Source organism: Hyla sarda, chromosome 3 (assembly GCF_029499605.1).
Source record: "Hyla sarda isolate aHylSar1 chromosome 3, aHylSar1.hap1, whole genome shotgun sequence".
Lineage (NCBI taxonomy): Eukaryota > Metazoa > Chordata > Amphibia > Anura > Hylidae > Hyla > Hyla sarda.
The window spans coordinates 215,248,062-215,392,240 of record NC_079191.1 but is presented as its reverse complement, the minus strand read 5'-3'; positions in this window follow the sequence as shown (position 1 = coordinate 215,392,240).

Here is a 144,179-nt window from a genome sequence, read left to right as displayed (position 1 = left end):
AGTCCAGCTCCAGACTGTGTCATTCAGCCACCACATGTTCTCCTCATGCTGATGCCAGCTCCAGACTGTTTCATTCTGCCACCATATGTGCTTACGTGCTCCTAATGCTGATGCCACCTCCAGGCTGTCTCATTCTGTATGGTGCCGCCTCCACCTCCACACTGTCATTCAGCGACTGTATGGTCTCCTACAAAATTTAAAAAATTGCGGTTTTCGTTTCAATTTCCCCACACAAATAGTATTTTTTTTTTTTTTGTTGCGCCATACATTTTATGGTAAAATGAGTGATGTCATTAAAAAGGACAGAATAGGATCCAAGACACAGAACCGGCACTGCTGCTGTGTATGGCAATAGCGCAGTGTATGCACTGGTACTGAGAGCTAAAGCAGCGTTCACAACCATATGTCCAACAATCCTGGCGGTGCTCAATCCTCTCAAGGTAACAACAAGTAAAGCAGTAGAACGATAAGAAATTGAGGAGGCACTCACGTTCGGAAGGTGGATCACGGCTTCTTTATTATAGATGTGGCAGTCTGCTGAAGGCGGCGTGGGACGCCGGAGCGGTAGGAATACACTGAGTGACAATTGTTTCACGCCCCTCCGGGCGTTTCTTCAGACTAACCCGTCTCTGGATCTTCACACAGGTAAATACCTTCACCCTGCGTGACGTCACCAGAGGGGGGGAGGTAACTTGTTATACAAGATAAAACAGTTAAAAACATATACAGTGAATCCATAACAATTAATTACATGGAGTGCTACATAAGATTACAAAAACACACTAAGATCTAAACGGTCATTTAACCCTAGATTTCCCTGGGTGTTCAACTCTAAGATTAGCCTAGCTTCTCGTTGTAACAGGGCTCTATAACGATCCACTCCTTCCTTATAGTTAACTCTTTCTATTCCCAGAAATTTTAAACTAGTGGGATCTCCATTATGCTGTTCTAAAACATGTTCTATTAATCTAGGGCTACCATGACCGGTTTTTAATGAATGTACATGTTCCCTAAAACGGATGTTTAGAGCTCTTTTTGTACAGCCTACATAAAACCTTTTACACGGGCATATTATGATGTATATGACAAAACTGGTTCTGCAACATATAGTGTCCTTGAACTGTATAAATTTGCCACCTATATTTACGCTTTTATCTATGCATAAATAACTGCACCAGTTGCATGTATTACATTTGTAATTACCTGGTGGCAAAGTTTTGCACAGCCAATCACTATTTTGTTTCTTTTCAGTGAACTTACTTTGGACCAATTCATCTTTCAGATTTCTGCATTTTCTAAATGCTATTAAGGGTTTATTTTTAGTAAATTCCCTCAAATTCACATCATTTTGCACCAGAAACCAGTTGTCAGAAATTGCCTTATTGATTTTTTCTGCCATGGGGCTAAAACGGAATGAAAAAGCAAAAGAAGGTGTATCTCCTTGATTCCTTTGTTTTTTATAATGTTTTTTCCCTTTTAGCAGGTCCTTCCTCTGTTGTTTGGAGGCTCTATCTAGAGCCTGATCTAAAACTTTTGCTGGATAACCTCTAGCAATAAGGCGTCGTTTTAAGTCCAGTGCCTGCAAATTAAAAACCTCATCATTGCTGTTCACTCTTCTTAGTCGCAAGAACTGCCCATAAGGCACAGCCCTTTTGACATGTTCAGGATGATAAGATTCAAAATGTAAGAGGGAATTGCAGGCAGTGGGCTTTCGATACCCTTTGGTTTTTAAGGTATCTCCCTCCAGACAGACTAAGACGTCAAGAAATTCAAGTTCTTTTCCACCGATTTTATAGGTAAATTTAAGGTTCATATCGTTGGTATCATTTAGGTCGGACACGAAGGCCTCAAAAGAGGACTCCGTGTCCGTCCAAACGATGAACATGTCATCAACAAATCGCCTGTAACAGGCAATTGACCTCAAATGCTTATTTTTCCCTGAAAAAATAAACCTCTTTTCAAAAGCCGCTACGTATAGGTTAGCCAGTGTACACGCCACTGGCGTCCCCATAGCAACTCCTCCGGTTTGAGTAAACCATTGTTCTCCAAACTTAAAGGAGTTATTCGTGAGGATAAATTCCAGGGAATCACAGATGAAGTCAATATAACCTGTCGTTTTGTCAGAGGCCTGTAACAAGTCAAGTATAGTTTTTATTGCTTCTACTTGAGGGATACTAGTATAGAGGCTCTCTATGTCCACGGATGGTAAAATGCAGTCCGTGGGCCAAGAGAGCCCCTCTAAAGTTATCAAAAACTCATTAGTATCCTTGACTAAAGACGGGATTTCCGTCAATAGAGGATGGAGGAGCCAGTCCACAAACTTAGAGATGGGCTCCGTTAGAGTCCCCACCCCGGACACAATAGGGCGTCCGGGTGGGGACTCCAACGTTTTGTGGATTTTTGGGAGAAAGTACCAATGGGCTGCTTTCATTGTCTTGGGCAGTAATTTTTCGGCCATTTTTTTAGAAATAATATTTTTCTCCTTGTAATGACGCAACAGAGATTGTAATTTGTTTTTAATTTTAGGAAGGGGATTGGATTTAACTTTTTGATAGAACCTGTTGTCATTTAGTTGTCTATTTGCCTCTCCTATATAGTACTCCTTTTTCATGAGAACTATGTTGCCCCCTTTATCAGATTTTTTGATAATTATGTCTTCCCTATTTTTTTATGTTTCTAGGGCTATTTTTTCTTTTTTATTAAGATTTTCATTCCCCCCTGGGTAGTGAAGGGCTTTGATGTTCTCAAGTACCCTCTGTTGAAAGAGGTCTAAGCCACTTCCCACCGCTAGTGGTGGACAAAATACAGATTTATTACCCCCTACAAATTCAGTGATAGACAAAAAATCGTCATGAATGGGGTCGGGATCATTCTCACTTAACAGGTCTATCAGAGATTCCAAGCCTTCCAATTCAGCAGGGGAGGCTTCATCAAAGACACTAAATCCCAATGTACCTATATTAACTGGAATTTCCCCCTCACATCTCTGTTGCTCATAGGTGTATTTATTAAGGGGAAAAAATCTCTTTAAATTCAACTTCCTGACAGTCTTAAACAGGTCAATTTCAAATTGTATGGGATCGAATTTTTCAACCATACAAAAACTTAGTCCTTTTTTCAACAGACTTTCCATATATGGATCTAACTGAAGGTCTGTTAAATTAATGATGACTAGACTGTCCTGGTTTGATTCATTCTTTCCAGTCAATGCCTCCAGGACACTTTCTTCCTCTTGAATTTCCCTTCTTTGCTTTGCCCATCTTCTGTGTCCTCTCCTGGTCCTCCTCCTAAAGGGTGACTCGATGCCGATTGGGAGGTACTGGCTTCTGATGTTTTCCCAGGAACATTGCCTTTTCCTGATAGGCCAGAATTTAAATCTTCAGTACCGCTGGTCTCCGAATCTGTTGTCCAATAGTCCGTTTTTTTATTACTGTTTTTATTCTTATTACGGCGGCCTCTATACTTGTTCTGGCGTTTTGTGACTTTAGCATATGTAAAAACTTTATCGGTGTCATAGTCCGTCTTGTCTCGGATAAATTTATCCTTCTTGACGTCTTCAATAACAGTCTGAATGGAGGTAAGTTTTTTTCTCCATTTTAATGAGGAAAGCAGAGAAATTTTCTTCCAGGATTCTCACTTTTAGCTCCATCTTGGCTTTGAGTAACTCAGCCGTTATCTCTTCGTATTCTTTTTCATGCCGGGCTATTACTAGCTTCATCATGTTTAGGGAGTATACTTCGTGTATTTTCGTCCATTCTTTCAAGAAAGAGGTGTCGTCTGTGTAGAGGGCTGGCTCCTTATAATTTCTTAATCCTCTTGAGGTTCTTGCGACTAAGAAGAGTGAACAGCAATGATGAGGTTTTTAATTTGCAGGCACTGGACTTAAAACGACGCCTTATTGCTAGAGGTTATCCAGCAAAAGTTTTAGATCAGGCTCTAGATAGAGCCTCCAAACAACAGAGGAAGGACCTGCTAAAAGGGAAAAAACATTATAAAAAACAAAGGAATCAAGGAGATACACCTTCTTTTGCTTTTTCATTCCATTTTAGCCCCATGGCAGAAAAAATCAATAAGGCAATTTCTGACAACTGGTTTCTGGTGCAAAATGATGTGAATTTGAGGGAATTTACTAAAAATAAACCCTTAATAGCATTTAGAAAATGCAGAAATCTGAAAGATGAATTGGTCCAAAGTAAGTTCACTGAAAAGAAACAAAATAGTGATTGGCTGTGCAAAACTTTGCCACCAGGTAATTACAAATGTAATACATGCAACTGGTGCAGTTATTTATGCATAGATAAAAGCGTAAATATAGGTGGCAAATTTATACAGTTCAAGGACACTATATGTTGCAGAACCAGTTTTGTCATATACATCATAATATGCCCGTGTAAAAGGTTTTATGTAGGCTGTACAAAAAGAGCTCTAAACATCCGTTTTAGGGAACATGTACATTCATTAAAAACCGGTCATGGTAGCCCTAGATTAATAGAACATGTTTTAGAACAGCATAATGGAGATCCCACTAGTTTAAAATTTCTGGGAATAGAAAGAGTTAACTATAAGGAAGGAGTGGATCGTTATAGAGCCCTGTTACAACGAGAAGCTAGGCTAATCTTAGAGTTGAACGCCCAGGGAAATCTAGGGTTAAATGACCGTTTAGATCTTAGTGTGTTTTTGTAATCTTATGTAGCACTCCATGTAATTAATTGTTGTGGATTCACTGTATATGTTTTTAACTGTTTTATCTTGTATAACAAGTTACCTCCCCCCCTCTGGTGACGTCACGCAGGGTGAAGGTATTTACCTGTGTGAAGATCCAGAGACGGGTTAGTCTGAAGAAATGCCCGGAGGGGCGTGAAACAATTGTCACTCAGTGTATTCCTACCGCTCCGGCGTCCCACGCCGCCGTCAGCAGACTGCCGCATCTATAATAAAGAAGCCGTGATCCACCTTCCGAACGTGAGTGCCTCCTGAATTTCTTATCGTTCTACTGCTTTACTCATTAAAAAGGACAACTGCAACTGATCACACAACAAAACAAGCCATTATACTTGTCTGTGAATGAAAATTTAACAGAGTTAGGATTTTTAGAAGGCGAGGAGGGAAAAGATAAAGTAAAAGGCCAAAATCGGCTGAGTCCATAAGGGGTTAAAGACGTTTAAGTTGTATAATTGATGAAGAGTGACTTGTAAAATTTTAACCCCTTAAGGACCAGCACAAATAAACCTGTATGCCCCTGAAAGACCAGGCCTGTTTTTTCAAATGGGGGATGTCTGTCTTTATTAGAGAATAACTCTGGTAAAGTTTCCCAATCACGATAATTCTGACATTGTTTTTTTGTCACAAGTTGTCCTTCATGTACATAGTAAAAGTAAGCCGATATCATTTGTAGTTTTTTTTTACAATGCAAAAAATCATGAAATTTTTTTAAAAATTAAGATTTTTTGCTATTTTAACTCTAATAGGTTGCATATATTTATACTTACTGACCAAATAGTTTACGAAACTTATACTTTCAGATGTCAACTTTATTTTGACAGCATTTTTTTTTGTTTTTAATTAACATTTTAAATTAATTAGAAGCCTAACAATTTAACTTTAAATTTTGTAAATGTTGAAAATTTGAAAAGTACATCTTTTTTTATGTGCTATGCAAGGTTTGCAGAAGTTTGAAGGTGGTAGAACATAGGAACACCCCCCAAATTACCCCATTTTAAAAACTAGACCCCGCTAGGTATTCGTTAGGGGGTACAGTGAGCATTTTAACACCATCGTTTTTTGGCAGGAATTATTACAAAGTCAGTGTTAAAAATTTGAAATTTGCATTTTTTCACAAATGCATCATTTGTGGGACATATTTTTTGTACATCACTTCTGATATTGCAAGAAATGCACCCTATATTTTATTAAGCTACCACAAGCCCCACAAGTGACCCCATTTTGGAAACTACACCCCCTAAAGTATTCATCTAGACCAAAAGTGAGTACTTTGAGTCCTTTTTGTGTGGCTGGAATGGATACAAAGTCAGTGGAAAAATTTTAAATTTCTTTTTTTTCCACAAATGCATTATTTGTGGGACATATTTTTTGTACATTGCATCTGAAAAGTAGATGTTCGTCCCGTGTTCGGTAATACCCCCGCTTAGCCCATATTTGGTTGCATGGCCACACAGTGGGACCCAAAAGGAGAGGAGCACCATTTGGCTTTCAGGATATCATTATACAAATTATAGTCCGCACTTCATCTTGCAAAGCATTCCAGCTGTCAGAACAATACCGCACCCCCAGATGTTACCCCATTTTCAAAACTACACCCCCTAAAGTATTCACCTAGGGCAAAAGTGAGCACGTTGAGCCCTTATTGTGTGGCTACAATTATTTCAAAGTCAATGGAAAAAATAAAAATTAGCTTTTTTTTCCACAAATTCTTTATTTGTGGAACATCATTTTGGTACGTCGCTTTTGAAATGGAGGAAATGCGTGCATATTTTATCACCATGTACGTCCCGGGTTGGGCAGTACCCCTACTTAGGCCATATCTGGTTGCCTGACCGCCTGGTAGGACCAAGAAGGAGAGGAGCCCCCTTTGGCTTTCAGGGCATCATTATATGAATAGTCCCAATTCATACTGCGTTTCTGCAGTATCGGTGTCCGTTGTCATGTCATAAAAGGGTGCCAATGTATACTGTACCCGTCTCATTCAGAAATGGATGGAGCTGCTACAGTATACGTCAGCATCACTCTTTTTGACATGATGCTGATGGATACCTCTAACACTGCGGAAACGCAGTATGAACGGGACGCAGTGTAGGGGCACATAGAGCACATCCGCGGCTTATTTCACACCGCGGATGCCCCCCAGCAGTCACAAGGGCCAGATCACTGCTGTGGCTGGGTAGCTCAATGTGTCCGCTCATGACTGCCGGCGGGAAATCCGCCGCTATGAGTGGACACATAAAGCTACCTAGCCGCAGCAGGGAGCTCATTATTGTGACTGTTGGCGGGCATCCGCAGCACGTAATATGCTGCGGATGTGCGCCGTGTGATCCCACACATTATGCATTTTTATTTTTGATTATATTTATTTAATAAATATATTTTTATTTTATTTTTTTACACTTTTTTTTTACACTTATTGTCTTTACACTTTCTTTTTTACACTTTTATTTATTTTATATTTTTTTACACTTTTTTTAATGCTTTGGAATACTAAGTATTCCAAAGCATTGCAACTTTATGCTGCCTGCTAGTTTTACACTAGCAGGCAGCATATGAGGACGTGCCTCTGGCACGTCCTCACAGGCAATAACCAGGGCAGACCTGGGGGTCCTAGTAAAGACCCCCGGCTGCCCAGATAAGCAGCAGCACCCTGCGGTTGTTGCAGGGTGCTATAGGAGAGACAGAGGGAGCCCCCTCCCTCTGTCAAAACTCCTTACAGCTCACGGTTGCTTCCGACCGCGGCTATAAGGGTTAATTTGCCTGGACCGAAGTTTTCTTCGGTCCCGGCAGTGTGGCAGGTCCCAGCCCGCCCGGGATCACGCACAGCACCCCGCGATCGCGCTTTGGGGTGCTGCACAGGTGACAGAGGGAGCTCCCTCCCTCTGTCATTACACTTACAGCCCGCGGTCACTTCCGACCGCGGCTGTAAGGGTTAAACTGCCGGGACCAAAGTTTAGTTCGGTCCCGGCAGTGCGGCAGGGTCCCGGCTGTGTGTTACAGCAGAGTCCCTGCCGCGATCTCGTGGGTGCACTGGGCAGCACCCACGAGAGCCATGGACGAGTATACACGTCCTAATGGCTGAACGTGCATTCAGCCTGGATGTGTATACACGTCCATGGTCCTTAAGGTGTTAAATAAAATGTTATAGAGTTTAAATAAATCATTTTAATACATAAAAGTCAGATAAGAAGTACTGAATGGAAGGTACAGTAACTCTTGTCACTACATTCTCATGGCATGAAGGACATTTACAAAACCATCTGCATGTCATACTGAATAACAGTATTATTTCACTAACACAGCACACTCCCTATGCGTGTTACGACAAAGCAAAGTGTTCTACACCCCAATTGAGGCTTTCTGTAGCCCAGAAATAGCTGTTTTTAATAGCAATTCACCGCGAATAAGTTCTGTGAATCGTCCGAATCTTATTTTCCAAAAATTCGCTCATCTCTAAACACAATGCCTAAATAGGGGACCACAGACTTCTTGAATATGAATTTGCTAATAGCTTAACAAAATAAACTGTAATTTTTATCTAAAATAAAAATGTGTTTTCAATGTAAAACTGCCAAAACAAATTCAAATGTTTATATCAAATGCTTCTGGCTGAAACAAGTTCCATCAAATTACAGCATGACTTTTGTACTTTAATGAATGACAGATAATGTGTTCTGAGGCTTAACTATAGATTTAGAGAATATGTCACCCAGACAGATGCAGCCTGCACATCACACAGAATTATTTAATATCTTTCATGCATTATGTTTTTAAGAAATGTAAAAAGGAGGTAATGTATTATGCCTCCAAATGACAATTCACTTCACCAATTTCTAATAAAGATAATGATGTCAAAAACAATGCCCTAATGTTGGGCAAAATACTTTATTAGCTTTAATTTTAGACTTAGTGACACAATTACATTTACATAACTAGAAATCACATACCATATATGCATTGGCATACCTCAATATTAAATGCATTCATATTATCTGCATTTTAATGATTTTCAGGCAGAGCTCCAGGCAATTATGTTTTGTTCCTGAACTGTGAGGTACATTTTAAGAACCCAATTAAACATCAAATAGTCTCATCCTTTTTTTGATGTCACTAAGTGTTGTATTCCAGTGGTAATTCCATACTATTGATATGCAATTCATTTCAATTCCAAATCCACAAATTTAGCAGACTGGAAAAAGAAGTGTCATGAGAATAATGGGGGAAAGACTGTTTGGCCTTGGATCTATATATAATTATATTAGATTGATATATGTCGTATGTGTCTAATACATATATCCATGTGTGCAGTGATGAATACATATGTCTATTTACATTGTGTATTATTATCTAGTTATTGGCTAATTGCATCTGAGTACCCAGAGACTATACTGATTTGTAAAAAAAAATTAAATATGATTTCCAGTCATATATAATAATGTTTAACACCAGAAAAAAAATCAAATTTGATTGTGATTCTGCTCTCTTAAATTGGCACTGTCATGAAATAAAAAAATTGATATGTTGTAGTGCTTAAGTACTACAACATATCTCTAATATACTTTAATTAAAAAAAGTGATTTTAAACAAGTTTAAAATCACTTTTAAATTCGGCCACTAGGGGTCGCCCTCCTAGTGGCCGAATGCATTCTGCAGTGACGTCACTACTGGATTGCGACTCATTTCAGCCTGGCAATGAGTCAAAATCCAGTCACTGCGGTGCTCGCTCCCGCCTGTCAATCAGACAGGCGAGAGCGAGCACGCTGATAGCTGGGGCTGCGCGCATTGGCCAGCTCCACTGGCCTCGCGCGCAGCCCCGCCCGCCCACCCCCGTTACCCTGTCCGGAGGCCGTTACCCTGTCCGGAGGCAGCTCATTGATCCTCCGGTAAGTCTTCACCACTGGAGGAATGGGGTGGGGGAAGCGGGGTTCGGGGGAGCGCCGCCGCTCAGCACTAGAGGTATGGGGGTGGGGAGCGGGGTTCGGGAGAGCGCCGCCGCTGCTGCTCCCGAAGTAGCACTGCTGCGCTAATAAAGTTATTGTTTTCACCACAGGGTGCCTCCAGCTGTTTCACCACTACAACTCCCAGAATGCCCTGACAGCCAGTAGATGTCAGGGCAAGCTGGGAGTTGTAGTGGTGAAACAGCTGGAGGCACCCTGTATAGTGAGCTAAGGGCGGAAGTGCCGGCCCCAGCAGGCATCAGTGACATGGTGCCTGCTGGGGAAGTCTGCCTGGTGGTGAGCATACTACCAGGCAGACAAAAAGGGATTTTAATATAGTAAAAAAAAAATGTAAAGGGAGGGAGGGGGTTAGGGAGAGATGGGCAATAGGCAGGGACAGAAAGAAAGAAAAAATGGATGGTGAGAGCTACCCTTTAAGTACAATAATTATATGCCATTTTTTTCTTTGATAAAGTTAGTCATTTGTGAACAAAATAGGCCAGAAAAATGTGAAATACTCCAAAACAATGGCAAAATTTGTACCATAAAGTTGGCACCATTTTTAATATGTGTTCAAACAGCTTTTTTCCCACAGTGTTTGATAAAGGGGAAATAGTTTGAGTTTAAAAAGGGGTGTGGTTTCCATGAAAGGGGCATGGCTTAGATTGTGACACCTTGCGCCAAAATTGGCCTAGATTTATCAATCTGTCTTAGGACAAAAATTGCCGGCTTTGCCCAGCTCAACTTTCATATTTTTTTCAAGCTCTGGTAAAATGCCATTGGTTGCTTTGGGCAACTAAGGAAATTTTTGTTCCCAGACTAATTGAAAAATCTGGGCCATTGTGTCAGAATTCTGGGGCAAGATTGTGGTTAAGCCAATTAAAATGATACTCAACTTATATAGGTTTGATTTTGTTGTACTTCTGTAAACAAAATTATACGTAACATTATACGTAATTAATTGTGTTTGTTTTTACTATTGATTAGAAATATTTGGTTGGGTATGCTTTAAAAAAAGTTCCCATGAGGAATGGAGAAATGTTGGTCAAAATCTGCCCATCACATGAGCCCACTTGTAGGCTCATGTGGTGTTTCAGTATAAATGCATTGTGTGAAGCTATACCTTATGATCACATGTTAATTTACTGTACATACATATAATATGAAGCAAAGAAGTGAATAGAAAACCTCACTTCAATATTCAAGCAAAGTTTTTAGGACATAAAGGAATGGGCCACCTTTGTAAATTCCTAATCCATTTTTGTAATGTAAATTCAAGTACAAACTGTGCAGCAAGCATTTGACTCCAGAGAAACAAACATTCATCAAGTAAAACATTGGCTTTTTCAGAACTTTTATGGAATAAATAGCTTTGAAATGTACAGAATGCATTTTTTGTTTCATGATAAATGAATATTTTTTTTTTTTAATCTTCTGCATTATTTTATTCTTGGTTGCTCCATAAAAAAAGGTTCTAGCTCTATTGTGAAAATACAAAGATTAAGGCTCTGGTTATATCCTATTTCTATGTTTATCTTTAATGTGTGCATAGACTTCAAAGGAGTCAATGTATCCCAAAAGACTGTCCTTTTGACACATTAGGCCTGTATACAATTTTTTCAACTGCATTAAAAAGTTTAGGTCACACTGCATACCCTCAATAACCCCCCCCCCCCCACCCCCCCCCCACCCCCCCAACAGGTCATGTTTTCAGGATTTCCTTAATCTATCACAGGTGATATAATGATGGTAAGTGTATCAGGCATCACTCAATTCACAGAAACTTGTGGGTAGCCTCCAGCTCTTTCTTTGGGTTGTGGGTTTTTTAAGGAAGGGAATTTTTTAACATTAGGGGGGGAGGGTCACTCATGTTTTGGTATATAGATGAATTCATAAAGTTATATTTTGTATTTTGCATGGTATATTGCTAAAAAAAGTTTTGCTCATGGCGAACAGGTTGTCTGCGGCATGGAAATTACCCTCAAAAACATGTATAACTGTCACGTATGGGCAGGGAAGGAGTGCTCGCTAAGCTCACCCGCACCCCTACCCCTGCCTACTTGTCCGCCTATCCTAAATGATAGGCCGGCAACTGGTCGACAATCCCTTCCTAAATAAGTGAGGGGAGTCAAATGTCAACACAATAAAATACAATCCTGTCAGTTGTCAGGAGCAACAGGGAAACAAGCAACTAACAAAGACAAACTAAACATACACACATAAAGTCGATGTCAGTCAAACCGAGTCTAGCCAGGAGTGGGAAGAGGTGCCGAATCGCTATAACCAAAGAGAAGTCAGATATGAAGCCAGAAGTCAAGTTACCGGGTATACAAGGAAATAAGGGAATGCTAGCTACTCAGGTAATGACCGCTTTCACAGGCATCTTTCCAGTGACTGATGCCTGGTAATATAGGGAGATGCACATGTGGTCAATCACTAGCTAGCCACTCAGACAGCAGGGCGTAACCCGGCAACCTTGCACATAACACTACTTAATCACTCTAAAGCTCTGTATAGCACTGAGATACCAGCAAATGCCCATGTCCATTCTTGCCCAGGGTCCTGGGGTGGTATAGCAGTGGTGGCTCCCACGATGTAGGAGGAGAAGATGACACTTGGCCGGCGACTTGCTGGATGCTGGAGGGAGGTGTTAGCAGGTTATTATTTTTCTGTCCACCACTCGGTTATTGCTATTGCTAACATCTCCCTCCAGCATCCAAGTGTTATCTTCTCCTCCTACATCATGTGAGCCACCATTCCTCCATTCCTTGCTTACTTATCACCACAAGCGTTCACTCCAGAAGGGATATCAACAGCATAACATTATTATTTCCACTGTTGTTCTTGCTGACAAATCGTGTTGCCTCTTCGAAAAGGCCTGAGCACATGACAGGTGTCTCTGATGAGCTGCATTAGGAAGTCTGTCAACGCTTTGAGCTGCTGGTACAGATGGTCCAACATGTGTAATGTTAAGCTCCACCATGTTGGAATGTTGTCGGGGCTTTGGCTGCTCACCCACATGGGTAAGGTTTTGTTATCACACTGAAGTTACTACTTATCATCCTTGCATTTGTTATGGAGTTTGTCTGCTTTCACTCAGTATCCATCGTAAATATGTAATGCACTGGCAATTTATGGTCCATATATACAATATTTTTTTTCCCTGGTAAGGATTAACTAATTGCTACCTACATACTATGGCTCTGATATAAGACATACTCCATGTATAGCATCGTTGGCAATAATACATTTTGTCTATTGTGAGGAATCATGTATACATTATAAAGTGATGTTGCACATGTCTCTCAATATTATTCTATTTACATTTGGATGATTAGTTGTAAAGAATGTAATAGGTTATAGAGTGATCTCATTGCCCCTTTTGCTGTACTGGATACTCATTGCTGCATGTTATATATGTTTTTTATTAAATATGTGCTTAATAAAGTTCTATTCATTATTTTTATAAATGGGTGGTGTTTGAACTCTTTTTTTCAGTTTAATACATCCCATTAGTTGCCTACAGGCCACATGGTTGACAAGATGGTACGGTAGCGCCTGCAACAACTCAGCCAGGTGAAAATTCAGGAGCACTCCATAGGATGAAAGTTGTAAGAATTTTTTTTAAAGAAATAAACATATGTGGTGTCACTGCATGCATAAATGTCCGAACTACTAAAATATAACAAGAATGAAACTGCATGCTGTATGATGTAAACGTAAAAAAATACTAAAGTCCAGAATTGCACATTTTTGGTCACTTCATATAGCAGAAAAATTCATAAAAAGTGATCAAAAAATCCCATCAAAAATGCAAAAAATTTGCCCTCATATGGCCCCGTAAACAGAACAATTAAAAAGTTATAGCAGTCAAAAAAGTACACTTTTAAGCATACTCATTTTCTTACAAAAAGTTATAATTTTTTTTAATTAGTAAAATAAAACAAAATGTATATAAATTGGTTATTGTTGTAATTGATTCACCTACAGAATAAAGATCACTTGTAATTTTTACTGAAAAGTGCACTGTGTAGAAACTAAAGATGTATAATGGTGTTGTTTTTATTTTTTTTATTTCAATTTTGCCCCAAGAATATATATATATATATATATATATATATATTTTTTTTTTTTTTTTTTTCTTTGCAAAACCATGCATTGTGTGGTAAAATGAGTGATGCCATTGTAAAGTACAATAAGTCCAGCAAACAACAATCCCTATCGATGGAAAATCGAGGGAAAAAAATTGAAAATTTATGGATTTTAACCCCTTAACCCCGCGTCATATCGGGTCGGCCCCAGCATGTATCTGAAGCTGGGACCCGGGGCTAATAGTGCGCGGCAGCGATCGCGGTGGTGCCGCGCGCTATTAACCCTTTAGACGCGGCATTCAAAGTTGAACGCCGCGTCTAAAACGAAAGTGAAAACTGCCCGGCTGCCACAATGAAAATGTGGTGTCCCAATCAGCTGGAACATGGGCGGAGGTCCTCTTACCTGCTTCTGGCGTGTCCCTTCGGCGATTGATTGCTCCAAGCCTGAGATGCAGGCTTGAGCAATCGACCGCCGATAACACTGATCACTGCAAAGCTATGACCCTGCATGGTGAGTGTTGCCTTTCTTCATTTCTTCTTGTTGTTGCAGTGAACAGTGAATCAGTGTATGCAATGTTATAGCCCCCTATGGGAGCTATAACACTGCAAAAAAAAAGTGTAAAAAAAAAAGTTAATAAATGTGATTTAACCCTTTCCTTAATAAAAGATCAAATCACCCCCTTTTCCCATAAAAAAAGACACCATGTAAATAAAAATAAATATAAACATATGTGGTATCGCCGAGTGCGTAAATGTCCAAACTATAAAAATATATCATTAATTAAACCGCACGGTCAATGGCATACGCGCAAAAAAATTCCAAAGTCCAAAATAACGTATGTTTGGTCGCTTTTTATGTCATGAAAAAATGAATAAAAAGTGATCAAAAAGTCAGATCAATACAAAGATGGTACCGCTAAAAACTTCAGATCATGGCACAAAAAATGAGCCCTCATACTGCCCCATATGCCGAAAAATAAAAAAGTTATAGGGGTCAGAAGATGACAATTTTAAACGTATTGTCACGATGCCGACTGGCAGGAGGTGGATCCTCTGTGCCAGAGAGGGATTGGCGTGGACCGTGCTAGTGGACCGGTTCTAAGTCACTACTGGTATTCACCAGAGCCCGCCGCAAAGCGGGATGGTCTTGCTGCGGCGGTAGTGACCAGGTCGTATCCACTAGCAACGGCTCAACCTCTCTGACTGCTGAAGATAGGCGCGGTACAAGGGAGTAGACAAAAGCAAGGTCGGACGTAGCAGAAGGTCGGGGCAGGCAGCAAGGATCGTAGTCAGGGGCAACGGCAGGAGGTCTGGAACACAGGCTAGGAACACACAAGGAAACGCTTTCACTGGCACAATGGCAACAAGATCCGGCGAGGGAGTGCAGGGGAAGTGAGGTATAAATAGGGAGTGCACAGGTGAACACACTAATTAGAACCACTGCGCCAATCAGCGGCGCAGAGGCCCTTTAAATCGCAGAGACCCGGCGCGCGCGCGCCCTAGGGAGCGGGGCCGCGCGCGCCGGGACAGGACCGACGGAGAGCGAGTCAGGTACGGGAGCCGGGGTGCGCATCACGAGCGGGCGCCACCCGCATCGCGAATCGCATCCCGGCTGGAGGCGGTATCGCAGCGCACCGGGTCAGTGGATCTGACCGGAGCGCTGCAGTAGCGAGAGTGTAGCGAGCGCTCCGGGGAGGAGCGGGGACCCGGAGCGCTCGGCGTAACAGTACCCCCCCCCCCTTGGGTCTCCCCCTCTTCTTAGAGCCTGAGAACCTGAGGAGCAGACTTTTGTCTAGGATATTGTCCTCAGGTTCCCAGGATCTCTCTTCAGGAACACAACACTCCCAATCGACCAAAAAAAAAGTTTTCCCTCTGACCTTCTTGGAGGCCAGTATCTCTTTTACAGAGAAGATGTCCGAGGAGCCGGAAACAGGAGTGGGAGAAACAAGTTTGGGAGAGAAACGGTTGATGATGAGTGGTTTAAGAAGAGAAACGTGAAAGGCATTAGGAATACGAAGAGAAGGAGGAAGAAGAAGTTTGTAAGAGACAGGATTAATCTGACACAAAATTTTGAAAGGACCAAGATAGCGTGGTCCCAATTTGTAGCTAGGGACACGGAAGCGGACATATTTAGCGGAGAGCCATACCTTGTCTCCAGGAGAAAAAATGGGGGGAGCTCTTCTTTTCCTATCAGCAAACTTCTTCATGCGTGATGAAGCCTGTAAGAGAGAATTTTGGGTCTCTTTCCATATGGTGGAAAGATCACGAGATATTTCATCCACAGCGGGCAAACCAGAGGGCAAGGGAGTAGGGAGGGGGGAAGAGGGTGACGGCCGTACACCACGAAAAATGGGGATTTGGAGGAAGATTCAGAGACTCTGAAGTTATACGAGAATTCGGCCCATGGTAGAAGATCTGCCCAGTCATCCTGGCGGGAGGAAACAAAATGCCGTAAATAATCACCCAGGACCTGGTTAATTCTTTCTACTTGCCCATTGGATTGAGGATGATATGCAGAAGAAAAGTTTAATTTAATCTTGAGTTGTTTACAGAGAGCCCTCCAGAATTTAGACACGAATTGGACGCCTCTATCCGAGACGATCTGCGTGGGCAACCCGTGAAGACGAAAAATGTGTACAAAAAATTGTTTAGCCAACTGAGGCGCTGAAGGAAGACCAGGAAGAGGGATGAAATGTGCCATCTTGGAGAATCGATCAACGACCACCCAAACAACAGTGTTGCCACGGGATGGGGGTAAGTCTGTAATAAAGTCCATACCAATCAGAGACCAAGGTTGTTCGGGGACAGGCAGAGGATGAAGAAGACCAGCGGGCTTCTGGCGAGGAGTCTTATCCCGGGCACAGACAGTGCAGGCTCGCACAAAATCCACAACATCCGTCTCCAGAGTCGGCCACCAATAGAAACGAGAGATGAGTTGCACGGATTTCTTGATGCCCGCATGACCTGCGAGATGGGAGGAGTGACCCCATTTGAGGATTCCGAGGCGTTGGCGTGGAGAAACGAAGGTCTTCCCTGGAGGAGTTTGCCTGATGGAGGCTGGAGAAGTGGAGATCAGGCAGTCAGGGGGAATGATGTGTTGCGGAGAGAGCTCTACTTCCGAGGCATCCGAGGAACGAGAGAGAGCATCGGCCCTAATGTTCTTATCGGCAGGCCGAAAGTGAATTTCAAAATTAAATCGGGCAAAGAACAGAGACCACCTGGCCTGGCGAGGATTCAGCCGTTGGGCAGACTGGAGATAGGAGAGGTTCTTGTGATCGGTGTAAATAATAACTGGAAATCTTGATCCCTCCAACAGATGCCTCCATTCCTCAAGTGCTAATTTAATGGCTAGAAGCTCTCGATCCCCGATGGAGTAGTTCCTCTCAGCCGGAGAGAAGGTCCTAGAAAAAAAACCACAAGTAACAGCATGCCCGGAATAATTTTTTTGTAGAAGGACCGCTCCAGCTCCTACTGAGGAGGCATCAACCTCCAATAGGAAGGGTTTAGATGGGTCAGGTCTGGAGAGCACGGGAGCCGAAGAAAAGGCAGACTTGAGCTGTTTAAAGGCGTCTTCCGCTTGAGGAGGCCATGACTTAGGATTGGCATTCTTTTTGGTTAAAGCCACTATAGGAGCCACAATGGTGGAAAAATGTGGAATAAATTGTCTGTAATAATTGGCGAACCCCAAAAAACGTTGGATAGCACGGAGTCCGGAGGGGCGTGGCCAATCTAAGACGGCAGAGAGTTTGTCTGGATCCATTTGTAGTCCCTGGCCAGAGACCAAGCATCCTAGGAAAGGAAGAGATTGACATTCAAACAGACATTTCTCCATTTTGGCATAAAGTTGATTGTCACGAAGTCTCTGAAGAACCATGCGGACATGCTGGCGGTGTTCTTCTAGGTTGGCAGAAAAAATCAGGATATCGTCCAGATATACAACAACACAGGAATATAAGAGATCACGAAAAATTTCATTAACAAAGTCTTGGAAGACGGCAGGGGCGTTGCACAGGCCAAAGGGCATGACCAGATACTCAAAGTGTCCATCTCTAGTGTTAAATGCCGTTTTCCATTCATCCCCCTCTCTGATGCGGATGAGATTATAAGCACCTCTTAAGTCCAGTTTGGTAAAGATGTGGGCACCTTGGAGGCGATCAAAGAGTTCAGAGATGAGAGGTAGGGGGTAGCGGTTCTTTACCGTGATTTTATTAAGACCGTGGTAGTCAATGCAAGGACATAGGGAGACATCTTTTTTGGACACAAAGAAAAATCCGGCTCCGGCAGGAGAGGAGGATTTGCGGATAAAGCCCTTATTTAAATTTTCCTGGATGTACTCAGACATAGCAAGAGTCTCTGGGACAGAGAGAGGATAAATTCTGCCCCGGGGTGGAGTAGTGCCCGGGAGGAGGTCAATAGGACAGTCATAAGGCCTGTGAGGAGGTAAAGTTTCAGCTTGTTTTTTGCAAAAAACATCCGCAAAGTCCATATAGGCCTTAGGGAGACCGGTTACAGGGGGAACCACAGGGTCACGGCAGGGAGTACTGGGAACCGGTTTAAGGCAGTCCTTGGAACAAGAGGGACCCCAACTCTTGATCTCCCCAGTGGACCAATCCAGGGTTGGGGAATGGTGTTGAAGCCAGGGTAGTCCAAGGAGAATTTCGGAAGTGCAATTGGGGAGGACCAAAAACTCAATTTTCTCATGATGAGGTCCGATGCACATTAGGAGGGGCTCCGTGCGGAAACGTATGGTACAGTCCAATCTTTCATTGTTAACACAATTGATGTAGAGGGGTCTGGCGAGACTGGTCACCGGGATGTTGAACCTGTTGATGAGAGAGGCCAAAATAAAATTTCCTGCAGATCCGGAATCCAAGAAGGCCATAGTAGAGAAGGAGAAGGTAGAGGCAGATATCCGCACAGGCACAGTAAGACGTGGAGAAGCAGAGTTGACATCAAGGACTGTCTCACCTTTGTGCGGAGTCAGCGTACGTCTTTCCAGGCGGGGAGGACGGATAGGACAATCCTTCAGGAAGTGTTCGGTACCGGCACAGTACAGGCAGAGATTCTCCATGCGGCGTCGTGTCCTCTCTTGAGGTGTCAGGCGAGACCGGTCGACCTGCATAGCCTCCACGGCGGGAGGCACAGGAACGGATTGCAGGGGACCAGAGGAGAGAGGAGCCGGGGAGAAAAAACGCCTCGTGCGAACAAAGTCCATATCCTGGCGGAGCTCCTGACGCCTTTCGGAAAAACGCAACGCAAACGTCAATGCGAGTGGCTAGATGAATGAGTTCATGTAGGTTAGCAGGGATTTCTCGTGCGGCCAGAACATCTTTAATGTTGCTGGATAGGCCTTTTTTAAAGGTCGCGCAGAGGGCCTCATTATTCCAGGATAGTTCTGAAGCAAGAGTACGGAATTGTACGGCGTACTCGCCAACGGAAGAATTACCCTGGACCAGGTTCAACAGGGCAGTCTCAGCAGAAGAGGCTCGGGCAGGTTCCTCAAAGACACTTCGAATTTCCGAGAAGAAGGAGTGTACAGAGGCAGTGACGGGGTCATTGCGGTCCCAGAGCGGTGTAGCCCATGACAGAGCTTTTCCAGACAGAAGGCTGACTACGAAAGCCACCTTAGACCTTTCAGTAGGAAACTGGTCCGACATCATCTCCAAGTGCAGGGAACATTGAGAAAGAAAGCCACGGCAAAATTTAGAGTCCCCATCAAATTTATCCGGCAAGGATAGTCGTAGGCCTGAAGCGGCCACTCGCTGCGGAGGAGGTGCAGGAGCTGGCGGAGGAGATGATTGCTGAAGCTGAGGTAGTAGCTGCTGTAGCATCACGGTCAGTTGAGACAGCTGGTGGCCTTGTTGCGCTATCTGTTGTGACTGCTGGGCGACCACCGTGGTGAGGTCGGCGACAACTGGCAGAGGAACTTCAGCGGGATCCATGGCCGGATCTACTGTCACGATGCCGGCTGGCAGGAGGTGGATCCTCTGTGCCAGAGAGGGATTGGCGTGGACCGTGCTAGTGGACCGGTTCTAAGTCACTACTGGTATTCACCAGAGCCCGCCGCAAAGCGGGATGGTCTTGCTGCGGCGGTAGTGACCAGGTCGTATCCACTAGCAACGGCTCAACCTCTCTGACTGCTGAAGATAGGCGCGGTACAAGGGAGTAGACAAAAGCAAGGTCGGACGTAGCAGAAGGTCGGGGCAGGCAGCAAGGATCGTAGTCAGGGGCAACGGCAGGAGGTCTGGAACACAGGCTAGGAACACACAAGGAAACGCTTTCACTGGCACAATGGCAACAAGATCCGGCGAGGGAGTGCAGGGGAAGTGAGGTATAAATAGGGAGTGCACAGGTGAACACACTAATTAGAACCACTGCGCCAATCAGCGGCGCAGTGGCCCTTTAAATCGCAGAGACCCGGCGCGCGCGCGCCCTAGGGAGCGGGGCCGCGCGCGCCGGGACAGGACCGACGGAGAGCGAGTCAGGTACGGGAGCCGGGGTGCGCATCGCGAGCGGGCGCCACCCGCATCGCGAATCGCATCCCGGCTGGAGGCGGTATCGCAGCGCACCGGGTCAGTGGATGTGACCGGAGCGCTGCATTAGCGAGAGTGTAGCGAGCGCTCCGGGGAGGAGCGGGGACCCGGAGCGCTCGGCGATTTTTTCCAGAAATACGACAAAATCAAACCAATATAAGTAGGGGATCATTTTAATCGTATGGACCTACAGAATAAAGATCAGGTGTCATTTTTACAGAAAAATGTACTGCATAGAAACGGAAGCCCCCAAAAGTTACAAAATGGCGTTTTTTTCTTCAATTTCCTCGCCCAATGATTTTGTTTTCCATTTCGCTGTAGATTTTTGGGTAAAATGACTGAGGTCACTGCAAAGTAGAATTGGTTGTGCAAAAAATAAGCCATCATATGGATTTTTAGGTGCAAAATTGAAAGGGTTATGATTTTTAAAAGGTGAAGAGGAAAAAATGAAAGTGCAAAAACCGAAAAACCCTCAGTCCTTAAGTGGTTAAAAGGCGAGGAGGAAAAAATTGAAAACGCAAAAATGAAAAATCACTGCGTCATTAAGGGGGTTAAACATATATGTTTCAGTTTACAGTAGAAGAGTAAGATAGAGTAAAGTATTGATTCACCATGAGCATCTAGGCCCTAGGACTATAACCCTTTATTTAGCCCATAAAGCCTTTATCTTATATTATCATTGGTCTGTAACATCGTTGCAGAGTCAAAATAATTGTGTGCTTGTATTATTAATTCCACAGTCACACATTGTTTCTTCCAGTTTAGAGAAAATGTAATTTATTTCACAAATATGTAGCTTATTTAGAAACTAATTTACATCCCAAGGAACAACTTTAAATTTTTCTCAGTAATTCAATAGTTGGCTTAGCAGGTTAGGCATCAGTGAATCCTTGTGAATTGGTTTCCTAGGGATCATAGTGATCAAGATGTTCCGCACACAGTGTAACATCCACTTGAAGCCTGCTGTTAATGTTAGGACATTTTTTAGAGATTTTTTTTTTTTTAGCAAATGATTCAATTTATAGAAAGAAAAATGATCATTTCTTGATGGCTTTACATATATGTTCTGCAATTTCTGTAAGACATCAGACATCATTGCTAATCGAGAGCACAGTCTTATTATTCCAAATGTTCTTTTGTTTCATTTTTTTTTAATATAAAACAGATTGGAGGATTCAGGATAAGTGCAATGTGTTGTGTAGTAACATTGTCACTCCTCAGAGACATACTTCTTCATTCTGTTAGTGCTTATTAGTGTTGACAATATACTTGACATTTGGAAGGTATGACATTTTTATTCGGCTTTTTCAGAAAAAAGTATTTTAGTTGTATAATGAAAAGTTACGCAATTTTCTTGCATAGTTTGTGTCTCAATCCTTGACAGGTCATAAGATCTACTCATATATTTGCTGTCAGTGCCTTGCAACATTCTTGTTTACATCCAGAGGCTGAAAACCTTTCGTGACAATGTGGTTCTCACAAAGGTGCATTGCTTGCTACATTGTATCAGAGCTCTATCATCATAAAGGTCCTACTCTCTTACATAAACAGGACATGTCCTTAGCCACAGAATATACCGCATGTATCGGCATACAACATGCATTTACTTAGGCTAAATTTTTAGTCTAAAGGCTATCTGCGTGTTATACGCCGATAAACTGTTTCTGGCCCGCAGAAGCCGCTGCAGTTTAATTATTTAAAGCGGGTGCTTTAAATCATTGAACTGCAGAGGCTTCTGCGGGGCCAGAGTCCCACCGCCGCCACTGCCCGATTCCCTCCCCTTCCCCGATTTTATAGTTACATGTCCTGGGGACTGCGCTCCTTCATGCTCCGGCGGCGTCCTGAGCTATCACTGTGCATTGTGCAATGACAAGTGACGTCCTCAACGTGACGTCCCTCATCAGTGCGCAGCACACAGTGACAGCTCAGGATGCAGCTGGTGCCTGAAGGAGTGTGCCCCCCAGGACATGTAACTATAAAATCAGGGATGGGGAGGGAATCGGGCAGCGGCGGGACTCTGGCTCCACAGAAGCCGCTGCAGTTCAATAATTTAAAGTGCCCGCTTTAAATCATTGAACCGCAGCGGCTTCTGCGGGGCCAGAAACAGTTTATTGAGGTATACCCTCACACACACACACGCACCCTCTTTTTAACAAGGATATTTGGGTAAAAAAAAAAATACGATAAATACGGTAAACAATGATTTTTCTTTCAATTTCTCATAGCAAGCAGACAACTTGGCAAATTGGAACATTGCATCATTTTTTCCAAAGACAATTAATAATATTTCTTTATATTAAAGCAACTTCTTTAAAACATAACTATTATTTCAGGAAACTTTTCAGGATAGGCTGTATTTGTCTATATGAGGAGTATTTAAAGGGGAACTCCGGTGGAAACATGTGGAAAACAAATGTTTTCAAATCAACTGGTGACAGAAAGTTAAACAGATTTGTAAATTACTTCTGTTAAAAAATCTTAATCCTTCCAGTATTTATCAGCTGCTTTAAACTACAGAGGAAGTTGTGCAGGTTTTTATAGTCTGACCTCAGTGCTCTCTGCTGACACCTCTGTCCATGTCAGGAACTGTCCAGATTAGAATCGCCATAGAAAACATCTCCTGCTCTGGACAGTTCCTGACACGGACAGAGGTGCCAGCAGAGAGCACTGTTGTCAGACTGGAAATAACTTCACAAATTTCTCTGTAGTATATACTATATGTAATATACCGCAGCTGATAAGTACTGGAAGAGTTAAGATTTTTAAATAGAAGTAATTTACAAATCTGTTTAAGTTTCTGGCACCAGTTGATTTAAAAAATTTTTTTTACTGGAGTTCCCCTTTAAGGCCAGTATATAACTTGTATATAGCATTTTTTACCAGCTCCATCTGTAATCTTTAAATTGTCCCCCCTTCCCTTGCGGGTTGACTTGTATGGACGGCATCTAACTTTAATGAACATGTTAACTTTATTTTAAGGGTAAGCAGAATTACAGAATATTAAATTAATATAGCTTTTGTAACGTTCAACAATTTTTTCATCACCATAACTTTTTTGTTTTCCTTTTTATTTCATTATTTTGGAAACATTGGCCTTTATTTACAATTGTAAACCGAACATGTTTTGTTGGGTTGTGCCCCAGTTTTGAAAAAAACCCGACCAACTCTCCACTAAACTACTAAATCAGGTCCATTAAGTATATATTTTTTCTTTTTTTTACCATCTATATTGGGTGGCTGAGTATTGCTTAATTTGATGCAGATTGGTTGACAGATCTAACAGCCCAATGTTGTGGTCACAATTAACCACCGTATCTAGGGGGAGCAAGGATCGGGATCCTAGTTATCTTTGATCCCACCCACTGCTAGTATGTGTTAGACAATAGCCAGCACCAGCCACATATAGAGCGGACTCATGTCGGTGAATGTTGTTAAGGGGTTAAAGAGGTCTCCCAAAAGTATAACTAATTAAACTAACAGCAGTAAATGTTATAAAATAGCGCCAACGCTCTGGTGGTCCCTACCTGTCTTTGTTTACTTTTTCAGCAGCAGTCTTGTTCCATACATGCTAGCATCACCACTTATCAGCATCAGTGGCTATTTGACACTGTAAAAAACTAAGACAGAGAACCAATAAATCACTGGAGCAGTGGAGGATTTGAATTTTAAATCATATTCTGGGGTTAAAGGGGTACTCCACTGGAAAACATTATTATTATTTTTTTTTTTTAAATCAACTGGTGCCAGGAAGTTCAACAGATTTGTAAACTACTTCTATTAAAAAATCTCAATCCTTCCAGTTCTTATCAGCTGCTGTATGATCCACAGGAAGTTATTTTCTTTCTGTCTGACCACAGTACTCTCTGCTGACACCTCTGTCCATATCAGGAACTGTCCAGAGCAGGAGAGGCTTGCTATGGGGATTTGCTTCTACTCTGGATAGTTCCTGTCAGACAGAGGTGTCAACAGAGAGCACTGTGGTCAGACAGAAAAGAAATTCAAAAAGAAAAGAACTTCCTGTGGAGCACATAACAGCTGATAAGTACTGGAAGGATCAAGATTTTGAAATAGAAGTAATTTACAAATCTGTTTAACTTTCTGGCACCAGTTGATTTGGAAAAAAAAATGTTTTCCAGTGGGGTGCCCCTTTAACTTGATTTTTAAGCAATTAAAAAATTAGGAAACCCCAAAAGCCACCTATCCCTGTCTTCTCATAGCCCCAGTGATAAATTAAATGATCTGCTGTGTATCTGCATAGACAGTAACCACCCATTAACCACTGGTGAGTGAGACAGGGGGAGGCAGGAAGAGGTGTCCCCTCATAAAACACAGGACTATGTTAAAATACTGTGGTGCTACTGAATTCTTCGAACCTTCCTATGAGTCATATTACATGTCCCAGTAATATGCTGCCGTATATAGTGAAGCCTATTCATATGATAACATTTCTCTTAAGGATGGTTTGAATATTAGTACTCAGTACTACAGGAGTATACTCCACTACCATACAGACTGAAGGAAATGAAGACAGGAGGTTAGAAGCTATTGCCCTAACAGCACTTTGACACATAATTCAACAGTATCTGTATAATGGAAGCCATTTAATATAGTAACACCAGTATCCCTTCCAAATATGTTGATAAAGCGATATTAGGCATTTGAAACATCTAATTTTAAAATAAATATAAAGGATATCCAAAGGATAGGGGATAAGATGTCTGATCACGGGGGTCCTGCCGCTGGGGACCCCTGCAATCTCTCCTGCAGCCCCCACTTGTCATCAGCCTCACGGAGTGAAGATCATTCCGTGTCTGATGAGTCACGATACAGGGGCCGGAGTAATGTGACGCCATGGCTCCGTCCCTTCATGATGACACACATCGCCCCCTCAATGCAAGTCTATAGGAGAGGGCGTGGCGGCTGTCACACCCCCTCCCATAGGCTTGTATTGAGGGGGCCGTGCATGACGTCACGAGGGGTGGAGCCGTGATGTCACGCTACTCCGGCCCCTGTATCGTGACTCATCAGACATGGAGTGATCTTCGCTCCTTGAGGCTGATGACAAGGGGGTGCTGCAGGAGAGATCGCAGGAGTCCCCAGAAGTGAGACCCCCATGATCAGAGATTAGATAAGATGTCTTGAGTACCCTCAAGGACATGTTTCTTTTTATTTATTTATTTTTTTGCACTTTCGTTATTTTTCTCATCGTTTTCTAAAAGCCATAACGCTATAAATTCTCCACTTACAGGCCCATAAGGGCATGTTTTTTTGCGCCACTAACTGTACTTTGTGATGAAATCACTCATTTTACCACCAAATCCAAAGCAAAATGAAAACAAAATATTTATGTGCAGAAATAAAAAAATTAAAATAAAAAAAAGCAATTTAGCAACTTTTGGGGGTTTCCGTTTCTACGCAGTGCTCTTTTTGGTACAAATGACATGTTATATCTATTTTGAAGGTCCATATAATTAGAACAATACCAAACTTATATAGGTTTTGTTTCAATTTACTACTTTTGAAAAATTATAACTTTTTTTATGAGAATTTGTATGTTTAAAATTGCTTAGACGGGGCGTATGAGAGCTCATTTTTTGTGCCATCGTCTTAAGTTTTTATTGATACTTTTTTTTATTATTTTTTGTTCTGGTATAAGAAGCAACCAAAATAAGCAATTCTTGACTTTGGTATTTTTTTTACATTTACGCCATTAACCGAGCGGTGAAATGAACATTATATTTTAACAATTCAGACATTTATGCACGCGGCGATACTACATATGTTTATATTTATTTTTGTTTACATTATTTTATTTTAAAAATAAGAAAAGGGGGGGATTTAAACTTTTATTGGGGAAGGGGTTAATTCATATTTATTAATTTTTTTTTTAACACTTTACTCACTATTACACTGAGCAGCCAGGAACAGATATTGGCACTTTTAGACACCGTGATCAACTTTGATTGGCAATGTCTGGCATTAGCCATGGGTCCTGGCTTATAGCAGCGGGGACCATGCAGGTATGATGCTAGATTAGCTCCTGAGCTCGCTTCATGCCCCTGCCATGTCACTTCACCGTTTATAAACAACGTTATGTGGCAAGGGGTTAGAGACCTCTTATAATGCAAGTGAAAGAGAGGCCTTTGGACCCCCTTAAATATCAGGGCTCGGTTGCAACTGTTACCTCAGCATCCTCTACACCTAAAAAATATATGCAGAAAAGACAAGTTTGGGCTCTAGTGTTGTGTCCCTTCACATCAGAATAAGGGGGAGGAAGGTTTTCAAACTATAGGGTGGCATAAGCCAAATGATGAGTTATACAGCATAACTCATTGAACTAACACTGAACTATTTACCTTTTTTTATTTCCTACTGCAGTCTAAGAAATACAAAGTACAGGGACAGAGCATTTTAGAGAGATTTCAAAGCGAATGATGTCTCTTTTATTTCATAGTATAGGCCAATATAGGCTTTTATCAGCTCTCATCCTGTTACTTTCTCTATCATGTATAGTTATATGCAGCGCCCTATTACACAATTGTGTTATTTTTTTATATTTACTTTTCTTGGCTGCTGCAGTCTGTATTGCCATTAAATGTTATTTTGTATCTAAAGTAACATAATTTTAGTGCACCTTACAGCACTTCCCTTCATGTCTTGCACTTGGAAGAAAAACTAAACCCTCCACAAATGTTATAATAAAACATTATACTACCAAAGAATGGAGTCATAATATACACTGATCAGCCATTACATTAAACCCTAGTGCCGCAGCCAGTTTAGGCAGGAACTTTTTCGTTTTATGATCCCCGCTTCCTAGAGCCTTATTTTTTATTTTATTTTGCATTATCATTAGGAGTAACATCTTTACATCTTTGCAGACGTTTTACTTTTAAAAGCACAATTTCATGTTCCATATATACATATACACAAAAAGGATATGTTACTGTTGATAACTGGCAAGAGAAATGTATATAATTTTTGTTCTGTTTTACTACTTCATAAGGCTGACAGACTCAGGCTGCATTCACACAGTGTAACAAAGGAGAAAGCCTCACTTCACTCTCTGCTGCTAGAGATGGAATTTTCCTAACAACAGGCAGTGGACAACTGTTTACAGAAAAGTGAGACATCGCGTGCAATGCTCTAGGGTTTTTGTTTCTGGGGTAAAGAGTAATTTTTAATAAAGTGATTTAGAAGTATGTCAGAAATTACATAGGCTGTCCGTAAGGGGGAAGTTGTTTAAAATGATAGTGACCAGTTACAGTGTAAGTTGCAAATTTTTATCTCTATAGATCAGCACACAGATGTTTGATTGGAGTAAGAGATGTGTAATTCGAGTTATCCTGTTGAAAGTGTCCACTGGCATTAGGAAATACTGTTACAATAAAGTGTGTAATTGAACTGCAACAATATGAGGGTAGGCAGTATATGTCAAAGTAAGATCCTCCCTCATTTATGCCAAGGTTTTCCCAGCAGGATATTGACCAGAGCATCCCACCGCCAGCTTGCTTTATTCACATTGCATCCAAATGCCATTTGTTCCCCTCGGAAGCAATACACATGCACCCAGATTTAAAAAAAAATAATTATCAGACCTTATTCCCTTGCTCCCTTATCCAGTTCTAATGCTTACATGCCCATTGTAGATGCTTTTAGTGGTGCACAGGGGTCATAAATTGAAGCAATCTTCAGCTACATAGACCCACCACTATATCTCATAGCATGTGTTAACTTTTCAGCAGTTCATGCTACATAACCTCTTCTGTGTTCCTAATTTACAGGCTGTTATAGGTTAACCCCTTTGGTAGGTACTAACGTCTGCACATAGGCAAACACCCCGCAAAACCTGTGGTTTTGGAGATGCTAGCCAAATTATCTAATCTTGATAATGTGAATATTGTCAATGTTGCTCAGATTCTTTATGCTTGCCCACATTTCCTGCTCTCAGCACATCAACTCCAAGAACTGACCGTTTATATGCCACCTAATATATCTATATATCCTACCCCCTGACTGGTGCCAACGTCGTGAAATAATGAATCATCTTACCTGTAAGTGGTTTTAATGTTAGTGCTAATAATTGTATTTTTTCCTAGATATCTCTAGAAATATAGACTAGCATTAATTTAACATCCCTATTATTAGCAGTCCATTTTTCCAAACAGTAACCCTTGTTAGTGTACACCAGCTTCTTAGTATGTCTCACCAAATGTAGACGGTCTCCTTAGGTATGTGGTTTGAGATAAATTATTTATATTTGGATCAATAATTCACAACAAATGGTTTAATAATCCAGAAATATGACGCAGGCTGGTGCCTAGTAAAAACAAATTCACAGTGGAAGTAGTATTAGCTCTTTAAAACATAACTTTTACTAATGTCGATTAAAATAAAGCGTCCTTAAATCAAATAACATCAACATAGAGAGAATATGTAGAAGCAGGGTTGGGACAGGAGGCTGCTGGTCCTACCTCAGAAATTCTAAAATCATTTCCTACACAGTAAAGAAAAAAATTGTTGCATTAATGGTCACAACCAAATTACAATAGTCCCGATGCATTACCCCCCCCCCCCCCCCAAAAAAAAAAAATAGATAGTAGGAGCTAATGCAGGGTTCATCAGGGAAACATAGGTAGGAAAAACAATCATAAGTAAATCACATTTGATATGGCTGCCATCAATGTTTGCCAAAAGAATGAAATAATACCAGGTCCAGTATGGACCACTCACTCAGACCCATGGATGTAGTGGATGTAATAGGTGGGGGACACAGGATGAAAGTGTCTCCCCTGCATGGCGGCAGCAGAAAGAAAACAGATTCTCCTCGGTCCTTAGGTAAGATAAAGTGGATTTTGCACCTAAACTGGTCAGTTAGGCTCTGCCCCTGAAAGGGAGGAGTCCAGGGAGTATTATCCCTGTACCATACACCTATCGTGCAGTGTTGGTGGAAAAAATAGTGGCGCTAGTGGCGCGTTTGCGCACACTGCAATCTGTCAGAAAAGTTCAGAGGGCATGTAAATAAAGCAAGCCACTGTGCAATACAAATGGGAGAACTGTGAGACGGCCACACACTTTATGAGATGAGATAAGGATATGTAAAAGATAATAAAGGATAGGGTTGGCATAAGGAAGAGTAAAGGAAAGGGGGACCAAATAGGGTAAAGATGGGTAGAAAATGATCATGGTTTCTAATGGTAATACAAGGTAGGGGGTAGAAAATGTAGATAATTATACCATTTGATAGGGGGAGGGAAAGTGAAGGATAAATGAGATATGTGAGATATGGATGATCTCAAATAGGGGATACGAAATTATGGTATTGATGTTAGTAGGGTTGGGTAAGGGATAATATATGCCGTTATAAGGGAACTCAGGGAACAACGATATCTATCCCTAAATCTATCCCTAAATATGCTGTAGTCCTCAATCCCTACCTATCTAAAATACAGGGCACCCGCCCTAAAAAGGGCAACCCCACCAGGAACCTGTCCCTCCGAGTAACCCTACCTATCAAAGGCGGAACACATGCCTGGAACCTGGCCCTTACCAAATTCCCTAACTACACCCTACCGGAGAAAAGAGTGCCCTGTACCTTGTTTTACCATTAGAAACCATCATCATTTTCTACCCATCTTTACCCTATTTGGTCCCCCTTTCCTTTACTCTTCCTTATGCCAACCCTATCCTGTATTATCTTTTACATATCCATCTCATCTTATAATGTGTGTGGCCGTCTCACAGTTCTCCCATTTGTATTGCACAGTGGCTTGCTTTATTTACATTCCCTCCCACTAAGGGTCATTTATATTGACATTACATTTAGTATCCCACACCGCTTCACAATGACAATCCTCTGTCGCTATTGTGCCAGTTACTTAAACATTTTCACATGCGCACACGCCAATTGGGTTCTGCTGCATACATCGTGCACACGCATCCTGCATGTGCCAGATGATGTATCCTGCCAGCGATTTATCCACTGCGCACATGCTTTGCGCTTGCGCTGAATGGAGGATCTGGCCGGCGGCAAACTTTTCTGACAGATTGCAGTGTGCGCACATGCCACTAGCTGGCGCTTGCGCATTTTTATTTAATTTTTTCCCACCAACACCGCACGATAGGTGTATGGTACAGGGATAACGCTCCCTGGACTCCTCCCTTTCAGGGGCACAGCCTAACTGACCAGTTTAGGCACAAAATCCACCTTATCTTACTTAAGGACCAAGGAGAACCTGTTTTCTTGCTGCTGCCACTTTGCAGGGGAGACACTTTCATCCTGGGGCCCCTACCTGTTACATCCACTACATCCATGGGTCTGAGTGAGTGGTCCATACTGGACCTGGCATTATTTCATTATTTTGGCAAACATTGATGGTAGCCATATCAAATGTGATTTACTTAGGTTTGTTTTTCCTACCTATGTTCCCATGATGAACCCCGTATTAGCTCCTATTATCTATTTTGGGGAAACGTGTCAGGACTGTTGTAATTTGGTTGTGGCCATTGACACAACAATTTTCTCTTTACTGTGTAGGAAATTATTTTTGAATTTCTGAGGTGGGACCAGCAGTGAGGTGGTCCATGGCTAGCCTTCTATCCCACACTGCTTGTACATATTCTCTCTATGTTGATGTTATTTAATTTGAGGATGCTTTATTTAATTGACATTAGTGAAAGTTATGTTTTAGAGAGCTAATACTACTTCCACTGCAAATTTGTTTCATATTGGCTCCTGACTTATCAGCACATTAGTTACCTATTTTCAGTGATACTGGTGCTTAGTAGAGCATGAACAAAAGGCCAAGAAATAGCTATTTGAATATAATGAGGAATAATGAGAAAACAAACAAGTCCTTAACAAAGAACAGGGGGAATAAATCACTCAATCTTATTATTATATATTAAGCTAAATGTAATGGAGAGGATAGCTATCCTAACAAGAATAAAGTAAATAATCACAGAAATGATTACTTTGCTATTGATATGTCCTAAACAGGCAGAACGAATATTCTAAAAGCCTACATTCACTTTGTTGCCAAAAGAAAAAAAAATACTGGCTAGAATAAATAAGCCATCTTTTGGATGGGGTTATAGTTTATTTATCATTTTACCAGAATTATAGCATTAATGTCATTTAAATCAACTTATGATATGTTGCACAGACATGACAAAAGTTACGATTGGTCAGGGTCTTGGTGCTGAGACCCCTCTGATTGCTAGTTAAAGCTTAGTGAAGTGGGGGGGGAGGGGTCACAGTTATTGAAAGATTAGGATCTTCTGCCATGTAAAGTGGCTGCTGGATTTAATATCCATTCAAAGCTTTAGGGTGCGTTCCCACAGGGCGTATACGCAGCGTATTTGACGCTGCGCAAAATTTATGGCAGCAGCGGTAAATATGCTGCATGTTCCTTGCTCACTATACACACAGGGCTTTCCGGCGGCAGCCCTATGTGTGCAGTGAATTTGGAGGCGGAGCCGCGTGTCACAGACACGCCAACACGCCGCTCCGCCTCTAAAACTCACTACACACATAGGGCTGCTGCCGGAAAGCCCTGTGTGTATAGTGAGCAAGGAATACGCAGCGTATTTCCCGCTGCTGCCATAAATTTTGCGCAGCCTTAGTGTAGAGGTGGCTTTGCATATCCTTACTCACATCACTGCTATAGACAATCTTTGCCCATTGGCCCAATGCGGCTTCAGCATGTCACTGACGGTGAACTATGTGAATCCTCCCTGACATTGCTGTACTACCCCGTGCTGCTGGGTGATGGGGTTGTGGTGTTAATGAAAGTGCCCAGTGTGTATTGCGCCAGTTCTGTATAATTTCATTGGCCATCAGGTAATTTTGGGATATATTTAACAGCCCACCTCTTCCCTTGACATAATTGCTCCCTGAATGAGGGTGACAAAAAGCACTGAAGGATGAGGTGGAGGGGGGCTTGGGACATTACTTTTCATTGTGATATTGATTTTGGACTGTGTGCATTAATGTTATTGGGATTTAATGTACTATATGTATTAGGGTTTTTTGTAGGTTTTTTTTTCTCAGCAATGGTGCCTGCATGAATGACTTGAGACCGTTGAGGTCGATGACTGGCTACAGTGATCAAGTAAGTGTATGTGACCATAGTCACTGCAGCAAAGTAAACAAACTAAGTAAACCTTTTTTTTTCTCTAAAACTAAGTTACGTAGCACGTTTCCTTGCCCTTCACTTTTATTTATCCTTCATTCCACATTGATTGGGAGCAATCCCAACTTGTTTCTCTGCCTACAACTTATGCCACAATACCGCATTGTTAAACGTGTTTATCTGAATAGTTATGTCTTTGTCACCTTGTACTCTGTTCAAGAAAGCATTTTTCCTCAATCATCTATTTCTCACATACTAGGCAACCTCAATGTATAGTAACTAATGCTGCACAGATGTTGTACAACCATGGCCATTGTTAAAGGGGTTCTCCACCATAAGGTGATTTTAATACATACCTGGCAGTCAATAATGGACATGCTTAGGAAGGATCTGTGCTTGTCTTGGGGCTAATTGGCTATGTTGTGAGATTACCATAACACTGTGGCTAGCTGTTTGTGAACTAGTATTTCCTGTTTGACTTTTCTTTTTTTGACTACAAATCCCACAATGCCATCTTCCTCCCTCCCACACATCAGCCACCCCACCCATTGAAACATAAATGAGCTGCAGACCTGTGGTTTTCAATCAGGGTGCCTCCAGCTGTTGCATTAGTTGCAGATTGATCCCTCCACCCATTGAAGCAGACAGGCTCCCTGTCATCAGCTGACTAGTGAGTCAGGTCTCGGCTGCATTGCAAGCTGGGAAAAATCTGAGACAACAGTCATTTTGTATGCTGTTAAAAATAAATATTGGGGTGAAAATCACATAAGAATTGTGAGAAAACAGTCACACACAGGTAAAGACACTATATTATGAACTACACTAACTTTACAGCCCCTGTAGCATAGTCAAATAAAAACAATTCCTGGAATACCCCTTTAAGATACACCTTTTATTCGTACTTTATAATGCTGAGTTAAAAAATTATCTAAATAATATATATATATATATATATATATATATATATATATTTGAGAGAACTCTACTTCATAACTGAATACATAATCATACTGCCGCTGTTTTGATCACATTTGTATGCAAACGTACAAAGGTCAAGATCAAATAATTATACTAACTGCTATTCTACAAGCATGCATTGATGATACTTCACAATATAAAATGTGCTCTATGTTCTGCAACTCAGGACTTATGTTTTATATTATCAACATAAAAATAAGTGAATGTTTGAGGTTTGTATCAAGTACTTTATTTCACTACAATCTAAAACTAACTACTGTATTCTCTAATATTAACTCATTTCCCTTCAATTGTTTTCTACCATTTGCTCTATTTTAGAGATAAAAATTTGCAGTTGATTAGCAGTTCCTGTGCCAAATTCAACAGAAGTTGCACACCACTTGATTGGCGCACAGGAACAATACCTCCAAGTCCTTCTTTTTTTCCCGCCACTACTGTCGGCTGTATCCGAGTCAGGGGAAGGTACTTTTCAATTATGGTAAGGTGCCATATGTCCTTATTTTTCTGATTTAGTAAATCTCTTATAGGCACAGTGATGCCCTGCACCCCCTCCCCAACTATCGGCTATCAGCCGATGTTCAGCATTAACCCTTAAGTCTAAAAGTGCCAAAATCTTCATGCCAATAGCTCAAGGAAGCTATACACCTGCTCCTACTGACTGTCATGCTGTGTGAGTCCTGTCTGTCTCTCCCTCTGTGACCCAACACCTACTGGGCCTCAGAAGGACCTCAGGAAGAAGACTGGAGGAAGCATAGCACACACTGTACTGTAAGTAATGTTGCCACATCCTCCAGTCTCCTGCTTTTCTAGTGTAGAGGTGGAGGGCAAGGGACAGCCTGCAGAGCGGGGACAATTGATGATGACAATGCTCAAATGACGCTGCGTCCCTGCACATGTCACCCACCATGAAACATACAATTAGAGGGAGGAAAAAAAGTAAGCAGCCAAGCGTCTGACACTGGAGACACGCTGCCTCTATTGCCTAAAGCCTTGCTGCCCTACCTCCTCCCCCTGCAGCCTGCTATCTAAACTTAGCCTGTGGGCAAAATTTTGGGGGTTCTGCCATTAGAGGTCCCTCACTGCATGCATTCCTCGGGGGGTTGTGTTACCCGTGTCCCCCTGTTTCCTATGCCCGTTTAAAGTGATTTCCAGGGCTGGTGGCAAATAGTGTGAATTGGCATCTAAAAGAAGGCCGCTGCAACTTGTTTGCAACTTTTAGAGAAAATTTGCACATAATGAATCAGTGACCACTGCATAAAAGCAGTCTAAAGCACTGCAGATGGTGGTTCACTTTCAAACATGTTCAAAAGCAAAAGTCGTACAAAAGACAAAAGTCACACGGGTAGCGACTGAGACTTTTTGTGTGACAAATTATCTCAATGGCTTGATGAATTCCCCCCCTTATCTTTATGTAAACATGACCACTGACACTTCAGACACAGCTGTTCTGCTTGTGTGCAAGCTATACTGTGCAATACAATTTTTACTGCATGGAGACTAGCAGCACCTGAGCGTCATTTTTTCTTTTCTTTATTCCAATAATTCTACTGGTGGGCTCTAGGCACCCCAGTCTGATACTGCAGTGTAAGGTAGGGGAGCCAGGAGTGATTACATAGAGACACAGACTTAAAGGGGTACTCTGGCCCTAAGACATCTTATCCCCGCCGCTGGGGACCCCCCCAATCTTGCATTCGGCACCCACCTCTTTGTGCTGCAGCTTGCAAACTGCCAGGTGCCAACCACGGGGCTGGAGTTTTGTGACGTACAACTCCGCCCCCATATGACATCACGTCCCGCCCCCGCTATGCAAGTCTATGGGAGGTGGCATGACGCAGTCACACCCCCTCCCAAAGACTTGTCAACCTGTCAACAAAAAAACTTTTTATATGTTGTTAAATAATGTATAAAAAAAATAAGTTTCTAAATATATCTCTTGAAAAAAATGTCTATTTATATGTTTTTTTTTTGTTCACTTGGGAAATCCCACCACTAGGGGTCCCCCTACATGTCTTGGCCTCTAGCCTGTTAGTGATTTCGGACTCCTGCCGGCCTGGCATGAGCCCGAAATTTCAGACTGCGGCTGGGACATGTGATGAGCACAGTGCTGCTCCCGCCTGTCAATCAGACAGGCGGGAGTCAGCGCTATGCCGACAGCAGCTGCGGACATGGCCGGCCGGCTGGAGACAGGTTAGAGCTGTGTGTAAGAAGTTCTCACCTTCTCCTGGCCGGCCTGCAGCTGTGAGCTCCGCTGCTCTCCTGCTGGGGCACGCCCCCTTCCTCCCCTCACATACAGCAGGAGACTGAGCTGCCAAACAGCTCAGGAAAAAGGTATTTTTAGGGGGTTTTGAGAAAAAATTATTACAGGGATAGAGTTAGTGAGAGTCAGGGACAGATGGGAGGGGGATTAGGGAGCGTTTAGATGATGATAGGTACTCTTTAACAAGGCCTCTGCAAAATGAAAGAAGAAATGTGATTGGTTGCTATGGGCAACTGGGAAACTTTTCCTTTGACAGGTTTTGATAAATCTCCCCCATAGGATATGACTTTGTGTAGAGTCATCATGTCACATTTTATGCCATAGAGATGCTGGTAGGTAAATATGTAAATGTCCATTAGCACATGTAAAAAAAAAATTTGTTTTAGTATGTCTGGCTTAAATGTTGCACTGTCTAGACAAGAACTGATTGTTAGCTAAGACAGATATAGATAGATAGATAGATAGATAGATAGATAGATTTGAGTGGCTTGGCACAGTTTGACTTATTTTATATAGGTTCCTATAAATGTCTTGGCTTTTATTTCGGGTCACATTAGACTTGATGGCCTTGTATTTAACATCTACCTAGCACAGAATGTCCATATTGCCGTCACAATAGTTTAATAGCTCTGTCCCCAGAAGAAGACACCTGACTTTATCAATAATCATTTTTACTTGTCAGTGTCAGCACAATGTTTTATATCTGATGTCATAAGAGGAATTATAATAATCTGCTCTGGTGTTATAATGTTCATAACATTACACAATGCTGTCTACTCCATTTGCCCTTAAAAATATTTAGATAATATAAAATATAAATATATAAAATATATAAATATATAAAATAGCTGAAAACAGAAATTAAAATCCAGTAGAAATCAAAAGTAGTTACCATAGAAACACACATTAATACATTAATTAATGTAATTCAGCAGATAAATCATAAGTGTAAAAAGTAATCACTGGGACCTCATGCAATCATGTATCACCTATTTATTATCACAATTAACAGCTAAAGGTAGACATGTTAATGGTAATGTGTCATAGGAAAATGACCTATTGTTTAAAGGAGTTTTTGTATAACTCTTCAGAGCTAACTTTAATATTTTGTTATGTTGAATGAACTTCATTTCCCAGCAGTCGTTAGGGCAGCTGCTTATTCCTGTCCTGCATTAAGGATCAAATCTTTACTATGGTAAAGTTATTTCTTCTCTCCAACTCATCAAAGCATAGAGTATTATAATGAATTATATCCCCCCTTCACTCCTACCAAGCGAATTTAGTGTTACAGATATAGCGGTACATAATATTTTATATGGTATATTTACCTCATCCTGGCCAGTGAATATTCAGCTAGGTAATCAGACTCCCTCATATATCAGTAAGTGAACTCTTTGCAGTGTAGCAGCTGTATGCGGCAGTCTATTTGGCTGTATATTCTACGTGTGAGGAGAACTGAGCAACTGAGCATATCTGATCAGAAGAGAAACCTGCCTACCGGACATATTCCATGGCAAACTGCCTACAGGATGCATTTCATGGCATCAAGCAAAAAACAAGAGAGCACCCATCTTATATTGGAAGGGCTGCCTTTAAAAAGCAATTGGTTTCTGATCATTATATACTTTAAAAAAAAATATGTTTAATTTTACATAATGCATCAGTTTAGACCTATTTAACTTCACAGAAAACACCCTTTAAATAAAGCTTTATGTTCTGTTACATCCATGTCATTTGATAAACCTGAAATCTTGCGATCTACAGTCTGGCCACTAGGCCTAATATTATTCTGAGACTTCCTGTTCTGTACAGATTACTTTCCAGCAGTCTCCTCCTCATCATTACAAACAGGATTACAGTATAAGGGGACACCAGTATTTAGCACAGACAAATCCAGGAGTGAAAAAGGTGTCTGGCACTGCTTTGTGTGTTAATCAGTGGTCCGCTGACAATTACCAGAGAGGTGACTGCTTTGTTGTTACACACATTATATTAATACCTTCATGGGACAGTAAAGGCAGCTGCTCCGTACAATGCAATAGCGGTGCTGCTGGCTCGGTACGGAAAAGACAACAGGTGGAGGAGTTATTCTTGGGCTACGGAACCGTTTCGAGCTACATGTGCTTCATGAGGCCCCTACCAAGTTAAGGAGGTATTCTTGGGCTACGGAACCGTTTTGCGCTACATGCGCTTCATTAGGACCCATACCTGGTAGGGGCCTAATGAAACACATGTAGCTTGAAACGGTTCCGTAGCCCAAGAATAACTCCTCCACCTGTTGTCCCCCTGCACACATGGCTCCGTTCCTGATGCTGGAATCTCACAATAAAGCATACAGATGAAGCAATTTTTTGTGGTTAGTGCGCTTGTCTTTCTTTATGCCTACCTATGAGTATATATAGCACAGGATCGAACAACATTCTGAATAGCTGATGGTCAGAGCCCAGCCTCCCTACACAGAGGCGTAGCTTGTAGCTTCTGGGCCCCTATGCTAAATCTGCAACTGAGCCCCATATGCCAATATTACCGGTCGCTTATGGGGCAGATGTGTTTTAGGCACCAGGGCCCCGATGCGACTGCTACCTGTGCTACCTCTATAGCTACGCCCCTGTCCCCATGGACTGACCTCTGCAAACATCACAGAGCATTGCTAGAAAACTTACCCATAGAATTAGCAGTGTCAGCACAATGTTTCATATCTGATGTCATAAGAGGAATATATGTCACAGAGCGTTCCTATAAAATTCACCCATAGAAATCAATAGGGTCCAGTCCAGTCTATTGTGCCTATGTGCATGGGGCTTGCTGTAAAGCAAATCTCTAAATGCTGTTAAAAATAGCCCAGGCAAAATGGCTGCCCCATAATACTTATGCCCCTATATACATAAAGAAAACAAATCAAATAAAAAGATACAATCAGAAAATAGCAACAGATTAGAAAAAAGGGACATGTTTTAGTATCTGCCTCTTATTAATGAAGCTGTTACGGAACTGGATGTGGATCCTCTAACCTGTGTGGCTGATGACACAGACTCTATCGGGGAGCGGAGTCTAAAGGTGCCGCTGGTCTTCACCAGAGCCCGCCGCAAGGCAGGATGGGCTTGCTGCGGCAGGCGACACCCAGGTCGCTACCCACGACACGGCTTGACCACACAGGCAGTTGGGCAAGGCGAGGTACCAAACGATAAGGCAGTAGCGTTGTCAAATGTAGCAGAAGGTCAAGGCAGGTGGCAAAGGTGCAAAGTCAAATAACGTAGCAGGAAGGTCTGGAAACACGCGTAAGGCAAACAGGCAATATGGAATGCTTAATCTCAGGCTAGGGACACTGAAGATCCGGCAGAGAAATGTGGGAGGTGCAGGGACTTTATAGAATAGTGTCAGGTATACAACTAATCATGGGCCTACTGGCCCTTTAAATTTCAGAGCTCCGGCACATGCGCCCTAGGAGACGGGGACACACGCGCCTGAACGGAGACACAGTGGAGGAGGCGGCAGCAGAGTGTGGTGAGTGACAGGCTGGGATTCGCATGCAGGCGCGTCCCGTGATGCAAATCCCAGCCCCGCTGGCAACCGGGGACACAGAGACGAGGCACTCATGGCCGGAGCACGAAGTGTGACAGAAGCAAATAAATCTACACAATATTTTCCATTTAAGATAACTTTGTCGATAATTATCCAGCAGTTATGACTCCCAATATGACTCCTAATATCTTCTGAATTGGAGAATCAGGGAATGGTTAGACACCCAGGTCTATACACACATACAGAAAGAAAGTGGAAGTGGACGTAATTTCTTTAATGGTTTCTGGAATAATAATTTAGCATGCACATGCATATAATACTGAACTTTAATCTGCAACATCTTAACACAAAAGGCAACAGTTCTGCCTTTAGGGTAAATCTTAAAAGCCAATAAAAGTTTAGGTTTATGATTTTTTTGTATTTATATATTTTACAACTAAATATTGTTATTTGGCTATGTTTACAGCATCTATGAAACAACTGTATCCTTATTGCACATCAGACACAATGCCTTTCAAAAAGAAATAATAGCCTTATCCCAAGACATAAACTATTTAACATTAAATGAGTCAATATAATGAACCATGACATCCTTGATGTATGTTAGGCAATATCCTGTCAGAAGTCCAGTGGTATGTAGAAAGTGAAGCAGGTTACAATATACTTACTAGCAGCCTGTTATTACCCCATAGAGGATGTAAGAATAATTATCAGCTTCTCACTAGAGAGTCTGCATATGAAGCATATCACAGCTGGCTGGCAAGGCGGCTATCATTACTTCCAGCTCTGCATTAATCTTACTGTGCACTTCTGGAGTGGAACTTTTCTTTTTTTCAGTAAATCAAGTTTCTACAAAGCAGTCTGAATAAATGTTGGTGCTGGAAATTAAAAACTGGTTACCGTATTGCAAGTTACACCCAGTGCTGAACTGCAAGTAGCCAGCTTTTATTCATGGAGCATATCTTACTATTAATATAGCGGTGTATCTTTATTACAATGTGGCAATTAAATGAGTAGATTCTCTATCTTCCTCCACTGGGGCCTCAGTGTTTAGTATCAGCGAGGATTGCAGCTCCCGTAGGACAAGGGACTGGAGGAGGAAGTTAATAGAGCACAAGTTATTATGAGGACACTGTGAGTGACTTTTTGCTTAGCGCAGTGTATTAGGCTTAATACATTTCACAAGTAAAGTAGTTTAAAAATATAGGAGAATTGCAATATATTAGGGTAACTCCTGATGAAGAGCGTTTCCCCTAGAAATGCGTAGTGCTTTGATAGTTTGTTTGCCTAACCAAAATATGTGTAAATAAAACAGTTATCCTTTTTAACAAATCTAAATCATGTGATTCATCCATCTACCAGTGAGCACAGCCACAAGCCATTTTTTCCAGGGGTTTTTATGCCAAAACTCTTTAGCAAGAATCTTCTTAGTCTCCTCACCGCTCTTTTGTGGAAGCGGTACCGGCGGCCTGCAGCTCCTATCTTTGTTCTATTAACCTAAGGCACTTTACAGTGTTGTGCATGCCATACAACAAACAAAAGTGAGCACCCCATACTACAGACCATAAGTTATTTTGTAATCTCTTTATCTATTGGGATTTACTGAACTATATGAGCACCTTCCGCTGTTCTCTTTTTCTCTATATACTACAAATTAGCTTTAAGAGAGCTTTATTATTTATTCAGAATAAAAGATAATAGCACCAAAAACCCTACACAAGGGAGCACAAAGTTAAGTAAGCAAATGGAATTCAGCATGTCTCCAATGCGAAAAGACCAACATATTGTAATGAAGTACAACTGAATAAATAGAATCAATAGGCAATCAGGAAAAGCTATATACTGAGTGTTACCAAGGACAAGAATCTACAGCTTATACATGATGACAGGAGACATTGCATTGTGTTTGCAGGTGATGAGGGTTTTTTTAAGCAATACCCCACCTGGCCAATGATAGAAAGTGAGCAACCCTTTTATATTGTCATCTGGAAACAGTATTGGATCAGTGAATGAGGCTGTCCGGGGAGTCAAGGGAGGTTCTTTCTACCCTAAATGAATCTCCAGTGGTAAATTCCAATGTGTCCATTTCTCCACAACAAGAAACAGATTGTAGCTTGGTAAGGAAATATTTAGGCTATTCTATATGGGATGAGGTACCACCTATATAAATTATAGGTTGTTTTTTGTTTTTATACAAATGAGAGCATTTTCCATACATGTTGCTCAGAAATTTCATTCAGGAGTGGACCAAATTCTTTCTCCAGGGCTAAAAGATAACAAAGGAAGCCTGTTGACCGTAGGTTCCTAAATTGGATGTGCAGCATTAATGGGGTTATCCGGGCAAAAACATCTTATACCCTATACAAAGGATAAGGGGATACGATGTCTGATCGTGGGGTCCCACCACTTGGACCCCCCACAAACTCCTTCAGCACCCGCATTCTATGCGGGGCTGTGTCTCCAGGCTCGGAAACCCACAGGTTTCTGGGAATGGAGACGTGACGTGATGCCAATGGGGGCATGTATATGTTTTTGCCTGGATAACCCCTTTAAGATTGTTCCACAGCTCTTGGGAGTCAACCTGCTACATGTGGAAGGTAATGCTCTGTATGAAACCTTGGGAGAATACATCATAAAATAGTGAATGTACATAAAGTTTTTACGTAAAGAAGACTTTGTGGTCAATAAAAAAATATATATTATACCTTGTTTTAGCCTCTGGTGCCCTGAGTCAAGTGCTGGTTTTGCTTTGCTGTTTTTGAGTTGTTGAGTTTGTAGGGTTATCAAGTCAGTTGGAAACCACTTTATCTACCAGTTTAAAGCAAGCTGGCACTGAGCTAATAGTACATGCACACAGCTCAGCCCCCTATGGTTAGCTCTGCTCTGAAGGAATTTCAGCGGGCAGGGAATGCAGGTTGTTGTGGCTGCCAATGTAAGGCTAGATATCCATTTGTTGTTTTTTTTCCTCCAAAAACGCCAATAAATATGCCAAATCTGCCACACAGCCTTTTTGGCTGTAAATCAGTGTAAAAACGCAAAATGAAATATCCACTTGCCGTTTTTCTTCTTGGCGTCTCTTCACTCCCGTTTGGTGTTTTCATGCTCCTTAGAAGTTTTTCAAAATCACAGCATGTTGAGACTCTGGCGCTTCTTCACAGAAATCTTGCCATTTTTCTCCCATAGAAGTCTATGGATGTAAAAAAAAAAAAAACACAATGAAAAACGGCATGTGTGTTTTGCATTTTTTTTTGGGGGGAGGGGGGGTTTATGGCATTTTTTCACATGTAAAAGGACTGTTCCCAGGAAGAGGAAGAGGTGCAATTTTCCCTGGAGTGTACCTAAAATGTATTCAGGCAGGACAGTGTGTGGTCTCTGTGGCCTAGTTTAGCAGCATGGCCCCCTGCATTTCAATTGATGTGTCCAAGCTTATTCAGCTTGTGACTAAACTTAGTTGTCTCTGTATATATTTTTTTCATGATGGTTTTTGGGGGGGGTTGTTTTTTTAAGGGGGTGGGAAATTAACGGGTCCTTCATCCTTGTTTTTCGTGTTTATTTTGTGCTTAAATTTTTTCCCAATAAATGTATATTTTGTGCAAAAGCACATTTGTTAATTACTTTACACACGTATCAAATCCCTAAGCTAAAAAGGAGCATGCAAAAGTATCTTAGCATTTGTTTAGCACGCAGTGGTAACTGTATTTAGCTTGTGCGAATGTTGTGTTAAGATGTACCAACCCCACAAATCTTCACCAAGCTTGACCTGGCTGTTTAAAATTCCTCTTTTTGGAGAGCACTTTTTATTATTCATACATTTTTGTCAGACCTAATGATGTAGTCCATGCTAAGCCCTAGAGGATAGTGTCCTTTAATTCTTTTTTTGGCGCTTCCATTTTCCATTTTTTTTTAAATATCATCCGTGTGAGAGTTGTACAAATATGCTTATCATGTTGTAACCTAAAGGCCAAATAATTGATTTCTCAACACACTTTCTAAAGACACACAATGTTTGTTTGTTTTAGATTATTTTTTGACTGGCAGAACATTTAGCTTATATTTCTTATTGGGCCATGACATAATGTTGTTGCAAATGTCTTGTTTGCTTCTCAGAATTATTGCATTGTGTTTTAAATCTTCAATGACCTTCCTTGAAAATTATAGGTAGAAGCAGGTCTCCTATTATGGGACAGGTCCCTGGGGGAAAATAAGGACCATGGGGGGAAATTTATCAAAACCTGTCCAAAGGAAAAGTTGCCCAGTTGCCCATAGCAACCAATCAGATCACTTCTTTCATTTTTAAGAAGGCCTCTGCAAAATTAAAGAAGCAATCTGATTGGTCGCTATGGGCAACTGGGCCACTTTTCCTCTGGACAGATTTTGATAAATCTCCCCTCATGTTTTGAAGAAGGAGGCGTGGATGGCCCTAGGACTGTATCCACCTTTTCCAGCCCACCGGAGCACCTGAAAGCTGAACTAATTTATGCAGGAAAAGTCATCAACTGCCGAGCCGATATCGAATATCGAATCACTGTAACTTTGCTCATCTCAAATGATATACATTCTCCTGGGGCAGGCACAGGGACAATGATGAGTCCAATGCAAGGTTACGGATATCTATATTTTATTTTATTTCACAGTACAGACAGTAATGAAGGCTCCGAAAAACATGTTGATATCATTTTTTATCTCTTTTTAGAGGAAGCCGTGTCTAAGCGCTGGAGGTGGTGAGGATTACAGTGATGTCTTTGGGAAAACAAGCCCAGAGACTCAGGTCAATGGAGTTGCCGACCCCAAATCGATGTATGTCATCTATGCTGGGGTGCCTTGATTTCTTCGAGCCCCCTTACCAGCCCCCTCCAGTACCCACATTAATGGGTTACATGATGGAAAGGTGCATTCCATCACAGGAAAACAGCAGTAGGGCCCAACAAACACCCAGGATTGAGGCTGGCACTCAAACTGAGTGGCATCAGGTGAAGGCTAGTCTCTTCCCCCCTCCTAGACCCCATACTTTTTATGCTCCTGAGGGCAGCCATTATGGGAGCAGAGATGGGGCTGTGATTTATGGGCCATATTCACATATGCATCATCTTCAACAACCACATTTTTAACTCTACCCTTCCCAAGCATCTTAGCAGCCTCACAGTGAAGCTTATTCAGACTTTACGGCTTCACATTGGTCCCCACAACTTTAGTTTTTTATGTTTACTATGTGAAGTTTGTCATTTATGTTTATGTATGCTGTGTATATCTGGCACACACTTGTTGTTCTGTGTGTTGGTAATTATGTTATGCGTGTTGGATCCCCAGATGGTCCTTTATTTTTGTTTGAACCAGTTTGGTCATTTATATATTTTCAAAATATTCTTGAAACGAATACAAGTGTCCAGTATTTCTTTAAATTTATAACATTTTTATTTATAAAAAAAAAAAAAAAAAAACACGACGCATCAACTGGATCCTGCGTGCCAAAAGCAATAGCAAATAATTTGCAGCATCATTTGGAGCCAATCTCCCTTATGGAGAAGATATTCTAAATAAAGCATGCCTTACAAACCATAGAAAAGAGAAAGATACGTGACCGGGGTTGTTTTAAGTAGGACTCTATAAAGGAAATTATATCATGAGGGGGCAGATACTTACCATTACTTAGCTGGGTCCAAAATCTATCTTTGAAAGGCAGGAAAAACTGCCAAAGTTAAAAGAAAAATGCAATTTCCACACAAAGGCAAAAACGCAGGAAAAAGCTGTTGCAGTTTTTGTGGAACTTTTACTGGCATTTTTTTAACAACAACAAAAAATGGCAGAAAAAGTGAAAACCTAGCCTAAGAAAGAACAAAATATTTAATTAATATATTAACATCAATACAAGTTCAGGCACCAAACAGGACAAATATACAGTTGCAAGAAACCATTTAGAACTACCGTATTTATCGGCGTATAACACGCACTTTTTAGGCCAAAATTTTTAGCCTAAAGTCTACCTGCGTGTTATACGCCGATAAGCCGCTGCAGTTCAATTATTTAAACCGGGCGCTTTAAATCAATGAACTGCAGCGGCTTTGCAGGTGCAGAGACCGCCAGTGCTGCCGGCTTCTCTGCCCCTGCCTGTCCTGGGGTCTAGAGCCCTGCTGCCGGCCCTTCTCTCCCCCTGGCTATCGGCGCCGCTGCCTGTTCTCTCCCCCTGACTATCGGTGCCGGCGCCCCATTGCCGGCGCCGATAGCCAGGGGGAGAGAAGCAGCGCCGGCAATGGGGCAGCGGTGCCGACAGACAGGGTGAGAGAAGGGGCAGCGGCACCCATTGCCGGCGCCGCTGCAGCGTTGCCTCCCCCATCCCCGGTTGCATAATTATCTGTTGCCGGGGTCGGGTCCTCACTCCTTCAGGCCTCCGGTGTGCGTCCCCTGCATCGTTGCTATGGGCTGCGCGGCGCAATGATGTCACTCGTCATTGCGCCGTGCCGTGCAGTGCATAGCAACGACGCATGGGACGCACACCGGAGGCCTGAAGCAGCGCGGACCCAACCCCGGCAACAGGTAATTATACAACCGGGGATGGGGGAGGCAGCGGCGCCGGCAATGGGTGCCGCTGCCCCTTCTCTCCCCCTGGCTATCGGCGCCGCTGCCCCATTGCCGGCACCGATAGTCAGGGGTAGAGATAGTCAGGGGGAGAGAACGGGCAGCGGCACCGATAGCTAGCGGGAGAGAAGCAGCGGCAGCAGGACTCTAGACCCCAGGAAAGGCAGGGGGAGAGAAGCGGGCAGCGACGCCCTCTCTCCCCCTGCCTTTCCTGGGGGTGTATCGGGGTATACGCATGAACACACACGCACCCTCATTTTACCATGGATATTTGGGTAAAAAACTTTTTTTACCCAAATATCCTTGGTAAAATGAGGGTGCGTGTTATAGGCCGGTGCGTGGTATATCCCGATAAATACGGTAATAAAAAAAAAATTGTAAGGATTAAAAAAAAAAAAAAATAAACATTTAAAGTGGTTATAAATAAAATAAACAGAGCTAATTTTTTCCAAAAGCAGCACCACTCCTGTCCACAGGTTTTGTGTGGTATTAGGCTAAGTTTCTACTTGTTTTTCATTTTTTTTAAACGCGAAGAAAAACGCCAATTCTGCCGCATGGCGTTCTTTCAGCCAAAAAACGCTGTGGCCAGATGTTAGCTGTAAATCAATAAGAAATCACAAAATTATTTTTCCATTTGGCATTTTTCAGTTTGGCGGTTTTTTAATCCTATGGGAGTAAAAAAAAAACACCAAGAAAAACGCCATGTGGGTTTAAACTTTGGCGTCTTTTTAGGCAGTTTTCATTCTCTTTTGGACTTTAGCGATCCAAAAAAGTGATGGAGATATCTTTTTTAATAAAATTTCATAGGGTACCATTTAAAAAATAATAATAAAAAAGATACAGTAGTGATGGAAAAAATTGTATCTAACGAAAGTATCTTTTATTACAAAATGTTTATACATTTTTAAACAGGGATCAATTTATGTGGGCGGGCAGGGCACTAAAAATGTAGCCAACAATAATAAAAATGTAGTGTGTGTGTGTTTTTCACTTTTTTTTCTTTACATTTTTTTTAGGTACTACTACTACTCCCAGCATGGAACACACTGTTCCATGATGGGAGTAGTAGTACCTGTAAAAATTGACAGATCACACGTTGCGATCCTTCTTTATAATGTAAAGATGCGGCCAGCCGGCCGCTCTTCTATGGTCCCCTGCACTGACGTATATAGACACCTATTCATATTTCCCGCAGAGAGCTGTGCTTGGCCAGATGGTTCCAGCCAATCACAGCACTCTGTGGGAAATATGAATGTGTGTATATATGTACGTCAGTGAAGGAGACCATAGAAGAGCGGCCGGCCACATCTATATATTATACAGGAGGTTCCCAGCGGGTGTCAGGAGTGACATCCGCTGTGATCTTTACTTAAAGGGTAGCTCCCACCATCCTACTTTTTTTTTTTGCTAGCCCGTTTCCCCCCCCCCCCCCCCCCCCGCTACGGCACTAGCCCGTTCCCTCCTCCCCCCCCCCCCGCCCCGCATACCCCGTTCCCTCATTACACTTGCAGTTACTGCAGAGTCCGGCGGCGGGCGTGCAGGGACAGCGGCGGCAACGAGGCGGCGGCGGCGATGTGCGGGAGGAGTGGCCTCCCAGCCAGTGGCCGGGGAGCCAATGTGCTCGCTCTCGCCTGTCTGATTGACAGGCAGGGAGCGAGTGCAGCCTAACTGAAAAAGGACTGATTGCCACTCCAAAATCAGTCCTTTTTCAGTAGCCGGTTTTTAAATGTAAATTAAACCTTTTTAATGAAAAAAAAATAATAAAAGTATATTAGAGATATGTTGTAGTACATAAGTACTACAACATATCAAAAAATAAAGTTGGTGACAGTGCCCATTTAAGTTAGGGATTTGCATAGGGATGGACCCGGATGCAAGAATTTCACTTGCCTTCCAAAATTACACTACGGCAGTGTTTCCCAAACAGGGTGCCTCGAGCTGTTGCAAAACTCCCAGCATGCCTGGACAGTCAATGGCTGTCCTGCAATACTGGGAGTTGTTGTTTTTCAACCGCTAGAGGTTCAGTTTTGGAAACTGTCAGCACCAGCAGAGTTAACAGGTGCTGACAAGGTGATGTTGCAAGGCTGCCGGGTTACGCCCTGCTGTCTGAGTAGCTAGCTACTGATTGACCACATGTGCATCTCCCTATATTACCAGGCATCAGACATTGGGAAGATGCCTGTGAAAGCGGTCATTACCTGAGTAGCTAGCAATCCCTTATTTTCCTGTTTACCCGGCAACTTGACTTCTGGCTTCTTATCTGACTTCTCTTTGATTATAGCGATTCGGCACCTCTTCCCACTCCTGGCTTGACTCGGTTTGACTGACATCGACTTTGTGTGTATGTTTAGTTTGTCTTTGTTAGTTGCTTGTTTACCTGTTGCTCCTGACAACAGACAGGATTGTATTTTATTGTGTTGACATTTGACTCCCCTCACTTATTTAGGAAGGGATTGTCGACCAGTTGCTGGCCTATCATTTAGGATAGGCGGACAAGTAGGCAGGGACAGGGGCGCGGGTAAGCTTAGTGAGCACTCCCTCCCTGCCCATACGTGACAGAAACAGTGCCGTACCAGACTTTTTTCATATCTATTGGGGAGGGGTAACTGTGTAGGGGTATATGTATATGTAGTGTTTTACTTTTTATTTTGTGTAGTGTAGTGTTTTTAGGATACATTCACATGGATGGGGGTTCACAGCGAGTTTCCCGCTGGGAGTTTGAGCTGTAGCGGAAAATTTGCTGTATCTCAAACTTGCAGCGAGAAACTCACTTTAAACCTCCGCCAGTGTGAATGTATACATTCACATGGAGGGGGGGAGGGGGAATCTCCAGCTGTTGCAAGACTACAACTCCCAGCATGCCCTTTGGCTGTCCGTGCATGCTGGGGGTTGTAGTTTTGCAACAGCTGGAGGCACACTGGTTGCGAAACACTGAGTTAGGTAACAAACTCAGTGTTTTGCAACCAGTGTGCTTTCAGCTGTTGCAAAAGCTACAACTCTCAGCATGCACTGACAGCCGAAGGGCATGCTTGGACTTGTAGTTATACAACAGCATGAGGCATATTACTAACACTCCCATATTACTAACACTCCCAGCATGCCCTTTGGACCTTTGCATGCTGGGGGTTGTAGCTATGCAACAGCTGGAGGCACACTGGTTGCAAAACACTGAGGTTTGTTACTTAACTCAGTGTTTCGCAACCAGTGTGCCTACAGCTGTTGAAAAACTACAACTCCCAACATGTACGGTCTATCAGTGCATGCTGGAAGTTGTAGTTTGCAACAGCTGGAGGCACACTGGTTAGGAAACACTGAGTTAGGTAACAAACTCAGTGTTTCACAACCAGTGTGCCTTCAGATGTTGCAAAACTACAACTCTCATCATGCACTTACAGCCAAAGCGCATGCTGGGACTTGTAGTTAGGCAACAGCTGGAGACATACTACTACAACTCCCAGCATGCCCTTTGGTAGTTTGTGCATGCTGGGGGATGTAGTTATGCAATTGCTGGAGGCAAACTTTTTTTATAGAAAAAATGTGCCTCCAGCTGTTGCGTAACTACCACCCCCAGCATGCACAAACTACCAAAGGGCATGCTGGGAGTTGTAGTAATGCGTTCTGCTGTTGCATAACAACAACTTCCAGCATGCCCAGCAGGAGGCCAGCCTTATCTGGAATCGCAGCAAATCGCCGATCTGAATTTGGTCCTTTAGTACCAGGATGTCAGGGCACCCCCAGCATGCACAAACTACCAAGGGGCATGCTGGCAGTTGCAGTAATGCGTTCTGCTGTTGCATAACAACAACTCCCAGCATGCCCTTTTGTGCATGCTGGGAGTCTTTGCTAAGCAACAGCAGGAGGCCGCCGCCACCGCCACTGACTCGCTCCTGGGGCCCCGATCCTGCCACCGATGCCAGGGATCGGGGGCCCCCACTCCAGGTACACACTTTACTCCCAGCACCCGCTCTCGCCCTCAGGAGTAGGGGCGGAGTGGGTGACATTAGGGACACCCCCATAGCAGGAGTCCTGATTCGTTGAATTATCAACGACGAATCAGGATGATCGTGAGGTAGCACCAGTGCCACCTCCCTCCTGCTGCTATAGGATGATAGGTGCTGTGTCGGAGGGCACCTATCACCCTTTTTTTCTGGGGTACCAGGGACCCGAATGACCCGAAATCGCAGCAAATCTCCGATCTGAATTGATTGGTGATTTGCGGCGATTGCCGACATGGGGGGGGTTCTTAGGACCCCCCAGGGGTTTGCAAGTGGTGCCTGCTGAATGACTTCAGCAGGCAGGGCAGCAGTGGGGCCGGCGGGCAGCGGGGACCAAAATTTTCACGGGCTTATTACAGGTACTCTTTTGTTCCTTAAGTACCAGGATGTCAGGGCAAACCCATACGCCCGTGGTCCTTAAGGGGTTAATGGTTAAAGGGGGTTATGCAGCATTAGAAAAATTGAGCTGATTTCCTCTAAAAACTGCACCGCACTTGTCTGCAGGTTGGGTGTTGTTTTGCAGGTAAGTTCCATTGAAGGCTAAGTTTCTACTTGTTTTTTTTGTCCTGCGTTTTTGGGTTTGAAAAAAAAAAAACAAGAAAAAACGGCAGTGCAATTTCCTGCGTCTGGCGTTTTTTCGGGCATTTTTTCATTTGTGTGGAAATTGCATTTTTGCCACCTTGGCAATTTTTTTTAACCCAAAATTTGTTGGGTACGTTGCAGTAGTGAAAAATGTATTTAACAAAATTTCTATTTTTTATAACTAAATTTTTATTCATTTTTAATAAAGTGTGTGTTTCACTTTTTTCCCTCTATTTTTTCCATTTTTTAGGTAGTACTACTACTCCCAGCATGGGAGTAGTAGTACCTATACTAATAGACATATCGCACCGCGTGTCAGTCTGACACCCGATCGTCCATAATATAGCAGAGATGCGGAGCGGCTCTAAACAGTGCTCGCATCTCTGCTCTGTACTCCGGCCAGTGATATGAATACAACATCACTCATATTTTCTGCCCAGAGCTGTGATTGGCCAGATGGTTGCAGCCAATCTCCACTCTCAGAGGAAAATATGAATAAGTAAGTGGCCGGCCGGAGTATAGTGCAGAGATGCGAGCGCTGTATAGAGCCGCTCTGCATCTCTGCTATAGACAGGACGATCGCAGCGGGTGTTAGTAGTGATACCCACTGTGATCTGTTCTTACCTGCAGGTACTACTAGTCCCAACATGGAGCACACTCTGCTCCATGATGGGAGCTGTAGTACCTGCATTAATAGACAGATCGCAGCAAGTGTAATTTCTGACACCTGTTGCGATCTGTCTATTAATGCAGGTACTACAGCTCCCAGCATGGAGCAGAGTGTGCTCCATGTTGGGAGTAGCAGTACCTGCAGTTAAATGGGCACTGTCACCAACTTTATTTTTTGATATGTTGTAGTACTTATGTACTACAACATATCTCTAATATACTTTTATTATTATTTTTTTCATTAAAAAGGTTTAATTTACATTTAAAAACCGGCTACTGAAAAAGGACTGATTTTGGAGTGGCAATCAGTCCTTTTTCAGTTAGGCTGTACTCGCTCCCTGCCTGTCAATCAGACAGGCGGGAGCGAGTGCATTGGCTCCCCGGCCACTGGCTGGGAGGCCACTCCTCCTGCACATCGCCTCCGCCACCTCGTTACCGCCGCTGTCCCTGCACGCCCGCCGCCGGACTCTGCAGTAACTGCAAGTGTAATGAGGGAACGGGGTATGCGGGGCGGGGGGGTAGGAGGAAACGGGCTAGTGCCGTAGCGGGGGGGGGGGGGGAACGGGCTAGCAAAAAAAAAATTGGATGGTGGGAGGGGTTAAACACCTATAGCCCCCGACTTCCATTCCAAACAAATTCTCTCTCCAAAAGCCCAATGGCGCTCATTCTCTACTGAGCATTGTAGTTTGCCCGCAGAGTACTTTACATCCACATATGGGATATTTCCATACTCAGAAGAAATGGGGTTAAAAATTTTGGGAGGCTTTTTCTCCAATTACCCCTTTTGAAAATAAAACAATTGGGGTAACACCAGCATTTTAGTGAAAAAATTCACATCCAAATTTAGCAGAAATTTGTCAAACACCTGTGGGGTGTAAAGGCTCACTGTACCCCTTGTTACATTCCTTGAGGGGTGTTGTTTTCCAAATAGTATGCCATGTGGGGCTTTTTTTGCTGTTCTGGCACCATAGGGGCTTCCTAAATGCGACATGCCCCCCAAAAACAATTTCAGCAAAATTTGCTTTCAAAAAGCCAAATGTGGCTCCTTCTCTTCTGAGCATTGTAGTGCACCCGCAGTGCACTTTACGACCACACATGGGGTATTTCCATACTCAGAAGAGATGGAGTTACAAATTTGGGGGGGCATTTTCCTCTATTACCTCTTGTAAAAATTGTAAATTTGGGAGAAGAAACTGCATTTTAGTGAAAAAAAAATTTCATTTACACATCCGACTTTAACCAAGTCGTCAAGCACCTGTGGGGTGTTAAGGCTCACTGGACCCCCTTGTTATGTGCCTCAAGGGGTGTAGTTTCAAAAATAGTATGCCATGTGTTTTTTTTTGTTGCTGTTATGGCACCATAAGGGCTTCCTAAATGCGACATGCCCCCCAAACACCATTTCAGCAAAATTCACTCTCCAAAATCCCATTGTCGCTCCTTCCCTTCTGAGCCCTCTAGTGCACCCAAAGAGCTCTTTATGTTTAAATATGAGGTATTTCCTTACTCGAGTGAAATTGGGTTACACATTTTGGGGGTCTTTTTCTCCATTTACCCCTTGTAAAAATTCAAAAACTTGGTCTACAAGAACATGTCAGTGATAAAAATGGGAGATTTTGAATTTTCACCTTCACTTTGCTCCTATTCCTATAAAACATCTAAAGGGTTAACACACTTTCTGAATGTCATTTTGCATGCTTTGAGGGGTGCAGTTTTTTGATAATGAAGTCATTTATGGGATATTTCTAATGTGAAGGCCCTTAAAATCCACTTAAAAACTGAACCGGACCCTGAAAAATTTTGAGAATTTAGAAAAATTGGAAAATTACTGCTGAACTTTGAAGCCCTCTGATGTCTTCCAAAAGTAAAAACATGTCAACTTTATGATGCAATTATAAAGTAGACATATTGTATATGTGAATCAATATATAATTTTTTCCATGAAAAAAAAACCTTTTTTTTCATATCAACTGGCTCCAGAAAGTTTAACAGATTTGTAAATTACTTCTATAAAAAAAATCTTTGTCCTACCAGTACCTAGTACTTAGCACAACAGTGCTCTCTGCTGACACCTCTGTCTACAGGACAGTTCCTGATACAGACAGAGGTGTTAGCAGAGAGCACTGTTGTCAGACAGAAAGAACAACTCAACTTTAGAAGTTGATAAGTACTAGTAGGATTAAGATTTTTTAATAGTAGTATTCTACAAATGTGTTTAACTTGGAGCCAGTTGATATGAAAAAATATGTTTTTTTCATGGAATACCACTTTAAGAAAAATGTAAAGCCATTGGGAATAACCTGGATTTCTGAATAGATTTTTATCTAAGTCAAAGTTATAGACAAGCGTAATCAAAATAACCTATCAAAACAGTAAGAACAAGAAAGAGGACTCCAGCTCACCGTACCCGCCATGAAATCAAGGAAATACATCTGCAGGGAGCACAAGAGCAGGATGCCGAGCCCTATCCTCAGTGACGTCAACTGATCCAAGTAGGAGGGGTAGGGAAAAGAGGGGAACTCCAGCTCCACGAAAAAAGCTAAAATGTAACCTTTAATGGTACATAGTAAAATAGAAAGTCCAAAAAATTGACAAAAAGAAAAACAGTGCTCGGTGAGATGTGGGTTTTAATCTCACCGAGCACTGTTTTTCTTTTTGTCAATTTTTTGGACTTTCTATTTTACTATGTACCATTAAAGGTAAAATGTTAGCTTTTTTCGTGGAGCTGGAGTTCCCCTCTTTTCCCTACACCTCCTACTTGGATCAAAATAACCTATAACATACAAAACAGGTATACTGTTCATGTTTTTTTATATTGAATTAACATTAACACTACACAGAGAAAAACAAAGTGATCCTCTGTGTTAATGACTTCTCATACAACTAATTGGTAAAAGGGGTTTCAGTTAAAGTCAATCTGTCAGTTGCAATTCACATTCCAAACTGCTGGCACTGTTTGGGCATGTATACACATGGGAGGACATTTAAAAAGCCACGTCAATGGCGCAAACCATCTAAAATAACATGTCTTATAACAATTAGATAACAATCAAGTCATAAGTAATTATTTAGAAACCCAGGTAATTCCACGGGGGTGACTCTTGCAACCGTTTCTGTATTCTAATGCAAACTGCGACTTTTTGCAACATATGAAATGTGACATATCTTGCATGTAGAAGGAATGTTACTAGTATTGGGCTATGTTTCCACTTAAGCTATGTTGCCCAAAAAAATGCCAAAATGGCCGTATGGCGTTTTTCTGTTGGAAAAACGCAGCGGCCAGATGTTAGCAGGGAGTCAATTGGGAAACAGCACTTTTTCCCCTGACCCTGGCCTTTTGCTGCGATCTGGCAGTTTTTCCAAACTGCAGCATGCTGAGACTAAGGTGTTTTTTAAGCAAAAATGCCATAGTTTCAGCATCCTCGGAGGGAAGTAGTGATGCTTGTTACGCCGAGCGCTCCGGGTCCCCGCTCCTCCCCGGAGCGCTCGCTTCACTCTCCCCGCGGCAGCGCTCCGGTCACGTCCTCTGACCCGGGGCGCTGCGATTCCGCTGCCAGCCGGGATGCGATTCGCGATGCGGGTAGCGCCCGCTCGCGATGCGCACCCCGGCTCCCCTACCTGACTCGCTCTCCGTCTGTTCTGTCCCGGCGCGCGCGGCCCCGCTCCCTAGGGCGCGCGCGCGCCGGGTCTCTGCGATTTAAAGGGCCACTGCGCCGCTGATTGGCGCAGTGGTTCCAATCAGTGTGTTCACCTGTGCACTTCCCTATATCACCTCACTTCCCCTGCACTCCCTTGCCGGATCTTGTTGCCTTAGTGCCAGTGAAAGCGTTCCTTGTGTGTTCCTTGCCTGTGTTTCCAGACCTTCTGCCGTTGCCCCTGACTACGATCCTTGCTGCCTGCCCCGACCTTCTGCTACGTCCGACCTTGCTTTTGCCTACTCCCTTGTACCGCGCCTATCTTCAGCAGCCAGAGAGGTGAGCCGTTGCTAGTGGATACGACCTGGTCACTACCGCCGCAGCAAGACCATCCCGCTTTGCGGCGGGCTCTGGTGAAAACCAGTAGTGGCTTAGAACCGGTCCACTAGCACGGTCCACGCCAATCCCTCTCTGGCACAGAGGATCCACTACCTGCCAGCCGGCATCGTGACAGTAGATCCGGCCATGGATCCCGCTGAAGTTCCTCTGCCAGTTGTCGCTGACCTCACCACGGTGGTCGCCCAGCAGTCACAACAGATAGCGCAACAAGGCCAACAGCTGTCTCAACTGACCGTTATGCTACAACAGTTACTACCACAGCTTCAGCAGTCATCTCCTCCGCCAGCTCCTGCACCTCCTCCGCAGCGAGTGGCCGCTCCTGGGATACGCTTATCCTTGCCGGATAAATTTGATGGGGACTCTAAGTTTTGCCGTGGCTTTCTTTCCCAATGTTCCCTGCATCTGGAGATGATGTCGGACCTGTTTCCCACCGAAAGGTCTAAGGTGGCTTTCGTAGTCAGCCTTCTGTCCGGAAAAGCCCTGTCATGGGCCACACCGCTCTGGGACCGCAATGACCCCGTCACTGCCTCTGTACACTCCTTCTTCTCGGAAATCCGAAGTGTCTTTGAGGAACCTGCCCGAGCCTCTTCTGCTGAGACTGCCCTGTTGAACCTGGTCCAGGGTAATTCTTCCGTTGGCGAGTATGCCGTACAATTCCGTACTCTTGCTTCAGAATTGTCCTGGAATAATGAGGCCCTCTGCGCGACCTTCAAAAAAGGCCTATCCAGCAACATTAAAGATGTTCTGGCCGCACGAGAAATTCCTGCTAATCTACATGAACTTATTCACCTAGCCACTCGCATTGACATGCGTTTTTCCGAAAGGCGTCAGGAACTCCGCCAAGATATGGACTCTGTTCGCACGAGGCGTTTCTTCTCCTCGGCTCCTCTCTCCTCTGGTCCCCTGCAATCTGTTCCTGTGCCTCCCGCCGTGGAGGCTATGCAGGTCGACCGGTCTCGCCTGACACCTCAAGAGAGGACACGACGCCGTATGGAGAACCTCTGCCTGTACTGTGCTAGTACCGAACACTTCCTGAGAGATTGTCCTATCCGTCCTCCCCGCCTGGAAAGACGTACGCTGACTCCGCACAAAGATGAGACAGTCCTTGATGTCTACTCTGCTTCTCCACGTCTTACTGTGCCTGTGCGGATGTCTGCCTCTGCCTTCTCCTTCTCTACAGTGGCCTTCTTGGACTCTGGATCTGCAGGAAATTTTATTTTGGCCTCTCTCGTCAACAGGTTCAACATCCCGGTGACCAGTCTCGCCAGACCCCTCTACATCAATTGTGTAAATAATGAAAGATTGGACTGTACCATACGTTTCCGCACGGAGCCCCTTCTTATGAGCATCGGATCTCATCATGAGAGGATTGAACTTTTGGTCCTCCCCAATTGCACCTCGGAAATTCTCCTTGGACTTCCCTGGCTTCAACTTCATTCCCCTACCCTGGATTGGTCCACTGGGGAGATCAAGAGTTGGGGGTCCTCTTGTTCCAAGAACTGTCTAAAACCGGTTCCCAGTAACCCTTGCCGTAACTCTGTGGTTCCTCCAGTAACCGGTCTCCCTAAGGCCTATATGGACTTCGCGGATGTTTTCTGCAAAAAACAAGCTGAGACTCTACCTCCTCACAGGCCTTATGATTGCCCTATCGACCTCCTCCCGGGCACTACTCCACCCCGGGGCAGAATTTATCCTCTCTCTGCCCCAGAGACTCTTGCCATGTCCGAATATGTCCAGGAGAATCTAAAAAAGGGCTTTATCCGTAAATCCTCCTCTCCTGCCGGAGCCGGATTTTTCTTTGTGTCCAAAAAAGATGGCTCCCTACGTCCATGCATTGACTACCGCGGTCTTAATAAAATCACGGTTAAGAACCGCTACCCCTTACCCCTCATCTCTGAACTCTTTGATCGCCTCCAAGGTGCCCACATCTTCACTAAATTGGACTTAAGAGGCGCCTATAACCTCATCCGCATCAGAGAGGGGGACGAGTGGAAAACGGCATTTAACACCAGAGATGGACACTTTGAGTATCTGGTCATGCCCTTTGGACTGTGCAACGCCCCTGCCGTCTTCCAAGACTTTGTCAATGAAATTTTTCGTGATCTGTTATACTCCTGTGTTGTTGTATATCTGGACGATATCCTAATTTTTTCTGCCAATCTAGAAGAACACCGCCAGCATGTCCGTATGGTTCTTCAGAGACTTCGTGACAACCAACTCTATGCCAAAATTGAGAAATGTCTGTTTGAATGCCAATCTCTTCCTTTTCTAGGATATTTGGTCTCTGGCCAGGGACTACAGATGGATCCAGACAAACTCTCTGCCGTCTTAGATTGGCCACGCCCCTCCGGACTCCGTGCTATCCAACGCTTTTTGGGGTTCGCCAATTATTACAGGCAATTTATTCCACATTTTTCTACCATTGTGGCTCCTATCGTGGCTTTAACCAAAAAAAATGCTGATCCCAAGTCCTGGCCCCCTCAAGCAGAAGACGCCTTTAAACGACTCAAGTCTGCCTTTTCTTCGGCTCCCGTCCTCTCCAGACCTGACCCTTCCAAACCCTTCCTATTGGAGGTTGATGCCTCCTCAGTGGGAGCTGGAGCTGTTCTTCTACAAAAAAATTCTTCCGGGCATGCTGTCACTTGTGGTTTTTTCTCTAGGACCTTCTCTCCAGCGGAGAGGAACTACTCCATCGGGGATCGAGAGCTTCTAGCCATTAAATTAGCACTTGAGGAATGGAGGCATCTGCTGGAGGGATCAAGTTCTCCTGTTATTATCTACACCGACCACAAGAACCTCTCCTACCTCCAGTCTGCCCAACGGCTGAATCCTCGCCAGGCCCGGTGGTCTCTGTTCTTTGCCCGATTTAATTTTGAGATTCACTTTCGTCCTGCCGATAAGAACATTAGGGCCGATGCTCTCTCTCGTTCTTCGGATGCCTCAGAAGTTGAACTCTCTCCGCAACACATCATTCCACCTGACTGCCTGATCTCCACTTCTCCTGCCTCCATCAGGCAGACTCCTCCAGGAAAGACCTTTGTTTCTCCTCGCCAACGCCTCGGAATCCTCAAATGGGGTCACTCCTCCCATCTCGCAGGTCATGCGGGTATCAAGAAATCTGTGCAACTCATCTCCCGCTTCTATTGGTGGCCGACTCTGGAGACGGATGTTGTGGACTTTGTGCGAGCCTGCACTATCTGTGCCCGGGATAAGACTCCTCGCCAGAAGCCCGCTGGTTTTCTTCATCCTCTGCCTGTCCCCGAACAGCCTTGGTCTCTGATTGGTATGGATTTTATTACTGACTTACCCCCATCCCATGGCAACACTGTTATTTGGGTGGTCGTTGATCGATTCTCCAAAATGGCACATTTCATCCCTCTTCCTGGTCTTCCTTCTGCGCCTCAGTTGGCTAAACAATTTTTTGTACACATTTTTCGTCTTCACGGGTTGCCTACGCAGATTGTCTCGGATAGAGGCGTCCAATTCGTGTCTAAATTCTGGAGGGCTCTCTGTAAACAACTCAAGATTAAATTAAATTTTTCTTCTGCATATCATCCCCAGTCCAATGGACAAGTAGAAAGGATTAACCAGATCTTGGGTGATTATTTGCGACATTTTGTTTCCTCCCGCCAGGATGACTGGGCAGATCTCCTCCCATGGGCCGAATTCTCGTATAACTTCAGGGTCTCTGAGTCTTCCTCCAAATCCCCATTTTTCGTGGTGTACGGCCGTCACCCTCTTCCCCCCCTCCCTACTCCCTTGCCCTCTGGTCTGCCCGCTGTGGATGAAATTTCTCGTGACCTTTCCATCATATGGAGAGAGACCCAAAATTCTCTCTTACAGGCTTCATCACGCATGAAGAAGTTCGCGGATAAGAAAAGAAGAGCTCCCCCCGTTTTTTCCCCTGGAGACAAGGTATGGCTCTCCGCTAAATATGTCCGCTTCCGTGTCCCTAGCTACAAGTTGGGACCACGCTATCTTGGTCCTTTCAAAATTTTGTGTCAAATTAATCCTGTCTCTTATAAACTTCTTCTTCCTCCCTCTCTTCGTATCCCTAATGCCTTTCACGTCTCTCTTCTCAAACCACTCATCCTCAACCGTTTTTCTCCCAAATCTGTTCCTCCCACTCCTGTTTCCGGCTCCTCGGACATCTTCTCGGTCAAAGAAATTTTAGCTGCCAAAAAGGTCAGAGGGAAAAATTTTTTTTTAGTGGACTGGGAGGGTTGTGGTCCTGAAGAGAGATCCTGGGAACCTGAGGACAACATCCTAGACAAAAGTCTGCTCCTCAGGTTCTCAGGCTCTAAGAAGAGGGGGAGACCCAAGGGGGGGGGTACTGTTACGCCGAGCGCTCCGGGTCCCCGCTCCTCCCCGGAGCGCTCGCTTCACTCTCCCCGCGGCAGCGCTCCGGTCACGTCCTCTGACCCGGGGCGCTGCGATTCCGCTGCCAGCCGGGATGCGATTCGCGATGCGGGTAGCGCCCGCTCGCGATGCGCACCCCGGCTCCCCTACCTGACTCGCTCTCCGTCTGTTCTGTCCCGGCGCGCGCGGCCCCGCTCCCTAGGGCGCGCGCGCGCCGGGTCTCTGCGATTTAAAGGGCCACTGCGCCGCTGATTGGCGCAGTGGTTCCAATCAGTGTGTTCACCTGTGCACTTCCCTATATCACCTCACTTCCCCTGCACTCCCTTGCCGGATCTTGTTGCCTTAGTGCCAGTGAAAGCGTTCCTTGTGTGTTCCTTGCCTGTGTTTCCAGACCTTCTGCCGTTGCCCCTGACTACGATCCTTGCTGCCTGCCCCGACCTTCTGCTACGTCCGACCTTGCTTTTGCCTACTCCCTTGTACCGCGCCTATCTTCAGCAGCCAGAGAGGTGAGCCGTTGCTAGTGGATACGACCTGGTCACTACCGCCGCAGCAAGACCATCCCGCTTTGCGGCGGGCTCTGGTGAAAACCAGTAGTGGCTTAGAACCGGTCCACTAGCACGGTCCACGCCAATCCCTCTCTGGCACAGAGGATCCACTACCTGCCAGCCGGCATCGTGACAATGCTTAGCATCCTTACTTTCCTCTGCAGCCATACAGCATTTTCCAGCACAGCATAGATGCGCTGGAAAATGTCCCCGCATAGATCAGGATCCAGCTATGCTCGTGACAACAGAGCCGGAAGAACAGCCGATGCTGAGCAGTAGATATACATCGTATATCTACTGCCCAGCAAGAATTTACAGTGAACCTGCAATGTGTATACAGTATACACATTGCTGGTTCACTTAACCTCCTGATGAGCTGAGCGCTATGTGCAAGCCCAGCAGGGTAAGAGTTAACGTACACTGCTGGACATTCTAGGTTAACCCTTTGTGTGGTATACAATATATACAGCTATCTATAGATAGCTGTATATAGTATATACAGAAGACGAGGTCCACTTACCTTCCTCACTCCTGTCCCGGCCGGGTCAGTATAGCTCCACCCTTGTGATTATTAGGGGGCGGAGCTACAGCCGGGAACCAGTCTGAGGCTCTGTTCACATTGTACATTTTGTATAATGTGAACAGACCCTTCTGAAAGTTTCTTTCCAGACAGGGAGACTCCAGCTATTGCTAAACTACAACCCCTAGCATGCCGGGAGTTGTAGTTTTGCAACAATTGGAGAGCACCAAAAATGTACCAACCCATTTATTTTATTTTTTTTTCCTTCCCGTTTCAGATCCATGGATTATGGTGGATTCATTGGACTACGGCATTGAACTTCATTTTTTGCTAACAAGGGCTGTGAGGGAGTGTTTTTTTAAATTTAATTTTCAGGTTTAGTTGTGGAAGCTGGGGAAGGCCAGTAGCAATGGTCCTCGCCCACCCTGGTAACGTCAGGCTGTTGCTGCTTGGTTGGTATCTGGCTGAGAATAAAAACACGGGAACCCTATGCGTTTTTTATTTATTTATTTTTTTATGGTAGGGTTCCCCACATTTCATTCTTAGCCAGATACCAACCAAGCAGCAATAGCCTGACATTACCAGGGTGGGCGAGGACCATTGTTACTGGCCCTCCCCAGCTGAAATAATACCCCTGTGACAATGAGTAATGGGGTAATAATTGGGGGTTAGCGCTAGCTGTTTTGGGGGGGCTAAGCCCTGGCTTAGTAATGAAATCCCTCTATGAGATGACTTCAACTACTGAAAATAAAAACATGACACATACACTATCTATACACAGCCATCTATAGATAGCTTTATATCCTGTATACCACCCAAAGGGGCTATAGGAGCAGGGTCCTTGTCCTGTCAGTATAGCTGCTATATAGTATACATGGGTACACTCTGCCCCTCTGTATACTATACTGCAGGCGGTGGTGAGTAGTGATGCTGTGCATCACTCCTCACCTTCTTACACTCTGTGGTCTGGGTGCTTTTTATCTGACCCAGGGTACAAAATTGGCTGTTTCCACACACCAGCAAAAACACCCAAAAAAAACTGCCAAAACACAGGAAAAAGCTCTATCCGTTTTCCAGGTGTAAAAAAAAAAATAAAAAAAAACAAGTGGAAACCTCGCCTTAAAAGGGGTACTCCAGTGGAAAACATTTGTTTTAAATCAACTGGTGCCAGAAAGTTAAACAGATTTGTAAATTACTTCTATTTAAAAATCTTAACCCTTCCCGTACTTATCAGCTGCTGTAAGCTCCACATCTTTTCTGTCTGACCACAGTGCTCTCTGATGACACCTCTGTCCATTTTAGGAACTGTCCAGAGCAGGATAGGTTTGCTATGGGGATTTTCTCCTGTTCTAGACAGTTCCTTACATGGACAGAGATGTCAGCAGAGAACACTGTGGTCTGACAGAAAAGAAAAACTCAACTTCCTCTGTAGCATACAGCAGCTGATAAGAACTGGAAGGATTACAATTTTTTAACTAGAAGTAATTTACAAATCTGTTTACCTTTTCTGGCACCAGTTGATTAAAAAAATGTTTTTTTAAAGCGCTATAATATATGAAAAAAAACACAATTGCAGTACCATTTATAGAAACAACATTTATAGTTCTTGCTGGATTTTCAGCGTCAGCATTATGGAATAAAAAACGCAGTACCCCCCTGCACCATATGCCATGTATGAAGGGGGATTTTTATAATCTTGTTCAGTCTAAAGTAACATCTGGCTACTTGGATAAATTAGTACAGCTGCCAGAAAGCAACAAAGCCAGTATGTAGGACAGTGGCCTTAGAAATAATAAGTATTTTTTTCAAGATCTATTACTGAGAAAAAAAGAAAGAAGCAAAGCATCCAAGTTTCATGGCTGATGGTTCTTTTACTGATGTGCCACTGACAGCTATGACAAATAATGATACCTTGTTTTCTTTCATATTATCTATCGTAAAGCCTGAACTACATGCACTCTGTCTGCTTCTCTGCATCACCTGCTCACTTGAGATTCCAATTGTCTTGCTGCCAGAACAAAATCAGCTAGATAAGTAATGACTTGTTTTGACTGTTTTATGGCCTTTTTCACACACATTTTTTCCATGCGGTATGAATTCCAAAGGTTTTTGGTTACATTTTTTTTATTTGCTATATACCATAATCAAAGCATGCTTCATTTTGAAGAAAAAAAAAAAAGAAAATACCCCCAAAATGAATATGTTCCTAGCATGTTTCATAGTACACAACAAACTTGAATGCAACTTCACAAATAAATGCAGAAAAAAAAGCCAATATAAAATTCTGTGCCTGAAACCATCTAAAAGAAGAATAATGCATTATAGAAGTACTATGACGAAATCTATTCATAAAATATGTGCTGTACATGATAACAAATTCACATGTCTATGACAAGGTACATTTCATCGCAGAACAATATTGAATCACTAGCCGTATATTTGTGCGAAAAGATGTGACCCCTTATGGTAAACCTGTAGCACAGAACACGAAAGAAGAAAATTTAATAAGGTAATATGGCTCTGGTACTAGAAATAAACTTCAGGCTCCTATACAGCTGATTGGCAGGGTTTCTAGGTGTAGGCAGAATTCCAGGAGTGGATAGGCCATCAATAGTATTTGGGCAAAAAAATATTTAAATAATTTTTTTTATTGTCACATGTTCACACAATGGAATGTCTGCACGGAGACATTCCGCAAACTGCGGAGCGCCAGCGCTAGGACAGGAATCAGCCACCTCATAGACAGCTAAGCATTCCATGCGGACTCCGCACAAAGAATGAATGTGTTCATTTTTTGTGCGGACACCGAAAATTAAATTTCCGGAAACATCTGGCATGGAAATTCCGCTGTGTGCACAGCGTAGCATAATCCCATTGAATTCCACGTCATTCTGCTGCAGCAGAATTTCCATGCAGACATTCCAAGCGGAATTCCTAGCCTTATTCTACTCCAAGTGACTTCAGGGTAGCCAAACTGCTCAAGTGCTACAGCCTGGCACACTCCTCGCTCACCTGAACATTCTTGCAGTACTCCATACATTAGTCAAGCAGGAGCTGGGAGGAGAGGACAAGTAAGGAAGCGTACAAGATTGTGGCACTTGAGCAATTTTACCTCCTTGCCATTTGGCTTTGGAGGAGGTAAAGGCAATTTTATAGGTTTGGCAACCACCATCAGAACCAGGAAAGGCACTTCTTTTTGTACTCCATGTGGAAATTCTGGACACTGTGGGGCGCCAGCATAATCTGCCGGTGCTAGAACCGCACGGGAATGTGCCGTCTCATAGGCAGCTATGCCTTCTGTTCAGTCTCCGCACAAAGAATAAACATGTTGATTTTTTTGTGTGGACACGAAAATAGATTTTCTGTGGTGGAAACATCTGGTATGGAAATTCCGCCTTGTGCACAGAGCAGCAGAATCCCATTTAATTCAACGGAACTCTCCTGCAGCAGAATCTCTGTGCCAGATTCCAATACGGAATCCGGCACAGAAATTCTGCCGTGTAAACATGGGCTAACAGGTATCCAATGGTGTCCGCACTATTGGCAGCAAATATAGCTGATAGATACCTTTTAACTGTCAATATCCTTTGTGTGAATTTATCACCAGTTTCTGTTTCAGTTAGTCAATAGGAACTTTTAGTTTACATCTTAAAGTATTTAAAAAAAACTGTTGTATGTGTAGCTAGGGAGGTTTGTGCCATGTTTTTGTAAGCTGTGTTTTTGTAAGGCAGTTTAATGTATGATCATTCCCCTGATGTAAAATTATGTAATTTGTCTGAATTGAGAGTTTTTGGTTTAGAAATGTTGAAAAAGTTAAAAAATACTGATTTAGGCAATCCTCAATAAGTCAAGCAAACTAAACTCCAGGCAGTGCAAGTTCATGAATGCCCTACACTCATTAGATAGCATGCTAGTGTATACTGTATCAGAGACATATCCATTCAGATCAATGGACCAAACATAGTCTACTTGGGACTATATTTGGTTAACTTCAGAGCCTGTGCTTTAAATTTGTGGGACTAAAACGTGAATAAGCCCCTCCCCCAATAAAAAATGAAACCACCCTCTTTTTCCATTTTACAAGTAAAAAAATATATATATATTTGGTATTATTGTGTGTGGAAATGTCCAAATTATTAAAATATATTGTTAAAGGGCTACTCCGCTGCCCCAGCGTTTCGGAACATTTTGTTCTGAATGCTTGGAGCAGACGGCAGGGTCGTGACGACGCGACCCCGCTGCCCCCACCCAACGTTCTTAACGAACGCCAGGTGCTGCACAGAGATTGCCGGGGTCCCAGTGGCGGGACCCCTGGGATAAGACATCTTGTTGCCTATCCTTTGGATAGGCGATAAGATGTCTAGGGGCAGACTACCCTTTTAATGATACCATACAGTCAAAAATTGCTGATTAACCCCTTAAGGACCAATACAAATAAACCTGTACGCCCCTGAAAGACCAGGCCTGTTTTTTCAAATCGGGGATGTCTGTCTTTATTAGAGAATAACTCTGGTAACGTTTTGCCAATCACGATAATTCTGACAATGTTTTTTTGTCACAAGTTGTCCTTCATGTACATAGTAAAAGTAAGCCGATATCATTTGTAGTTTTTTTTTATAATGCAAAAAATCATGAAATTTTTACAAAAAATTAAGATTTTTTGCTATTTTAACACTAATAGGTTGCATATTTATACATACTGACCAAATAGTTTATGAAACTTATACTTTCAGATGTCTACTTTATTTTGACGTCAATTTTTTTTGTTTTTAATTAACATTTTAAATTAGTTAGAAGCCTAACAATTTAACTTGAAATTTTGAAAATTTTGAAAATTTGAAAAGTACATCTTTTTTTGTGTGCTATGCAAGGTTTGCAGAAATTAAAAGGTAGTAGAACATAGGAACACCCCCCCCCCAAATGACCCCATTTTAAAAACTAGACCCCCTCAAGGTATTCACTAGGGGGTACAGTGAGTATTTTAACACCATAGTTTTTTGGCAGGAATTATTACAAAGTCAGTGTTAAAAATTCGAAATTTGCAATTTTTCACAAATGCATCATTTGGGGGGCATATTTTTTGTACATCACTTCTGATATTGAAAGAAATGCACCCTATATTTTATTTAGCTGCTTGTCCCATGTTCGGAAATACCCCCGCTTTGGCCATATATGGTTCCTTGGCCGCGTGGTAGGACTCAGAAGAAGAGGAGCGCCATTTAGCTTTCAGGGCAGAACAGTACCCCCACCCCCACAAGTGACCCCATTTATATACCGCACTCCTACAAGTTATTGGCTGCACCAGGGACCTCTCTGATTGGTCCTTGGTCGGCTGGCAGTAAAACGCGTCTGTCTGTGACAGTTAAGGCTCCTGATGGATATATCCGCCATGTTGTGGGAATAAGCACCCGCTCATGGCGAATATATCCATCACTGCTGCGGCTGGGTAGCTCAGTGTGTCCGCTCATGACTGCTGGCGGGAAATCCGCCGCTATGAGTGGACACACAAAGCTACCCAGCCGCAGCAGCGAGCTCATTACCGTGACTGCTGCATAATGTGTAGGATCACATGGTGGACATCCGCAGCATATTACATGCTGCGGATGTCCGCCAATGCGATCCTACACATAATACATTTATTAAGTGAATCTAATTTAAAAAAAATGCATATTTAATATATATATATATATAATATATATATATATTTTTTTTTTTTTTTTTTTTTTTTTTTATTTATTTATTCATTTTTTTTTATTTTATTTTTTTACACTTTTACTACATTTTTATTTATTTTTACACTTTTATTTTATTTATTTTTACACTTTTTAATGCTTTGGAATACTTAGTATTCCAAAGCATTGCAGTTATATGCTGCCTGCCAGTTTTCACTAGCAGGCAGCATATTAGGACGTGCCTCCTTTCAGGCAATACCCAGGGCAGACCTGGGGGTATTTCTAGGACCCCCGGCTGCCCAGGTATGCAGCAGCAGCACCCCGCGATCGCGCTGCAGAGGAGACAGAGGGAGCCCCCTCCCTCTGTCAGAACTCCTTACAGCGCGCAGTCACTTCTGACCGCGGCTGTAAGGGTTAAACTGCCGGGAGTGAAGTGAACTTCACTCCCGGCAGTGCGGCAGGTCCCGGCCAGCCGCGGACACACACAGCTATCGCGATTCGGGGTGCTGCAGGATTGACAGAGGGAGCTCCCTCTCTCTGTCATAACACTTACAGCCCGCGGTCACTTCCGACCGCGGCTGTAAGGGTTAAAACTGCTGGGACCGAAGTTTACTTCGGTCCTGGCAGTGCAGCAGGATCCCGGCTGTGTGATACAGCCGAGTCCCTGCCGCGATCTCGTGGGTGCACTGGGCAGCACCCACGAGAATAATGGACGAGTATAGACGTCCAGGTGCGGGAACGGCCGCCAACCTGGACGTCTATACTCGTCCGTGGTCGTTATCGGGTTAAAAAAAAAAAAATTAACTTTTTTTTAAAAACAGTACAAACATGGATAAAGTTTTAATCTTGTTGACACACAAAATAAAAAGAACATGTCAGTGCACTGCGTAATAACGAAACCCCCAAAAATTGCAAAATTGCAGTTTTCACAGCCAGCCCGATGTCCAAGCTCTATATAATCAGCAGCCATCTTGCGGCCAGTCACATCCGCATTTTATTGCAGAGAGAGAGAGGGACAGAGAGCAGTGTGTTGCACAGAAAAGCATTTTTACAGCAGTGATTCACCTCAAGCCCAAATCCAGCCTAGAAACACTGATGGAAAAGGAGAGAGATTGAGAGAGAGAGTGCAATTTTGCGTGTAGTACACAGCGACTGTGTGCTGCAGCACTGGTGTGTACAACAACTAAAAAGCTAATAGTAGCCAGCCAGTTAGGGTGAGCAGAGCACTAAAAGCCATAATCACCTGCTATTAGTGCCTAATACAGGTTGCGTAGTGGAGCGTATTGTCCTCTTTTAAGTGTAACCTGTGCTTACATAGGTGGTGTATGATTTTGTTCCTATTAAAGTTTTAAGGGTCTGCTGGTGTTGTAGACAAATACTGTTTTAAGTGTCGTGGAGCATATTGTACTCCCATCATAAGTGAATACCACGTACGTACATCTAAGTGTTGTACCATTCTGTTCCTGTTATAGTCCTACGGGCCTAGTTACTGTGAAAAGTCAGACCAGTAAGTCGTCTGTATGTTTCTGTGGAATACACTTAGCTCAACTCCTAGCTCTGACAGCACCTTTCCTGCAACAGAGAAAGGCTCTGGTCTCTATCAGTCTATAATTCTGGGGTCTCATGCTGTGGTTTACATTATGTTAGGTGGTGCAGTTTCTCAATCATTGTAGTGCGTCTCACCTGGCACACATCGATGCACACTCCCCGTGCTACTTCCGTCGGCCGGGCTGCAGCATAGCGCGTCATGTGACAGCCATCTGATTTAATCCCATGACTGAACACATAGAAACGCGCCGCTGTGCGTACGAGCACACAGAAGGGCCGGGAGGTGTGCACAGTGAACAGGGGATGACGTGCTCTCAAACATGTGTGGCAGTGACATCTGGTGGACAAAATGCAAATTGCAGGCATCATGCTAATGATTACATAAATGCATATATATATATATATATATATAAATATATATATATATATATATATATACACACATATACATATACTCACATATAACCAGCCCAGCATATGAAGCTTAAATAAATAAATTCATGATGTTATGGGATAAAATATAATGCACAATGCATGCAAATAAAATAAATAAATTACATAAATAAATAATTCATATAAAAGTGTATAAATCTAAACAAATATATAAAAGAATGAATAAACGGGTGAATTAATGTGTAAACAAAACCCAAAATGGCTCAGACTGCATACCATGTATGTACCTCTACATGGTGTACCATTTTATTCCTGTTAAAGGCCTAGTTACTATGAAAGGCCAGCAAAAAGTACACACCTGCTGGTGTTGTAGACAAATACTTTAAGCGCAGTGGAGTGTATTGTCCTCCCCTCATATACGCACTAATTATGTAATGCAGAGAAGTGCCAGGATGTACACAGAGGAGTGGCAGAGGCCTAAATTTATCAGGCGTAGGCAGAGGTCGCAGCAGACTAGGGGCAGGTGGCAGCAGGAGTCGCAACAAGAGGCCTGAGCTCCCGGTATCAGCTAGCGGTCGTGTCTCGACCAACAACCCATCTGCCATCATCGATTGGTTAACTCTGTCATCCACTTCATCACAAGTGACAACTGACACCCCCAGTCAACAGTCAGTTCCTCAGACATAACCCTTAGTTGGCATGGCCCAGGAGCAATCCCTGTCCTCCCATTGCCTCTGTCCTATGCTCTTCCCTCCCCCACAGAAGTATCATATGCTGTGGGTTTAGCGCCACTATTTAGTGAGGACGATCTACTAGAAGACAGTCAGCAGCTAATGCCCAGCCAAGAAGTGGAGGAGACATCCGCCGCTTCCTCCACTAGGTGGGCAAGTAGTGATGAGGAAAGTGGCATCGGAGGTGGTGATGGGAGTGTTCAGGCTCCTGAAGCAGACACTGTTGAGGAACCTGAGGAGGACATCAGTGACGTGTAGACACAACTTGATGATGATGAAGCCAATCGCAATTGGGAGCCAAGTGCAGAAGGGTCTTCATCATCATCAGGAGAAGAGGGTTGCAGCTTGCCAATGAGGCAGCAGCTGAGCTAGCAAGGTGGTAGCATGGTTGGCAGTCTGCATGGTGGCAGAAGTGGGAAGTCTGGAGCCAAACGTGCCCGGGGTAGACAACCTGCTTTGCGGCAGCCTACCTCGCCGTGAGGTAGTGGAACAGGGGTTCCTGGAGTCGGCGGCATTAGCAGTCAGTCAGTGCGGACTGTTTGGGGGAAAATCAGCTACTTGGCGGTGTGGCAGTTTTTCATCAAGCATCCGGAAGATTTTAACCTGGCCACATGCAAGATTTGTTGGCAGAAGGTGAAGCATGGCCAGGGTCCCAATGTTGGCACCACGGCCCTGCGTCAACATATGCAACATCACCATTAAAGCGGCCTGGGAGAACCGTGACTCCGATGCAGTGGTCCAGCCTGCTGCATCACCCAGTGGCATGCCGCTCCCTGTTTCAGCCAGCCAAGGCTCCACCACCTCAGCTGAAAGGAGCTGTCCATCTTCTGTCGCTCCAGATGCTCCTGCTTCTCCTACTTCGAGTCAGTCATTCCACCAACAATCCATTGGCAAAGCCATGTCCAAGAGACAACAGTAGCGCAGAAGCTGCATGTGCTCCTGTCCAAGTTGCTGGTGCTGCAGTCCCTCCCTTATCAAGTGGTGGACTCTGCACCTTTCAGAGAACTGATGGCTTGTGCCGAGCCAAGGTGGAGAGAGTCCCAAGCCGTCATTTCTTTGCAAATAAGGCAGTACAAGCCCTGCACAATTTTGTAGAACAGTAGGTGGTACAGTCCTTGAGCCTGATGGTGTGTACCAAAGTGCATGGCAGCGCTGACGTGTTGAGCTGTAACTACGGTCAGGGACAATACATGTACTTTTCGGCCCACTGGGTAAATGTGGTTCCTGCACAGCCACAACTGGTCAAGCCTCTTCTGCCTCCACGCTCTCAGGCCATTGGTCCTGTGACAGTGTGCGACTCCGCCTCCTCATCCTCCACCGTGTCCTCAGCCTCCACTGCACGGACAAGTCTCAGTGCCCCTCCAGCATACCATGTGTGCAGGGCATGGCGGTGTTACGCTGTTCTTCACATGGTTTGCCTTGGTGAAAAGAGTCACACAGAGGAGAAACTGCTAAAAGTCATTCATCAAGAAATCGAATAATGGCTTACTCCACGAAAACTGGAAATGGGAACCATGGTGACCGACAAAGGGAAGAACATCTAGTCTGCGCTGTGACAAGGAAGCCTGAACAATGTGCCCTGCATGGCACACGTGTTCAATCTGGTTGTCAAGCGGTTCCTGAAGTGTTCCCCCCATCTGAAAGACATCCTAACAATGGGAAGGAAACTTTGCATGCACTTCAGCCACTAGTTCAGTGCAAAGCACACCCTCCTTGAGCTGCAGCATCAGAACGGTATCTCCCAACATAGTCTGATTTGCGATGTTTCCACACGTTGGAATTCCACCCTCCATGTGTTGGACATATTAAATAAACAGAGAAAAGCCATCACCGATTTCTTGATGATCCAAGCGGATAGGGGGACTCCCCTGTGTAATGTCAACCAGTGGCATCTCATACGTGACACCTGCCATTTGCTCAGGCCCTTTGGGTAAGCTACATTATTAGTCAGTCGCCAGGATTACAAGAAGAACGTCATGACACTGCTTAATTTACTACAACACGTGTTGGAAATTATGGCTGGTCAGGGCAATTGAGAAGTGGTGCCTATATCTCATGGCCACATGAGCCCTGTGAGGGCTGAACTGGAAGAGGAGGGGGACAGTGGAGCACAGTTTAGGTTTCGCAAAATGGGCGGGTTTTATAGTCATCTGACAGGAGAGGAGGAGCAGGAGTAGCCAGAGGAGCTAGAGGGTTATGAGGAAGGCGAGACAGAGGACCCAGACACACTGTGGCAGTATGCAGTGGAGATAGAGGCAGGGAGTCCCTCCGAGTCAATTGGACAAATGGCACGATGCATGCTCACTTGCTTGCGTAGTGACTGCCAAATTATCACCATTAGGCAGCGGGATGACTTCTGGCTCTCCAACTTGTTGGACCCCCGCTACCGGCACGAAATGGGCTAGCTCCAGACTGTCTCATTCTGCCACCATATGTTCTCTTCATGCTGATGCCAGCTCCAGGCTGTCTCATTCTGCCATCATATATTCTCCTCATGCTCATGCCAGCTCCAGGCTGTCTCATTCTGCCACCATATGTTCTCCTCATGCTCATGCCAGCTCCAGGCTGTCTCATACTGCTACCACATGTTCTCCTCAAGCTGGTGCCACCTCGAGGCTGTCTCATTCTGCCACCATATGTTCTCCTCATGCTGATGCCAGCTGCAGGCTGTCTCATTCTACCACCATATGTTCTCCTCTTCCTGCCTGCAATTCCAGGCTGTGTCATTCTGACACATTATTATCTCCTCATGCAGCTGCCACCTTCAGGCTGTGTCACTGTGCCACCATGTGGTCTCCTCATGTTGCTGGCACATTAAATAAAACTTTTGCTGATGCCAGCTCCAGGCTGTCTAATTCTGCCACCCTATGGTCTACTCATCCTTCCGCCACCTCCAGGCTGTCATTCAGCCACTATATGGTCTCCTCATGCTGCTGCCAACTCCAGGCTGTGTCATTCAGCCACTATATGGTCTCCTCTTGCTGCATCCAACTCCAGGCTGTGTCATTGTGCCAGATTATGGTCTTCTCATGCTTCTGCCACCTTCAGGCTGTGTCACTGTGCCGCCATGGGGTCCCCTTATGCGGCTGGCACATTAAATAAAACTTTTTAAGTTCATCTATTTGAAATCTTCAATTTAAATGTTAAAAAATAGCTTTAATCTTTTCAATTGTGAGGCCCTATGGTCTTTTCAGGCTGTTGCCACCTCCCGGCTGGGTCCTTCAGCCACTATATAGTCTCCTCATGCTGCCGCCCCCTCCACGCTGTGTCATTCAGGCACTATATGGTCTCCTCGTGCTGCCGCCACCTCCACGCTGTGCCATTCAGCCACTATATGGTCTCCTCATACTGATGCCACCTCCAGGCTCTGTCATTGTGCCACTCTGTGACAGTGATTCTAATAGTGACCCCTCTAATCTGCATGTCATACTGAATAACAGTATTTCACTAACACAGCACACTTTCTATGCATGTTGTGGCAAGGCAAAGTGTTCTACACCACTATTGAGACTCTCCGTGAATAAATTCGGACCAAACCAAATTTTTTCGGAAAATTCCCTATGGGGACTATTCAAGTGTAAAAAAAACGTCTCCCCTCCCCCAATAAAAAAGTAAAACGTCCGTTTTTTCCTATTTTACCCCCGAAAAGCGTAAAAAAAACTTTTTTATAGACATATTTGGTATCGCCGCGTGCGTAAATGTCCGAACTATTAAAATAAAATGTTAATGATCCCGTACGGTGAACGGCGTGAACGGAAAAAAAAAAGTCCAAAATTCCTACTTTTTTAATACATTTTATTAAAAAAAAAATTATAAAAAATGTATTAAAAGTTTTTTATATGCAAATGTGGTATCAAAAAAAACTACAGATCATGGCGCAAAAAATGAGCCCCCATACCGCCGCTTATACAGAAAAATAAAAAAGTTATAGGTCATCAAAATAAAGGGATTATAAACGTACTAATTTGGTTATAAAGTTTGTGATTTTTTTAAGCGCAAAAACAATAATAGAAAAGTATGTAATAATGGGTATCATTTTAATCATATTGACCCTCAGAATAAAGAACACACGTCATTTTTACCATAAATTGTATGGCGTGAAAACGAAACCTTCCAAAATTAGCAAAATTGCGTTTTTCGTTTTAATTTCCACACAAAAATAGTGTTTTTTGGTTGCGGCATACATTTTATGATATAATGAGTTATGTCATTACAAAGGACAACTGGTCGCGCAAAAAACAAGCCCTCATACTAGTCTGTGGATGAAAATATAAAAGAGTTATGATTTTTAGAAGGCGAGGAGGAAAAAATGAAAACGTAAAAATTAAATTGTCTGAGTCCTTAAGGCCAAAATCGGCTGAGTCCTTAAGGGGTTAAGGAGTTAAAAGCTGAAGAATGCATGATACGGATGGGATGTTTTACTGTTTAAGGAATTTATTTGCTGCAATTTCTCCTCTTTCTGCAGGAGTCTGGAAATATGACAGAGGCGCAGAGTGGGATTATACACATGGGACCAGATTTATAGTCTTTTATACTATTGGAAATGCTTGATCAAAGGGGATGCAACAAAGAGATATGTTCCCAATGAAATATAATCTGCTTTCAAAACAATTTTAAAGTAGACATTGGATATATGAAACCTTCAGTATAATAATAATAATGCTAAAATTAGCCATGTGCTATGGAAATTATATTCACTGTAATATATTCTGCTTATAAGGTTGGGACCCGCATCTATTTCTTTTTAGAAATAAGTTAAACGGAAATGATTTCTGGTTTATAAAATGTGAGCTTTATGTATTGCACTTACTATTTAGTTTGCTTTACTGACCTTTTTGAGAAGAACATTGTGGCTAGACACTGTTCTGGTTATCAGAGTTTTTTTCTTTAATAGTCATGCTAACTTAGAAATTATGGATTTCTTTTTTATATTATACTTTTGTCTAGTAGAGAAGCCATTTTCAAGTAAAATTAGGTAACAGAGACAAACTTCCTTCTATGTATGTGGTGACTTAAAGGGGTACTCCGCCCCTAGACATCTTATCCCCTATCCAAAGGATAGGGCATAAGATGTCAGATCGCCGCGGTCCCGCTGCTGGGGACCCCCGGGATCCCCGCTGCGGCACCACGCTGTCATTACTGCACAGAGCGAATTCGCTCTGTGCGTAATGACGGGCGATACAGGGGACGGAGCAGCATGATGTCATGGCTCCGCCCTTCGTGACATCATGGCTCGCCCTTAATACAAGTCTATGGCAGGGGCGTGACGACCGCCACGCCCCGGGGGGCATTCCGTGACATCACGAGGGGCGGAGCCGTGACGTAACGATGCTCCGGCCCCTGTACTGCCTGTCATTACGTGCAGAGGGAACTCGCTCTGTGCAGTAATGACAGCGGGGTGCTACAGCGGCAATCCCGGGGGTCCCCAGCAGCGGGACCGCAGCGATCTGACATCTTATCCCCTATCCTTTGGATAGGGGATAAAATGTCTAGGGGCAGAGTACCCCTTTAAGAGTGGCATGTATGGAGACTTATGGGGTGTTGCGACTATGGTAATAGTTTGTGATGGAAGAAGTATTAACCACCACACTCCAAGGATAAAGTGGTTGCCGGTGCCAAGCGCAAGATAAGAAATACTACAAATGGAAGTTTAGGGAAACCACTTTGGAACTTTACTTTAGGAATTGCAACAGTGTAGTACAAACAGGACAATTCAACTTTAGTGCAATTATCGCTGAAGAGTGCTCCAATGCTCTAAAACTGGCGAGTATCTGCCAACAAACAGGGCTATTGTATGCACCTTTATTTTAGTGTTATAAAGTATACCAACTCTGCTAGTGCAGTAGATATCTGTTGCCAACACTGTTTATTGCTGTACCATAGCAGTGACCAGTGTGGAAGCAGGCTGGAGAAGCAGATCCCCATCAGGATGGCACGAAGGCTGGTTGGGACGCTCGGCCAACTCATTGGGACAATGTAAACAGCCCCCCAATAGGACCTGAGGCTCATTTTTAACAACTTTAGATGCCACAATCTTTGGTCAATGTTGGGCATTAGCTGTATAAAGCGCGCTCAAACATTAGCAGTATAAGACGTGCTTTACACAACCTGACCGCTCCCATGGGGAACATGTATGCCCTATATCGTCTCTGGGTTAGGAACAGCCCAGGCAAGATTGCAGGCCTCATAATGATGTACAAAAATGAAATAAATTAAAAAAAATCACAAACAGGAAATAGAAACTGATTAGAAAAAGATCATGTTTTAGTATCTGCCTCTATTCAGAAAAAAATATATATAGGCGATATGTAGGTGATACACATGGGCAGTGTCCCAGTACATGTGTTCCATCTACAATATATATAAGTTGTCATGTCTCTGTGAAAAACCTCTGCTAAGTCCTTAACCCCTAGACGACCCAGGGCATAAATGTACACATGACCTTGCGGCCTAAGACTTAACGGACCAAGGCATAAATGTATGTCCTGGAGCGTTAAAGGGGTACTCCGCCCCTAGACATCTTATCCCCTATCCAAAGCATAGGGGATAAGATGTCAGATCGCCGGGGTCCCGCTGCTGGGGACCCCGGGGATTGCCGCTCCAGCACCCCGCTATCATTACTGCGCAGAGCGAGATCGCTCTGCACGTAATGACGGGCAATACAGGGGCCGGAGCATCGTTACATCACGGCTCCACCCCTCATGACGTCACGGCCCGCCCCCTCGATACAAGTCTATGGGAGGGGGCGTGGCGGTCGTCATGCCCCCTGCCATAGACTTGCATTAAGGGGACGGGCCGTGATGTCATGAGGGGCGGAGCCATGATGTCACGCTGCTCCGGCCCCTGTATCGCCCATCATTATGCACAGAGCGGACTTGCTCTGTGCAGTAATGATGGCGGGGTGCTGCAGCAGCGATCCCCGGGGTCCCCAGCAGCAGGACCGCGGCGATCTAACATCTTATCCCCTATCCTTTGGATAGGGGATAAGATGCCAGGGGCGCAGTACCCCTTTAAGTAACTTTGAAGAGCCTACATAGCAGTGAATGTTGGCTACTATCAGGAGATCCTGCCACGCCTTGTCATTAACCCTTTAAGTGCTGTGATCAATGCCGATAATGGTGTCTAAAGTATGAAATAAACAGAAAAAGGAAGGATATGTTGCGCTAGGTCTAAAAATGTATGGGCAATGATGAGTTATAAAATTGATTTATTATATTAAATTGTAAGAATATCGCTAAAATGCATGTAAACAGTCCACCCACAGGGCCCTTGTGGGTGAATTTGACAGAATAAATGCGAAAATTATAACAGTGAAAATTAAAGCAGCAGACAAAATTGATAATGAGTGATAAAAAATAATAATACAAATCCTAAAAATGCTGAAATATAACACCACTCAACTGAAGTACAAGCAATAATGTTAGCACTGTTGCAATGCAAGGGGGGGGAATGAATCCTGTAAAAAATGCAAGGCACTGCAATTCATAGATAGTTTGTGCAGGAAATCAATAGGAACGTGCAAAGATTGCAGTGTTTGCAATGTTCTTCAATGTTGCGCAAATGAAATTAAGGATAGTCCTGTAAGTACAGACACTGGTACACAGTACCACTCACCCTTGGAAGAAAATGCAAGTCCTCCCTGGTACTTGCAATGAGAGCGGCTACTAGCAGGGTTCCGCAATCCCTCTACGTATGCAGACTGGGTCTGTGGGATTAATTGCTGTGTCGTTTCTGTTTGGCTGGCCGGCACATATGGCAGTATGCGGATACGGCAGGTAGGATCAGCAAGCCGGTGTCTGCCTCGTGTGAAGTATGTGCGCTGAATCTGAGGTTTCCCAAAAGAGGATTCCAGAATGCAAATTTAGAAGCACAAAGTACAACGCTGGTACAGTGGTGGTGGTACTGTATCTATATTAAATGCGTTTCGGAACCTCCATAAATTCCTTCTTCAGTTTCATTCCATCAAGGTCTGCATACGTAGAGGGCCAGCTGAACCCTGCTAGTAGCCACTCTCATTGCAAGAACCAGGGAGGACTCACATTTTCTTCCAAGGGCGAGTGGTACTGTGTACCAGTGTCTATACTTACAGGACCTAATTTCATTTGCGCAACATTGAAGAACATTGCGAACAATCGCTGCAATCTGTGCACGTTCCTATTGATTTCCTGCACAAACTATCTATGAATTGCAGTGCCTTGCATTTTTTACAGGATTAATCCCCCCCCCCCCCCCGCTTGCATTGGAACATTGCTAACATTATTGCTTGTACTTCAGTTGAGTGGTGTTATATTTCAGCATTTTAATTTTTTATCACTTATTATCAATTTCATTTTCTGCTTAAATTTTTGCTGTTAAAACTTTCACATTTATTCTGTCAAATTCACCCACAAGGGCCCTGTGGGTGGATTGTTTATATGCATTTTAGCGATATTCTTATAATTTTATACCAAAAAATCTATTTTATAACTCATCATTGCCCATATATTTTTAGACCTAGAGCTCCAAACTCTTCCTTTTTCTGTTTATCTCTCTATCTCCGCACCTAGGGTATTGGTGCATTATTTTGATAGTTCGGTCTAACTCAACTTTGGACTTGAACTGTGAGCCATCCCATCAATCCTCATTTCATACCTCTAAAGTATGAAATAATAGATGCTGGCTAGTTAAGGAGGCTCAATGGACCCTCGGGTCCGATGAGCTAAAATGGCGACCAAAGCTTCCCTTACCTGCCTCCAGCTGCCAGATCGCCGATTTACTGATGCTTATCTGTCAAGTGCCTATCAGACTGTATAATGCTGTGCAATGGGCACAGCATTATACAGTGAATGCAATCAAATGACTGCATATAAAAGTCCCCAATAAGGACTTAAAAAGTGTAAAATAAAAAAATGAATACATGCTTTTAAAACTACATTAAGGCTCCTCCCCTTATAAAAAATAAATCACCCCTCTTTTTCTATTTTACCACCTCCCCCCCCACAAAAAAATGCCTCAAAATAATAAACATATTTAATATCGCCACATGCATAATTGTCTAAACTAATTAAATATAATGTTTATGATCCCGCATGGTAAACGGAGTAAGCTTAAAAAAAATCCCAAATGCCAAAAAGGCTGATTTTTTTTGTCACAAAATGTAATAAAATGCGCTCAAAAAGTCCCATCAAAACAAACGAAAATGCACAAAATAAACTGTTTATATCTGAAATCATAATTATATGTAGATATATATATATATATATATATATATATATATATATATATCACCATATACACCAACATATATCAAAATATGTATTAATAAAATAGATACAGATCCAGAAATTGAAAGAGACACAAAGAGAGATTTTGTGGGAAAAACATCTTGTTAAGTATTGGTTTATGATGGCATAATAAGAAAGCTCCAGACTTCATATACTGTATTTCTGAACCAGTCTGTATCACATGATTTCAGAGTTTGTTCACAGTCTGGTGGCTTGGTATCATTTCTTTACAGAACATCACCTTTCTTAATACTATCCCTTCACCTCATGCAACATTTACCATCATTCAACAAAATAAATGTATAATTCAGAAATACAGTATTATACTCTGTTCTGAATTAAGTTCAATTCCAAATAAACCCTTTTTTTCCTTTCAGTTACCGTATTTATCGGGGTATACCACGCACCGGCCTATAACACGCACCCTCATTTTACCAAGGATATTTGGGTAAAAAAAGTTTTTTACCCAAATATCCATGATAAAATGAGGGTGCGTGTGCGCGCGTGTATACCCCGATATACCCCCAGGAAAGGCAGGGGGAGAGAGGCCGTCGCTGCCCGCTTCTCTCCCCCTGCCTTTCCTGGGGTCTAGAGCGCTGCTGTCGGCCCTTTTCACCCCCTGGTTATCGGCGCCGCTGCCCGTTCTGTCCCCCTGACTATCGGTGCCGGCACCAATAGCCAGGGGGAGAGAAGCGGCGCCGACAGCCAGGGGGTGAAAAGGGCCGACAGCAGCGCTCTAGACCCCAGGAAAGGCAGGGGGAGAGAAGCGGGCAGCAACGGCCTCTCTCCCCCTACCTTTCCTGGGGGGGGTATCGGCGTATAACACGCACACAGACTTTAGGCTAAAAATTTTTGCCTAAAAGGTGCGTGTTATACGCCGATAAATACAGTATTTATAAGTGAAGAAAATGGGCAAAGGCCTTTACAAGGCCTGAGCAGGAGTAGATTTGTAGATGAACATACATACAATGTTGGCAGACATGGGAAAATATAAAGAAAAAAAGGCACACAAAGCGATATTCAGAGCTTAAAGGGGTACTTCGGAGGAAAACCATTTTTTTCATATCACCTGGCTCCAGAAAGTTAAACAGATTTGTAAATTACTTCTATTAAAAAATCTTAATCCTTCCTGTACTTATGAGCTGCTGTGTACTCCACAGGAAGTTGAGTTGTTCTTTTCTGTATAACCCCAGTGCTCTCTGCTGACACCTTTGTCTGTGTCAGGAACTGTCTAGAGTAGAAGCAAATCCCCATAGCAAACCTCTCCCGCTCTGGACATTTTCTGACACGGACAGAGGTGTCAGCAGAGAGCACTGTGGTCAGACAGAAAAGAACTAACAACTTCCTCTGTAGTATACAGCAGCTGATAAGTACTTGAAGGATTAATATTTTTTAATAGAAGTCATTTACAAATCTGTTTAACTTTCTGATACCAGTTGAAACATTTAAAAATTGACTATTTTAACAACAAAGTACGCAACCCTATATAACATGCACATATCTATATTGCTATCTTTCAGAAAAGCTAAATGAGGACAAGGAAACAGAGAGCAATGTGGAGACAGCCACTGGAGCTAGCCAAAAATAAACGCATTAACCCCATAACGACCACGGACGTAAATGTACATCCTGGTTTGGCGGGACTTCCCGCACCAGGACGTACATTTACATCCTGTGTATGACCGCGAGCATCGGAAGGGTGCTCGCATCATACACGGCAGGTATGGGGACCCGCCCATAATGGCCGACATCCACGATGGCGTGGATGTCCGCCATTAACCCCTCCGATGCCGTGATCAATACAGATCACGGCATCTGTGGCATTGCGTCACTTTGATTGGATGATCGGATCGCCCGCAGCGCTGCCGCAGGGATCCGATCATCCAGCATAACAGCCGGAGGTCCCCTTACCTAGCTCCGGCCGTCTCCCGGGGTCTTCTGCTCTGGTCTGCGATCAAGCAGACCAGAGCAGAAGATCATCGATAATACTGAGCAGTGCTGCGTCCTATACATAGCACTGCACAGTATTAGCAATCAAACGATTGCTATAGATAGTCCCCTATGGGGACATAAAAAGTGTAAAAAAAAAAAAGTTTAAAAATTTAAAAATAAAAAGTAAAAAAAAAAGTGAAAAATCCCCTCCCCCAATAAAAATGAAAATTGTCCGTTTTTCCCATTTTACCCCCAAAAACCGTTAAAAAAAAATGTAATAAACATATTTGGTATCGCCATGTGCGTAAATGTCCGAACTATCAAAATATAATGTTAATGATCCCGTACGGTGAATGGCGTCAACGTAAAAAATTTAAAAACTCCAAAAATGCTGCTTTTTTGTCACATTTTATTTTAAATTTTTTTAATAAAAAAAGATATTTTTGGGTTCTCCGTACATTTTATGGTAAAATGAGAGGTTTCATTACAAAGTACAATTAGTCACGCAAAAAATAAGCCCTTATATGGGTCTGTAGATGGAAATATAAAGGAGTTATGGATTTTAGGAGGCGAGGAGGAAAAAACGAAAATGCAAACATAAAATTGGCCTGGTCCTTGAGGTGAAAATGGGCTTGGTCATTAATGGGTTAACAGTGTCTGAGAAGGTATGTAATGGAAGTATTTTAGGAGCATGGTAACTAAATGGATACAGATTAAAAACTTACATTAACACATTTTCCCGTTTCAAAATATAACAAATGGCATCCATTTGCTGTAAATGGGTGTAAACACCTAACAACCAAACTCGCCACACTGGTTTCCAAGGCATATGGGATGGCAAGTGGATACCAAAATACAAACATATGCTCCAAGGAAAAATCCACTAACACATAAATATATATATAATTAAATAGTCTTGGTATAAGCAACATACAGTGAAATCACATAAAAAGTACAAATCCACAATAAGGATTAACGATAAATTAGATATTGCGGTAGTGCAACAGCTGTCTAACATTAGTAATATTTCACACAGTGTGCATAGTTGGGTAGTGCATAATGGATAAGGGAAAAAATTGTAAATAATAATCACAGCAAATCCATAGGTAGGGTAAAACGTAGTACTTAAAGGTGCCAGAACTGCCAACAATGTCCAAAATATAAAGTGCTAGAGAGAAACATATAAAGTGCTAGAGAGAAACATATAAAGTGCTAGAGAGAAACATATAAAGTGCTAGAGAGAAACATATAAAGTGCTAGAGAGAAACATATAAAGTGCTAGAGAGAAACATATAAAGTGCTAGAGAGAAATATATAAAGTGCTAGAGAGAAACATATAAAGTGCTAGAGAGAAACATATAAAGTGCTAGAAAGAAACATATAAAGTGCTAGAGAGAAACATATAAAGTGCTAGAGAGAAACATATAAAGTGCTAGAAAGAAACATATAAAGTGCTAGAGAGAAACATATAAAGTGTTAGAGAGAAACATATAAAGTGCTAGAGAGAAACATATAAAGTGCTAGAGAGAAACATATAAAGTGCTAGAGAGAGAAAACACTGAGCACAAAAACCCTACATGTGCAAACAGAGTGTTAACCCCAAATGTAAACAAATATGCAGCCAGTGTACCACCCCAGTCCACCAATACGTTTCGTCAAATGAAAGTCTAAGTCCAGCAAAATGCATTGGTGGACTGGTGGGTAACTGGGGTAGTACACTGACTGTATATTTGTTTCCATTTGGAGTAATCAGGTGGCATTTAACTTTTCAATGTCATTCTGTTGCTGGTGTGAATCAGTGACCCCTCGACCTACGATGGCCCCGACATATGATCATTTCAATATACGATGGTCTCTCAGAGGCCATCGCATGTTTAAGGCAGCATCAACATACGATGCTTTTGTATGTCGGGGCCATCGCATAAACGGCTATCCGGCAGCGCTGACTGCTTTAGCTGCCGCCGGATAGCCGTTTACGGTGCCCCGTGAGCTCCGGTGATGGTCACTCATCTGTCCTCGGGGCTCCGGCGCGTCCTCTTAGGGATCCTCTGCATCGTCGGCGCTCTCCATCAACGTCATCACGTCGCTGCGTGCGCCGTCCAGTCATCCAATAGGAGCGGCGTGCGTAGCAACGTGATGACGGAGAGCGCGGTTGCCGGGTAAGCAGAGGCCTTGCCGGAGCGTCGGGGACGCGGCGACAGTGATGGACAGCGACATCCCCGACAGCGGTGATGAGCGGTGACGGTCCGGAGCGGCGGGGACAGGTGAGTACAACTTCCTCTAACAGTGGTCTACAACCTGCGAACATCCAGTTGTCGCAAAACTACAACACCCAGCATGCCCGGACAGCCGTTGGCTGTCCGGGCATGCTAGGTGTAGTCGTTTTGCAACATCTGGAGGTTGTAGACCACTGTCCTATAATAGACCACTGTCCTATACTTTACATTGCACGGATCCCTCATCATACGATGGTTTCAACAAACGGTGGTCCATTTGGAACAGATTACCATCGTATGTTGAGGGACCACTGTACTGCCAAAGTTTTATGATGAGCAACAAATTTTGCAACAAAACAAAAAAAATCACAGTTTTTAGATTTATTACCACTGCACAAAGTCACCCAAAATGTCTTCTACAATAGTAAGTTTTTATTTCACATGTAAACAAGCCACATACTTTGACGCAAAAAAAAACACTGTCCGCAAAAAAGGCGCCAAACACGGACGAAAAAATTGGGTAAAACCAATGATAAATACCTCCCCTATATGCATGTCTTCAGCTTTTAACCATGATTACAGGAAAGGCTATTTGTACAGTCCATGAATTTACGATGTGGTTATTGGCCTAGCAGACGCCAGTTTGGTTCAGGAATATGCTGCAACAGTGGCCGCAAGGGAAAATAATAAACCCAAATGTAGATGCTTAATGTGTCGGAGCTAGACTTATAAATTATTCCAACTTTAGAATATTCCAACATTTGCCCAATTACAAATTCAACCTATTAATTTGGATAAAGCATTTTCTTTACGACCAGGTTGTGTAGATAAACAAAAACACTATTACCTCTGCGTGGGACAATGAACAGCATACTCTCTGAAATTATGACCGCCCATAACCATCACTTACTAAATGAATATGCATACATTACTTAATGAATTGTTATAGCGTAAGCGCTGTACATTAGTCTGGAGCGGGGGAGCAGATTATTTGTAATTTCGATCTAAGCTTTGTACAATTACCAGTATTTCTCATAGCTCAGTAAAAGCAGAATGACATTTGCATAGCATTTAAAGTGTTCTTTTAAAGAAATATAAAAAGGCAACAATGTAATATCCTGTTCATTAATGGCTATCACAAACATAAAATGGAATTTAAAGGGGTATCCCAGGAAACAACTTTTTTTTATATATATCAACTGACTCCAGAAAGTTAAACAGATTTGTAAATTACTTCTATTAAAAAATCTTAATCCTTCCAATAATTATCAGGTGCTGAAGTTGAGTTGTTCTTTTCTGTCTGGTACCAGTGCTCTCTGCTGACATCTCTGCTTGTCTCGGGATCTGCACAGAGCAGAATAGGTTTGCTATGGGGATTTGCTTCTACTCTGGACAGTTCCCGAGACAGGGGTCATCAGAGAGCACTTGGACATAAAAGAAAAACTCAACTTCAGCAGCTCATAAGTACTGAAAGGATTAAGATTTTTTAATAGAAGTAATTTACAAATCTGTTTAACTTTCTGGAGCCAGTTGATATATATAAAAAAAAGTTTTTCCCTAGATAACCCCTTTAATGTGATAAAAAAAAACAGCTGAATTTGTATGTTTCATTGTTCACTTTACAAAACAGTAGTTTTCCCCAAGACTGTAAGCTTTGATATACACCATTCAAATAGGGAAGAATAGTGGGACTTGTATGTCACAGTTTTTCGATATACTGTAAATAACTCTGTGGCATAGATAGGTTATATACTCCAAATTAGTAAGCCATGTGCGACACACACCACAAATCTGCCAGAAAATCTACAGCAGATCAGACCAGGAATGAACAACGATGGCCATACTGTTCCTGTTATTCCAAGCTCAGTTTTTCATTTTCATTACATTTCTTCAAAGCATTTGCATTATAAAAGAAAAAAAATGGCAAATGACTGTTTGTACAAGCAACTCAGTGATAGCACAGTATGCAGTAATTTCCTAAGCTCCCTTTGGTAATGGCTGTGAATAACCGAATTGTATAGCAGAGCCATAACCCCCATAAAGCTCTTTGTCATTTCCATCAAACCATTCCTGAACATTTTTTTTTGCCGCATGGCGGGACATATTGAATGGAGGGACATATTATCATGATTAAAAAAAAAGGTCACTGCCAGTTTGGAATACATTTGCCATAAAGCATGAACTTGACCTACAACTAAGTTTAGGCAGGTTTTACCTGTAAAAGAAGCAACTGCGTGAATGCCAGGAACCAAGGTTTCCCAACAGAACATTGCCCAGAGCATCACATACAGTATGTTTTTTTTAGCAATTTTTGCAACAGTGGCTCTTCTGGGGGTTCAAACCAGATAGGCTAGCCTTTGATACCATTTGACTAGCTGTTCTATCTTGGTATGTACTGACGAGAGATGAGTGAGCCGAACCCATCTTGCTCAGAACTTCGGCCAAAAAGGAGGTTCAGAGAACGTTAGAACTTTTCTGCAGGTTAACCAATTGTAACGCTGAGCGCTCCTGGTCCCGCTGCTTCCCCGGAGCGCTCGCGGTGTTACTCTGCTTGCAGCGCTCCGGTCGGCGCTGCTGACCGAGAGCGCTGCTACCCTGTCACCGGAGGGGATGCGATCCGCGGGCCGGGACGTGCCCGCTCACGGATCGCATCCCATGTCTCTTCTCACCTGCCCCGTCCTTACTCTGTCCCGTCACGGCACGCGCGGCCCCGCTTTCCCTATAAAACATCACTTCCCCTTCCTGTCCCTGCCGGATCTTGTTGCCTAGTGCCTAGTGAAAGCGTTCCAGTGTGTCCTTTGCCTGTGTTTCCAGAATCTTTGCTGTTGCCCCTGACTACGAACCTTGCCGCCTGCCCTGACCTCTCTGCTACGTCTGACCTTGCCTTGCCTCGTCCTTTTTTACCGCGCCATCTCAGCTTCCAGAGAGATTGAGTCACTAATGGGTGGAACGACCTGGGGGTTACCTGCCGCAGCAAGTCCATCCCGCTTTGCGGCGGGCTCTGGTGAATACCAGTAACCCCTTAGACTCCGTTCCCCTGGTACGGCCAACGCTATCACCTCTCTGGCACAGAGGATCCACTTCCAGTGTCCTCACCCTCCGCCAGTCCGAATCCTAACACCAATCATTGCTTGCATATAGCTGCAAGGTCAATCAGGAGACAATATAGGTGTCACGATGCCGGCTGGCAGGAGGTGGATCCTCTGTGCCAGAGAGGGATTGGCGTGGACCGTGCTAGTGGACCGGTTCTAAGTCACTACTGGTGTTCACCAGAGCCCGCCGCAAAGCGGGATGGTCTTGCTGCGGCGGTAGTAACCAGGTCGTATCCACTAGCAACGGCTCAACCTCTCTGACTGCTGAAGATAGGCGCGGTACAAGGGAGTAGACAAAAGCAAGGTCGGACGTAGCAGAAGGTCGGGGCAGGCAGCAAGGATCGTAGTCAGGGGCAACGGCAGGAGGTCTGGAACACAGGCTAGGAACACACAAGGAAACGCTTTCACTGGCACGATGGCAACAAGATCCGGCGAGGGAGTGCAGGGGAAGTGAGGTATATATAGGGAGTGCACAGGTGAACACACTAATTAGAACCACTGCGCCAATCAGCGGCGCAGTGGCCCTTTAAATCGCAGAGACCCGGCGCGCGCGCGCCCTAGGGAGCGGGGCCGCGCGCGCCGGGACAGGACCGACGGAGAGCGAGTCAGGTACGGGAGCCGGGGTGCGCATCGCGAGCGGGCGCCACCCGCATCGCGAATCGCATCCCGGCTGGAGGCGGTATCGCAGCGCACCCGGTCAGTGGATCTGACCGGGGCGCTGCAGTAGCGAGAGTGTAGCGAGCGCTCCGGGGAGGAGCGGGGACCCGGAGCGCTCGGCGTAACAGTACCCCCCCCTTGGGTCTCCCCCTCTTTGAGCCTGAGAACCTGAGGACCAGACTTTTATCTAGGATATTGTCCTCAGGTTCCCAGGATCTCTCTTCAGGACCACAGCCCTCCCAGTCAACCAGAAAAAAGGTTTTCCCTCTGACCTTTTTGGAGGCCAGTATCTCCTTTACAGGAAAGATGTCCGAAGAACCGGAGACAGGAGTGGGAGAAATAAGTTTAGGAGAGAAACGGTTGAGGATGAGTGGTTTAAGAAGAGAGACATGAAAGGCATTAGGAATACGAAGAGAAGGAGGAAGAAGAAGTTTGTAAGAGACAGGATTAATCCGGCACAAAACTTTGAAAGGACCAAGATAGCGTGGTCCCAATTTGTAGCTGGGAACACGGAAGCGGACATATTTAGCGGAGAGCCATACCTTGTCTCCGGGAGAAAAAATGGGGGGAGCTCTTCTTTTCTTATCAGCAAACTTCTTCATGCGTGATGAAGCCTGTAAGAGAGAATTTTGGGTCTCTTTCCATATGGTGGAAAGATCACGAGTTATTTCATCCACAGCGGGCAAACCAGAGGGCAAGGGAGTAGGGAGGGGGGGAAGAGGGTGACGGCCGTACACCACGAAAAATGGGGATTTGGAAGAAGATTCAGAGACTCTGAAGTTATACGAGAATTCGGCCCATGGTAGAAGATCTGCCCAGTCATCCTGGCGGGAGGAAACAAAATGCCGTAAATAATCACCCAGGACCTGGTTAATTCTTTCTACTTGCCCATTGGATTGAGGATGATAAGCAGAAGAAAAGTTTAATTTAATCTTGAGTTGTTTACAGAGAGCCCTCCAGAATTTTGACACGAATTGGACGCCTCTATCCGAGACGATCTGCGTGGGCAACCCGTGAAGACGAAAAATGTGTACAAAAAATTGTTTTGCCAACTGAGGCGCTGAAGGAAGACCAGGAAGAGGAATAAAATGTGCCATCTTGGAAAATCGATCAACGACCACCCAAACAACAGTGTTGCCACGGGATGGGGGTAAGTCTGTAATAAAGTCCATACCAATCAGAGACCAAGGCTGTTCGGGGACAGGCAGAGGGTGAAGGAGACCAGCAGGCTTCTGGCGAGGAGTCTTGTCCCAGGCACAGACAGTGCAGGCCCGCACAAAATCAACAACATCCGTCTCCAAAGTCGGCCACCAATAGAAACGAGAGATGAGTTGCACGGATTTCTTGATGCCCGCATGGCCTGCGAGATGGGAGGAGTGACCCCATTTGAGGATTCCGAGGCGTTGGCGTGGAGAGACGAAGGTCTTCCCTGGAGGAGTTTGCCTGATGGAGGCTGGAGAAGTGGAGATCAGGCAGTCAGGAGGAATGATGTGTTGCGGAGAGAGCTCTACTTCCGAGGCATCCGAGGAACGAGAGAGAGCATCGGCCCTGATGTTCTTATCGGCAGGGCGAAAGTGAATTTCAAAATTAAACCGGGCAAAGAACAGAGACCACCTGGCCTGGCGAGGATTCAGCCGTTGGGCAGACTGGAGATAGGAGAGATTCTTGTGATCGGTGTAAATAATAACTGGAAATTTTGATCCCTCCAGCAGACGCCTCCATTCCTCAAGTGCTAATTTAATGGCCAGTAGCTCTCGATCCCCGATGGAGTAGTTCCTCTCCGCCGGAGAGAAGGTCCTAGAAAAAAAACCACAGGTAACAGCATGCCCGGAAGAATTTTTTTGTAGAAGAACCGCTCCAGCTCCTTCTGAGGAGGCATCAACCTCCAATAGGAAGGGTTTAGATGGGTCAGGTCTGGAGAGCACGGGAGCAGAAGAAAAGGCAGACTTAAGCCGTTTAAAGGCGTCTTCCGCTTGAGGAGGCCATGACTTAGGATTGGCATTCTTTTTGGTTAAAGCCACGATAGGAGCCACAATGGTGGAAAAATGTGGAATAAATTGTCTGTAATAATTGGCGAACCCCAAAAAACGTTGGATAGCACGGAGTCCGGAGGGGCGTGGCCAATCTAAGACGGCAGAGAGTTTGTCTGGATCCATTTGTAGTCTCTGGCCAGAGACCAAGTATCCTAGGAAAGGAAGAGATTGACATTCAAACAGACATTTCTCCATTTTGGCATAAAGTTGGTTGTCACGAAGTCTCTGAAGAACCATGCGGACATGCTGGCGGTGTTCTTCTAGGTTGGCAGAAAAAATCAGAATATCGTCCAGATATACAACAACACAGGAATATAAGAGATCACGAAAAATTTCATTAACAAAGTCTTGGAAGACGGCAGGGGCGTTGCACAGGCCAAAGGGCATGACCAAATACTCAAAGTGTCCATCTCTAGTGTTAAATGCCGTTTTCCATTCATCCCCCTCCCTGATGCGGATGAGATTATAAGCACCTCTTAAGTCCAGTTTGGTAAAGATGTGGGCACCTTGGAGGCGATCAAAGAGTTCAGAGATAAGAGGAAGAGGGTAGCGGTTCTTTACCGTGATTTTATTAAGACCGCGGTAGTCAATGCAAGGACGTAGGGAGCCATCTTTTTTGGACACAAAGAAAAATCCAGCTCCGGCAGGAGAGGAGGATTTGCGGATAAAGCCCTTTTTTAAATTTTCCTGGATGTACTCAGACATAGCAAGAGTCTCTGGGGCGGACAGAGGATAAATTCTGCCCCGGGGTGGAGTAGTGCCCGGGAGGAGGTCAATAGGACAGTCATAAGGCCTGTGAGGAGGTAGAGTCTCAGCTTGTTTTTTGCAAAACACATCAGCAAAGTCCATATAGGCCTTAGGAAGACCGGTTACAGGGGGAACCACAGGGTCACGGCAGGGAGTACTGGGAACCGATTTAAGGCAGTCCTTGAAACAAGAGGTACCCCAGCTCTTGATCTCCCCTGTGGACCAATCCAGGGTTGGGGAATGGTGTTGAAGCCAGGGTAGTCCAAGGAGAATTTCGGAAGTGCAATTGGGGAGGACCAAAAACTCAATTTTTTCGTGATGAGGTCCGATGCACATTAGGAGGGGCTCCGTGCGGAAACGTATGGTACAGTCCAATCTTTCATTGTTAACACAATTGATGTAGAGGGGTCTGGCGAGACTGGTCACCGGGATGTTGAACCTGTTGATGAGAGAGGCCAAAATAAAATTTCCTGCAGATCCGGAATCCAAGAAGGCCATGGTAGAGAAGGAAAAGGTAGAGGCAGATATCCGCACAGGCACAGTAAGACGTGGAGAAGCAGAGTTGACATCAAGGACTGTCTCACCTTTGTGCGGAGTCAGCGTACGTCTTTCCAGGCGGGGAGGACGGATAGGACAATCCTTCAGGAAGTGTTCGGTACCGGCACAGTACAGGCAGAGATTCTCCATGCGGCGTTGTGTCCTCTCTTGAGGTGTCAGGCGAGACCGGTCAACCTGCATAGCCTCCACGGCGGGAGGCACAGGAACGGATTGCAGGGGACCAGAGGAGAGAGGAGCCGGGGAGAAAAAACGCCTCGTGCGAACAAAGTCCATATCCTGGCGGAGCTCCTGACGCCTTTCGGAAAAACGCATGTCAATGCGAGTGGCTAGATGAATGAGTTCATGTAGGTTAGCAGAGATTTCTCGTGCGGCCAGAACATCTTTAATGTTGCTGGATAGGCCTTTTTTAAAGGTCGCGCAGAGGGCCTCATTATTCCAGGATAGTTCTGAAGCAAGAGTACGGAATTGTACGGCGTACTCGCCAACGGAAGAATTACCCTGGACCAGGTTCAGCAGGGCAGTCTCAGCAGAAGAGGCTCGGGCAGGTTCCTCAAAGACACTTCGAATTTCCGAGAAGAAGGAGTGTACAGAGGCAGTGACGGGGTCATTGCGGTCCCAGAGCGGTGTGGCCCATGACAGGGCTTTTCCAGACAGAAGGCTGACTACGAAAGCCACCTTAGACCTTTCAGTAGGAAACTGGTCCGACATCATCTCCAAGTGCAGGGAACATTGTGAAAGAAAGCCACGGCAAAACTTAGAGTCCCCATCAAATTTATCCGGCAAGGATAGTCGTAGGCCTGAAGCGGCCACTCGCTGCGGAGGAGGTGCAGGAGCTGGCGGAGGAGATGATTGCTGAAGCTGTGGTAGTAGCTGCTGTAGCATCACGGTCAGTTGAGACAGCTGGTGGCCTTGTTGCGCTATCTGTTGTGACTGCTGGGCGACCACCGTGGTGAGGTCGGCGACAACTGGCAGAGGAACTTCAGCGGGATCCATGGCCGGATCTACTGTCACGATGCCGGCTGGCAGGAGGTGGATCCTCTGTGCCAGAGAGGGATTGGCGTGGACCGTGCTAGTGGACTGGTTCTAAGTCACTACTGGTGTTCACCAGAGCCCGCCGCAAAGCGGGATGGTCTTGCTGCGGCGGTAGTAACCAGGTCGTATCCACTAGCAACGGCTCAACCTCTCTGACTGCTGAAGATAGGCGCGGTACAAGGGAGTAGACAAAAGCAAGGTCGGACGTAGCAGAAGGTCGGGGCAGGCAGCAAGGATCGTAGTCAGGGGCAACGGCAGGAGGTCTGGAACACAGGCTAGGAACACACAAGGAAACGCTTTCACTGGCACGATGGCAACAAGATCCGGCGAGGGAGTGCAGGGGAAGTGAGGTATATATAGGGAGTGCACAGGTGAACACACTAATTAGAACCACTGCGCCAATCAGCGGCGCAGTGGCCCTTTAAATCGCAGAGACCCGGCGCGCGCGCGCGCGCCCTAGGGAGCGGGGCCGCGCGCGCCGGGACAGGACCGACGGAGAGCGAGTCAGGTACGGGAGCCGGGGTGCGCATCGCGAGCGGGCGCCACCCGCATCGCGAATCGCATCCCGGCTGGAGGCGGTATCGCAGCGCACCCGGTCAGTGGATCTGACCGGGGCGCTGCAGTAGCGAGAGTGTAGCGAGCGCTCCGGGGAGGAGCGGGGACCCGGAGCGCTCGGCGTAACAATAGGGGTGGATCTAAGAGACTGATTAAACCCTATGCACTGTGGCTGCCATCTTAAAGAGTAAGCAGTGCACAGAATAACTCACTGTGGAACCACTGATACCAGAAAGCCTTCAAAATACTGTACAAAGCAATTTGAGCAAAGCATTGTACAGTAGGCTGACCTCAGTGACCTGCATTACTGTGTCCTGTTGCTGCACTACAAATTCCAGAAGCGTAACTGCAAACTGAGCCCATTCAAAGCTATCACATTACAATACGAAAGGAATTTTTCTAGGTTTTACCAAATATAGAGGATTTTTTCATGGGTTATACAAAAAAAGCTAGCGGTAAAAGTTCACTGGGCCCGTTACGTCATGTTACCTTAATTTTCTGGGTCTAAATAAAGAGCATTTCTACTTGCATTTAACAAAAAAATATATATTTCTAGAGGTGAGAGTGAAATTTGAATAGGCCTTCTACGCCACATTAGTATTTTCTGGGTTTTAGTGAAAAGAGAGTATCTGTAGCTGTGTTTAACAAAAACAGCATTTCTAGCAGTGAGAGTGAAAGTTGACTGGCAGTTTCTCTGCCCCCTGACTGGTTGGTCGGTGACAATCCACCTTAAAACAAACAAAAAAAAAATCACCTCAAAATCTTTCCCAATAATGAAAAACATGCCTGGTAAAGGAATGATTGGTTGAGGACATGGTAGAGGAAAGAGCACCCCTGCTATGTCCTTTGCCAGTAAGCATGTAGGTGGCAGTATCAGCACTGTGGACACCACCTATTTGCCAGACCAAGCACAAGTAGCAGCAGCCAGGTGAGTGGTGGTAGTAGTGTGATGTCTCAGTACAGGATATGGTCCCGTAAGGTCCTTCTGTCCCATCAGGTTGAGTCCCTGTCTGTCCCCAGGGCTCTCCTGCAGCATATCTCCCTGTGTATATAGGTTTCCCATAAAGGGTTTTCACATAATGAGAAAAGGAACTTTATTGTTAGTCACATGATTATGTTTAAGTCACATGTTTAAGTCATATGATTGTTACCCAGAGGACCCAGGTGATCTCTCTAGTGACCTATGGGCTCCTTGCACAGCCCCCCTATATAAGATGGGGAGGAGCTGCAATCACTCTCTTAGCTCATTGCTACTTCTGCTGAGGTCAAGTCCAGTCCAGTGTTCCAGTATCAGTGTCCAGAGCATTAGAGGTCTCAAGCCTAAAGTCTGCCGCCACCTATCAATTGCAAGTCATCAAGTCAGTCAAGTCAAGTCTATTGTCTATTCAACGTTGTCTGCAATATAGTCTGTCAAGTCACTGCAAGTTCCACAAAGCCTGCGAGGTCCCCCTGTGTCACTGGCCACCTCTCTGGGATATCGGCTGAACTGCATAGACTGTTTCATCTGTCTTACCTCAGTAAAAGCTACCGTTACCCTTAACCTGGCCTTGGACTCTTTATTGCGCCTGCCTAACCTCGGATTAGCGGTACTACCTTTGGGTGGTCGTAAGGCCAAACCACGACCTGGCATCACGAACACGAAGGGGTTATTACCATCTACCCCTTGGGCACTAACATTTGCCCTCCATCTACCTCACTACACCCGTGGCTCACCACAGTAGTGGCAGCAGTTTCAGCAAGCAAACGTTGGGAGTGCAAAAAACCCATAATTCGGCTTTAGAAGTTCATACTGAGAGAAGTAGCACGGACGATAAGGAGGAGTGTGATGATAATGATGATCTAGTTTTGGACAGGACGTAGAAACTAGATGAAGGAGAGGTGAGGTGTTCTGAGTAGGAGGGTAGTGGTGGTACAGTAACTGATAAAGAGCAGAGTAGAGATATGGCCAGACATCTGTCAAATGCACCAGATATAAGCTGCAGAGGGGGCTCTAGACTTTGTGAGACCTTAGGCAAAACTCGATAAATTCTTGAAAAGTTCTACTAGTCTGGTGAACCAAACTTTTAAACGCTCACTCAACTCTAGTACTGACCACTGCATAAACCTCAAAATACCTGTAGTTTTACATATGTTGTCTTACCAACATTTTTGTCCATTTTCAAAGTCACTCACATATTTGTCCCAACTTCAAGATCTGGCTGTTCCTTTAACAGGTGCCATTGTTAAGAGATAATAAATGTTTTTCACTATACTTATTATGACTGATCGGTATACTTGGTAAAAATGTGTAAATAGAACTGCTCTTCTGTTTAGGTGGCTGAGAGAATGGGAGTTATGGGATTTTATGTGCTACATTTAATCTATTAAAGGCTGTTGAAATATATTGGTTATATTGGATATCCTGATAACCTAGAGCACTGATAAACAAGGATATTAGTACACTGTAAAAAAAAAAGAAAAAGGGGGGGGGGGGGGTCCCTCAGCAATCTATGTCAGCTTTCACTTATCAAATTAGCCTGTATGGGAAGATCTAGTGACCATACATTTTAACGATAAAATACAAGCTAAAAACCACAATATTCTTAAAAAGACATATCTTAGATATAGTCTTAAAAGTCTTAAAATTACTATATATCAATATCAATATTTTATGTTGAAGACATTGCTTTTTTAAAGGGGTACTTTGTCCCTAGACATCTTTTTTCCTATTTAAAGGATAGGAGATAAGATGTCTCATCACAGGGGGTCCAGGGGTAGAAATTAAATGGGCACTGTCAAATATATTAACATTTTTATATGTTGTACATCTTGGCAAAACTATTTTTCTAATATACTTCTTTAAAATATGTTCACATTTTATTAAAGAAAACTGCCTTTGAAAATCCCACCACTAGGGGTCTCCATACTTTCTGGGACACTGATAAGTCCCACAGTAGCATGAGTGTGTCCAAGGGTCATTGACACAAGATGGTTGATTGATAAGGCTGCAGGAGGAACACAGCCATGTGCCTCCAGCTGTTGCAAAACTACAACTCCGAAGTTGTAGGCCCACAGCTGAAGGCAACACTGCTGTAAAAAAAAAAAAAAAGTTATCCAAACACTGTAGCCCCAACTATTCCAAAACTAGCAGGACTAAAGTCCTAGCATTACAGGACTGGCAAAGGAAGACACACGTGAATTACATAGTCAGATGTAAGGTATATACTCACCATATTGTCTTTGGTGGTAGAGTACAGGCTATCTCCAATAATCATTGTGTGTATGTGTGTGTGTGTGTGTGTGTGTGTGTGTGCAGCATAAAACCAGAGAGGAAAGGGTTACAGAGCAGGGCTGCCATTCTCATCCAAGAGCAGTGAGTTAGCAGAGTGAGGGAGTCATCCCAGTGCAGGCAAGAGAAAGACACGCCTTTGCGACAATAGAAAAGACATTGAGCAGCTGTAATATTGTTACACCTAGCGCTCCGGGTCCCCGCTCCTCCCCGGAGCGCTTACGGTGTCTCTCTCTCCGCAGCGCCCCGGTCGGTCCCGCTGACCGGGAGCGCTGCACTGTCATGGCCGTCGGGGATGCGATTCGCACAGCGGGACGCGCCCGCTCGCGAATCGCATCCCAGGTCACTTACCCGTCCCGGTCCCCTGCTGTCATGTGCTGGCACGCGCGGCTCCGCTCTCTAGGGCGCGCGCGCGCCAGCTCCCTGAGACTTAAAGGGCCAGTGCACCAATGATTGGTGCCTGGCCCAATTAGCTTAATTGGCTTCCACCTGCTCCCAGACTATATCTGATCACTGCCCCTGCACTCCCCTGCCGGATCTTGTTGCCTTAGAGCCTAGTGAAAGCGTTACTGTGTTTGTCCATACTGTGTACTTGACCTCCTGCTATTGCCTTATTGACTACGATTCTTGCTGCCTGCCCCGACCTTCTGCTACGTCCGACCTTGCTTTTGTCTACTCCCTTGTACCGCGCCTATCTTCAGCAGTCAGAGAGGTTGAGCCGTTGCTAGTGGATACGACCTGGTCACTACCGCCGCAGCAAGACCATCCCGCTTTGCGGCGGGCTCTGGTGAACACCAGTAGTGACTTAGAACCGGTCCACTAGCACGGTCCACGCCAATCCCTCTCTGGCACAGAGGATCCACCTCCTGCCAGCCGGCATCGTGACAGTAGATCCGGCCATGGATCCCGCTGAGGTTCCCCTGCCAGTTGCCTCTGACCTCACTACGCTGGTCGCCCAGCAAGCTCGACAGATCGCCCAACAAGAGCACCAGCTGTCGTACTTGACCACCATGACTCAGCAACTTCAGTCGCAGCTACAGCAGCTTCAGTCTCAGCTACAGCAATTTCAGTCACAGCTACAGCAGCAACAACCTTCTCCTCCGCCAGCTCCTGCACCTCTTCCGCAGCGAGTGGCCACTCCTCGCCTCCGCTTGTCCCTGCCGGACAAATTTGATGGGGACTCTAAGTTTTGCCGTGGCTTTCTTTCACAATGTTCCCTGCACTTGGAGATGATGTCGGACCAGTTTCCTACTGAAAGGTCTAAGGTGGCTTTCGTAGTCAGTCTTCTGTCTGGGAAAGCTCTGTCATGGGCCACACCGCTCTGGGACCGCGATGACCCCGTCACTGCCTCTGTACACTCCTTCTTCTCGGAAATTCGAAGTGTCTTTGAGGAACCTGCCCGAGCCTCTTCTGCTGAGACTGCCCTGCTGAACCTGGTCCAGGGTAATTCTTCTGTTGGCGAGTACGCCATACAATTCCGTACTCTTGCTTCTGAACTATCCTGGAATAATGAGGCCCTCTGCGCGACCTTTAAAAAAGGCCTATCCAGCAACATTAAAGATGTTCTGGCCGCACGAGAAATTCCTGCTAACCTGCATGAACTCATTCATCTAGCCACTCGCATTGACATGCGTTTTTCTGAGAGACACCAAGAGCTCCGCCAGGAAAAAGACTTAGATCTCTGGGCACCTCTCCCACAGTCTCCGTTGCAATCTACGCCTAGGCCTCCCGCCGAGGAGGCCATGCAAGTGGATCGGTCTCGCCTGACCCAGGAGGAGAGGAATCACCGTAGGGAAGAAAATCTTTGTCTGTACTGTGCCAGTACCGAACATTTCTTGGTGGATTGCCCTATCCGTCCTCCACGTCTGGGAAACGCACGCTCGCACCCAGCTCTCGTGGGTGTGGCGTCTCTCGATTCAAAGTCGGCTTCTCCACGTCTCACGGTGCCCGTGCGGATTTCTCCTTCAGCCAACTCCTCCCTCTCAGCCGTGGCCTGCTTGGACTCTGGTGCCTCTGGGAATTTTATTCGGGATTCCTTGGTGAATAAATTCCGCATCCCGGTGACCCGTCTCGTCAAGCCACTCTACATTTCCGCGGTCAACGGAGTCAGGTTGGATTGCACCGTGCGTTACCGCACGGAGCCCCTCCTAATGTGCATCGGACCTCATCACGAAAAAATTGAGTTTTTGGTCCTCTCCAATTGCACTTCCGAAATTCTCCTTGGACTACCCTGGCTTCAACACCATTCCCCAACCCTGGATTGGTCCACAGGGGAGATCAAGAGCTGGGGTACCTCTTGTTTCAAGGACTGCCTTAAACCGGTTCCCAGTACTCCCTGCCGTGACCCTGTGGTTCCCCCTGTATCCGGTCTCCCTAAGGTCTTTATGGACTCTGCCTGCCATAAGAAGTGCCTCTCCCCCCCTCCCAGTCCAGTCAGGCAAGCCTCGGTGCCTCCTCATGGCCCCCGTCCTGGTGTCACACTGCCCCGTGCCAGGCCTCGCCCTCTGCCCTCCCTCCCCATTCCCACTCCTGCTGTACTGCCTGCCGTTGAGGAAACCCTCCATTCTTTCCCGGTGTCCTCATCCCAGGGGAGGCAGTTACCGGACAAAGAGAAGGGGAGACCTAAGGGGGGGGGTACTGTTACGCCTAGCGCTCCGGGTCCCCGCTCCTCCCCGAAGCGCTTACGGCGTCTCTCTCTCTCCGCAGCGCCCCGGTCGGTCCCGCTGACCGGGAGCGCTGCACTGTCATGGCCGTCGGGGATGCGATTCGCACAGCGGGACGCGCCCGCTCGCGAATCGCATCCCAGGTCACTTACCCGTCCCGGTCCCCTGCTGTCATGTGCTGGCGCGCGCGGCTCCGCTCTCTAGGGCGCGCGCGCGCCAGCTCCCTGAGACTTAAAGGGCCAGTGCACCAATGATTGGTGCCTGGCCCAATTAGCTTAATTGGCTTCCACCTGCTCCCAGACTATATCTGATCACTGCCCCTGCACTCCCCTGCCGGATCTTGTTGCCTTAGAGCCTAGTGAAAGCGTTACTGTGTTTGTCCATACTGTGTACTTGACCTCCTGCTATTGCCTTATTGACTACGATTCTTGCTGCCTGCCCCGACCTTCTGCTACGTCCGACCTTGCTTTTGTCTACTCCCTTGTACCGCGCCTATCTTCAGCAGTCAGAGAGGTTGAGCCGTTGCTAGTGGATACGACCTGGTCACTACCGCCGCAGCAAGACCATCCCGCTTTGCGGCGGGCTCTGGTGAACACCAGTAGTGACTTAGAACCGGTCCACTAGCACGGTCCACGCCAATCCCTCTCTGGCACAGAGGATCCACCTCCTGCCAGCCGGCATCGTGACAAATATGCTATTTATTTGTGAAATATGGGTTAGAGAGACATAAAAAAAAATACATGTACATGATCAGGATGAGGTACCAAGTAACATTTAACAGTTTTTTCTTTTTTGTGAGATCTGACAGGTACGCTTTAATGGAGGGAGCGTGATAACCATGGCTGTCCACAGCCTAGCACAGCTGGTGTTCTGAACATAAGTATTTAGAACGCTGGGGTGCAAGGCAGGAAATCGCGGGGGGGTCCCTGCAGCCGGACCCCCCATGATCAGACGTCTTATCCCCTATCCTTTGGATAGGGGATAAGATGTCTAGGGGCAGAGAACCCCAGGACCACAGTTTTTTTCATTTTAGCAAAAACCTTTTGTTTTTAACTCCTCACCTTCTAAAAATCCTAACGCTTGAAATTTTCCACCTACAGACCGGAATGAGGGCTTACTTTTTGCGCCACGAATTATACTTTGTAAAAATATCAATCATTTCACCATTGTGTAATTTTGGAGGCTTCAGATTCTGCACAGTGCACTTTTCTTTAAAAATGACACCCGATCTTTAGTCTGTAGGTCCATACAATTAAATTGATACCCAACTTATATAGGTTTGTTTTTGTTTTACTTCTGTTAAAATATGCACCAATTCTGCACCAATATTAGTACGTTTAAGCGGGTGCCAGGAATCCTCACCTGATGCAGAGGCCCATGATCCCCGGCATCGGCGGCGGGATCGGGGCCCCTGGAGCTTAGCAACAACTCCCAGCCTGCACAAAAGGGCATGCTGGGAGATGTTGTTATGCAACAGCAGAAGGCACAACTACAACTCCCAGCATTCCCTTTGGTAGTTTGTGCATGCTGGGGGTTGTAGTTATGCAACAGCTGGAGGCACATTTTTTCTATGCCTTTTCTATGCCTCACATTTTTACTATGTCCCAGCATGCCATTCGACTGTCAGTGCATGCTGAGAGTTGTAGTTTTGCAACAGCTGAAGGCACACTGGTTGCGAAACACAGAGATTGCACTGAAAGGCCGTACATGCTAGGAGTTGTAGTTTTGCCACAGCTGGAGGCACACTGCTTGCTTCAGTGGCATTCCATCTAGATATCCACCTCGCTTCTTTGGTGAGTAATTGCTGGTGTGGGTTCAATCCTTTCTACAGCAGCGAACCTGAGTGCTTTCGCAGAACCATCATGAAATTCTGTGACATGTGAGATAAGTTTTGTTGCTCCCACTCCAGTTTTTTAAGACCTAAAATGCTCTCTTCTTCAATGAAAAAGTGGGCGTATTGTTTTTCCAACGTAAAAATATCCACAGTCACAGAAGATGGTATACACCACAAAGTCTGATCTACATGTGATACATTGTTTTATTTTAGTGTGGTAACCTCCTAATTGCAGTCCTTTTGAAATGGAATTGTGGTTAAGGAAGGAGCATGACCTGCAGGTATAATTACTGATAGGTCCATGTTCAGACAACCATTGCGGTTTTTTATTTTATTTAAAGAAACTAAAAAAAAGAAAAAAACACAATCTATCAGCAATTATACATGCGGATCATGCTCCTTCTGTAACCACAATTCCAAATCAAAAGGACTGCAATTAGGAGGTTACAACACTAAAATAAAACAATGTATCACATGTAGATCAGACTTTGTGGTGTATACCATCTTCTGTGACTGTGGATATTTTTACGTTGGAAAAACAATACGCCCACTTTTTAATTGAATAAGAACTGGAGTGGGAGCAACAAAACTTATCTCACATGTCACAGAATTTCATGATGGTTCTGCCAAAGCACTCAGGTTCGCTGCTATAGAAAGGATTGAACAGACACCAGCAATTACTCACCAAAGAAGCGAGGTGGATATCTAGATGGAATGCCACTGAAGGTCTCGGGCTAAATGATAGAGATTAAAGGAATTCTAATTAATGCCCGCTAAAGTCTATTCATGGTTTCTCACTTTAGGAGTTGCCGTTGTTTTTAAAAGCATATTATTCTGTGTATTTTTTGTTTACCCTGTCACTATGGTGATGGCACACCTTGTCTTTAAAAGCACTCCCTCCTGTGTAATCAAGCTAGGGGCCTGACGAAGCGCTGATTGCGTGATACGGACCGTCGCCCATCCCACTTCCCCACACTGTTCCTGTCCGCTCTCCCGCACTCCATGGAACGCTAAGAATGTTTTGACACAATAAAGATGTTTCTTACGTCAAGACCGGGTGAGTTCTCCATTCTTCTTCATTTCTGCATTGGATACATCGCTTATCTGATATGTGAGCTTCTGAATGGTCATGCAGCTAGAGGAGTTCAGTTAACATTCCCATATGTGAAGTAGCAGTGCCGGGTAACTTCTCTTATGTTCTGAAATGATAAATACTTTCGCTGCAGCTTCTGCTACCATGCTGTGACCTAGTGCTGGGCGGTATGACCAAAAAATCATATCACAGTATTTTTGTAAGTTATGGCGGTTCCACTGTATTTAACGGTGTTCCCCCCCTCACGCTGGGGAACTAATCATATGTGACCCGCGGACACTGCTCTGCTTCTCTAACCCCCCCCAATGAATTATCAGCCGCAGTGCTGCGCTGTCCCCCACATCGGGGAAGTAATCATATGCGACCTGCGGGCGCTGCTTCCCTCGTCCTCTTTTGAGCCGCCGGCACTTTAAATGAATGAGTTGCATGTTGCAGCGCTGGAAATGATTAATAAAGGACATCTGTACTGATTAATTTTACATATTCCTGAGCGCACTGTCATGTAAGGAGCCGGCCAGCTCCTTACATCACATGATAGGCTGAGCGCACTGTCATGTAAGGACCCGGCCGGCTCCTTACATGACAGTGCGCTCAGCCTATCACCGGCCGAGGCGGGACAGCGCTACAGTGACCTTATGAAAAAAAGATCAATTTTTCTACATGAGACAGAACTGCTGCTAAATATGCCTGCTGTTTTGCAGCCGCTCATCGGCCCTGATTTATCAAACTATGTGAGAGAAAATCCGGAGTGATTTTTTTCTCAGCAACTAATCACAGCTCAGCTAACGAGCTCTGGTAAAGTGAAACTTGACCTGTGATTGGTTGCTATGGAAAAATCACTCCAGTTTTTCTCTCACACAGTTTGATAACAATAACAATGTAACTCGTCAGTATTTGATGCGTATTTGTGACAGATCTACATGAAAACAATTCGGAGGCTTATGGATTCATCCAGTCCTAGAGCATCACAAGCTGTAAATATTGCCCTGAATGTGAATACAATAAAATCAGCAAACAAACCTCATAAATGTAGTAAAATTACTCTTCTATATAAAATTGCTGAAATGCTGAATACAGTACAGAAAAGGACTGAACCGTACCACATAAGGGGATAATCTCAACAAAGCACATCAGACATAATAGGGATTAAGTTTCAAAATGAATATTGGGAAAGCAATAAAAGTGTCACTTTCCCTTGTAAAAGATAGGTGCGTGAAATAAAAAAAGCAGCAAATCTAGAAAAATAATGCAAGCATATAAATGAAACACATAAAATTTTGATCAGATTTGTACATTCCGTGCCATAGGGTCAGTACTGGACAATGCCTTTCAAATTTTCATCACAGCACACGTCTCCTACTTTTTGAAGTTTGACATTTATATAAAAAATGTAACAAGTGGTGTTAAGGAAAAACACATCTATGAAAAATGTTGTTAAAGGTTTTGCTGAGATTTCTTTTGTAAGGCCTAGTTCATCTATGTGTCATAAGTTATGTTTGCAGTATTTAACACTGGGTCTTACATTAAGGGTCTATTCTCACGTACAGTATTCTGCGCAGATTTGATGCACAGGATTTTGTGCTGCAGATTTCAATGTAAAGTGAACACAGCTTGAAATCCTGCGCATCAAATCTGTGCAAAGTACTGTACGTGTGAATAGACCCTAAAAAGGTATTCCGGCTTTATACATCTTATCCCCTATCCAAAGGATAGGGTATAAAGTGTAGGATCCCAGGGGTCCCGCTGCGGAGGATCCCCACGATCTCGGTGCAGCCCCCAGCATTCTGTACCGGAAACTGCCTCCGAGATGGGAACGTGATGTCACTGCCACGCCCCCTAGTGACGTCACACCACACCCCCTCCATTCATGTCTATAAGAGGTCTATAAGATGTATAACGCCAGAATACCCCTTTAATATGAAGACATATTGTGTTTTATTACAGAAAGCATTAAGACTCCATATTATATGATCCTACAGCTACAACTCATCCATAAAAATAACACCTACAGATGTCAGCAGCTTGTGAGCCACATAAAAGTAGTCTGTTTGGGAAACACAGCTCTATAAAGTTCAGTACCACACTAAACTATAGTACATCCCAAATAAATAGGTAAAGTAGGTTTAATGTGAGCTGTCAATGCAAATGCATATTAGGAGATTTTTTTATAAACAAAGCAAAATGGTTCATAACAATTGCTACTTTTGCAGTCTACATGTTATTCATGCAAGCAAAAGAAAAAAGAAAAGGCCCAAGGAGGCGCCTAGTGCATTACCCTAAAAATTATATCAAAAACCCATGTAAAGTGGGGAAAAGTAAGGGGTCTAATGAATGGCCGCTCACCTGGAGCGTATATAAATACGCATATAACCTCAGTCTGAGGTAATAATAGAGGAATCCGTGCAAGCCTACAGGTCTTCAGGATGGATCCAAAGGGAGATCCTGTTGGTGAACTTGGTAATGAAAAAAATGACCTTTCATCAGGCGCTCGGGGATCCAAGGAGATCTTACAACCAGGTCATGGAGGTGGATAAGAATTCAAGCTTTATTAGTATACAACAACGTGTTTCAGGGTTAGCATACCCCTTCTTCAGATTGACAGATTTGTACAATACAGTGCAACAGAGAGCTTTTTATACACACATTGATTGAAAAACAAAATGGTGGCAGGGTCATAGGTGCAATAAAAATGCAAAAAAACTGGGAACTGGATGTTTAGATTGACTGACTCTTGTACTTTTTACCTATACAAAGGGATGACAGTAACTTCAAATAAAAAGAAAGAAATGTGCTTTATTAGATAATATAAAGGAGAGGTATATTACTTGATCCGGTTCATGTACTGAATAGAGGCTTGATGCGCACTCCCTGTGAACATAGCCGTGCGCTCCACAGCATGTAAACAACGGCCGCATGTCACCGCTCTGTTTATAAACAGAGCGGAGATGCGGCGTGGAAGTTACCAGGGACGCGTCGCTAAGGAGCGGGTCCCTGGAGATGTTGTGTTACAGAGCGAGCGCACAGTTTAGCGCTGCTCTGTGTATGTCAGATGGAAAGAAACTATATATCTAGTGTGTGGAAAGAAGTTTTAACGGCACAGTTTGCTTGATATGTAGGAATGAATGTAGTACATGAATGTTTTAAACAAAATAGACTAGCATAAATTAAGTTTATATTGACAGAAATCAACAGGTTAAAAGTATGAAAGAATATAGTATACCTTGATAAAGGGTGCATATATAAATGAAAATTGAATAAATCATCCTAAAATTAGTTACTATAAAATATAAAAAGGAGCATAAGCTAATAAAAAGACAAAAACTGGATAATATATAAATACGGTATATGCAAATAAATAAATATTGCAGTGTATTTAATATATAAGCAATAAATATGTATAATAAATAAATAAATATATGAGAGAATTCATGTGGGGATGTTTGAAAATATATAAAATTATGAAAATATATAAAAAACGCACATAAGTCCACAAATATAGGTAGCTCATAATATAGGGAAAAAAGTTTTATACAAATATTTCCGCACAGCCATACTCACAAGTTACTCTCAATAAATTCATTTAAACCCAGGGGCTGGAGTGTGCGTAATTTGAATATCCAAAAGTTTTCACGCTGCCTAAGCATGTTGAATCGCTGGGGGACATCCTTATTAATCTGTTCTATGGCAGATACCTTGAAGGCCGAAAAATCGCCCTCATGATATAAAGAAGCATGGCATGACACGCTGTGAAGCTGGTACTTAAGGGTTACATTGCTACGGTGTTTGTTAATCCGATTTCTTAAACACTGTGTAGTGCGGCCTACATATTGCAGGCCGCACGTGCACTGTAAGAGGTATACAACATATTGGGAGTCACAGGATATATGTGATTTGATAGGAAAAATCTCTTTGGTGACCACAGAGTGAAACTCTTTTATCATATGTGTTAAATTTAATCAACATTTACAGCGCGCGTGATTACACTTAAAACAACCATTCTTTTGTATAAAGTTGGAAGGTTTATTTTGCAGAGTTTTTAAGTTACTTGGGGCGAGTATGTTTTTTAGGGATCGTGCTCACCGAAAAGTTACTTGTGGTTTTGGAGGGAGAGTTTTTTTGTAAAAAAGGATCATTTAAAAGGATGTTCCAATGTTTGGCAAGTATAGATGTAATGTCTTTATTATTATTGGAAAAGGTGGTAATAAAATTGCAACATCGTTTATCTAGTGATGTGTCTACTGTCAAAGTTTTTTTGGCAAGACAGTCAGATTGTGTCAATTTGTTTGCTCTAGTTTTAGCAGAGGCTACGATTTTTTTCGGATATTTTTTCGCTTGAAATCTACTGACAAGTAGTTTGCTCTGTTGGACATAGTCTGTTTTTAAGGTGCAATTGCGGCGGATGCGCTTAAATTGTCCAAATGGTACATTCTGGAGCCATTTCTTATAATGACAACTTCTAAAATCTAAATAATTGTTGCTGTCCACCTTTTTTAAAAAAAAGTCTTAGTATTAAGAATATTATCTTCAGTATAAAAAACACACACATCTAAAAATTCTGCATGATTGGAGTAAAATTCCTGTGTTAAAGTAAGTCCCCAATTGTTATTGTTAAGAAAATATAAAAACCTACAGAAAGAATGGTATTAGAAAGAGGTCTCTCTTTCTCTAAAACAACTAGCAGATACCAATTTTTACAAACAATTGTCTTTTAACCCTACTATTAAATTTACGGCTAAATTAAAAGATCTAGTTACTTTCTATTTTGATAAGGATATCCTCACCAAGCAAGAGATGGAGTACATTTTAATTCCAGAACCCGCTCTCCCTATCTTTTATTACCTTCCTAAAGTACATAAAGACCCAGTTCACCCTCCTGGAAGGCCAATTATATCTGGCATTAATTCTATTACCTCAAACCTGTCACATTATATTGGCATTATACTACAAAGATATGTCATCACTCTAAAATCCTATCTAAAAGATACGACAGACTTCATTTCCTCTATCTTACCATTAAAATGGCAAAAACATTTCATTTCCTCATTATATACAATCATTGATCACCAACTAGGTTTGAATGCCATCTCCTTTTATCTGGAAAACGATATGACTATACCTGCCGAACAAAAAACTTTTGTACTCAAAGGAATAGAGTTTATTTTAACCCACATCTATTTTACTTTTTTAAATCATATTTATTTACAACAGAGAGGCACCGCAATGGGCATTCGTTTCGCGCCAAGTTTCGCGAATTTATTTGTAGGACGCTTTGAGGAAACGGAAATGTACACACATCCGCTTTTTAGTCATTGTATATACTATAAACTTTACATTGACGACATTTTTATCATATGGGATGGCTCTCCCTCTGATCATTTAGAGTTTTTATATTTTCTTAACAATAAAAAATGGGGACTTACTTTTACACAGGAATTTTACTCCAATCATGCTGAATTTTTAGATGTGTGTGTTTTTTATACTGAAGATAATGTTCTTAATACTAATACTTTTTTTTTAAAAAGGTGGACAGCAACAGTTATTTAGATTTTAGAAGTTGTCATTATAAGAAATGGCTCCAGAATGTACCGTTTGGACAATTTAAGCGCAATATCCGAAAAAAATCGTAGCCTCTGCTAAAACTAGAGCAAACAAATTGACACAATCTGACTGTCTTGCCAAAAAAACTTTGACAGTAGACACATCACTAGATAAACGATGTTGCAATTTTATTACCACCTTTTCCAATAATAATAAAGACATTACATCTATACTTGCCAAACATTGGAACATCCTTTTAAATGATCCTTTTTTACAAAAAACTCTCCCTCCAAAACCACAAGTAACTTTTCAGCGAGCACGTTCCCTAAAAAACATACTCGCCCCAAGTAACTTAAAAACTCTGCAAAATAAACCTTCCAACTTTTTACAAAAGAATGGTTGTTTTAAGTGTAATCACGCGCGCTGTAAATGTTGATTAAATTTAACACATATGATAAAAGAGTTTCACTCTGTGGTCACCAAAGAGATTTTTCCTATCAAATCACATATATCCTGTGACTCCCAATATGTTGTATACCTCTTACAGTGCACGTGCGGCCTGCAATATGTAGGCCGCACTACACAGTGTTTAAGAAATCGGATTAACAAACACTGTAGCAATGTAACCCTTAAGTACCAGCTTCACAGCGTGTCATGCCATGCTTCTTTATATCATGAGGGCGATTTTTCGGCCTTCAAGGTATCTGCCATAGAACAGATTAATAAGGATGTCCCCCAGCGATTCAACATGCTTAGGCAGCGTGAAAACTTTTGGATATTCAAATTACGCACACTCCAGCCCCTGGGTTTAAATGAATTTATTGAGAGTAACTTGTGAGTATGGCTGTGTGGAAATATTTATTTAAAACTTTTTTCCCTATATTATGAGCTACCTATATTTGTGGACTTATGTGCGTTTTTTTCATAATTTTATATATTTTCAAACATCCCCACATGAATTCTCTCATATATTTATTTATTTTTTATACATATTTATTGCTTATATATTAAATATACTGCAATATTTATTTATTTGCATATATTTATATATTATCCAGTTTTTGTCATTTTATTAGCTTATGCTCCTTTTTATATTTTATAGTAACTAATTTTAGGATGATTTATTCAATTTTCATTTATATATGCACCCTTTATCAAGGTATACTATATTCTTTCATACTTTTAACCTGTTGATTTCTGTCAATATAAACTTAATTTATGCTAGTCTATTTTGTTTAAAACATTCATGTACTACATTCATTCCTACATATCAAGCAAACTGTGCCGTTAAAACTTCTTTCCACACACTAGATATATAGTTTCTTTCCATCTGACATACACAGAGCAGCGCTAAACTGTGCGCTCGCTCTGTAACACAACATCTCCAGGGACCCGCTCCTTAGCGACGTGTCCCTGGTAACTTCCACGCCGCATCTCCGCTCTGTTTATAAACAGAGTGGTGACATGCGGCCGTTGTTTACATGCTGTGGAGCGCACGGCTATGTTCACAGCGAGTGCGCATCAAGCCTCTATTCAGTACATGAACCGGATCAAGTAATATACCTCTCCTTTATATTATCTAATAAAGCACATTTCTTTCTTTTTATTTGAAGTTACTGTCATCCCTTTGTATAGGTAAAAAGTACAAGAGTCAATCTAAACATCCAGTTCCCAGTTTTTTTGCATTTTTATTGCTATTGCTGTACCTCCCATCCTGAACATATGACCCTGCCACCATTTTGTTTTTCAATCAATGTGTGTATAAAAAGCTCTCTGTTGCACTGTATTGTACAAATCTGTCAATCTGAAGCAGGGGTATGCTAACCCCGAAACGCGTTGTTGTATACTAATAGAGCTTGAATTCTTATCCACCTGGTTGTGAGATCTCCTTGGATCCCTGAGCACCTGGTGAAAGGTCATTTTTTCCATTACCAAGTACATGTTATTCATGTCACTGTAGACACGCAAACATAACCTGCCTATAACACCAAACTGGCACTGATTTTCCTATTTTTCTACAGCGGTGGAAGCTCCTTGTCTACTTAGATAAACACTTCAATTACCTTGTAAATGAAAATGTTCACATTTTATAAAAGAAAACTGCCTTTGAAAATTCCACCACTATGGGTCCCCATACCTCCTGGGACACTGATGAGTCCCACAGCAGCCTAAGTGTGTGCAAGGGTCATGGGCATGAGATGGCTAATTGACAAGGCTGCAGGAGGAGGAACACAGCCTGCAGCAACATAACACAGAGTTTTACCAAACATGGCTCCAGCCAGGGGCGGACTGACTGGCCGGTCTGGTCGGACGTCGTCCAAGGGCCCGGCCGGGTTAAGGGCCCACCGCTGCTACTGAAGATTCGGGACAATTGTCCCAGATCCCAAGCAGACAGGGCTGCCTTCTCCGGTATGTGCGATACACGCACATACAGGAGAAGGCGTCCCCTCTGTCTGAGCCGCATCTGCAGCTTACACTGAGGAGACTTGACCTCTGCCCCCACGCAGCACACAGTACAGGCACCGATGAAGTCACTCATTGACGCCTATACTGTGGAGGGGAGAAGATGCAGGCTCCTGCTGCTGAGGAGATCGCTGCGTGGGACATCAGGTAAGCATCATTTTTTTTCTTTTTTAACTCTGCCTATACCAATGGGGAAAGGGGGTGGTAACTCTACCTATGGGGAAAGGGGGGGAAACTCTGCCTATACCTATGGGGAAGAGGGTGGGGGTAACTCTGCCTATACCAATGGGGAAGAGGGTGGGGGGTAACTCTGCCTATACCAATGGGAAAGAGGGGGGGTAACTCTGCCTATACCTATGGAGAAAGGGGGGGATGACTGCCTATTACTATGGGGAAAAGGGGGGTTACTCTACCTATACCTATGGGGAAGAGGGGGGTAACTCTGCCTATACCAATGGGGAAAGAGGGGGTAACTCTGCCTATACCTATGGGGAACGGGGGGGGGGACTCTTCCTATACCTATGGGGAAAAGGGGGGGGGTAACTCTGTCTATACCGATGGGGAAAAGGGGGTTTAACTCTGCCTATACCTATGGGGAATGGGGGGGGTTTAACTTTGCCTATACCTATGGGGAAAGAGGGGGGACTGCTGCCTATACATAAGGAGAAAGGGGGGTTAAATCTGTTCCTATACCTATTGGGAAGGGGGGTTAACTCTGCTGCCTATACCTATGGGGAAGGGGGGTTAAGTCTGTTGCCTATACCTATTGGGAAGGGTGGGGTAGCTATCTCTGCTGCCTATACCTTTGGAGAAGAGGGTTAACTCTGCTTCCTATACCTACAGGGATGAGGAGGGGTTAACTCTGCTGTCTATACCTACAGGGAAGGGGGAGTTAACTCTGCTGTCTATACCTACAGGGAAGGGGGAGTTAACTCTGTTGTCTATACCTGCAGGGAAGGGGGGGGGGTAACTCTGTTGCCTATAACTAAGGGGAAGGGGGGTCTACCTAACTTTGTACCTGGAAGCCTAACTTCTTACCTACATACCAGGTTATCTAAATAACCTACATACCCAGCTACCTAACTATGTTCATGCATGGCCTTCATATATGGCTGCCTAACTACCTAGTTAGCCCTCTACCTACCTGGCTTTTCACCTACCTACATATCTGGCTTCCTGATCTACCTACCTAGTTACCTATTTACCTGGCTACCTACCTACCTGCCCTTTTACTGTGCAGGACACCAAGGAGGGCATTATTACAGTTTGTAGGCCTATAAATGGAAAGATTGTGTAGAGGAGGGGAGGGCACTGGAAAAATGCAGAGTCTGACATGTTTTTCCTGCAGATTTTAAGAGATCCAAATGGCAATCTTATCCGGACAGAAAAGAAAAGAGGACTCCGCTGATCAGAAAAGACGTAATTGTGAGTCCCAAAATATAACTGTAATCACTTATATGGTGCATAGATCCTGTGTACAGCTGTTATCTACCACCATATGGTCCTGTATATAATCACTTATATTGTATACAGATCCTGTATAGTATACTGGTCTGTGCATAGGGGTTTTATTCAGTACAGTATGGTGGTATTATCCAGTTATTTTGTGGTGGTATATATTTACTCCTTGTATACCAGTATTATTGGTCATGGAAATTTACCTATGTTAAAGTGTTTCTTACATATATAAATTTTAGTTTATTGTGTGTGGGATTTGGGTGGTATAGGGGCGTGGCAGAAGATTGACGAGCTGCAGTGCCTAGCAGGGGCCCCTGCCTTTTTTTGGTCTGGGGCCCCGAGTGTTGTCAGTCCGCCCCTGCCTCCAGTTGTTGCAAACTACAACTCCAAGCATGCCTGGACAGCCTTTTTGCTGGGAGTTTTAATTTTGCAACAGCTGGTGGCACCCTAGTTGTGAAATACTGGTATACAGCATATACACTACAATGTAAACCCATGTACCGGGTAAGTAATGTAATTTTATACAGTGACCCCACCAGCAGAACAATGAGTGCAGCTCTGGAGTATACCTGATGTTACTATTACTTATAGGATGTAACTCAAGATCAGGAGTAGCATTTTGTATACTCCAGAGCTGCATTCACTATTCTTCTGGTGAGGTCACTGTGTACATACATTATATCACTTATCCTGTATTGATCCTGAGTTATATCCTGCATTATACTCCAGAGCGGCACTCACTATTCTGCTGGTGGGGTCACTGTGTACATACATTACATTAATTATCCTGTACTGATCCTGAGTTATATACTGTATTATACTCCAGAGCTGTACTCACTATTCTGCTGGTGGTGTTCTGTGTACATATATTATATTACTTATCCCAGACACTCATGTGTTGTCAGTTCACCCCTGGTGCAGACTTGTGGCTTGCTAACATCCACAACAACAGCGCTGCAGATGGTTATAGGCTAGCTGCCTGTCGGGTAAAAAGTGTAAAAATATAAATGCTGTGTGGCGTGCCCTGGCCCTAATTCTACTATGCCATTCTTTACTACTACCCTGCTATGCACCTCCCATGTGCACAGTGACATCACGGTACTAATACACACTGTACTGTGACATCACTGTGCATATTAACCCTGGAGTGTGACATCACTGTAAATATTAACCCTGGGCTGTGACATCACTGCAAATATCCCTGTACTGTGAAGTTACTATGCAGATTAACCCTGTACTGTAACAACAATATTAACCCTGTACAGTGACAATGTGCACAGTGACATCACAGGACAGGCTTAATACACACAGTGACATCACAGTACAGGGTTTATATGCACAGTGACATCACAGTAGAGGGTTTATATGCACAGTGACATCACAGTAGAGGGTTTATATGCACAGTGACATCACAGTAGAGGGTTTATGTGCACAGTGACATCACAGTAGAGGGTTTATATGCGAAGTGACATCACAGTAGAGGGTTTATGTGCACAGTGACATCACAGTACAGGGTTTATATGCACAGTGACATCACAGTACAGGGTTTATAGGCACAGTGACATCACAGTGACATGATGTGCACACATTCTGGAGGAGTAAAGCCAAGCAGGAGGGTGTGTGGGTGGACAGGACAGTAATATTCCAGCATGCCACCTTCAATGTCTTGACTACTGCTCCTCCAGTTTGGGGACCTACTGATAAGGACCGGAGGAGCATTGCTCAGGACAGGAGTAGTACACAGACATACAGTACTGCCTGCAGCCATATACTGTATATGGCTTGAGGCAGTATTTCTATGGAGGCACAGATGGCCCTATAACTATATACGGGGGGCACAGAGGGGCCTTTAACTATATATGGGGCACATAGGGGCCTATAACTATATACGGGGGCACAAGGGGCCTACAGCTACGTATGTGCGCACTATTACTGTGGGACAATACACATAAGGAGTTTGTATAGAGGTGAGCATTGTGTGTGCTGGAAAAAAGGAGCCTAAAATATTTGGCAGGTTCTGTGACTAACTCCGAAGACTCCCCCTGTGATTGACTCAGAGAAGACGCTCCCTGAAGTCACTTGTATATGATGCAGTTATGTTTAGTGAAACAACTACTCCCATCATTCCCTTACCACTGCTTATACCATACTGGGAGCTGAAGTTGTAAAAAAAAACATCTTTAGCGCTTTCCCTTACTTGACAATTGGAATATTTGATTAATTGAAATTAGTTGAAATAATTTTTCCCAATGCCCTACTCCACGGGCATCTGTCACGCCAAGTAGGGAACTTGTTAAAAATGTGAACCCCCTGCAGCTGCTTCTGTCACCTGAGCCCCACCTCAGCTTAAAGGGGTTCTCCGGTGCTTAGACATCTTATCCCCTATTCAAAGGATAGGGGATAAGATGCCTGATTGCGGGAGTCCCGCCGCTGGGGACCCCCGTGATCTTTCACGCGGCACCCCGCCCTGCCCCGTCTTTTGGAGAACTAGCAACGCCCCTGTCACTCACTATTCTGCATTTACACCATGCCTTTTCCTCCAGTCACCTCCAGAGCTGCACTCACTATTCTGCTGTTACACCATGCCTTATCTTACAGTCACCTCCAGGGTTACAGTCACTGTGCTGCTGTTACACCATGCCTTATCCTCCAGTCACCTCCAGAGCTGCACTCACTATTCTGATGTTACACCATGCCTTATCCTCCAGTCACCTCCAGAGTTACAGCCACTATTCTGCTGTAACACCATGCCTTATCTTACAGTCACCTCCAGGGTTACAGTCACTATTCTGCTGTTACACCATGCCTTATCCTCCAGTCACCTCCAGAGCTGCACTCACTATTCTGATGTTACACCATGCCTTATCCTCCAGTCACCTCCAGAGCTGCACTCACTATTCTGCTGTTACACCATGCCTTATCTTACAGTCACCTCCAGGGTTACAGTCACTATGCTGCTGTTACACCATGCCTTATCCTCCAGTCACCTCCAGAGCTGCACTCACTATTCTGATGTTACACCATGCCTTATCCTCCAGTCACCTCCAGAGTTACAGCCACTATTCTGCTGTAACACCATGCCTTATCTTACAGTCACCTCCAGGGTTACAGTCACTATTCTGCTGTTACACCATGCCTTATTCTCCAGTCACCTCCAGAGTTACAGCCACTATTCTGCTTACACCATGCCTTATCCTACAGTCCCCTCCAAAGCTGCAGCCACTATTCTGCATTTACATCATGTCCTATCCTACAGTCACCTCCAGAGCTGCAGCCACTATTCTGCTGTTACATAATGCCTTATCCTACAGTCACCTCCAGAGCTGCACTCACTATTCTGCTTTTACATCATACCTGATCCTCCAGTCACCTCCAGAGCGGCAGCCACTATTATGCTGTTACATCATGCCGTATCCTCCAGTCACCTCCAGAGCTGCACTCACTATTCTGCTGCCTTATACTGCAGTCACCTCCAGAGCTGCATCCAATGCCTTGGGGTGAGAGGAATGTGATTGCTGGTGTGGTGTCCCGGCACTGGTAGCTGTCCCGTGGCTTTGGACTGTCTCAGGCAGTTTGGCAGCACCAAGTATTGGGCCCACTGGAGTTCTGCTTTTGGATTAATTATGTATGTACTATAACGTCACAGAATATATTTTCTTAAATTAATTTCATTATTGTTGCATGTATATGTGTTTTCATGTGAACTGTACCTATAAATTGTGAGCAGTGAACCCTATGTTAACCTGCCTGCCAATGAGAACCCCAAAAGTCTCCCCTGCATAGTGTAGTGCAGGGGAGGAGTTAGCTTCAACAGCTTAGCTCAGGTGTGCTGTGTGTCGTGTGCTCTGAGGAGAGGCCTAGCTGAAATCTAATCTCTCAACTGGTTATCCTGCAAGGATTACTCGCAAGAAGAAAATTCATGCCCCTGCGGACAGTTCTTCAGTACCTTGACAGGACCCTAACAACCAGGATTCAATCTTCCATCTCACAAGTCAGTATTAATATGTTTGATGTAAGAACCACAAGTCTCAGCAAGCCAACATGGCTCCCAAGGGGTTACACTGCACTCTCTTACCTAAAGCCAGCTGTCTGTGTATTACCATCTGCACCAGCTCAGTAAAGACAGTTATCCATAACCTGATGTCGGTGTGTTCATTTATTCCCAGGAGAAGCTGTTCCCAAACCTCAGACCGTGTATAGGCTAACTGTGCCCTGGCGTCACAAAGTGATCAGGTATTTCCACCAACACCACCCTGTGTCACCATACTGGGGCTGTACACACCTCCATACACATACAGCCTGTACTCACTGCTGTGCTGCCTACACTTACTGGAGGGGTTGAGGAGTCAGCGCAGGCAAGCTTTAGGTATTGGAGGAAGCCTTCCTTTCTAGTGCCTGGTTCTATCCCAATGGGAACATGGTGGCCACATTCCTGTCACTGTGGTATCTCAGCATGTACAGGCTGACTAAGAGTGACAGGAGTGTGATGGAAGCAACCACAGCACTATCACCAGGGGTGTAGCAGTCGCATCAGGGCCCTGTTGCCTAAGGGGGCCCCAAAGCACATCTACCCCATAAGAGAGCAGTACAATTATTGGCATATGGGGCCCTGTTACAGATTTTGCATCGGGGCCCCAAAGCTGCAAGCTACTCCTCTGACTAGCTCCTTCATCAGATTGTACAGAGGGGAAAACATATTAAATTGTATGTGGGCGGGGTGTCTATAAAGGGTGGGCACAAGGGGGCTTCATGATCTTCTATTGCCCAGGGGCCCCATGGGGTGTCAGTCCACCTCTGTACACAATATTAGGCAAGTTTTATTAATGCTATAGTTGATCAGTGTTATTACACAGTAATGAAAACAACTTTGTTTAGGTTTACCTTTGGTCACAAACTGTGAACCTAAGTATGTATTTTAAAAACGGCTAAAGGGGTGATTTCTATCATGAAAGTACAGTAAAAGATTTGTATACAACTGTTACACCTGAGGGAAATCTCATCTTATAGCACTTAGCTAGTTATTAAAAAGCATTCATACAAATACTTGTTGCACAGTATACCAGTATTATTGGTCATGGAAATTTACCTATGTTAAAGTGTTTCTTACATATATAAATTTTAGTTTATTGTGTGTGGGATTTGGGTGGTATAGGGGCGTGGCAGAAGATTGACGAGCTGCAGTGCCTAGCAGGGGCCCCTGCCTTTTTTTGGTCTGGGGCCCCGAGTGTTGTCAGTCCGCCCCTGCCTCCAGTTGTTGCAAACTACAACTCCAAGCATGCCTGGACAGCCTTTTTGCTGGGAGTTTTAATTTTGCAACAGCTGGTGGCACCCTAGTTGTGAAATACTGGTATACAGCATATACACTACAATGTAAACCCATGTACCGGGTAAGTAATGTAATTTTATACAGTGACCCCACCAGCAGAACAATGAGTGCAGCTCTGGAGTATACCTGATGTTACTATTACTTATAGGATGTAACTCAAGATCAGGAGTAGCATTTTGTATACTCCAGAGCTGCATTCACTATTCTTCTGGTGAGGTCACTGTGTACATACATTATATCACTTATCCTGTACTGATCCTGAGTTATATCCTGCATTATACTCCAGAGCGGCACTCACTATTCTGCTGGTGGGGTCACTGTGTACATACATTACATTAATTATCCTGTACTGATCCTGAGTTATATACTGTATTATACTCCAGAGCTGTACTCACTATTCTGCTGGTGGTGTTCTGTGTACATATATTATATTACTTATCCCAGACACTCATGTGTTGTCAGTTCACCCCTGGTGCAGACTTGTGGCTTGCTAACATCCACAACAACAGCGCTGCAGATGGTTATAGGCTAGCTGCCTGTCGGGTAAAAAGTGTAAAAATATAAATGCTGTGTGGCGTGCCCTGGCCCTAATTCTACTATGCCATTCTTTACTACTACCCTGCTATGCACCTCCCATGTGCACAGTGACATCTCGGTACTAATACACACTGTACTGTGACATCACTGTGCATATTAACCCTGGAGTGTGACATCACTGTAAATATTAACCCTGGGCTGTGACATCACTGCAAATATCCCTGTACTGTGAAGTTACTATGCAGATTAACCCTGTACTGTAACAACAATATTAACCCTGTACAGTGACAATGTGCACAGTGACATCACAGGACAGGCTTAATACACACAGTGACATCACAGTACAGGGTTTATATGCACAGTGACATCACAGTAGAGGGTTTATATGCACAGTGACATCACAGTAGAGGGTTTATATGCACAGTGACATCACAGTAGAGGGTTTATGTGCACAGTGACATCACAGTAGAGGGTTTATATGCGAAGTGACATCACAGTAGAGGGTTTATGTGCACAGTGACATCACAGTACAGGGTTTATATGCACAGTGACATCACAGTACAGGGTTTATAGGCACAGTGACATCACAGTGACATGATGTGCACACATTCTGGAGGAGTAAAGCCAAGCAGGAGGGTGTGTGGGTGGACAGGACAGTAATATTCCAGCATGCCACCTTCAATGTCTTGACTACTGCTCCTCCAGTTTGGGGACCTACTGATAAGGACCGGAGGAGCATTGCTCAGGACAGGAGTAGTACACAGACATACAGTACTGCCTGCAGCCATATACTGTATATGGCTTGAGGCAGTATTTCTATGGAGGCACAGATGGCCCTATAACTATATACGGGGGGCACAGAGGGGCCTTTAACTATATATGGGGCACATAGGGGCCTATAACTATATACGGGGGCACAAGGGGCCTACAGCTACGTATGTGCGCACTATTACTGTGGGACAATACACATAAGGAGTTTGTATAGAGGTGAGCATTGTGTGTGCTGGAAAAAAGGAGCCTAAAATATTTGGCAGGTTCTGTGACTAACTCCGAAGACTCCCCCTGTGATTGACTCAGAGAAGACGCTCCCTGAAGTCACTTGTATATGATGCAGTTATGTTTAGTGAAACAACTACTCCCATCATTCCCTTACCACTGCTTATACCATACTGGGAGCTGAAGTTGTAAAAAAAAACATCTTTAGCGCTTTCCCTTACTTGACAATTGGAATATTTGATTAATTGAAATTAGTTGAAATAATTTTTCCCAATGCCCTACTCCACGGGCATCTGTCACGCCAAGTAGGGAACTTGTTAAAAATGTGAACCCCCTGCAGCTGCTTCTGTCACCTGAGCCCCACCTCAGCTTAAAGGGGTTCTCCGGTGCTTAGACATCTTATCCCCTATTCAAAGGATAGGGGATAAGATGCCTGATTGCGGGAGTCCCGCCGCTGGGGACCCCCGTGATCTTTCACGCGGCACCCCGCCCTGCCCCGTCTTTTGGAGAACTAGCAACGCCCCTGTCACTCACTATTCTGCATTTACACCATGCCTTATCCTCCAGTCACCTCCAGAGCTGCACTCACTATTCTGCTGTTACACCATGCCTTATCTTACAGTCACCTCCAGGGTTACAGTCACTATGCTGCTGTTACACCATGCCTTATCCTCCAGTCACCTCCAGAGCTGCACTCACTATTCTGATGTTACACCATGCCTTATCCTCCAGTCACCTCCAGAGTTACAGCCACTATTCTGCTGTAACACCATGCCTTATCTTACAGTCACCTCCAGGGTTACAGTCACTATTCTGCTGTTACACCATGCCTTATTCTCCAGTCACCTCCAGAGTTACAGCCACTATTCTGCTTACACCATGCCTTATCCTACAGTCCCCTCCAAAGCTGCAGCCACTATTCTGCATTTACATCATGTCCTATCCTACAGTCACCTCCAGAGCTGCACTCACTATTCTGATGTTACACCATGCCTTATCCTCCAGTCACCTCCAGAGTTACAGCCACTATTCTGCTGTAACACCATGCCTTATCTTACAGTCACCTCCAGGGTTACAGTCACTATTCTGCTGTTACACCATGCCTTATCCTCCAGTCACCTCCAGAGTTACAGCCACTATTCTGCTTACACCATGCCTTATCCTACAGTCCCCTCCAAAGCTGCAGCCACTATTCTGCATTTACATCATGTCCTATCCTACAGTCACCTCCAGAGCTGCAGCCACTATTCTGCTGTTACATAATGCCTTATCCTACAGTCACCTCCAGAGCTGCACTCACTATTCTGCTTTTACATCATACCTGATCCTCCAGTCACCTCCAGAGCGGCAGCCACTATTATGCTGTTACATCATGCCGTATCCTCCAGTCACCTCCAGAGCTGCACTCACTATTCTGCTGCCTTATACTGCAGTCACCTCCAGAGCTGCATCCAATGCCTTGGGGTGAGAGGAATGTGATTGCTGGTGTGGTGTCCCGGCACTGGTAGCTGTCCCGTGGCTTTGGACTGTCTCAGGCAGTTTGGCAGCACCAAGTATTGGGCCCACTGGAGTTCTGCTTTTGGATTAATTATGTATGTACTATAACGTCACAGAATATATTTTCTTAAATTAATTTCATTATTGTTGCATGTATATGTGTTTTCATGTGAACTGTACCTATAAATTGTGAGCAGTGAACCCTATGTTAACCTGCCTGCCAATGAGAACCCCAAAAGTCTCCCCTGCATAGTGTAGTGCAGGGGAGGAGTTAGCTTCAACAGCTTAGCTCAGGTGTGCTGTGTGTCGTGTGCTCTGAGGAGAGGCCTAGCTGAAATCTAATCTCTCAACTGGTTATCCTGCAAGGATTACTCGCAAGAAGAAAATTCATGCCCCTGCGGACAGTTCTTCAGTACCTTGACAGGACCCTAACAACCAGGATTCAATCTTCCATCTCACAAGTCAGTATTAATATGTTTGATGTAAGAACCACAAGTCTCAGCAAGCCAACATGGCTCCCAAGGGGTTACACTGCACTCTCTTACCTAAAACCAGCTGTCTGTGTATTACCATCTGCACCATCTCAGTAAAGACAGTTATCCATAACCTGATGTCGGTGTGTTCATTTATTCCCAGGAGAAGCTGTTCCCAAACCTCAGACCGTGTATAGGCTAACTGTGCCCTGGCGTCACAAAGTGATCAGGTATTTCCACCAACACCACCCTGTGTCACCATACTGGGGCTGTACACACCTCCATACACATACAGCCTGTACTCACTGCTGTGCTGCCTACACTTACTGGAGGGGTTGAGGAGTCAGCGCAGGCAAGCTTTAGGTATTGGAGGAAGCCTTCCTTTCTAGTGCCTGGTTCTATCCCAATGGGAACATGGTGGCCACATTCCTGTCACTGTGGTATCTCAGCATGTACAGGCTGACTAAGAGTGACAGGAGTGTGATGGAAGCAACCACAGCACTATCACCAGGGGTGTAGCAGTCGCATCAGGGCCCTGTTGCCTAAGGGGGCCCCAAAGCACATCTACCCCATAAGAGAGCAGTACAATTATTGGCATATGGGGCCCTGTTACAGATTTTGCATCGGGGCCCCAAAGCTGCAAGCTACTCCTCTGACTAGCTCCTTCATCAGATTGTACAGAGGGGAAAACATATTAAATTGTATGTGGGCGGGGTGTCTATAAAGGGTGGGCACAAGGGGGCTCCATGATCTTCTATTGCCCAGGGGCCCCATGGGGTGTCAGTCCACCTCTGTACACAATATTAGGCAAGTTTTATTAATGCTATAGTTGATCAGTGTTATTACACAGTAATGAAAACAACTTTGTTTAGGTTTACCTTTGGTCACAAACTGTGAACCTAAGTATGTATTTTAAAAACGGCTAAAGGGGTGATTTCTATTATGAAAGTACAGTAAAAGATTTGCATACAACTGTTACACCTGAGGGAAATCTCATCTTATAGCACTTAGCTAGTTATTAAAAAGCATTCATACAAATACTTGAAGAAGAAAAAACTTTAATGCCAAGCGTTCTTTTTTTCATGCAAGGTCAGACATAAGGTCAGACACTTTCGAAAGACATAAGTCTGCTGTTAGCCATCACAAATGATCATTTGTAGGTAATCCACAGACAAGGATCAGCCATGCCAACTATTATCTGATGTGTATGGCCTTTATAAGCCCTCATAGGAACACATCAGTTTGTGGCTATTTCTCAACTCTCACTTGTACTTTGATGTCCACAAGAGGAACGCTGTTCTAACGGGTGCGGCGGCTCATTGACGTCATGAAGAGCCACCCAGGCAGATCGGTAGAAGTAGAGAAGAAGATCAAGGCAGTTGTCTACAGGGGTGGGATGCCCCATAGCGCTTACCCTCTAAATCTGTCAAAGAATGTTGGAGGAAGACACAGAATTGACATTGTAGTTGATGAGGCTCTTGTGTTATTTTCTGTTGAATAGCTATTTTCTGGGTTTCTTTCTTGACTGGTAAAAGGGGGGTCTCTCATTTGGTTCCATACTGTAGGTGAATAGATGGTCTAATGACAATGATGGGGTTTACTGAGTATCAGACACACATGTCGAACACGGAAAAACAAATATCCTTCCCTTGTGTTTAAACAACATTGCTTCTAAGTTTCAGACATTCCAATTTTCCTCCATTGGTCACAGAGCATTTGATACATTTTGTGCAAGTCACATTTTCTGGTGAAATTTCTCTCTTCACATACACCAAAAAGCTAAGCTAAGTCTGGGCTGGTGTCGTTTTAGAGACTTTTCAGTGGCTTTACACCTTTATTGCGCCTTTTCACAAAAAGGCGCAATTCATACAACCCTTCCATATCATGTGTATTGCCAAAATCAGTGGATTGCAACTCAAAATCAGCAGAAATGTGTAAACCAAATGGTGAAAAAAAGGCGCAAATAAACCCTACTTGCACCTTTTTTGCACCTTTTCTAGACACAAAAAGCAGTCTAAAGACAATGATAAATGTCGGCCTATGTGTTTTGTATGCTCAGTGCTTGTCTTGTTTCCATGACAACTGGTTTCTGGTTTATCATGGTATCCCATGTGATGCAATACTGAGGGGTATTGAGTGATATTTCACATTAATGGAGATGTAAGTCACATTTATTTGCAGCCTGTAGCCGTCCATGCTTAACATTTGTACCCACTGATCATCTGAAAAGATGTACATATCTGTTCTTTAATAATAACAATGTTCCCTCTAACTATATTCATGTAGAGGGCATCTGATCCACACAAAGAATGATGAATGCAAACTCTTATAAAGAATGCCGCATAGCAGACGCGGAGGAGTACAAGGACAAAGTAATAAAGAAACAAACAATCACATTTAAAATACATATACACTATTCAAACCTATAAAGCACAAGTAGTTATGTACCAAGAGTACTGCAGAACTTTCCAGCGCTTACATGTTCAAATTGAGTCTAGTAACAGAGGTAGCGTGTGACAACTTTATGGCTATTAGGGTATTTTCAGACATTGCTAATTTCTATCTTTATGGGGTTTGCAGAAATTAAATGGAGTTCTTCATTTTCAGGATGAGGAAAAGTCAAATGAGTTGTACTTAGTATCAATGACACAACAGCACGTACAGGGAAAGGGAGTGGGGAAAAAGTATTTGTGGTCGTAGCTCCTGCCCGAGAAGCGTACCTACCTACCCTACTACTGCTGAATACCAACCCCTAACTAACCAAACAGTCTGAGGTGTGCCATAACTGCTGCGTATAGAATATGCCTGGAAAAAGAGGGCATACCCTGTGACTGAGTAAATGAAAATTAAGGGAGGGTGGGTGGGACCGAAAAACCCACGGCGTCCGAATGTGAGGCGGCCGTGAGTTTTTAAAGGCAGCCCGCTCCTCCCACAAATACAGGCCAGCTGCGCAGGCCTTACCACTTGTGGTCGTAGCTCCTGCCCGAGAAGCGTACCTACCTACCCTACTACTGCTGAATACCAACCCCTAGCTAACCAAACAGTCTGAGGTGTGCCATAACTGCTGCGTATAGAATATGCCTGGAAAAAGAGGGCAAAACCCTATAATATTATCAAGTACATTTACAAACCAACGTTTTGAAAGCGTTAGCCGTCCCTTTTCAACATGTAATTATATAATCCCTACAATGCTATTGTAACTACGGTCAATGCTCTGCATGTGATTCCCCTAACCTTAGGAAATCAAGACAACTGAAAGCCAGCGTGTTCTAATGATGAGCTGTCCTGGTGTACCGACGGGGAACTACCTAAGCGACAGCTAACCAACTAAATAGGTCAGCTGACGGCTGCTGGATGGTTGGCAACCTCCCTCTTTGTACACTCTACATGGTAGATTGATGGCATGGAATGGAAAGCAAACAATGGCGCCCTGTTAGAGGAAAACCACGCAATGACATGCTGGATACCTGACAGATATGTTTTGAAAGTATTATACTGGATGCAAGGAAAAGTGGCAAAACCCGATGAATGCAAATAGAATAAAATGGCATTGGGACATCTACTAGATATCAATGAAAATGTCACGTAGTATTCTAGGCTACGTGTTGGAAGTACACTGTGAGGTATGGGCGTGAAAAGCCTAGTCTGAGAACAACCCTATGCCCGTATATACAACTCCGATTGCTAACAATGTGTAAACACAAGACTAAGTAATCACCAACTTAAACCTGTGTAAAGTTACCACTGCAACCAACCTATGAATATGAACGGCAATGCAACCCCTTATGCAGCAAGGTGATGATGAGACTCACCCAACATGTGACTACTATCATCGTCGATCAGAGCCAGGACAAACCAAACCAACCACACCGAACCAAGCTATATCCTCAACGTTAAGCAAACGTAAGGACACGGGATGAGGTTACCGCCGACCTGCAGTCATGTCGGGTCGCAACTGAACTGACCTATAGACGTGATAGGCCGAACCATGAAAGACTCAACTAAATCTGCAAGTAACAGTATGACCGTCACCCTGAACCAAACAGATCAAGACCAAGAGAAACCTATAGACGTGGCAATTAAGAATGAAAACATCATGCTATCCCTGTAGCATACCCGATTGCCGAAGGAACACAACGTATACCAAGACATTATCGCCACAGTTATTCTGGTCGGGTTGAGTCCAGACTAACCTGTAGACGTGACTGATCTAGACCAACTATATGAGTGTATGTATAAGCTTTGAGCGTGTGTACCGAAGAAACTATGAACGTGTGGCTAAAATGAACTGCATGAGTGAGCATATATACTGAATAATCTATTTGACCAGATGCGCGGAACCACTAATCCGCGCATATGCCTAGTACCACTATACTACTGCGTGAAACACTGACATATGAAGCAACACCTGAATTTATTCATACGTTGTTTATCCCACTGAACAACAACTGGAAAGTACTGATGTGAGGCGCTCTCTCTACTATATATCTATATATATACACCTGTATGTATATATCTAAACACATATCCCCATATTTATCTACCTATACATGCATATCCATTTTTATTTTTTTATTTTTTTTTTATATCAGGAATAATGAGTATAATGAGTACACAGACTATGTGTCGTAATGTTGTTGCTCTGAAGGCGTGTCAGTAGCAACCATGCGACGTACCCTCCTGCAGGCGTGGCAGGCATAATAGGTATACACCATCTATGTGTCGTAATGTTGTTGCTCTGAAGGCGTGTCAGTAGCAAGCATGCGACGTACCCTCCTGCAGGCGTGGCAGGCATGTTAGGTATACACCATCTATGTGTCGTAATGTTGTTGCTCTGAAGTAGTGTCAGCAACAACAACTACTATGCAATGTATCCCCTGCTGACGTGGCAGGTATAATGGGTATACATCACCTATGTGTGGTGTTATTGCTGTTCTGAAGGCGTGTCAGTAACAACAATTATGCGACGTACCCCTCCTGCAGGCGTGGCAGGCATAACAGGTATATGCCACCTATGTGTCATAACGTCGTTGCTCTGGAGACGTGTCAGTAACAACAACTGCAATGTATCCCCCTACAGACGAGGTAGTCATAATGGGTATACACCACCTATGTGTCATGTTATGTTGTGCATTAACAACAATGCAATGTACCCTTTCTGCAACATGGCGGACCTAACGGGCAAACACCGCCCGTGTGTAGTGTCAATGTCGCTCGTAAGGCATGTCAGCAACAAAGATAATGCAACGTACCCCATCTGCGGCGTGAGCGGTCTAATGGGTAAACCGCCTGAGCGTCACATAACTGTCGTTCTGAAGACGTGTCAGCAGCAACAACTGCCCCCTGCCTATATACCGATGTGTACAGAACGACTATGTGCAAAACTGTCGAAAAGCCGCTATGCGAGGCTGTACCACCAGCTTGATGAAGCTATACTCGGGCCACCTATATACGCGTATGCACCACCAGCGAACACATATGTGGCTAATCACAACCGATGACAGAATATGCATGCATGTAGAAACAATTATGACAACATACCTGCATACAGGGTCACACCCCATGCGCTGTATGAGCATGTGCGCTGCACAAACGCTGCGGGCGTGTGAACTTCACAAATATCGCAAGCCCATATATGGAACACATGCCACGAGCGCACGCGTAGCATGATTCCCGAACACACACGTAATATAACCCTTCAAATATGCAAGATACAAGTCCTGCGAGCGGGTATGCAGCACAAACTTTATGAGTGCATATTCAGTATTAACCCTACGAGTGAGAGGACCGTATAATACTTTGAACGTGCGTACAGTGTATCTCGTATGAGCGTGTACATAGAATGATCCCTATGGGCGAGTGTACAACATGGCTCCTACAAGAGCGTGTGTAGGATGAACCCTGGAAGCGTGTACAAGCGTGTATGGAGCGTAAACCAACGAGCAAGGGTACGGTATGGATGCTATAATCGTATGCACTGCATAACCTACAAGAGCGTGAACCGAAAAACCCAACAAGCGCGTGTACAAAACAAATCCTACAAGCGAGTATACAGTATAAATTATGCGACCGAGTGTACAGTATAAATGCTACAAGCGAATGTATAGTATGACCCTAACGTGTGTAAAGTAAGAATCCAACAGGTGTGAGTAGAGCATATCCTACCAGTGAGCGTATTGCAGAAAAAACCCTACAGGTGAGTACAGCATGAATTCTACGAGTATGTACGCAGCACAATCCTACATGCATGTAAAAGCCTGTGCATGGTATGAGTGCTACAAGCATGTACCCTACAACACGCACAAGCGTGAGTGCAGAATGAATCCTACAAGTAAGTGTACAGTATGAAACCTAAAGGCGGATATACCATATAATCCTACAAGCGAGTGTACAGTGTGAATCCTATAAGCGGGTGTACGGCATAATTCTAGAAGTGTGTGTACTGTATAAACCCTACAAGCGCGTGTGCAGTATGAACCCTATAAGCGTGTGTACGATATGACCCTACAAGCGTGTGTACAGTGTAAACTCTACAAACGTGTAGATAGTATGACCCTGCTAGCATATGTACAGGATGCGCCCAACAAGTACAGAATGAATCCTGTTAGTGTGTGTATAGTATAAATCCGACAAGCGTATGGACAATAAGAAACTGATGAACCTACAAACATTTACAAGCATGTGTACCGTATGAAAGTTACCAACATGAATCCTACGAACGTGCATGAGCGTGAGTACAATGTAAGTCCTACGAGCAAGTGTACGGTTAAAAGTCCTACAAGTGTACCGCATAAATTCTACAAGCTTGTGTACAGTATAAACCCTACAAGTGTGTACACAGTATGACTCTACAAGTGTGGTATACAATATAACCCTACGAACGTATATCCTACAAGTACCGCATGAATCCTATGAGTGTGTGAACAGTGTAAAACCTACAAGCATATGAATAATGAGAATCTATAGTGTGTGTGCAGCATAAATCCCACGAGCGTGTGTACCGCAGAATCCTACAGACGTATGTAAAGCATAAATCCCAAAAAGCGGGGTGTACCGCGGGATCCTACAAACGTATATGCAGCACGGATCCTACCAGCGTGTATACGGCACAAAACCAACCAGCGTATGTGCAGCATAAATCCTACAAACGTATGTACAGCATAAATCCCACAAGCGGGGTGTACCGCGGGATCCTACAAACGTATGTGCCGCACGGATCCTACCAGCGTGTATACGGCGCAAAACCAACCAGCGTATGTGCAGCATAGATCCTAAAAACGTGTGTACGGGATAAATCCTACCAGCGTGTGTACGACATAAATCCTACGTAGAGCATAAATCCTATAACGTATGTACAGAATAAATCATACGAACGTGTGTATGACATGGGTCCTACCAGGATGTGTACGGCATGAATCCTATCCGCGTGCGTACAGCATGACTATTATAAATGCGTGTATGGTATAAATGTGTGTACGACAACTATGAGTGCATGTATCTGGAACAAGAATAAGCCGAATGTGTGGAACAAATTACAATAGCGAACAAATTATATGAGTATGTACTAACCAACTATATGCACGGACCACATGTTATGTAAATTAACTTATAATAGTGTGAACACAGACAACTATATGAGCGTATGCGCGGAATGATGAAGCGTCTGCCTGGCACAACTACATGACCGTCTATGTATAGGAACGTGCATGAAATGACTATAAAGCGTATACATTTTTATTTAAAATTTTTTTTTTTTTTTTTTTTTTTATGTAGCGAAAAGCATGAAAATGAATTTGATAGTAAAGTAACAGGCACCAAGCTAAACAATACACCTTTCCCGTATATTAAGGATGGAACCCCCACCTGAAGCGTAGCTCCAAGTCGGATGACTATACCTGGCTGCTGACAACTTGCAACACACCGAGGGATACAAGTAACTGCGGGGGAGAGGGGGGAGAAGGAAGAAGGAGTCAGTATTAACACTGCTAAGCATGCCCCCATCCACCCCTGCAGTGTAATGGAGCACAGTATAAATGAGACCTGCAGCTCCGCAACAGCCGGACCGCCGGGAAACACTGAAGTATAAATATAAATAAAAAGAACACTGTGAGGAAGATAGTTTAGGAGACACAGGATGGAAGCGAGAGCAGCTGACCGACCAGACCGGCAGCTGCGGGGGGGGGGGGGGGGGAGCACGAGCCCACACGGTGGAGCGGAGCGGCGAGCCCGACTGGGCGGAAGGGCGCGCAAGCCCCGCAGAGACGCTGGAGACACATAAAGACCATCCAGCAGTACAGCCCCCCACGGCAAATGGAGCGCACAAAGCGAGCCTCCAGTACCTGCCACGGAAGGCAGCACTGGAAAGAGGAGCAGACACCTACCGGCAGGGTGTAACCACTTGCCCGAGACGGCAAGTCTGACATGACAACGCCCGTGACGTAATAACCAGGGGCCGGGCTGACCAAGGGTTCCCCTGAACTCCGGCTTACCTCCGGAGTCGGGGAACAGTCAGCGTTACCCCCGGTCAGCCACGGCCACTTCCATGCCGGCTGGAACGACCTTCCGGTCAGCTGACCCGTGCAGTCAGGTGACCGACGTGGACGTAACGCCACGCCCTGTTGACATCCCGAGACGGACCCTCGACCGAAAAACCCACGGCGTCCGAATGTGAGGCGGACGTGAGTTTTTAAAGGCAGCCCGCTCCTCCCACAAATACAGGCCAGCTGCGCAGGCCTTACCACTTATTGAGGGGAACTTACTGCAGCTTGGGGCATCCTAACCTGATTGTAACCTGATGATTGTAGTACCTTCACTATAATGCTCTGGTGCGCTATTTACCGTATTTTTCACCCTATAGGACGCACCGGTGTATAAGATGCACCCAATTTATAGGTACAAAATCTAAAAAAATAAAGATTTTAAACCCAATAGTGGTCTTCAACCTGCGGACCTCCAGATGTTGCAAAACTACAACTCTCAGCATGCCCGGACAGCCGTTGGCTGTCCTGGCATGCTGGGAGTTGTAGTTTTGCAACATCTGGAGGTCCGCAGGTTGAAGACCACTGTATAGAAGGTAATATTCACGTGTGCCCGACGCTCCGGACCCGTCACCGCTGCCCTGGATGTCGCTACATCGCTGTCGCCGTGTCCCCGTCGCTCCGGAACGTCTCTGCTGCCGGCCAGGTATTCTTGCTCTCCGTCGCCGTCATCACGTCGTTACGCACGCCGACGCACGTACGCGACGACGAGGAAGGAGAGCGCCAGCCATACAGGGGATCCCTGAACGGAGAAGACACCGAGGAGGCAGGTAAGGTCCCTCCCGGTGTCCTGTAAGCACTAACCCGGCTATTCAGTCGGGCTGTTCGGGACCGCCGCGGTGAAATCGCGGCGGTCCCAAACAGCCCGACTAAACAGCCGGGTTGGTGTCACTTTCCCTTCAGACGCGGCGGTCAGCTTTGATCGCCGCGTCTGAAGGGTTAATACAGGGCATCACCGTGATCGGTGATGTCCTGTATTAGCCGGTGGTCCCGGCCGTTGATGGCCACAGGGGTGTATTCGCCGTATAAGACGCACCGACTTTTTCCCCCCAGTTTTGGGGAAGAAAAAGTGCGTCCTATACGTCGAAAAATACGGTACCTGCTTTATTAAAGGGCTACTCTGGTGGAAAACATTTTTTTTTCTAATCAACTGGTGCCAGAAAGTTATATAGATTTGTAACCCTTCCAGTACTTATCAGCTGCTGTATGCTACAGAGAAAGTTGAGTAGTTATTTTCTGTCTGACCACAGTGCTCTCTGCTGACACCTTTGTCAGGAACTGTCAAGAGCATGAGAGGTTTGCTATGGGGATTTGCTCATGCTCCGGACAGTTCCTGACATGGACAGATATGTCAGCATAGAGCACTGTGGTCAGACAGAAAATAACAACTCAACTTCCTGTGTAGCATATAGAAGCTGATAAGTACTGGAAGGATTAAGATTTTTTAATAGAAGTAATTTACAAATCTGTTTAACTTTCTGGAGCCAGTTCATTTTAAAAAATTTCCACTGAAGTACCCCTTTAATATGCAAAATAGGCAATTTGGTGCACTGGGGCTGTTCCTTTACTCCTTGGTGCCACGGTATGGGCCACCCAACTGCTTTTTTTAACAATGCCCTCCAGGAAAACTGAGCCACTCCTTTGCAGTGGCCATGAGTTACGTCACCGCAGGGGCAGCTTAGTATTCATGAGGAGACATTATTAGAAGAGCAGGCAGGTGATCGTATTGGTGCACAAAGGGGTAAAGGAACGCCCCCAGTGCACTATATGGCCTAATTTACTTGTCAGTAAAGCAGGTATCATCATTTTAAGGGTACTACAATGTTTATGTGAACAGTCACTATTAGTATAAATCAGTAGGTAAGGATGCCCTAACCTGCTGTCAATTTCCCTTTAAGAGTTAATAATCTCTGACAGGGCTAATTTGTTGCTTGGCTACACATTCATAGCTGATGAAGACTGTTGTTTTTCATCCAGGCAGTCATTGCATGTTCTGGTGCATCTATAGGTATACTGTTATTGCAGCATTATATGAAATAGAACCTGCTTAGTGGTGAAGTTAATATGGAATTACTTATTAACAGATTTGATACAGATGGCACACGGTTTTGACTAGAACTGACCTCAGTAGGAAGGATCTCTACTAGAGATGAGCGAACTTACAGTAAATTCGATTCGTCATGAACTTCTCGGCTCGGCAGTTGATGACTTATCCTGCATACATTAGTTCAGCTTTCAGGTGCTCCCGTGGGCTGGAAAAGGTGAATACCTTCCTAGGAGACTCTTTCCTAGGACTGTATCCACCTTTTCCAGCCCACCGGAGCACCTGAAAGCTGAACTAATTTATGCAGGATAAGTCATCAACTGCCGAGCCGAGAAGTTCGTGACGAATCGAATTTACTGTAAGTTCGCTCATCTCTAATCTCTACATTTAAAGAGCTTCTTTAGTTATTCCTTTCTCTACAAGTGAGGTTAAAGGAAAAAAGTGTCATCTATAATTTTGTTACTGAGAGAAAGAAAAAAAAAAACAGATACTCTGTGTCACAGAAATTCAATGGTTTCCTTTAGATTTGTCGCTTGAGGCCAAATTGGAAAAATAATTCATCAAGCCTGATGGAAAAAAAATAATGATACAAAGTCGGTGCTGTATGCAAGATTTTCTGATGTTTACTACAAGAAGTGTGATTCTTATACACATATAACAAAGATGGCACACTACCAGATTATATGTAGTTTCAACAGACGTCCATATCTCTAAGCCGGAAGAACAGGTTGTTTGTCTTCAGAGTTTGCAAACTAGACAAACATAAAACTTCTGAAAACTCAGCAATTATGGCCTTGGATACAGGCTTCCTGCTTATAATTGCTAGTAAAGTTCATATTTAGTTCATAATGAAGGAATATAGACAAGATGGCAGATTATAGACAACATGGTGGATGATATACAAGATGGCGTATAAAATATGAAAAGAATAATATGAATACATATAGCAAGCTGACTTCCCTCACAAACCAACCCTGCTGGACTTTCCCTAATTATCACTTCTTTTCTTCTGCCAGGTTCCCCAATTTCCGATGTCTTCTGTTTTCTCACTTTTTTGATTATTCCCGTCTTATGGAATAAAGAATGGATTCCCTCATTCCTAAGAGTCATATTTTGGTCTTCTTTGCATATATGAGCAGCATAGGTTAAATAACTTGAAAGCTGAGTATATAAATAGCAGTATCAAAAATATTTGTAACATAACATGCATAATACCTGAAAACCACCCTCCCAAACGTTCACAGGGAGGGTGATGAGAATGTCCATAAGGAATCTCGTGCCTTTTTATTACGTTCATCATACTTATGTCTCAGTCTTTGTATGTCCTGGAGTGTCCTATGGGCTTTTACATTTCCGTCAGTGTCTATGTAATGAAGGCAGGCTGGTCCTACAATTTGGCACATACCCCCTTGAGCTGCTGTCAGGTAATCTAGCACAGGTGTATGTTAATTAGTCACCACTATCAGCTGATTTTGCACCAGTATGGAGGTATAGAAATGTCTAGAATGTCAAAGATTTGGTCCTCAAGATACTTGGTAGCTTCCACCAACTTATCCCACGTTTGCATCTGGACGTCTCTCTATTCCACTTTGTCTGCACATGTAGGTATTTGCTGCTGTGATCCTGTGCTTGCACTCTGCTTATACACTTTATGTTTGTATTTCATGCACTGAATCTGGATACAGCACCTTATTGTTGTTATGCTGTTATATAGAATCCCAGTACTACCTTGTTATGCTTTATTGGTATCTTATACTACCTCATATTAGCACCTTTCATATGAGAGATGTTCCATATTTGTCAGACGCCATTCCTGTTTTTATTGTAATTTTTAAACAATAAACATTATTTACATTACGTTGTTGTCTGCCACAGTTTTTCTTGTTATATAGGTTTGTGCATTTGTGTTTTCTGTATTGGCAGTATAGACATGTCCATATACTTATAGCCTTAGGAGTACTGTAGGGAACAATTTTATAAGCTCCCCTCCTATACTAGGCCTTGTTCTGTGTTTTTTCGGTATATTTACACGTTTGCATTACCATCGGGTACAGCAGGATACTAATACTAGCTATCTTATTGGCAACCCCCATTTGTACTATATGTGGCCTACCATTCTTTCTGGGGGTATTGTCCTTTGCTGTATTATCCAAGTAGCAGGTGTCAGTCTGGCTAAGGTGCAAGTGCTGTTTACACCCACTGGTAACAATTTGTAAGCATGTTCCCTGCATACCCAATGCGGATTCCAGAAGGAAGAGTGTTGGTTTACAAGTCTTTAGACAAAGTCTATGAGTATGGCGGTGTCATTTGTATAACACCACTTATACCACAGTAACCAACCTCTGGGTTCCTACAAGTAGGGTCTCCTGGGGAATAACCAACAGGATCATTGCATGGTGCATAGTTTGGTTTCATCTCCTGTAGGAAACATGTAATTGTACTCCCAATTTAGTGTATGTAGATGTCTTTCTAAGATGTCAGGTTTAAAGGGGTTTATACCTCTTGCTGTACGGTTAAAACTTATTTGTATCCCTTCTTCTGGAATTCTTCCCAATACAATACGGTAACTCCTTTGGTACTTCTAGGGACCCAGGTACCCCCTTTAAAATACAATCACTGGTGTTTGTAATTATCAGTTTTACTCAAATTGCCCTGCCAACAAGGGGCTTCTTCCCACCCTACTATTGGAATCCCCACAGAGGTTTTCTGATTTCTTACATATTGGGTATCATTATTCCCTACAGTGTCAGAGCAAGTTGTCCAGCTTAATATTTCTTCTATAGGTACTGGGATTGCTAGATACAACATGCTGGAAGCTGATACAGGGCAGTACATATCCAGAAGTCTGACACATTTAGTTCTTGACCTAGCAGTGTATGGTGTTTGAGGAACGTATTGTCATTTTCTCTTTTTTGGTGTAGATTTTTGTATGTTCCTGTGACTATTAGACACAACATGAAAAGGATGTAAATGCAGATCTTCATTCTCCCACCAGAACCAGCACATTCTTGCAGTTTGAGGCGTGGATCCAATTAAGCCTTTCCCTCTAGCTTTACAGAGGTGCTGTTAGTCAGTAACACCTGGTATGGGCCATCAAATATGTTGCTTGAGGCCAAATTGGAAAAATAATTGATCAGGCCTGATGGAAAAAAATTATGATACAGAGCCATTGCTGTAGAAGAAGTATGATTCTTATACACATACAACAAAGATGGCACACTGCCAGATTATATGTAGTTTCAACAGACGTCCATATCTCTAAGCCAGAAGAACAGTTTGTCTTCTGAGTTTGCAAACTAGACAACCTTGAAACTTCTGCAAACTCAGCAGTTATGGCCTTGGATACAGTCTTCCTGCTTACAATTGCTAGTAAAGCTTATATTTAGTTCATAATGAAGGAATATAGACAAGATGGTGGATTATAGACAACATGGTGGATGAGATACAAGATGGCATATCAAATATGAAAAGAATAATATGAATACATATAGCAAGCTGACTTCCCTTACATTCTGTCTTCTGAAGATACCCACTAAAGCAGTGATCTCCAAACTATGGCCTTCCAGATGTTGTAAAACTACAGCTCAACAGCTGTGCAGACATGCTGGGGGTTGTAGATTTGCAACATCTAGAGGGCCACTGTTTGTAGACCACTGCACTAAAGTGACCTTTTGGATTCCAGAAACGGGGATCCTTGTCTTGTCCCTACAGCAGAGCATAACATGTATTACTGATCCATAGGTATTCTTTGTTCTGTATGGTGCCTTTGTGAAGTAAAACAGTTTCCTAATTCAGCGCGTAAAGAAGCTTGCCACAATTTATTCTCAGAGAAATACATGGATTGTGAATCTATAAAAGATATAGATCTTCAACATGGCCATGCGCATGAAGCTTAATATGGGGATATGAGACATTGAGCTATCACCTTAATATTACAAATCTATGATCTCTTCATTGCACATTCACTCCTTTCCTCCATATAAATCAAATGACTATACACTCTGGCATTTTTATGCAAAGGCTTCATGCCCTTGACTCAACATGACTCCTTTTTTCTCTGTACAGATAATTGTAGCCTTATAAGTTACAAATATATAACCTCAGAGAGGATTTCTTTAGAAGTGGTGTTAGAAGTAGATATGCTTTGGAGTTAAAAGTCTGTTACGTTGCGACTGTTGCGATCTGTTACACGATTTTGTCATCGCATTTCTTATTTTGTTAGCACTCTGTAGAACATTTGCACTGCGTAAGATTTAAATCCATTACAATGAGTTGAAACTGCTCAATTTAAAGGGGTGGTCTGAGAGTACAATGAAAATGCCTGCAGGAAATGTTATAAAAATGTTATGCAACTGCCAGATTATATCAGGAAAAGCAATCTGTCTGTCACTTAAACAAGGACCAAGCCCATTTGGCCTCAAAGGATACCTCCAGGGGTGGTCTAAGAGTATAAATGAAAATGCCTGCAGGAAATGTTATAAAATGTTATACAACTGCCAGATTGTTGTCACGATTCGGCTAGCTGGATGTGGATCCTCTGTGTCAGCGAGGGATTGGCATGGACCGTGTCGGTGGACCGGTTCTAAGATGCTACTGGTATTCACCAGAGCCCGCCGCAAAGCGGGGTGGTCTTGCTGCGGCAGTAGCAATCAGGTCGTATCCACCGGCAACGGCTCAACCTCGCTGACTGCTGAGAAGGCGTGGGACAGAAGGACTAGGCAGAGGCAAGGTCAGACGTAGCAGAAGGTCGGGGCAGGCGGCAAGGTTCGTAGTCAATGTGGATAGCAGAAGATCTGGAAACACAGGCTTTGGACAACACTAAACGCTTTCACTGGCACAAGGCAACAAGATCCGGCAAGGGAGTGCAGGGGAAGTGAGGTATTATAGCCAGGGAGCAGGTGGAAGCTAATTTGGCTAATTGGGACAGGCACCAATCATTGGTGCACTGGCCCTTTAAATCTTAGAGAGCTGGCGCGCGCGCGCCCTAAGGAGCGGAGCCGCGCGCGCCAGGACATGACAGTCGGGGGCCGGGACAGGTAAGTGACTTGGGATGCGATTCGCGAGCGGGCGCGTCCCGCTATGCGAATCACATCCCCGCCGGCAATGTCAGTGCAGCGCTCCCGGTCAGCGGGTCTGACCGGGGCGCTGCAGAGAGAGGAACGCCGCGAGCGCTCCGGGGAGGAGCAGGGACCCGGAGCGCTCGGCGTAACAGTACCCCCCCCCCCTTTAGGTCTCCCCCTTTTTTTGTCCGGTAATTGCTTCACATGGGACGAGGACACTGGGAGCGATTGTAGGGTTTCCTCAAAGGCAGGCAGTACAGCAGGAGTGGGAATGGGGAGGGAGGGCAGAGGGTGAAGCTTGGCACGGGGCAGGGTGTCACCAGGATGGGGGCTATGAGGAGGCACGGCACAGTCCCGATAGGCCTTGGGGAGACCAGGCACAGGAGGAGACACTGAGGCCCGACAGACGGGACTGGGAGCAGAGGTGAGGCATTTCTTACGGCAAGCAGGGCCCCAATTCTTGATCTCCCCGGTGGTCCAGTCAAGGGTGGGAGAATGATGCTGGAGCCATGGCAGACCGAGGAGGACTTCAGAGGTGCAGTTGGGAAGGACGAACAATTCAATCTTTTCGTGATGGGGTCCAATGCACATTAAGAGGGGTTTTGTGCGGTAACGCACGGTGCAATCCAATTTAACTCCGTTGACCGAGGAAATGTAGAGCGGCTTGACGAGACGGGTCACCGGGATGCAGAACTTATTCACCAAAGAGTCCAGAATAAAATTTCCAAAGGCACCAGAGTCCAAGCAGGCCACGGCTGAGAGGGAGGAGTTGGCAGAAGGAGAAATTCGCACGGGCACCATGAGACGTGGAGAAGCAGACTTCGTACCAAGAGACGCCACACCCACGTGAGCTGGGTGCATGCGTTTCCCCAGACGTGGAGGACAAATAGGGCAATCCACCAAGAAATGTTCGGTACTGGCGCAGTACAGACAAAGATTTTCTTCCCTACGGCGAGTCCTCTCTTCCTGGGTCAGGCGAGACCGATCCACTTGCATAGCCTCCTCGGCGGGAGGCACAGGCGTAGATTGCAAAGGATACTGTGGGAGAGGTGCCCAGAGATCTAGGTCTTTTTCCTGGCGGAGCTCCTGGTGTCTCTCAGAAAAACGCATGTCAATGCGGGTGGCCAAATGGATAAGTTCTTGCAGGTTGGCAGGAATCTCTCGTGCGGCCAGCACATCCTTGATGTTACTGGATAGGCCTTTTTTAAAGGTCACGCAGAGAGCCTCGTTATTCCAAGATAATTCGGAAGCGAGAGTACGAAATTGGATGGCGTACTCGCCTACTGAAGAATTACCCTGGACCAGGTTCAGCAGGGCAGTCTCGGCAGAAGAAGCTCGGGCTGGTTCCTCGAAGACACTACGGACTTCAGCAAAGAAGGACTGGACTGTGGCTGTGGCAGGATCATTGCGGTCCCAGAGCGGTGTGGCCCAAGACAAAGCCTTTCCAGATAGAAGACTTACTACGAACGCCACCTTAGACCGTTCTGAAGGAAATTGGTCCGACAACATCTCCATATGCAGGGAACATTGAGACAAGAAGCCACGGCAGAGTCGGGAGTCCCCATCAAACTTGTCCGGCAGGGACAAGCGGAGGCTAGGAGCGGCCATTCGCTGCGGAGGAGGTGCAGGAGCTGGCGGAGGAGATGGTTGCTGCTGTAGCAGTGGCAGAAGTTGCTGTAACGTGGCGGTCAACTGCGACAGCTGCTGTCCTTGTTGGGCAATTTGCTGCGATTGCTGGGCGACCACCGTGGGTAGGTCAGCGAGACTTGGCAGCGGCACCTCAGAGGGATCCATGGCCGGATCTACTGTCACGATTCGGCTAGCTGGATGTGGATCCTCTGTGTCAGCGAGGGATTGGCGTGGACCGTGTCGGTGGACCGGTTCTAAGATGCTACTGGTATTCACCAGAGCCCGCCGCAAAGCGGGATGGTCTTGCTGCGGCGGTAGCAACCAGGTCGTATTCACCGGCAACGGCTCAACCTCGCTGACTGCTGAGAAGGCGTGGGACAGAAGGACTAGGCAGAGGCAAGGTCAGACGTAGCAGAAGGTCAGGGCAGGCGGCAAGGTTCGTAGTCAATGTGGATAGCAGAAGATCTGGAAACACAGGCTTTGGACAACACTAAACGCTTTCACTGGCACAAGGCAACAAGATCCGGCAAGGGAGTGCAGGGGAAGTGAGGTATTATAGCCAGGGAGCAGGTGGCAGCTAATTAGGTTAATTGGGCCAGGCACCAATCATTGGTGCACTGGCCCTTTAAATCTTAGAGAGCTGGCGCGCGTGCGCCCTAAGGAGCGGAGCCGCGCGCGCCAGGACTTGACAGCCGGGGGCCGGGACAGGTAAGTGACTTGGAATGCGATTCGCGAGCGGGCGCGTCCCGCTATGCGAATCGCATCCCCGCCGGCAATGTCAGCGCAGCGCTCCCGGTCAGCGGGTCTGACCGGGGCGCTGCAGAGAGAGGAACGCCGCAAACGCTCCGAGCAGGGACCCGGAGCGCTCGGCGTAACAATTGTATCAGGAAAAGCAATCTGTCACTTATACAAGGACCAAGCCCGTACCAGGACCAAGCCCATTTTGGCCTCAAAGGATACCTCCAGGATGTACAACTTATCCCCTATCCCAAGGATAGGGGATAAGTGTTAGATCGCGGCGGGGGGGGGTCTAACAACGGCCGGGACCCATGACTAATAGCGCGCGGCACTGATCGCAGTGCTACGCGCTATTAGCCCTTTAGACGCGGTGTTCAAAGTTGAACACCGCGTCTAAAATGAAAGTAAACTGCTTCCGGCTAGCTCATTGGCCTGTTCAGGATCGCCGCAGCGAAAACTCGGCATCCCGAACAGCTGTAAGGTAGCAGGAGGGTCCCCTACTTTCCTCCTCACTGTATAATTGCCGAATGACTGCTCAGTGCCTGAGATCCAGGCATGAGCAGTCAAGCGGCAGAATCATTGATTAATAGTTTCCTATGAAAAACCCTTGATCAATGTAAAAGATCAGTGTGTGCAGTGTTATTGCCCCCTATGGGAGCTATAACATTGCTAAATAAAGTTGAAAAAAAAAGTGAATAAAGATCATTTAACCCCTTCCCTAATAAAAGTTTGAATCACCCCCCTTTTCCCATTTAAAAAAAACTGTGTAAATAAAAAATAAACATATGTGGTATCGCCGCATGCAGAAATGTCGGAATTATAAAAATATATCATTAATTAAACCTCAGTCCAAAATAGCATATTTTTGGTAACTTCTTATATCATGAAAAAATGAATAAAAAGCAATCAATACAAAAATAATACCGCTAGAAACTTCAGATCACCGGCCCGCAAGCGGAAAAATGAAAATGTTATAGGGGTCAGAAGATGACAACATTAAACGTTTACATTTTCCTGCATGTACTTATGATTTTTTCCAGAAGTACCACAAAATCAAACCTATATAAATAGGGTATCATTTTAATTGTATGGACCTACAGAATAAAGAAAAGGTGTCATTTTACCGAAAAATGTACTACGTAGAAACGGAAGCCCCCAAAACTTACAAAATGGTGTTTTTTCTTTAATTTGGTCGCACAATGATTTTTTTTTCCATTTCGCCGTAGATTTTTGGGTAAAATGACTGATGTCATTACAAAGTAGAATTAGTGGTGCAAAAAATAAGCCATCATATGGATTTTTAGGTGCAAAATTGAAAGGGTTATGATTTTTAAAAGGTAAGGAGGAAAAAATGTAAGTGCAAAAACGGAAAAACCCTCCGTCCCCAAGGGGTTAAAATAATACCCATGATTTCATACTTTTTTTATTATTGTACTGCTGTTAAAAAACTCAAACTTTTTCACAAAATAAGTATGTTTAAAATTGCCCTATTTTGACCACCTATAACTTTCAAATTTTTCCATATATGAGGCTGTATGAGTGCTTATTTTCTCCCCATGATCTGTGGGTTTTTTGGTACCATTTTTTGGTTACATGCCTTTCAAAATTATTATGTTTAAACTCACTCTATTTTAACCACTTATAACTTTCACATTTTTTCGTATACGGGGCTGCATGAGGGCCCATTTTTTTGTGCCATGATCTATTGATTTTATCGGTACCACGTTTGATTATATGTCACTTTTTAATCACTTTTTTTATTTTTCTCGGAATAAAATGTGACACAAAAGCAGTATTTTTTAAATGTTTACACCATTCACCTTACGGGATAATTAATATTATATTTTGATAGTTTGGACATTTATGCATGCGTGATACCAAATATGTTTAATTATTTTTGCGCTTTTTGGTATAAAACAGGAAAATGGGTGTTCCACAAATTTTTATAACTTTTTTTTTACTATTTTTGTTACACTTTTATAGTCCCCACATATTAATAGCAATCATTAGCTTGTGTATACTGAACAGTGCTATGCATAGGTATAGCATTGATCAGTATTATCAGCGACCTACTTCTCTGGTCTGCTCGATGTCAGATCAGAGAAGAAGACCCTGGGATGACGGCCGGAGCAGGTAAGGGGACCTCCAGCCGCCATGTTGGATGATCCGATCATCCATTCAAACGCCCGCATTGCCGCAGATGCCATGATCTGTATTGATCACGCATCTGAGGGGTTAATGGCGGACATCAGCATGGTCCTGGGCTGCTGATAGCAGCCGGGACCTGCCGTGCATGATGCAAGCACCAGTCCAGTGCTCGAGTCATGTACAGGACATAACTGTAGGTCCTGGTGCGTTAAGTACCAATGCATCAGGATGTACATTTACATCCATTGTCCTCAAGGGGTTAAAGGAGTTGTCCGGGCTGTATGCTTTTTATAAATATGACTAGGGCTCAGGGACATGATGTTACAGGCAAGCTCAGCCAATCAGTGGCTGAGGCAGGACACTGCTGCTGCCTCTCATTGGCTTAACAGGCCCTTTGTCTGTAAACCCAGTACAGCAGGGACCAGAGCTTCAAGATACGTGGAGTGAGGAAGGTAAGTGTATGGAAATTTGTCATCAGTATGCAGGCAGATAGTGCGGGGGACACAGATGATAATCATACTTACCTGTCTGCGATCTGTGCTCCCGTTCTGCTGCTATCTTCCTCGTTTGTTTTCCATCCAGAGCCAGCTTGGGGCATGGGCGGAGCTTTCTGACATCACCGCCACTGCTTCTCTACTGGGCCCTGCTGCCAGCAAACAGCAGTGGTGACATCAGGAAGCTCAGCCCATGCCCTAAGCAGGCTCCGGGATGAAAACAGATTTGTGCAGGTGACACTGATGACAGATTTCCAACAACTTCCTTTGGAGCATTCAGCAGCTGATACTGTCAGGTTTAAGATATTTAACCCTTTAAGGACTCGGGCTTTTTCCATTTTTTCATTTTACATTTTTCCTCCTTAACTTTAAAAAATCATAACTCTTTAAAATTTTCACCTAAAATTCTATATGATGGCTTATTTTTTGCATCACTAATTCTACTTTGTAATGACATTAGTCATTTTACCCAAAAATCTATGGTGAAATGGGAAAAAAAATCAATTTGCGATAAAATTGATGAAAAAACACAATTTTGTTAGTTTTGGGGGCTTCCGTTTTTACGCAATAAATTTTTCGGCAAAAATGATACCTTATCTTTATTCTTTAGGTCCATACGGTTAAAATGATACCCTACTTGTATAGGTTTGATTTTGTTGTACTTCAGAAAAAAATCAGGAATACATGCAAGAAAATGGATACGTTTAAAATGGTCATCTTCTGACCCCTATAACTTTTTTATTTTCGGTGTTCAGGGTGCTATGAGGGCTCATTTTTTGCGCTGTGATCTGAAGTTTTTAGCGGTACCATTTTTGTTCTGATCAGACTTTTTGATCACTTTTTATTCACTTTTTTGGGGTATAAAAAGTGATCAAAAATGCGCTATTTTGGACTTTTGAATTTTTTTGCGCGTACGCCATTCAACGTGCGGTTTAAAAAGTGGTATATTTTTATAATACGGACATTTCCACAAGTGGCAATACCACATATGTTTATTTTTATTTACACTGTTTTTTTTATTCTTGGAAATGCAAAGATTCAAACTTTTATTAGGGGGAAGGGATAATTGAAAGGGTTAATGATTTTTTAACACTTTTCTTATGCAATATTATAGCTCCTATAGGGGGCTATAACATTGCATTAACTGATCTTTTACACTGATTGATGCATCTCCATAGAAATGGATCAATCAGTGTTTTCGGCGATTGAATGCTCAAGCCTGGATCTCAGGCTTGAAGCATTCATTCGGCGATCGGACAGCGCAGGGGAAGGTAAGAAGACCTCCTCCTGTGCTACAGCTGTTCGGGATGCCGCGATTATACCGCGGCGATCCCGAACAGCTCCCTGAGCTAGCTGGGCACTTTTACTTTAGTTTTTAGCCGCGCGGCTCAGCTTTGAGCGCACGGCTAAAGGGGTAATAGCGCGCCGCACGCTATTAGCGGCGGGTCCCGGCTTCACTATGATGCCGGGCCCGCCGCGATATGATTCGGGGTCACCGTGTGACCCCACGTTATATCGCAGGACCGGGACCCAGGACGTACCCATACGTCCTGGGTCCTTTAGAGGTTAAATACTTTACAAATCTGTGTAACTTTCAGTTGATCTGAAAAGTTTTTTTCCAATTGCATACCCCTTTAACCCCTTGCCGCAATGCTGTTTATAAATGGTGCTGCGGCACGGCATGGTTATGAAGCGAGCTCAAGAGCTGCGCTATCAGCAGCCAGGACCCGTGGCTAATGCCGGACATTGCCGTTCAGGCAGATGTCTGGCATTAACTCTTTACACGCGGCGATCAAAGTTGATCGCCACGTCTAAAGTAAAAGTGAAAGCTTCCCGGCAGCTCAGTCGGGCTGATCGGGACCATCGCGGTGAAAACATGATGTCCCGATCAGCGAGGATGCATCAGGAGGGTGCCTTACCTGACTCCTGCACGTCCGATCAGTGATTGATTGCCCCAAGCCTGGAATCCAAGCTTGAGCAATCGACCACCGATAACACTGATCAATGCCATGCAATGGCATTGATCAGTGTATAGAATTAATGTACTGCACGTTATGGTCCCCTATCCTAATAAAAGTCTGAATCCTAATAAAAGTCTTTTCTAATAAAAAAAAAACTATGTAAATAAAAATAAACACATGTGCTATCGCCATGTGTGTAAATATCCAAACTATAAAAATATATCATTAATTAACCCCTTAAGGACACATGACGTACTGGAACGTCATGTGTCCACTCCCGATCTATAACGCGGGGCCACGGCGTGGCCCCGCGTCATAGCGATTCGGGCCCGGCCTCTAACAACGGCCGGGACCCGTGGCTAATAGCGCGCGGCATTGATCGCTGTGCCGCGCGCTATTAACCCTTTAGACGCGGCGTTCAAAGTTGAACGCCGCGTCTAAAGTGAAACCGAAAGCATGCCGGCTAGCTCAGTGGGCTGTTCGGGATAGCCGCGGTGAAATCGCGGCATCCCGAACAGCTGACAGGACAGCGGGAGGGCCCCTACCTGCCTCCTCGCTGTCCGATCGCCGAATGACTGCTCAGTGCCTGAGATCCAGGCATGAGCAGTCATGCGGCAGAATCATCGATCACTGGTTTCTTATGAGAAACCAGTGATCAATGTAAAAGATCAGTGTGTGCAGTGTTATAGGTCCCTATGGGACCTATAACACTGCAAAAAAAAAGTGCAAAAAAAAAGTGAATAAACATCATTTAACCCCTTCCCTATTAAAAGTTTGAATCACCCCCCTTTTCCCATAAAAGAAAAAACACAGTGTAAATAAAAATAAAAATAAACATAAATGGTATCGCCGCGTGCGGAAATGTCCGAATTATAAAAATATATCGTTAATTAAACCGCACGGTCAATGGCGTGCGCGCAAAAAAATTCCAAAGTCCAAAATAGTGCATTTTTGGTCACTTTTTATATCATGAAAAAATGAATAAAAAGCGATCAATAAGTCCTATCAATACAAAAATGGTACAGTTAAAAACTTCAGATCACGGCGCAAAAAATGAGCCCTCATACCGCCCCATACACGGAAAAATAAAAAAGTTATAGGGGTCAGAAGATGACAATTTTAAACGTATAAATTTTTCTGCATGAAGTTATGATTTTTTCCAGAAGTGCGACAAATTCAAACCTGTATAAGTAGGGTATCATTTTAATCATATGGACCTACAGAATAAAGGTAAGGTGTCATTTTTACCGAAAAATGTACTACGTAGAAACGGAAGCCCCCAAAAGTTACAAAATGGCGTTTTTTTTTTCAATTTTGTCTCACAATGATTTTTTTTCCCGTTTCACCGTAGATTTTTGGGCACAATGACTGACGTCATTACAAAGTAGAATTGGTGTTGCAAAAAATAAGCCATCATATGGATTTTTAGGTGCAAAATTGAAAGAGTTATGATTTTTTAAAGGCAAGGAGCAAAAAACGAAAATGCAAAAACGGAAAAAACCCCGGTCCTTAAGGGGTTAAACCACATGGTCAATGGCGTAGGTGCAAAAAAATTCAAAAAAGTCCGTAATAGCGTATTTTTGGTCACTTTTTATACCATAAAAAATTAATAAAGTGATCAAAAAGTCCGATCAAAACAAAAAATGGTACCAATAAAAACTTTAGATCACTGTGCAAAAAAATTAGCCTTCACAACACCCTGTATGCGGAAATATAAAACAGTTATAGGGGTCAGAAGATGACAATTTTAAATGTATTAATTTTCGTGCATGTAGTTATGATTTTTCCCAGAAGTACGACAAAATCAAACCTATATAAGTAGGGTATCATTTTAATTGTATGGACCTACAGAATGAAGAAAAGGTGTCATTTTTACCGAAAAGAATTACTGTGTAGAAATGGAAGCCCCCAAAATTACAAAATGGCATTTTTTCTTCAATTTTGTCGCACTATTTTTTTTTTTCGTTTCGCCAAAGCTTTTTGGGTAAAAAGACTGATGTCATTGCAAAGTAAAATTGGTGGTGCAAAAAAATAAGCCATCATATGGATTTTTAGGTGCAAAATTTGAAGGGTTATGATTTTTAAACGGTAAGGAGGAAAAAAAGAAAGTGCAAAAAACGGAAAAACGCTATGTCCTTAAGGGGTTAGGGGAGAAGGCAATTTTTATTTTTGCTTAAATACTATGGGGGAGATTTATCAAAATCCGCAGAGGAAAAGTTGATTAGTTGCCCAGAGAAAGCAATCAGATTGCTACTTTTATTTATTTTTTTAAATGCCTCTAAAATAATGTAAGAAGTGATTGGTTGCTATGGGCAACAGGTCAACTTTTCCTCTGCACAGTTTTTGCTAAATCTCCCCTTATAACTCTTTTTTTCTATTAATAGAGCCATATGAGGCTATTTGTACTTTTAATGGCATTCAAGGTGAAAAAAAAAAAAAAATCAATTCTGAAGCTTTTATTGGGGTTCATACCATTCACCTTGGGGTAAAACTGACGTGTTAACTTTGTGAGCTGGTATGATTACTGGAATACTCCATTTTTATAGTCTTTGTTATGTTTTACTGCTTTTAAATTAATTAATTGAAAATCTTTGTAAGTTTTTTGTACCTTTTATTTGTAGTTTTTATTGTTACAATTATTGATTATTTAAAAAAAAATGTTTGGGATTCTAAGATCATAAAAAATCTCTCAGTTTTTTTGCTTGTTTATTTATGGTGCTCACTGCGTAGGTAATAAAACATTATATTCTGACATTATATATGTGACAGCATCAGTTTTTAATTCTTTTGAGAAAGGGGGGTTGTGATTTTAAAGGGGTTATTCAGAATTAGAAACACAGGGATACTTTCTTCAAAAAAAAGCACAGCACCCCACCTGTCCTCAAGATGTGTGTGGTATTGCATCTTTTTTTATTTATTTATCTTTAGCCCTCCTAGAGAACATGTGATTGTTTTATTATTTCAAAAGTCCCTGGATGCCATGACAACCAAGCGGCACCCTACAATGACATTGCAGGGATGGCGATCAGAGGAAGACACCCGAATGCCATGGCTACTATTGAACTATTGAAACTATGAGAACTGAAGCCTGAGCCCAGCAGTTGCCTGTAGTGTTCACTCCATGTCACTATACCCTAACAATCATGTACATGTATGTGAGAATGCAGGAAGGAATTACAGGGGTAGTTTCCAGATCTAAATGGCTTAAAAATTCAAATCAAATCTTTTTAAATAGAAGTTTAACTTTCTGGCACCAGATGATTTGAAAACGATTTTTTACACTGGAGTACCCCTTTAAATACCTATATTGTGTATCAGGCTTTACTGTTTAGTTCTCAGTTGAACTGTTTCTCATTGTCAGATAAAACAAGTTATATTGCTAAACAGTCCTGGGCAATTCCCCAGCCTGTTCTACTATGCCACCTCTTTCTCACCCTGATGGCTCCCTGATGCCATTCTTTAACGAACTGCAATGTCTAGCAAGGATGAGAATCTGCCCTAAATGACGGATTCTAAACTGGATGGCGGTCCCTCTTCTCAGTAAG